We start from the raw sequence: 142,947 nt of genomic DNA on the forward strand, positions 1-142,947 counted from the left end.
ACCCATCACTCATCACTGCAGTCCCAGCACCCAATACGATCCTGGCTCCTAGTGCATGCTCACTTAATGTTCACAGAATTGAGCACCTTATAAGCACCATTCCACATACCAAGAATACAGTGATGAGCAAGACAAAGCACAGCTCTCAGGAAGCTCGTGTTGAGACAAAAAAAAATCATATGGTTCCAGATAGTGATAGTGCTAAAAAGGACAAAGGGTGACATATTAGGAAGTGTCAGGGAAACTGTTTAACCAGTGGGTGATCAGGGGAGGTGATATTGGAGCTGAGTGTTCCAAGCACAGGGACAGCTAACACCAAGGCTGTGATGCGTGGACCAGCTTGAGATGATCAAGAAACCAAAAGGTACCCGTGTGGCTGGAGCACAGTGAACGAGAGGAGACACCCAAGGTGGGGCTGGAGAGGTGGGCAAGGGCCACTTCACACAGGGCCTCATGGGACACAAGGACCTGGATTTTATTCTTGATGGGATGGGTCATTGGAAGGTCGTAAGGAGAGAAGTGACTCAATCTGATATACACATGTAAGAGAGCACTCTGGCTACTATCTGGAAAGTAGGTTGGGGAACAGGTGACGATGCATGCAGGGAGCCAAGTCAGGCTATTGCAGCATCTAGGAGGTAGGTTGCTTGGATTAGAGTGAAGCAGTGGAGATGGTACTTGCGCAGTGACCACCTCCTCCGCCTTCTGGCAGCATTTGGTCCCTTATCTTCCCTTTTCCCCTGCACCTGGGGAACAGATGGGTTTGTGTCAATGTTCACCACCCCCACAAGCCCAGGAGCCCAAAGATGGTTGAGTTCCAGGACCATTCAGCACAGGGTGGGTATGCCCATGCTGGGGCTTTAAGGGTGAAGGAATGAAGGAGAGGCATCCCCCACTGCAGCCTCGTGTCTGAAGGCACAAGAATATTAATAACCAAAAAGAGAAATGGGTCAGGAGGAAACTGGGCAGATGGCAGGTAGCTTTATGGAATAACATGAGGTGAAATGACACAGCTGTTACAAGGAATCAGGGCAAAGTACAGCAACTACCAGGTCATCCCAATATAGGTGTCCATGTGGGTTGGGCCCTCTAGTCAGCTCCAAAGTATGGGGTGATCACCAAGGCAGGGACACCTTTGGCAGAGAATGCAGTTGCCACTGGTTGTACACCTGGAGGGGAAGCGCCTTTGGAGGAGCAGAATAATCAGAATGGAGAGGCAAGCCTTCCTCGGCAAGGCAGCTGGTCCTGAAAAGAATTTGAAGTAGGCCAGGTGAGAGCCTGTGGCCTATCCTACCAGAAGGCTCAGGCTCAGAAACACCTTCTACAGCAAGCAGGGAGTTAGCGCTTGGGCTGGGGGGCGGGCGAGCAAGGGGGCAAGGAGTGAGGGGGTACTGCTGGTAGGGCCAAGAAGTCTGTCACAAGCCAGCCAACCTTCCACCTGCCAGGCAACGCAGTGCAGTGCAGTGAGAGGTGACCTGGCAAGACTGAGCTGGTAGCTCACTTGCATTTCAACTGTCAGTTCCCAAACCACCTCTCTCTGCCCCTGGACTCCCACCCTAGCTCAGGCCTCAGCCCCCCTTCCTGATTAGGAAAATGGAGCAACCTCTTTATCCCCCTCCTGCCTCTATCCATCCAGTCTACCCTCCTTGCTGCACTTGTGTGATCATTCAAGAGCTCCCCATTGCCCTTGAGATAGGATTCAAGTTCCTGAACTGGCCCCTCAAATCCACTTTGATCTGGCAACACCTACATCTTTGCTCCTTCTCCTGCACCCATTCAACATGCCTCCATCTACCAAACTCATCCTGGTCTTTGGGCGTACTGTTGCTCCTTCTCCCTGGGATGTCCTCGTCCCCTGTCTCAGCCTCTGGGAATCTTCTGGACTCAATAGAGGCCCTCCTCCTTCAGGAAGCCTTGGCCGGCCCTGTGAGCACTCTCTACCAGATCGCCTTGTCTGGTGCTCACCTCCCCAGGCCTGTGGACTCCCTGCCAGAAGGGTCAGTTAGCACTCTAATGGTACCAGCTCAGGGTCAGCACACCAGTCTCCTTGCTGCCCTGTGCCCAGCCCTGTGCTGGCCACTGAGGACAAAGATGTACAATAGAGTCCCTGCCATCAGGGAGAGCAAGCGTGCTGAGAGAGGCAGCTCCCTCTCCCCCCACCCCCCACACACAGATGCCCAGCATATGGGGAAGACTTTGGGAAACTGGCCACCTACTCCAAGGCTCAGAGGCAGGAGGGAAAGCCTTCTGGAGAAAAGGGGTCTGAGCTGGGCCTCAGAGTATCTAAAGATAGAGAAGCAGAAAGGGCTTCCTCAGCAGAAGGAAGGAGCAAAGGAAGGAAGAAGAGAAAGGGCAATGTCTAGCAAAGCAGGACTTCGTCTAAGGCAGGGCGCAGGGGAGGGTGAAGTGCTGGGTGTGCAACACCCACTCGGAGAAGCCTGTGTCCATCCTGTATATGGTGGGAACCAGGGGAGGTTTGGGAGCAGGAAACGGACATGGCTGGAATCAGGCTCTAAAAGGTCAAGTCTCCAACCCCCAGTGCCCTAACAATGATGGCCAGAAAGTACACAGACTAGAAACCATTCTTTGACTGCTGCTAGTAGGGCTTTGCCTATGGCATATCCACTGGCTGCCACATGGGGAGGGGGTCAGGGCAGAGACTGGGGACCAGACTGAGGGGCAAGGTCCAGACTCAGGGGATCTTGGCTTCTTGGAAGGGGGAGGCAGCCTCTGCTCCAAGTGAACATTTCCTCGCAGGATGGCAGCTGTGCCCTGACCAGGCTGGGCGCAGGTCCAGTGGGTCCTCTGGAGCCAGCTGGGTGGCTGGGCAGGCAGCAGTCAGAATGGCTGCTTTTCAGGGGTCATCAGTCGCTCCACCTCCCGCATAAACCGCAGACACAACTCTTCCTGCCAGGGCAGAGCCACACACTGCACGGCCACAGGCAGCCCCACGCTCTTCTTCATGGCCTGCAGGGGACACAGGGATAAGAATGGGAGGCAGCAAGGCAGGACCCCACCCCAGGTCCAGCAAGCACCCCAGAGGGAGAGGAGGGGCAGCACCGCAAGCCCAGCCTCAATCCTTTAGGGTCTTGTGTGAAGATAGACAGACAAGGCCGGCTGGTGTGGCTCATGGTTGAGCGTCAACCTATGAACCAGGAGGTCATGGTTCGATTCCTGGTCAGGGCACATGCTCAGGTTGCAGGGTCGATCCCGGGTGGGGGCGTGCAGGAGGCAGCCGATCAATGATGTTTCTCTCTCAATGATGTTTCTATCTTTCTATCCCTCTCCCTTCCTCTATTTCTAAAAATCAATAAAAACATATTTAAAAAAAAAACACACAAAAAGACAGGCAAGACCTACAAGTGCTTATACTGTTTCCTCCACTGCAGCTAAAGTTAGGGAATGGGTGAGTCCAGGAGAAGGGAGACCTGGAGTTGGCCAGGCCCGTCCCCATGACCTCACCTTCCACAGCACCTTGTCCCATATATCTCCAAAGTAGCCCCTGCAATGTTCCATCTGGGCCTCATCCTCGAGAGTCACCGTGGTGACAGGCACCACGCCCGCTGGGAAGTCCAGGCAGTTGTAGAGTAGAGTGTAGCTGACGGCCCCTGAGACACAGCACAAGTGGCTGGAGCAGGCCGGGTGACCTTCAGTGCCAACTGTCCTGTCTGCGTCTCAGTCTCCCATCCTGTGAAGTGGCACCCGACCTCCACAGACAGGGATAGGCTCTTTCCCAGGGCTGAGACTTGAGTGAATGACAAAGCCCAGGAACCCAGATTCAGGCCAGGCTGGAGAGCCTGCTGGGGTTTGCCCCAAGCCTTTGCCCAGGTAGCTTCCCCACCTGGAATGTCATTCCTGTTTCCTTGGCTTATCTAAATCCCACCTGGACTTCAAATTCCACCTCCCCAAACCACAGACTCTGTAACTCAAGATCTCCAACTTGAATAGTGTGGAGGACAGGGAGCTCATTCCCTCCCAGGACATCCCATCTTTCCAGCCAGCCAGACTATGAGTCTCCTAAGAGCCAGATCCTCCCCCAGGGCTTCTCTTCTTCTACTTCCCAGCAGCCTTGCCAGGCACAGGGCTGAACTCAGAGAACAGAAGGAATGGGTGGGGCTGTCAGGGGCAAGGTGGGGAAGCAGGCCTCACCTGAGGCCTTGCCTGGGGCATTCAAGTCCATAGCAGGGCCCAGCATGGGGGTGAGCAGCACATCCAAGTCCAGTGCTCTCCACTGGGTAATCACAGAGCTGCGGTACACCTGGGGAGGGTACCAGCACAGCAGGTGAAGCACTCAGACCCAGCCCATCCCATAAGCTCTTTGATGCAGGCAGTGTGGCTAGGGGCTGGGGTGGCTAGGGGCTGGGGATCTAAACTGAGCCACAATGGGATGGAGGTCCTCAGGGCACACAGGCAGGGCTGCTTTCAGGGGGAAGTGATTTCCCCACCTCCTACAAGAACTATAGACACCATTCTTCTGGCCAGGGTAGGGCCACATAGTGCCTGGTTACAGGCAGCAGCATAGGGACCAAGAGGCGATCGGAATACGAGCCCTGGGCTGACCTAGCCCCCAAGAATGTGCATTTGGGCAAGTGAGAGTCAGAGAGCAGGACCTGAGCAGGACTGTTCAGGGAGGGGGAGGGGGAATAACAGGCTGCTCCAGAAGACTAATGAAACCAGTGCCCAAGAGACCCCACTGGCAGGTGCCCCGTCCACCCCTCCCATTCCCCACCTTAGTCTAGTCTGGGGGCTCTGCCTCACCTCGATCTCGTGCTGCAGTTCCCAGAGCTTCCCAGTGGACCTGGTGGAGGGAGTGAAGTCACCAGCCATGATGGTCACAGCCATGCGGATCAGGAGATGAGCAACATCAGCCCCCTACTCTTAACACCTCCCAGATCTCATTCCTGCAGACCCTTCTCAACATTATGGGAACTCAGAGAGGGAAGTAGTGCAGGGCAGAAGTTCAAATCCCTCCTGTCCTATTGAGATCAGGCCCCAAGATGGACTTAGGCTGAATTACTTAGTGACTCCACCGCAGAGCCAGGACCAGACCAGGCCTGATTCCTAGCTACCCTTAGCAGAGGACAGAGTTGTCCAAGGTCCTAAATGCCTGGTGGTGAGAAAAGGAGCAAGTCCACAGGATGCCAGGGCCTGAAAATGGGGCAGCTTCTGCCCTGCTTTTCCCGCTCCAGCCACTAAGGGGCAGGTAAGACCCAGTGCAGCTCAGTTCAGTTCAGATCTCTGAGGAGCATCCTCACAGGGTCCCCAGTATCCCCTGCCCCCTGCCGCACAGCAACTCCTTCCTGGTCCTTCTACCCATGCCCCAGCCAGCACAATCGTCTCCCCACCACTCCTATCCTGTTATCTCCCTCCAGCGCTTGCTTTCCAGCCAGACCTGGACCTTGCTAAGACAACTTCCAGGTCCCACCTGAAGGCCACAGAAGGACTATGGAATAGACTCTAACTCAAGGTCTCCAACTTGAATAGTGTTGGGGACAAGAAGCTCCCATCCTCAGCACTTCAAGCTGGAAATCTTGAGTAACAGCCTCAGAAGTCACTTCCCACCTCTTCCTATCGGAAACCACTTAAACCCAGGTCCAAGGAAGAGAGAGGCAGGCATCGGGACATGGAGATTTTCTTACCGAGACTTCATGCTGCTGAGAAAGGCTGCCAACCGTGGGAACTGTAGAAGGACAGACACAGAGTCAGTGAGTCAGCTTTGGGCCAGGTGCTGACAACAATTTCTTCAGGCCAAACCACCATGCCTCTTTTCTCTGTCCCTCCCGCAGGTCCCAAGTGGCACCCCCTTCAGCATGCAGGAAGACTAAAGACCATAGGGGCGGGAGGAGGAGAGGAATCTGGGCGGGGGGCTGGGAAGAAGAGGCCGTGCCTGTCAGGAGGGGCTAAGGAGAAGGGGAAGAGCCCCAGAAGCTCCCTCTCACCCGCCCCACCCCTCCCACTCCCTGTGCCCTCACCAGAGGCTTCAGCAGGAAAGCCAGCAGTCCCTTGAGCCACTCGGGCAGCTTCAGAATCCATATCAGGTCCCCCAAGCAGGGGTCCACGAAATCACCTTTGCTGGGAGACAAAGGGTCCAATCCAGGCACTCCCACCCCAGACATCCCTCCTGGCTTACCCCCACCCACTGGGTCCTCCATTTTCTATTCAGCAACCTTTGTCCATCTCTCTCCTCATCAGACGCCAGTAACCGCTGGTCTCCAAGCCCTTCAACTGCCTCCTTTCAAACGTGTGACTAGTTTTTGCTAATCCTTCAGGATGCCTGGGCACTACCCCCTCCCTGCTGGAGGTCCCCAGGGCAGGAGTCCAGGTCGCACTCCCTGGCAAACTCAGCTCAGAGCAATAAGGACTGAGGGCAACATCTCCCTGGCCAGAGCTTGATACTGAGGGCACCCCCTATTGATGACGCCAGCCTGGAGACACCAGTGGGGCTGTCCAGAGTGGGCCACCCATGACACTTGTCTCTGAGGCTGTCCCCAGTTCTAGATCACAGGGAAAGGTCTCAGGTGGCTGATCCTGGGCCTCAGTCCATGGCCAGAGTGAAACGTAGCACCTTCCACGAAGCCTGGACCATCTTTGACCACTGGGGGGAAGTCCAGTAAGCCCAGGCACATCACCACGAGGCACCTCACAGGCCTGGCCTCTGCCTCTGTCTGTCTTTAAGGTCTGAAAACATTCAAGTGGAACCAGCCTCTCTGAACGTGAGCTCTGCAAAGTCCCTTAAAGCGGGTCTGGTCCAACCCACTGACTTGACAGAAAACTGAGGTCCTGCTTGAAAGGGAAGGATATGGCTCAAGTCAGAAGGGCCTCTTCTCCAAAGAGACAAAAAGAAAAGAAAAGAAAAAGAAGAGCCTCAAATCACAGCATGATGCCTAAACCCCTGCCCTCCTGCTTGACCCTGCCCTTATCTCTCAGTCTTTCCTGACAGTCAGGTAGCCCCCTGCCCATCTCCTACCTCCCAAAGAGCTCAGCTCGGGGCCAGACCACAGATGCTCAATCCAGCCTCCCCTTGCGCTGGCACCTTTCCAAACTGTCCCTGGTAAGGTATCTCCAGGCTCAACCTGCAGTTGGAAATGCAGCGTGGTCCCTGCCCAGAATGCTTAGTCCTTCTTTGTGTTCAGCTGAGGCCTGTCCCCCTGCCTCCCCCAGGTGGCCCGTCCTTGGGGGTCAAAGCACTCCACTGCTCTCCCTGGGTCTACCCTTGTCCTGATTAGACCGCAGACCCAAAGACAATCATCACTCACAAGTTCTGTAGGAAGCTGCCGCCGCCATCACTGAACAGCCCACCGGTCGACAGCGTCTCTAGAGCATAGGGTATGTTGCTTGGCAGGAAGGGAACCAGCTGCAGGGATTGAAAGGCATAAGCCCCACCCCTTGGGTCTGTCCACCCCATGCTGCCCAGATGGCCTTGAGGATGGACTGGACCAACTCTGCCACACGGTAGCTCTCACCGCAGCCACAAAGGTGGCCTTACTGGCCCATGAAAACTTCCCGGAGCCACACATGAACTGGTCTGAGATTAGCAGACCAAAACCCACTGGCCCACCATCTCAGGGCCCCGGGAACCTATGGACAGCTGCGCACCAGGTGGTTGATGAGGCCTCCCAAAGCCACCATCACACATCCCTAGCACAGGGCTGAGTTCAGCATCAATCACTTACCCCGGCACTCCTGATTAGCCCTGGCGATACTGCTACCACAGGGACTCAGTTCCCATCCCCAACCACAAAACAGTCAGGGTGCAAGGATGCCAGGAAGGGGTGGTGGCCATGGTGGTGGCCAGGAAGGCTTCCCTGAAGGAAGGGCCATGCCAGGGCTTCTGGGCTCCCGCAGCCGTACCGTGTGGCCAGCAGCCTCCAGTCTCTGCTTGGTCTCCAGCACGGCTCGCTTCATGGCTGGGGTGGGCATGGTGTAGTTGTCTGTCTCATAATACCCCACACGCAAGGGCCGAGAGCTTGCATAGACCTGGAGACGAAGCACAAGAGTCAGAGTCAGGGCAGGAGAGGGTGGCCCGAGTGGGGGGGGGGGGGGGCCCTTCCCGAAATTGGAAGCCCCTCAGCCTGACACAGCTGCCAGGATGAGGCCTGCAACCCCTGAAAATGGACTGCCAGCAAGGCCAGCCCTTTCTCAGAATAACTCACGCTGACCCTGCAGATTCCCCTCGTTCATATGAGGAAATTAAGGCTTCAGATCCAGGTAACGAGACGGGCCCAGAGTGGTGCTGAAACCCGTCCAAGGCCACCAGTGCAGAGGGACAATGCTATGACCGGAACCCAGGCATCCTGTCTGCTGCCTGTTTCAAGAACGCAAGACCTGACTCCCATGATAAATTGTCCCAGACCTCATTTCCACCTCTCCTCCTTCTCAGGGAGGGGAGGGGGTTGGTTAGAACATCCTCCTCTGCTGGGGAGGGGAGCCCAGGCCATCCAGCCCAGATTTCCCACCTGCCAAGGAGCACCGAGGCCCACTCTCCTGTCCAGGGCCTTCAGCCTTCCCAAGGCAGCCGGGCTGCGTGAGGGAGCAATGGAGCGTGCATTGCTCAGTGTACTGTCTGCATTCACATGACTTTACTCTTCCACTGTCTGCATCCATCTAACTTGACTCCTCCTGAACGCTTTATACATAAAGTGCAAATAATTTTTCGTTCTTGAAAGACCCATCAACTCTTCAGCAGAAGTATAAAATGACACCTTATACTCCAAGACTCCTTAAATCCCTCACCTCAAAATCCTCACCTTGCTGTGTCCACCAGTCCTAAACTATTATTACATCATGATCCTGACAAACCCCCACATTGAAATACTCACCTTAAACCAGACTTCAAAATCTCAACAAATATCCCCACTTTGCCCCCTTCTGTCCCCCTCCCCCCTCCCCCCTCCCCGCCCTAGTGCTACTAAGGTTCTGTTGGGGCAGCATTCTCCCTCACCACAGAAACTAGTAAACTCAGCTCTGTCCGATCCACAAGCTGTTTTGGTGGTATTTGGGGAGCCAGCATTCAACACTGCCCACAGATCCCAGCTTTCTCAGACTGCTCTGCCTTTAATTGTCCTTAACTCACTCAGCCTACATGGCAAGCATCACAAAGGAGGTTGGGGATATGGACACAAATACTGAAGAAAGGCTCCTATTTGCTGAGGGTCAAACACCGAGGAGGTACATCAATTCTCCCTCAAGTTGTTCTGGTGCTGGGAAGTGGTTCCTCAGTGGCAGCAGAGGCTGGGGCTAGAAGGCGGGACCTGTCCTCAGCCAACATTCCCAGCTGACAATTTGGAAGACTGGAGTTTCTAAATGCAGGCAAGGGCTCCATCTGGTGGCTATCTGCGGAGCAGCAGCTGACTCTGGTCTCAGGCCCCTACGGGTTGGTTTTCAGGAGACAGGGCCTCCCAGGCCGCCCACACTGCCTGGGGGCGGCCCTCTGGGCTCAGGAGCACCAGTGACAACTGAACCCACCCCCATCCCTGCTCACCTCCTCCTTGAAGGGCAGGGGGGGCACGGTGGGGTCCAGGCGGAACATGTCCTCACACAGCAGGGCTCGCAGGCACAGCGCCAGACTCTCCACATCCCGAGCCATGGGGCCAACTGAGAGCTGTACTGTCAGGTGGGGAGGGGAGGGAAGAGAGATCACTCGGCTATGGGGTTGGGTCCAAGTAAGGGGCTGGGCCAAGGCCCAGGAGTGTGGACAGAGACAAGGAGGTCGGAACTCAGACCTAGAGTGGCCTGGGGGCCAAACTCTGCCCTCAGAATAGGCAGGGGCAGAGGTGGATCAGGCTGCCCCCCCCCCCCCCTCCCCCCCCCCCCCCCCCCCCCCCCCGCCACCACCACCACCACCTCCAGGGCACTAAGGGAACCGCAAACCTCACCTGCCACCTGTCCATAGACACAGCCCTTCAGACCAATCTTGCTGGATAAGAAACACAAGATAATTGGAAACAAGAAAGAGCCAACCTCAGTCCCACTCCTCACCCACACGCACAGGAGCTCAGAACTCTTACCACATGGAAGCTAGGAACCACGGCCAGTGGAGCTGTGGCACTCCCTCCCAGAAAAACCCAGGCAGGGAACCCCTGTTAGGAACCCAGAGAGGTGGGAAGCTAGGCTAAGGTCACACCACAAGGGACCCAGAAGCTTCCTCCACCCACCTCCTACACCATACCTGAGGCGGTTCCCTGTAGGCTTGAGGCCGCAGATGCCACAGAAGGAGGAGGGAAAGCGGATGCTGCCCCCGATGTCAGTGCCTAAGCCCAGGAGGGAGCCTCCAGCTCCAATGAGGGCTCCTTCTCCCCCTGAGGAGCCACCTGGGCTCTTAGAGGAATCCCATGGGTTTGTGGTCTTGCCGAAGAGGGGGTTACTGCAGTCATAGCTGGAGGAAGCAGGGATGGATCAGCCATGTCACACTGGCACAGGTGACCCTGCCTCCACCCCACACCCATGAGACCCAACCTGAACATGGACTGGGGCACGTTGGTGTGAACGAAGGGAACAGCGCCCTGCAGCTTTAGCACCTGCACCACCACGCTGTCGTACTCTGCTGGCATCCCCTCATTCAGGCTCAAGCCCAAGGTCGAGTCCTTGCCCTAGAAGGAAGGATGGACACCGAGAGAGATAATATGGCTGATGAGTCAGGGCCCTTTCTGCAGCACAGGGTCCACTCCCACCACCCTCCCATAGGCTAAGACAAAGCACACCGTGGTGCCCACTCAAGGCCTCTGGACCTGACATTTCCTCTGAGGGCCCAGGATAGCCCAGGACACAGAGCTGGCTGGCAGGGATGGGGGAAGTTGAGGCCTGACACTAAGGCCGGGCATACCTTGTAGCTGAAGCACTCCTTGAGGCTCACGGGGACACCGTAGAGCAGGCCCTGTTTTGGGGCCTGGGACAGCTGAGTCTCACAGTCTGCCAGGTAGGTGGTCACACAGTTGGTCCCTTTGTTCACTTCCCAGGCCTAGGGGAGGGAGAAATGGACACAAGGCAGAGTGAGGCTGTGGTCAAAATGTGGTCAAATATACATAACATAAAACTGGCCTTTTGAAGTATACTCAGGGGAAGGGTAGCCAGCACCATGGCTCAGAGCCAGGAGCACAGAGAATAATTTAGGGCCCAGCACCCACGTCACTGGGGACATCTGGCTGTCTCTGGCCTTCAACTCCCCAGAGACAGAGAAAGAGAGTCATCCCAGGGGCAAGGCACAAGCAGGGCACTCGGAAGAGCAAGACACTGGTGTCAGAAGCCCGGCAGAGGGAATGAATTGGGAGGAAGGTGACCCTTGGCCACTCTCCTCCTCCTTCAAGCCACACCTCTGCCCAGTGAGGCAGTCAGGGCAGATCCCCATCTCAGACCACACTGGGAGTCAGCACAATGCAGGGCTAGACCCAGGCTCTCGCCTCCCAGAGCCCAGCACACTCTCCTCTGCCCCAGGCCTGGCCCACAACTCCCCCAGCTAAGCTTCCCCTCTCCCAGGAGCTCTTGAATCTGATAATCAAGTCACATGGAGGAGTGACTGACTCATAGCAAAGGGGGTGGGTGCTTGACTGCAGGTAAGGACACACTCACTGTGGCTGGCTGCCACTAGGCCTTGCTAAAGCACACTCAACAGGGCCCTATAAGAGGGAAAGGTCAGGGAAGAATGAGGTGCAGTTTAAGTAAATACTCTTGTTCCTGTGAAACACCTGAGAAAATGGGTATAGGTCCTGTTACCACACTCAGGCTCATGAAATCTGTCTCCAGGCTACCTACGACATGAAGGTAGGAAGCCAATCTGTAACTAGAATGCTTTCCTGTGATCCCTTTAAAGAAATCATGCAAAAGTCACACTCATAAAGCACAAACATATTTCAAACACATTTCTTGAGCACTTCTATACTAATAAAAGCCTAGGTGGCCCTCGCGTACGACATCATCACAAGATGGCCACAAGATGGCTGCCACAAGATGGCCACATGCACAGCGGAGGCGGGGCCTGGCAGCTGCTCCCGTTAGGCCTGGGGGTTCCACAGCTCCGAGCAGCGCGGAGGAGGCTGGTCTCTGTCTCTGCCACCTCGTGTGGGTGCAGAGGAGGCCAGGGAGGTCGGGGGGAGCAGGGAGGGCAGTTGGGGGTGATCAGGCTGGCAGGCAGGTGAGCGGTTAGGAGCCAGCGGTCCCAGATTGGAGAGGATGCAGGCTGGGCTGAGGGACACCCTCCCCCTGACTAGTACTATATAAAAGACATGGTGTCCAGCACTAAGGCACAAAGACAAATAAGAAGTTCTGTCGCCAGAAAGCTCACATTTGCCATGGGAAAGAGAAAGACAAAGTAGGCCCTATAATGCGATGAGAAATCTGCTATTAGAAAGTGAACACAGTCCTAGTCAGTTTGGCTCAGTGGATAGAGCATCAGCCTGCAGGCTCCTCTCCAGTCCAGGCCCTGGTCAGGGCTCGTGCAGGAGGTAACCAATCGATATGTTTCTTTCACATTGATAATTCTGTTTGTCTTTTTCTCTCTCTTCCACTCTCCCTAAAAATCAATGGAAAAATATCCTCGGGTGAGGATTAACAAAAGAATGTGAACACTAAAGAGGAAATCCTAACTTGGGGTGGGAGGGGAGGAGGGTCAGGGAAGGCTTTGGAAAAGGGGACTCCTTCTCTAGGCCTGAAGGCTCAGCTAGGGGAGCTTGTTGTACCAAGCAGGGCAAAGACGAGGGAGAAGAGCCTTCAGGTAAAAGGAACGCCACACAAGCCAGCACAGAGCATGCCAGGCCCTAGAACCGCCAGCAGCTGAGCTACCACCGATGCCCCAAGTTCCAGAAGGCTTTGGCCAGAGAGGATGCTGGAGACAAAGGCAAAACAGAATCAGAGAATCTGAAGAACTGGAGACCTGAAAGGGATCTGTCCAGGAGGCTGGTGCTTGAGCGTGGAGGGAGACAGTGCTAGAGGACCAGGGTGGCTGAAGAGGGGTCGGGACAAGGGGATGGACTAGAGAGAGCCATAGAAAAGGAACAGACTAGACTTGGTGACCAATGGGGTGGGGCAGGAGGGAGAGGGAAGTCTGGGCTGAAAGCCAGGTTTCCAGCAAAGACAACATGATCAGTGTCCCCTTCTCCTCATATACACAGAATCAGTCTCTCTCTCTCTCTCTCTCTCTCTCTCTCTCTCTCTCTCTCTCTCTCTCTCTCTCACACACACACACACACACACACACACACCCCTCTGGCTCCTTTCCTCCCTGGCAGCTCCTAGCACTGTGGTCCCACAATGGCCCTCAGCAAGATAAACTCCAGGCCAGGTTTCCCCCACAGCCTGTGCCCACAGCCTGTTCAGAGAGAGCAAATAGGAAGGAGCAGGGAAGATCACTGGCTGGCCAACCAACCTTACCTTTCCCACGTAGGTGAAGAGTGCAGCCTGGGGGGACAGCTCCCCATTATGTAACTTCTGTACCAGTTGAGGCAGAGTCAGGGCCAGCAGTGCCTTGGAGTCCAGGTCGGGGTTCTGGGGAGACACCTTAGATCAGTCCTGCTCCCTGAAGGCCCTACATGCTCGCAGCAGACACCTTGTCCCATGTCCTTAAAACCCCACATCTACTAAGCAGATGCACACCGTTACATGCCAATCCATGACAGACACGCCCATCCACAAATCTGACACCGTGACCCAGCCTTTGCCACCTTGGACAGTGCAGGTATTATCTCTTCAAGAAGCTTCCTGGAGGGGACACCCAGGGAGTAGCCATGCCCAGGCTGATTTTTTTTTTTAATAAATTAGAATTTATAAAAATTAAAAACCTAGGCTCTGTGAAAGATGAAATGACCAAATGTACACTGGAGGGAAATATTAGAAACCACATTTACATCCAAGTAGTAGAGTGTGAATGCACACACACCAACGCCCCCCCCCCCCCCCACACACACACACACACTCAAAATGAAAACAAACAATCCGATTACAAAGTAGGCAAAAGACATGGACAGGCACTTCATTGAAGAGGATATACAGATGGCAAATAAGCAGATGAAAAAACATCAAAACCATAGTGAGATAGTAGGGCACATATATCAGAACACCTTAAACGAAATATAAGAACAGTCCCAAATGCTGATGAGGATGTGAAAAAAAAAATAGTCATTCGTGCATTGTGCATTGATGGTGGTGATAAAAATGGTATGACAACTCTAGAAAACAGTAATTTCAAAAAACAAGCCAACAAAGTACTATAACAAGAACATGCGATTATTACACATCCCAGCAACTCAACCCAGGGCATCTATCCCCGAGAAATGAAAACGTGTGGCTTCCGAGCTTGACTCAGCAGGCCTGGGATATTCAGAACCTGCACGTTACAAAGAAAGGTCTGACGGGCCTGGCTCCAGGAGGAAACCTCTGAGCCCTTGAAATGTCCTGGCCCAGGATGATTATTAAACCACCCCCAATGGCTGCCTACTGTGTGCCAGGCGCCATGCTGGCATGCTCTATGTTTTTATTAAATCTACTACCATTCGCCTTGCACAGTAAAGAAACTGAGGCTCAGAGGGGAAGTGCCTTGCTTAGGATCATACAGGCAAATCCCAGTTCTCTGCCCACTCAGCACAGGCTGCCCACTGGCTGTCCACCTGCACCTGACCATCCAACCAGCAGGGGAGGGTGAAAACTTGAAGACCCCATCCTGGGTGCTTAGGCTGCAGCTGGAGGTCACATATAGAGGAGGATTTTTTCATTCATTCCACGGAGATGGTGCCTACTCTGTACCAGGTGCCACACTAAGCAGGAGTGATATCGGGGAACCAAGAAGGCATATGCATGCTTTGCGGGGTTTATACAAGGTGCAGGTTGTGAGTGAGCAGATAATAAGTTAACAAATAAGCATTTCAGATAGTGAGATATAAGTTAAAGAGAATAAAACTGGAAAAAAAGAGAAAGAAAATAAAACTGGGTGAGGCAGCATACAGGTAGAGCATGGTCAGGGAAGAGCTCTCTGAAGGAGACATTTGATCAAACACCTCACTGCCAGGCCTCAAAGGCTCCCAGAGTCCCTGGGATCAGCCCCTACCTGCAAACACACAGTCACTCCCTCCTCAAGGGCACTGGACTAATTCGTGAACAGGGGCTAGAGGAGATCCGAGTCACAGCCACCAATTCTCACCTCTATGGTCTCCTGCTCTTGTCAAAGTCTTCAGGGGCCTCCTTGCTGCCAAATCCCACAGGAACTTCTCCTTTTTATTTTGCTCCATGCCTCACTGACCACACATCAGCTTTCTTCAATTTTCTCCTGGGCCTGGAGATACCACCCTCTCTGATTCTCCTCCTGCCTTTTGGCTACTTCTGTCATCCACTTAGTCAACAAACATTTTCTGAGCATCATCTATGTGTCAAGAACTTTGTCAGAGGCTATGAATTTAGAAGCAACTAAGATAGGCAAGTCCCTGCTTTCAGAGAGCTTACATTCAAGAAAATAAACAAATTAACAAGTAATAAATAGACCACAGTGTGACAAAGCAAATAAACAAAGTGCTGTGATGAAGACAGCAGAGAACTGACCCAGATGGCCTGGGCAGGCCTCTCCTAGGAGGTGACAGACATTTCGGCTGTGATTTGAAGGATGAGAAGGTGCCAGACAGAGGGAGAGACAGAGACTCCTTGAGTTTCCCTCAGGGCACCTCTTCTTGCCTCTCTGATGCTGGCGAAAGTCATTAATTCTGGTGGCTCTCTCCAGGCTCTCCACCTCCCCCAATGGCTTCCCGATCTTCCACCCAGCCTGACTCAACTGAGCTCAATCCAGTCACTGGACTATTCCCAATGGTGCCCACCCCTCTGTGCCCTTCCCCCTAAGCTTGCTCCCCTACTTCCCACCAGCTCCTTCTCATCCTCCTCCGTGTATACCCTCACTCAGGGAAGGGTGCTGCATCCATCCAGATGCTCAAGTGAGAAAACAGGAGTCAGCCTGGACTCCTCCTTCACCCTCCCACTCACCAAGCCCCATAAGTAGCTCTGGAAAACGCTACCTCTCATCTCTTCTACCAAGATCCTCACTGGTGCTCATCCTTTCTCTCCCAGGTCACCCAGGGACCACCTAGCTGGTTTCTCTCCCAGGTTACCCAGGGACCACCTAGCTGGCCTCCCTGCCCAAGTCTTATCACTCCCACCCACTCTTCCTTCCTGCCTGCCCAGACTGAGCAAAGCTCAACCAGGGCTTGCCTTTCCCCTTAACACCTCCTTACACCACAAGCATGTTCCAGGAGGTGCTTCCAGGCATGATCCTGTCAGACTCCTCTGCATCCCTCAATATGACACCACCGCTCATACCCTCCACATGTACCCATCAAACAGCCTGTGTACCCCAGTCTCAATATTAGGAACACTGTCCCCCTTCCCTTAATTTGTTAAGCAGATGTAATTCTTATTTGGGATTATTTTTTTAAACAATACAGGGAGCTACAAAGAAGGAAAAAAAAATGGATCCATGATCTCTCTCTATACACACTAAATAATCCCTGGATTTCTTTTCACATGCACTTCAATTCATTTACTTTTACAACTTATAATTCATTCTAAAGGCTTAACTTCTTTGTTTGTATAACAGCTTTATTAGTTCAAATTAAGACATCACATGCTCTAGTAAGTCCATCATGATGATGCAACATTTAGCTCTTCCCTGGATATATTTTTTAAGTTATACAAAATAAGCCCAGTTGGCATGGATCAATGGTTGAGCATCGACTTATGAACCAGGAGTGGTTCACACACACACACTGAGTGGCCAGATTATTATGCGTTCAGAGATCATAATAATCTGGCTACTCCATGTGTGTGTGTATGTGTGTGTGTGTGTGTATCTTCCTCTCACTTCCTCTTTCTCTCTCCCTAAAAATCAATAAATTAAAAAAAAATAAGCTATCAGCAAGCTCCCCTCCATTCTCAGCATAAATTTTGAATTCTTTCCTATGTTCTTCCATGTTGAAGACTTTAAGACACAGGAAAGAATTTTAAAGTCTTTATCAGGAAGCTGAGACATTTTCTCTTTACAAGACAATAAAAGTTAAGTCTGCACCTCCAGGAGACCAATCTGTGAACATGGGGGAAATTAACTTTGTATGGAGAATGCAGGGAAGTGTACAGATAACTTAAAACTGAGCTTGTGGCCAGTCTGCACGCATACTTTTTCAAGGGAAGAATTCTATAGCTACTATTAATTCTGTGGACTAAAAAAAGGGTTCCATGGAATGTAACCTCACAGGGCTGATCATAAATGCCTAACTGGGCAAGTCATAGTGGGTAGTCATTCCCCAGGCCTATAACTTCTGTAGTGAAAGGTTTTAAGCCAGCTCTGTCCATTGTTCTTGTGTATCTAGGTTGGCACCCTCTGAAATACCAGAATTAATATATCTGGAAAGGAGTATAAACCTTCAAGAGAGCACATAATCTTTTTTTTTTTTTTTTTAGGAGAAGATGGTCCCTTTATTTGTAAATTTTTTTTTATTGTTTAAAGTATTACATGTAGTAGTACATATATCTCCTTTCCCCCCGCCCCTTTGACCTTTCCCCAGCCTCCCCTACCCCCTGTTGCATGCCCTCATCCCACCCCCGCAGTGTCTTGTGTCCATTTGTTGTGCTTATATGCATGCATACAAGTCCTTTTGGTGATCTCTTTCCCTGCCTCCCCAACACTCCCCTACCTTCCCCCTGTAATTTGACAGTCTGTTCGGTGCTTTACTGCCTCTGTATCTATCTTTTTGTTCATCGGGTTAGAATGTTCTTTATTTTCCGTAAGGAGAGTACATAATCTTATTGACTGTTTGCAATCCAATCCCAGCCTTGCTTTCTCCAACCTTTCTTATGTCCCCTCCTTAATTTCAAAGACATAAAAGCTGTAAAACTTTTATTCTCTGTGCCGTGATTTTCAATTGATGTGCCACAAGAATTTTTAAAGCATGCAATACCTGACTATTTAGTCAGCGGCACTGACCTCTTTTCCCTTAGATTGTCAAATTTAAAAAATAACAACAGCCCTGGCCGGTTTGGCTCAATGGATAGGGTGTCAGTTTGCAGATGGAAGGGTCTTGGGTCTGATTCTGGTCAATGGCACATAGCTTGGTTGCAGACTTGCTCCCAGGCCCCGAGCCTCGACAGGGAGGCAACCAATTAATGTGTCTCTCTTACATGGATGTTTCTCTCTCTGTGTCTCTCCTGCTCCTTTCCACTCTCTCTAAATAATCAATAGAAAAAATATCCTCAGGTGAGAATTAACAACAACAAAATGACAACAGCCAACACAACAATAGCTGTCCAGTGTGAATGTCCTGTCTTGAACCATAAATATACAAGTCAAATAATAGAGTTGCATCTTATTGTTCACATTGCATAATAAGGTTGTGTCTGATTGGTTAATTCTTGATACCAGAAATCCTTATATACAAAGTATAGGCACCTGGTTTTTTTAAAAAATCACTTGGGAGAAAAAAGGTAGATAATTACTATTATTGTTATTTATTTTTTTTTGTAAATCAATCAAAGTAGTATTTATTTTTTGTTAGTTCGGCAAAAAATGTACTTTTTGTTGTGCCACATTATTTTAGTAATTAGTTTATGTGTGCCGTGAGATGAAAAAGGTTAAAAATTGCTGCTCTGGAGCATTTGAGATCTTGTTCCCCAACATATGTTTGCCTCAAATAAACTTATTAAAATTCTCTACAGTTCTGCACGTTTCTACGTCGACAAATAATTGCCACTCCTTCATCTGTTTTTTTCCTTTGAACCACCTACTGTCCTAATTCCAGTTATCGTATATTGTCCTCTATGTCTTTTTTATTTTCCCTCATGGTTTTGTTGTTGTTGTTGTTTATCCTCATCTGAGGATTTTTTTAAATATATATTTTTTATTTCCGAGAGAAAGGGAGAGAGATAGAAACATCAATGAGAGAGAAACATTGATCGGCTGCCTCCTGCACGCCCCCAATTAAGGATTGAGCCCACAACCCGGGCATGTGCCCTGACAGGGATCGAACTGTGACCTTCTGTTTCATAGGTTGATGCTCAACCACTGAGCCACTCCAGCTGGGCCAAGGATATTTTTTACATTGATATTTTATTTTTTAAGGGAGAGAGTGGAAGCGAGCAGGAAAGACAGAGAGAGAAAAACAAGGATGTGAGAAAGACATCAATTGGTTGCCTCCCGCATGTGCCCCCTGACTGGGCTGGGGATCAAGCCTGCAACCAAGGTAGGTGCCCTTGACCAGAATTGAACCCTGAACCCTTCATTCCTGGGCTGATGCTCTAACCACCAAGCCAAACCCTCTAGGGCATCTCACGGGTTTTTAATCACTTTTGTTTTATTTCAAGATATCTTTTGCCCTGGCCAGTGTGGCTCAGTTGGTTGAGCGTCATCCCATGCACCAAAAGGTTATGGGTTCGATTCCCTGTCAGGGCACCTGCCAGGGGTTGAGGGTTTGATCCCCGGTAGGGGGTGTGAGGGAGGTAGCTGATCAATGTTGTGTTCTTTCATCGATGTTTCTCTCTCTCTCTCTCCCTCTCCCTTCCTCTCTCCCTCTAAAAAACAGAAAGCATTAAAACAAAAAAAATATATCTCTTCCATTTGATCATGTATGCCACTGATACTGGTCTCAACAAAAACTATACTGTTCTTAGATTTGAAACAGGAAAAATAACATGTTCCCCAAAATTGTTCCTTCGAGTCAAGTCCTGCCAGAACCATGGAAGTTATCAATAGGTAGTTATGAAATAATGGTCCAGGAACTACCCTGACTTCTTCTAAATTTGTTTTTCAGATCTAAAGCCAAGCCATCAGTCACAGGGATGAACTCAATACCTGGTTGGGAAAGTCCTTTCCTGGATCCCATAATAAGGTCTGCACAATCCCAGTATGCTTTGCTTCATTGACATATACCTGGACATCAGTGTTCCAAAAAAGGAAAAGCCTAACCTACTCCCTGATTGGTTAACCCCAGCAACTTCCATGTCCCCAAGCCATAAAAATCTCTAAGCCCCATATTTAGGGCACAGAACCTGAGAACCTAGCTCAGTGTTCTTGCCCTCTGCAGAGCCTCAATATATCTGCCTTTGGTTTTATCAGTGTCCTGGTCTAAATTCTTTTATATCAAGAAATAAGAACCCAAACTTGTCAGTAACAAATTCCTCTACTGACTCATTTTGTGTTAAAATCAGGTTCAAGGTGGGCTTTGAAAAAGGCCAGGAGATGGAACTACAGGTCATATCCTTTGAAGGAAGTAAGACCAATGACCAATGGGATTTTGACAAAAAGGGGTTCTAATAAATGTGGGGGAAAGGCATTCGAGGTAAATTACAAATGCAAAGATACAGAGGCATGAGCAGTTGTTCTGTGATATTTTTCCCAGCAATAATATTCTATTAATAGTGCTCCCCCTTGTAGACTGAAAATAATGGAATCAACTAGGTATTTCATCACCAAAAAAGAATTTCTTCAGGAAAAAGAAAGGGTTGCACCTGGCTGGGTGTGGCTCAGTGGTTGAGCACCGACCTATGAACAGGAGATCACGGTTTGATTCCCGGTCAGGACACTTGCCCGGGTTGTGGGCTCCATCCCTTATGGGGGTGGGGGTGGGGCGGGCGGGCGTGCAGGAGGCAGCTGGTCGATGGTTCTCTCTCATCATTGATGTTTCTCTCTCTCTCTCCCTCTCCCTTTCTCTCTGAAATCAATAAAGATATATTTTTTAAAAAAGAAAGGATTGCAATCTGGGGTGAATCAAAATGGCAAACCACATGCACACACTGAACCAAATCAAAATGGAGGAGACATTATAAAGAGGCAGTGGAAGTTAAAGGGGGGTGGGGGTTGTTGCCATAATAGAAATCTGTTATAAACATAGGGTTCTTCCACGTAAGGCTCTCCAATAACACCAAGTGCCAGAACTCCTCCCATAAGCCCCAGCTCCTCCCACAGACCCTCCCAGTTATGTCCAGGTTAAAGTCTCTGTCATAATTTTAATGCTCTCTTCGGTCTAGAAAGGATATCAAAACTCATTTAGGAGGCAGGGTGGGAGGAAAAGAGACAAATAGTTGTTACAGGTTGTTAAGCCTCACATGGTCAACAGAGAGTTACCATAAACATGCCTTACTCTAGAGTTGTTCTAGATCTAGAGAGATAACTATCTTGTGATGATTCAGGAAATGTTTATGATTCCCCCCTCCTCCAGCACTGCCTTGGAATACACGAGGTATCTGGGCTCCCAACAAGCTTTGGAGTCCATCGGGCGGGAGCTGTACTACAAGCTGCTGAACTCTCCCAGGGCCTGCTTACCTCCGTGCCCCTTGCAATTCGGGGCTGGGCGGAGAAAGCCTCAGAAGAAAGGCTGCTGAGACAGCCGCAAAACCCACCTCCCTGTCACCCAGTGACTGCAGAGCCAAGCAGAGGGTGTGTTAAGGTCAGGGAGGCTCAGGCGGGCTGACTGCAGCCCACCTCCTACCTGCCCCAAAGGCCTACAAAGCTATTGTCATCAAGATCCCAACCCTGTGCTCATAGCTCAAAACAGTAAGACTCCGGAGGTAGCTCTTCCTTTCTTCTCCAGTCTCTGCAAAGCCAAAAGGTAATTTCCTGGCTTCCCCTCCTGGAAGAGCCAAGCTTTGGGGTTCTGAGGTCAAGCTCTCTTGCTCCAAGGAGGGTGAGTAAAGAGCTCTTTGTATTTCAAGGCCAAAACTTCTGCCCTAGGAAATTCATTTCTTAGAATTAATGAAAGGTGGTCTCTCCAGAGGGAAACTACTAATGCTTAGAGTTGAAGTGCGAGAAGACCCACTTTTCAACCACCCCACACTCCTGCCAGCGGGTGGGTTCTTTGGGACTGGGAGAGGAGTTCTGTAGGCAGACACTGTGGGCAGATTCCTGCAGCTGTCCCACGCAGCATTTGGAGCTGGCAGAACTCAGCTGGCTGCACAGAAGGACTTGGTGGATCCCTGAGTGGGGCGCCTAGGAGCTTGGGCAGAGGAGGAGGACCAGACAGTGAAGAACCTGTGCTCAAGTAGGGGAAGTGACCGGTTTGGATTGAACACCAGGGTCTCCCAATCTGAGCGTGGGGAACTCTAAAAATTGGTGATAGGTTTTTCAGCCAGTTTGATGAACGAAGGCTGGAACCAAACATATTTTGATTTCAATAAATAAACAAATATGACATATGCTGGCCCAGGAATGGTATGGAGTAAATTCATCATCTAGCTAAAACCCCACCACAATGAAGGCCCTACCCAGGGCCTGTCCAGTCTCCTTTCCTAATATCTCTCCACTGCTCCTCTCCACTGGAATGAGGCTGGACAGTCCCACTGGACATCTAGGTTCTGGTCCCAGCTCAACTCCAACTCAAAAATCACTTGCTGCATCTGAGAATGTGTTCCATGCAATTTTCTGTGACTCCTTCCCAGTCTCCCACCTAGGTACACCCTCCTGCCTCCTGTTGTCCCCATCACCTGGACTGCCTTCCTACCTGTCAGATGGGAATCCTATCCAAACACATACCCTCACAAACACTCTAGCAAGTCTTTTCTCCCTTAGCACATACAACTGCCACAGTTTAGCTTTTTGATTTCTGTCTCACATTTACTCGGAGAGAAAGCCCTCTCTTCTAAGTCCCTCCTCCACCCTCAAACACACCTGGAGCTAATCTAGAGGGAGCTGTTGACAGATCACCCAGCGAAGGGCTGGAACTAAACCTGCTCACGGAAGGGGCTCGTCAGGAGCCGGCCACCACAACCCGAGCGGTAGGAGCTGGGGAGACTTCCACTGCAGCCGGCCTCTGTCAATAACCCCCGGTGCATTTGGGCAAGTCCTTCTCCGGCTCCTCTTAGGCTCCTAACGCACAAATCAATGAGTTTGAACTGTAAGCTCTCCGGGTTCACTTGGCCATCGCCGGCGATTCCAAAGTCCTAACCCTAGCATCCTATTGGTTCTCATGGCAGCGTTTTAGCGTTCTAATCGGCAAGAGATCTTGAGATTCTTTGGCCCGGAGCAAAGCTCCTCTTTGGACCTAGTGCCGCGATGGCCTTCCAAAACTACCCTCCCTGTCTCTTTCGTTTCCCTTCCTCCCCTTGGCCCTACCTGGCTCAGGAAGAGCACGGAATGCATATGAGCAAGAAGGGGTTCCGCAAGTTACAAACCTGCGCTGCCCACACACCTGCGTCGCCTGCCACCCGCCCCTCCGCGCGCGTCCCGGCAGTTGAAATTGCTGCGGGGGGACTCCCACCCGGCGACCCCCGGACCTCGACCCGAGCGTCACCTGGAGCCGGAAGCGCTGCGCCGCCTTGTCCATGCTTTCCAGGGCCGCTTTCTGTCTCTGTCGCGCCCGGGCCGCCGCACCCCGCGCCCTCCCGCGACCAGACCAGCGCACGGCCACCGCCGCCGCCACGAAGCAGCAGGCCAGGGCAGCCCCGGAGGCGCCCGAGAGCGCGGCCCACAGCTCGCCCAGCACCATGATCCCCCGCTGCGCCGAGCTGCGGAGAGAGACCGGAGACACAGCACTCGCGGGTTTCGCCGCAAAACCCGGCCTGGATCCGCCGGGGATCCGCGCCCCGCTGCACCGGAGGAGCTGGAGGAGAGCTGCGCGGCCGCAGGCCCTCTCGGGAGCGCGCCGTTGCTAGGCAGCGGGCCAGCGGCTGGCGGCGCGCAACGGTCAAGGTCCCGCTTGGTGTAGCTCCCGCTTCCTCGCGCACTGGGCGAGGCTCAGCTGGGGGAACGCGAGGGGCACCCGCTTCCCCAGGGCGTCCTCAGAGGCTCGAGCGCAGCGGTTCGGCGCCACGGCTCGGCCCGGCCCCGCCTCAGCCCCACGCACCCCAGAGCCCCAACTCCCTGAAGACGCGGACAGCCGGAGCCCCTGCGGGAAAGGCCAGCCAGGAGAACTGGGAGCGGAGACAGACTGGGCTCTCGGACCTGATTAATGCCCGCAAACAGTTTAGCAGCATTTTTCCTGGAGAACCTTGCGGCCAGCGGGCACCATAGGATGCCCACCTCTCCCCAGCGGGAGGCTCCCGGGAGGGGCCACCCTGGGACCAGCACAGGAAGTTCCCCTGGGGCGCCCACCTGCTGCCCCTTTCTCTTTCTCCAGCCCCGGGATCCCGTGTCTGTCGCCCTGGGCTCTTCTTGTTGGCCAAACCCTCCATCACTTGTCCTTCTGCTCCACCACCCCGGAGACTGACCTTCCCAGGTCATCTTTTTCCAGTCCTGAGCCCTCCTGGAGTTCAAGCAGAAAGAATGCCTGATCAGGAGGAGTCTGGGCACCTAGTACCCTTCATCAGGGGGTGGGGGATTATACACATACACACCTCCCATTTAGGCCTCTCTCATAGAACTTTATGTACTTTATCTCATTTGTCCTCCCAACAGACCCATGAGGAAGACATTTTTATAACCAATCCTACCTAATAATCCTATCTAATAATAGACAAATATGCAAATTGACCATACCTCCAACACACCCACAAGCCACGCCCACCATCCAATCAGAGTGACTATGCAAATTAACCCAAACCAAGATGGCTACAGCCACAGAGAGCAAGGTTTCCTAGGTAACAGAGGAAGCCAAGCTTTCTGCCAGCCGTTGCAGGACTAAGCCTCCACTCAAGCTACAAAGTTTCAATTATAGAAGGTAAACAAATTCAAACAAATGGCGGCAGAATGGAGCTTGAGAGAGCAGGCCAGGGTTGCCGCCAGCAACAGGGGAAGCAAAGATTTCCGCACACCCTGGCCAGGCCCACCCACTTAAGGCAACAGTTTCAATTATAACCCCAACACAAATGGCTTCGAGCCTCGGAGGGAGCCCCAGGCTTGGCTCTGCTCCAGGCTACAAAGTTTCAATTGTAGAAGGAAAATAAATTCCAGATACCAGGGCCTCCGCTTGTGTTGCCAGGGGGCGTGGCCGGCCTGCAAACCACCACAGGCTCCTCGCTCAGGCCGCCCTACGCCCCAAGGGTACCCCACCCTGATCAGGGACACCCTTCAGGGCAAACCAGCTGGCCCCCACCCCTGTACTAGGCCTCTATCCTATCTAATAAAAGAGTACTATGCAGATTGATCATCACTGCAACACACAATATAGCTGCCCCGATGTGGTCAAAGATCCTGCCCCCATGTGGACACAGGATGGCCACCACAAGATGGCCAGCAGGAGAGGGCAGTTGGGAGGCACCTGGCCTGCAAGGGAGGGCAGTTGAGAGGGACCAAGCCTGCAAGGGAGGGCAGTTGGTCCTCCCTTGTGACCAGGCCGGCAGAGGAGGGAAGTTGGGGGCAAACAGGCTGGCAGCAGAGTGGTTAGGGGGTGATCAGGCTGGCAGGCAGAAGCGGTTAGGGGCAATCAGGAAGGCAGGCAGGCAAGCAGTTGGGAGCCAGCAGTCCTGGATTGTGAGAGGCAGGCAGAAGCGGTTAGGGGCAATCAGGAAGGCAGGCAGGCAAGCAGTTGGGAGCCAGCAGTCCTGGATTGTGAGAGGGATGTCCGACTGCCCGTTTAGGCCCGATCCCAGGGGGTCCCAGATTGGAGAGGGTACAGGCTGGGCTGAGGGACAACCCCCCTCCGTGCACGAATTTCGTGCACCGGGCCTCTAGTTTATAGATAAGGTACCTGAGAACCAGAGGTTAAATGACTTCTGTGGGTCACACGGGTGGCTGAGTGGGAATTCCATTTCAGGTCTATTCCTAAAACATTGCTCTTACCCGTGAAGCAGTACCACCATCATTGCCCCTGGAAGTGAGCCCTGTAGGATGGGGTATAGGAAGTGCCTTGTGACTGGAAATGCTATTTGCTGAAACACTGCAGTAGTTCCAGTTCTGTCTTTACCTCTCTGAATCTGTGCCTTTATCTTTAAAAGGGGACTGGTTATAATGACCACCTCGCAGGATTGTTAGGAGGAGTCTTGTAAGGTCCTTTACAAGTGAAGTGTTGCCTGGCACACAGTAAGCCCTCCATAAGTGTTTAGTGACTGAATTAAATGCCCACTGTGGAAAGCCTTGAACGTTATTGGAAGAATCTGGACCTGAGGGCTTTTAGAATCACTGTCAGGCCATTGAGCAAATTCCAGAGAGGTCCAAGGCCTTGTGTTTCTAAGTCACTCATCATTTGAGGGTAACCTTGAGTAACTCAGTTTTCCCTTTTGTAAATGACCCCTTCGCCCTTTCAAGATGGAGAAAATAAGATTATATTTATGGGAAAACTAGCCATTCCTGAAGCTTAACCACCAAATTGATAACTTGTCATGAGTTGGGCCAAAATTTGTTAATTTAGGAACTCCATTAATAAAATATTCACTTCTGTTTGTTTCCTGTGATAATGGTTTCTCTAAGTAGTAGCTTCCTGGGAGCATATTGAACAGGATTTATTTACAAAAAGGATCTGGAGATCTGGATGGGGTCTTGAGGCCAAGGCAACAAGTCCTGGGCTTGTACCAGAGTGAAATGCTCACTACCTGATTCTCTTTTTAAAAATATGTTTTTATTAATTTCAGAGAGGAAGGAGAGAGAGAGATAGGAACATCAGTGATGAGAGAGAATCATTGATCGGCTGCCTCCTGCACGCCCATAACCCAGGCATGTGCCTTGACTGGGAATCAAACCGTGACCTCTTAGTTCATAGGTCAACGCTTATGAACACCAAGGCCACACTGACCAGGCTCTGATTCTATCTTAATTCTAGCCTGCATTTCTCCCATGACCTTTAGATGAATAGCTCCTGCCATAGACATGCTAATCATTAGACAACTTCTGCTTGAGGCTTGAACTTTTGGTAAAGATTTGCAGGAGCCTCAAGACTGGATTCAGATCAGTGGGGATCAGAACTAGGGAACAAAGAGATTTAGATTGCTCTCTCTTCTTTGGATCCATGTTGGCACCTGGGTGTCATATACCTCTTGCTGCACCCATTCTCCCTGCCCTTGACATAAAGGAAGCCTGAATTCTGAGCTCTCTTAATATGGGTTTGGGAAACTTCTTCTTGAGCTGGTGGCAACTTCTCCATCAATAAACCTTTCCTTATGAAAAACTCTGATGTCTTGAATATTGGCCTTTTGAAGCATCAGGCATACAAGCCTTGAATCAGAAAGAGAGTGTCTAATGTTCAGATCACAGTGAGTGATCACTCCATGCCTCTTGTTGCCAGAAAGGAGACCTGGCCCTGAGTAGGTCTGCCTAGGGCCAGTCGGTAGTGTGTGGGTTCTTTACTTCGTGCAGGAAAAATTTCACAACACGAGGCCAGGCAAATTTTAGAGGACATTCATTAAAGCTGGGGACAGTGAAACAAGGAAAGGCGGGGGAAATGAGCATAGGCTGGGCTGCTTTGGCTCTAGGAAGTCAGAAAAAGGGGCCCTGGGGACAGGTTCAGGGGGTTTGCCAGGGATAAACTGCCACTGCCCATTGCTGCCCTGGTTGCAAGCCTCATGGGGTCCCTTAATTTAAGGGATTGACACCTGTGGGGGAAGAAGTGGTGCTCCTGGAAAGGAGAGAGTACTCTGAGTCCTTTGTCTTGAGGCTTTTATCTCTCTCTTGCAGGTGAAAATCCTAGGGGAGGTCTTAGAAGGTTTCAACAGAATCTGCATCCGTTTTCTAGGTGTACTTCAAGGTTATGATCTTCACTGATTGATCAGTGTCAGGGCAGGGAGTCATTAGTCACTGCAACTGGTCTTGGTGTCACCCACCTGGTTTTGCTGCTTTTCTGGGTCTGGAGCTGAAATTCAACTGAGGCCTAGATGTTATTTCTAGGGAGGTGACCTTCTGTACCTGCTGTAAAGTGCTGTCAGTTTGTTCAGCTATCTGTCTCAGTTTCCCTTTTCCACTCGTCCTGGCTTACTGACCTGTCTCACTCTGAGAGAGGGTCCCAAGACAATTCAGCTCTGGCATTCTGTAGTTCAATTCAAAAGATATCTACTGACTCCTGCTATGAACTGGAAAAACTGAGACATGTACCAGATCTCAAATCTGGCCTTGTGGAGCTTAAGGTCTGGTTGGGAAGGATAAAAACATGCATAGACCAAGAAATAAAAGGCATGCTTTGGTGGAAATTCAGAGATTGTGCTGCATGAACCCAAAGAGCCTTGGATGCTGGACCTTGGCCTGAACAGCCTGGGGGAAGCCAGACAGCACAGTTCAAAGCTTAGCTCTGAAGCTGGAGTGTCTGGTAACCCATCTTTGTTATGTGACTGTGCCCCAATTTCCATACCTGTAAAATGAGGATAATCCAGATATATATATATATATTCCTATCTAATAAAGAGGGAATATGCTAATTGACCATCACTCCATCACAAAGATGGATGCACCCACAACTGAGGACAAGTTCCCTTAAGGAGCCTTAACAAGCAATCAGCAGGGACCTGAGGCTACGCCTTCCCCGCCCCCGTGGGCCTTGACGGGGATCTCAGGCCATGACCCCTGCCCCAGCGCCAGGCCAGGGAACCTGAGGCCACACCCCCCACCTGGCGGGGCTCGCTGCTGGGCTAGGGGACCTCAGGCTGCTCCCCCTGCCCCAATGCCAGGCCAGGGGACCTCAGGCCATGCCCCCCACCAGGTGGGGCTTGACAGAGGACTTCAGGCTGCATCCCCCACCCCAGCACCAGGCCAGGGGACCTCAGGCCACACCCCCCACCCCCCCCCCCCGCCCTAGCACCAGGCCAGGGGACCTGAGGCTGTGCCCCCCTGCCTGGCGGGGCTTGACAGGGGACCTCAGGCCATGCTCCCCATCCAGCAGGGCTTGACAGGGGACCTGAGGCTGTGCCCCCCGCCTGGCAGGGCTTGACGGGGGACCTCAGGCCATGCCCCCTGCCCCATCTGAGGGACCTCAGGCCACAACCCCTGTCCTGGCGTTGGGCCAGGGGACCTGAGGCTATGCCCCCCGCCTAGTGGGGCTTGACAAGGGTGGGACTGGCCGGGTCTGGATCTAGCCCAATTGGGGGGGGGGTGGCCGGGTCTGGGTCTCACGTGATTTTGAGGTGCATGTGGGTGGGCGGGGACTTGACTCTGGGTCCCCCTTTTAATGTGCATGAATTTCATGCACCGGGCCACTAGTCTATACATATAAAGAGCCAGGGTCCATAATGGCCAAATAGACAACCGGTCCATCCCCCGGCCCTCAGGCTCCATCGATCAGGGGATGGCTAATGGGGGACCTGGGGTCCCTCAGGCTCCAATGAATCCATTGAAGCAGTGACTGGTGAGTGTGTGGAAGGCAGATTGCTTGGTACCTCCCCCAGCCCGCAGGCTCCCATTGATCAGGGGATGATTAACAGGGAACCTGAGTGAGTGGCACAGGGACTGGAAGGCAGGCCTCTTGGTCCCTCTTCCCAGCCCTCAGACTCTAATCAATCGGTGGTGGAGGTGGGGCAGAACTGGGGACTGGCTTCCTTAGTAATCCTGTAGGTTCAATCTCCAGAGGACAGGATAGGCACCAACGGACCAGCACCTCTGGCACGATCCTGACAGCGCTGCCGGCCTCCTGGAACTCAGCCTTGGGCACTGTGGCTGCTTCCCCTCCCTAGACGCTCCACAAGGAAGAAAGAATACTACCAGCAGCACCAGGGGCAACCAGCAGTGACTGATTGCTCTCCCCGTGCTTCCTCCAGGTCACTTGAGCCAGTCCCTGCCCTCCCCGCTCCAGATGAAGTGTGATCACTGCACACAGAAGGAATGTAGAAAAAAAACAAAAACTGATGACCAAGAGAATGCCACAGTCAACGTCCGGAGTCCAGCTCAGGAGAACGGAGAGAAGGGAGAATTCCATAAGTTGGCCGATACCAAGATATTTCTGAGTGACTGCCTGGTGTGTGACAGTTGGGTAACCACAGAGGAAGGGGTCCAAGTTTCTCAACAGAACACCAAGGACTTCTTCCGTGTTCTGAACCTTAATAAGAAATGTGATACCTCACAGCACAAGGTCCTGGCAGTGTCCGTGTGTCTTTAGTCTCTGTCTTATTTTGCTGCTAAATTCAGTCTCAGTGTCACTGATGCATCCAGAAGGCTCTGCAGCTTTCTCAAAAGCCTTGGGATGCACTGTCTTTGACATGAAGATAGCTGTGGACTTCAGCATCCTGGAAAGTCAGAAGGAATTTGTGCGTCGGTACTGCCAGCACCATGAGGAAGAGCCCCAGCTACCCATGCTGACCTACGCCTGCCCCACTGGCACTGATATGCAGAGCATGTGCTGGGTCACTCCATCACCTCCACCTCTGCACAGCCAAGTCTCCCCAGCAGATCATGGGCTCTCTGGTGAATGATTACTTCACCAGATGGCAGAACCTGTCCCCAGACAAGATTTTCCACGTCATTGTGGCCCCATGTTATGACAAGGAACTGGAGGCCCTTTGAGAAAATGTTCCCACAGGTTTACATAGTTCCCATGGTGCTGACTGCGTGTTAACCTCAGGTGAAATTGTCCAGATAATGGAGCAGAGTAACCTCGCCTCGAATGACGCTGCCATAGACACTCTTTTTGGAGGCATGAAGGAGAAGGAGATGAGGCTCCACGAGGGTGTCAGCTCCAACAGGTACCTGGCACACATCTTCAGGCATATGGCCAAGGAGCTGTTCAATGAGGACGTGGGAGTGCTCACCTACCACACCCTGAGGAACAAAGACTTCCAGGAGGTCACCCTTGAAAGGGACGGAGAGGTTCTGCTACGCTTTGAGGCTGCTTAGGGCTTTTGGAACATCCAGAAGTGGTCCTGAAGCAAGTTCCCATGCCACTTTTTGGAGGTCCTGGCCTGTGCCGGGCATGCCTAAGCAGCAGGAGCCAGGCCCAGGCAGATGATGGGCACTGCTGCAGCACTGCTGCGGCAGATGGAAGACATCTACACTGCCATCCCGAGACCAGCGCCCATGTGCAGGAGCTGTACCAGGAGTGGTGGGGTGGGAGGGGCAGGGCCCAGGGAAGCCTGCCAGGACATCAAGTGGTTAAGGTCCAGCAGATGCCCGGCCTGCAGGCCTCCTGAAGAGTGGTGTCAGACACATGAAGGAAAGGCTTAGAACCTCTGTCATTGCTTTGGTTTTCAGAATTCCCTGCTCCCCATCTGTCGGCTCCCTCTGAGGGGTGCTGTCGTCATCACATGGGTGCAACTGGAATATTGTATCTCGAGAGGATTGCCCCAATGTACGAATCCTTTTATCCAATGATTTAAAAAATCCCAAAGAACAAGAATGGAGACAGACTACTGTCCTTTAGGCTTTAAAAAACCCGGAAGTGTCCTACGAAGAGCTGAGACTTGGTTCTGTCCATGTGCCTCAGAGAGATTGGATGAGGAAATGGCCCTGTTTGGCCCTGACTTTACCCACTTATGTTACTCTTGAAGGTGTCTTTGCCACAATGTGAATAAACTGCCACCTTTTGGAATAGGGGCTCATTTGAAAGTCTGCATTCCCAACTTGTCTTGAAACAGATCTATGTTCTGCAGCTGTGGCCACCGTCCTGAGATCAGGTCCTGTCGACCAGGTCCTGTTGCTGGGAATCAGGGGGCACTGGAGTGAAGGCCCCCCAGCCATGCCCTTTTATATTCAGGGATTGAGCTGAACTCACTTTGGGGGAGGCCTGGAAAGGGTGACAAGTGTCACAGATGGAAGGATGGAGAATGGAGAGGTGGACACCCTGCTCGGTCCCTCCCTGGGTGGGGTCAGGCAGATGAAGGCCAGCCAGCCCACCCCACAATTGGGTGAGATAGTGTCCTCTGTGCTCACCTCTCACCCCATGGGCCTGGCCACTCCCCTCAGCTCTGGGCAGCCCTCTGCATTCCACGACAGTGCACTCTGCCCTCACATGCTGCTCGCCCTAATTGAGAAAAAAGAGAGCAGTTGGCCCATAGACAACTACACAGAAAGATAGGACTCACGGCTGGTGAGTGCAGTGGCAGTGGCGTGAGCCTCTCCTGCCTCCATGGCAGTACTAAGGAGTAGTGAGATGAGTGGTAAGGAGCAGTGAGCAGGTGGGTAGTAAGGAGCGAGGGGTCCTGGACTGCGAGAAGGATTTCCAACTGTTAGCTTAGGCAGGTGGATATCCCCTGAGGGGTCCTGGACTGTGAGAGGGTGCAGGTATGGCTGAGGGACGTCCCCCCCACCCAGTGCATGAATTTTGTGCACCGGGCCTCTAGTTATTGAGGCCCAGTGCACGAAATAGTTATTACTTACTAGAGGCCCGGTGCACAAACTTTGTGCATGGGTAGGGTCCCTAGGCCTGCCCAGGGCCGATCCAGCTCTTCTAGCTGCTGGCCAGGGCCTTCCTTCCCTGGCTGCCGGCTGACAGCCAGGGCCTTCCTTAATTCCATGATACCCCCCGGTGGTCAGCGCACGTCATAGTAAGTGATTGAACTCCCCGTCTCCCAGTCGAACTCCCAAGGGGACACTTTGTATATTAGGCTTTTATATATATAGATTAATAATATTATACCCCAATGATCTAGTACTGTTGTAAGAATAAAATAACTTAGCACATGTAACAGCCAGAACAGGGCCTAGCATATAGCAAGCAATCCATGCATATTAATCATTATATTAGTATTTGAAAAATAGAAATGTACCGACAGGGGTTTTCTGACCTGAGAAGCCTATCTCAGCAGCCAGACTGCCTGAGTTCAAATACTAACTTTGGCACTTAATTACTGTGTAACCTTGAGTCAGTTTAACCTCTTGTGCCTCTGTTTCTTCATCTGCAGAATTGTGAAGATTATAAAGCACTTAGAACAGCACCTAGCCCATGATAAGGGCTCAGTAAACATTAGCTCATTATTTTAATCATAGATGTGATACATTCCTACCAGAGTTTTGGGAAGGCAATGAGGAAGAGGGTTTGGGGAGAGGCAAGCTGGAGGCAGAGGCAAATGGAATGAAAGAGCAGGATATTGCAAGGATCTGGTGGGGATGGCTTTTCAGAACTCCACTTGTGGTATCAGGAAAGCATCTATAATCTAATACCACACCATACCATGAATCTGAACAGCATATACTTGCACTCAGATGTTGTATGCCAGGGAGGGTTACTCTTATCTGCAGTTCCTCAAGCCGGCCTGGTGGGTTCCTTGAGCATGATAGGGGATTCTCCCCATGAGCTGGTGACTCTAAGCAAGCATCCTAATGTGCCTTCAGCTGCCAAATGGAGAGACAGGTATTACCTAGCCAAGCTCCCTCTGAAGTGGGGGCGGGGCTGCAAGGAAGGAAAGCTTGCAGAAGGGAGCTTCTCAGGTTCCAGAGAGTTTGAAATCTGTCTTTGTTCTGGGGATGAGAGAACAGTGTGTGTGCCTCTGTCCTCAGTAACTGCTTTGACTCTCTGTTTCCTTTCACTTCTGTGAGTTTCTCCTTAGTACCAAAAGAGAGGCCAGGAGGGGGCCACAGCCCAATTCCAAGGAACCCACAGTCGCACAGGTCAGTTAGGACACCACACTCAGAATCACTGTCTGTGGGGCACTTGATAATTTTCAAAGCACTGTCAGGTTTTTCCCCTCAGTTCTTGAGCCCCACTACCACCTCAGAGGACCCCTACTACCTCTGAGTTAGGAGAGAGTTTGTAGCTTCTCCCTTCAGAAGGTGTAGTCTATTTTCCCACCTCTGTAAATCTGGCCTGACCTTTGTGACTTGCTTTAACTAGTAGAAAACAGTGCAAAGAATGTTGTGCAAGAGAATTGTTTTCTCTCTCTTTTCTGAAATCCTGCCTCAGCCATGAGAACAAGTCTAAGCTAGCCTGCCTGAGGATGAGGCCATGTGGAGTAGAACCTACTCAGCCATTTGCCCCTGCTCAGACCCTTCCTTCCATGGGTGAGAGAGCCCAGCCAAGAGGAGCAGAGCCGCTGATTGCAGATATATGAGTGAGCCTAGCCAAGCCCAGCTTATCTCAGCAGAACCACCAGCCAAACTGGCAAACTTGGAGAATAATAAATAAGAGTTCCAAGGTGAGACGAAAGCTCTTTTGAGGCCTAATTTTAGAACTTGCACAACATTGGTTCCACCAAATTTAACTGGAAAGAGAGAGGACCAGAGTCCCCTGGGGGAAATCTAGCCAGGGTGGACAGATTTAGACACAAAAAATTTCAGTCCATCTCAGCAGCCAGACTGCCTGAGTTTGCTTTATAAAAGCCATCTTCACTTTGCAGAATGATTCCCCAGATAAGTTCTTTAAGTAACATTGCTATATGTTAGGATTTGATTTACACACAACCCACCAAGAATATATTCTATCAGTGCTTATCAAGAAGGGAAGCATGTGCTTTTCTGCATGTTGGTTTTCAAAACCTGGTTTGCCGCCCACGAGATGTTGTCTCTCACACCTTTTTGTATAGAAGACCTTATGGCATACAAGCTGACTCCACACTAATCCGTATGTCACCAGATCCAAGTGAAAAGTAAGTACTTCTCAGAAACAAAATAAAAAAGTTTCCCACTTGGCTGTTCTGGTTCAATGGCTGAGTTTCAATTTATGAACCAGGATATCAGGGTTCAATTCCCAGTTAGGACCCATGCCAGGGTTGCAGCCTCGAGCCTCAGTAGGGGGAATGCAGGAGACAGCCGATTGATGCTTATCTTTCATTATTGATGTTTCTATCTCTCCCTCTCTTTTCCTTTCCTCTGACATCAATAAAAAACATTTAAAGAAATAAAATATTTCTTTTTTTTAATATTTTTTATTGAGGTATTATATGTGTACATATCTTACCATTACCCCCCCACCCCACACCCACACATGCCCTCCCCCCCAGAGTTTTGCGTCCATTGTTTATGCTTATATGCATGCATACAAGTCCTTCGTTTGATTTCATAACTCCCCCACCTCTCCCTAACTTTTCCCCTGTAATTTGAAAGTCTGTTTGATGCTTTACTGTCTCTGTATCTATCTTTTTGTTCATCACTTTATACTGATCTTTACTATCCCTAAATGAGTGGGATCATGTGGTATTTTTCTTTCATTGACTGGCTTATTTCACTTAGCATAATGTTCTCCAATTCCATCCAGGTTGCTGCAAATGATGAGAATTCCTTCTTTTTTATGGCAGCAGAGTATTCCATTGTGTAGATGTACCACAGTTTTCTGATCCAGTCATCTGCTGACGGGCACCTAGGCTGTTTCCAAATCTTAGCTATGGTGAATTGTGCTGCTATGAACATAGGGGTGCATATATCCTTTCTGATTGGTGTTTCTAGTTTCTTCGGATATATTCCTAGGAGTGGGATTACTGGGTCAAATGGGAGTTCCATTTTCAGTTTTTTGAGGAAGCTCCATACTGTTCTCCACAGTGGCTGCACCAGTCTGCATTCCCACCAGCAGTGCACGAGGGTTCCTTTTTCTCCGCATCCTCGCCAACACTTGTCGTTTGTTGATTTGTTGATGATAGCCATTCTGACAGGTGTGAGATGGTACCGCATTGTTGTTTTGATTTGCATCTCTCGGATAATTAGTGACGTTGAGCATGTTTTCATGTGTCTCTTGGCCTTCCTTCTGTCTTCTTTTGAAAAGCTTCTATTTAGGTCTGTTGCCCATTTCTTTATTGGATCATTTATCTTCCTTTTATTAAGTTGTATAAGCTGCATGTAGATGTTGGAGATCAAACCTTTATCAGTGATGCCATTTGCAAATATGTTCTCCCATGCAGTAGGCCTTCTTGTTGTTTTGTTAATGGTTTCTTTTGCTGTGAAAAAGCTTTTTATTTTGATGTAGTCCCATTTGTTAATTTTCTCTTTAGCTTCCATTGCCCTAGGGGCAGTGTCAGTGAAGAATTTCTTTTGGCATATGTCTGAGATTTTGCTACCTGTGGATTGCTCTAGTATTTTTATGGTTTCCCGTCTTATGTTTAAGTCCTGTATCCATTTTGAGTTTATTTTTGTGTATGGCGTAAGTTGGTGATCAAGCTTCATTTTTTTGCATGTATCTGTCCAATTTTCCCAACACCATTTATTGAAGAGACTGTCTTGACTCCATTGTATGTTCATGCCTCCTTTGTCAAATATTAATTGAGCATAGTGGTTTGGGTCAATATCTGGATTCTCTATTCTGTTCCACTGATCTATATGTCTGTTCTTGTGCCAGTACCAGGCTGTTTTGAGAACAGTGGCTTTGTAATACAGCTTGAAATCTGGTATTGAGATCCCTCCTACTTTATTCTTCTTTCGCAGGATTGCTGTGGCTATTCGGGGTCTTTTTTTATTCCAGATGAATTTTTGGAGAGTTCTTTCTAGGTCGGTGAAATATGCCATTGGTATTTTAATGGGGAGTGCATTGAATCTATAGATTGCTTTGGGTAGTATGGACATTTTAATGATGTTGATTCTACCAATCCATGAACATGGTATGTTCTTCCATCTGTTTACGTCTTCCTCTATCTCTTTTTTCAGTGTCCTGTAGTTTTCCGTGTATAGGTCTTTTACCTCCTTAGTTAAGTTTATTCCTAGGTATCTTAATTTTTTTGGTGCGATGGTAAATGGAATTGCCTTTTTAGTCTCTCTGTCTGTAAGTTCACTATTGGTGTATAGAAAGGCCATAGATTTCTTGGCGTTAATTTTGTATCCTGCTACACTGCCAAATTCATTTATTAAGTCTATTAGTTTTTTGACGGAGTCTTTCGGATTTTTTATGTACAATATCATGTCGTCTGCAAATAAAGACAGCTTTACTTGTTCTTTTCCAATTTGGATGCCTTTTATTTCTTCTTCTTGTCTAATTGCAATGGCTAATACTTCCAGTACTATGTCAAACAGGAGTGGTGAGAGTGGGCATCCCTGTCTTGTTCCTGTTCTTAGGGGAAATGTTTTTAGTTTTTGTCCATTGAGTATGATGTTTGCTGTGGGTTTATCATATATAGCTTTTATTATGTTGAGGTATGAGCCTTCTATTCCCACCTTGTTGAGAGTTTTTATCAAGAAAGGGTGTTGGATTTTGTCAAATGCTTTTTCTGCATCAATTGATATGACTATGTGATTTTTATCTCTCAATTTGTTTATGTGATGTATCACGTTTATTGATTTGCGGATATTATACCATCCTTGCATTCCTGGGATAAATCCTACTTGGTCATGGTGTATGATCTTTCTGATGTACTGCTGGAGCCGATTTGCTAGAATTTTGTTGAGGATTTTGGCATCTATGTTCATGAGGGATATTGGCCTATAATTCTCTTTCATTGTGTTGTCTTTATCTGGTTTTGGTATTAGGGTGATGCTGGCTTCATAGAAGGAGCTTGGAAGTGTTCCTTCCTCTTGAATTTTTTGAAATAGTCTGAGGAGGATAGGTTTTAGTTCTTCCTTGAATGTTTGGTAAAACTCTCCTGTGAAGCCATCAGGCCCCGGGCTTTTGTTTGCTGGAAGCTTCTTGATGACTGCTTCAATTTCGTCCATAGTTATTGGCCTATTGAGCTCTTTAGATTCTTCTTGATTGATTTTAGGAAGGTTATATTTTTCTAGGAATATGTCCATTTCCTCCAGGTTGTCCAGTTTGTTGGAATAGAGTTGTTCGTAGTATTTTGTAACAATCCTTTGTATCTCAGCGGGGTCTGTTGTTATTTCACCTCTTTCATTTCTGATTTTGTTTATTTGGGTCCTCTCTCTTTGCTTCTTGGTGAGCCTGGCTAGAGGTCCATCAATCTTGTTTATCCTTTCAAAGAACCAGCTCTTGGTTTTGTTGATCTTTCGTATTGTTTCTTTGGTCTCTATGTCATTTATCTCCGCTCTGATCTTTGTTATTTCCTTCCTTCTGGTTACAGTGGGCTTTTCTTGCTGCTCTTTTTCTAGCTCTTTGAGTTGTAGGGTTAAGTAATTTATTACCATTGATTCTTGTTTTTTGCAATAGGCTTGTAGAGCTATGAACTTCCCTCTCAAGACTGCTTTCGCTGTGTCCCAAAGATTTTGGATTGTTGTGTTTTCATTGTCATTTGTTGCCATGATGTTTTTTATTTCTTCCTTGATCTCTCTGGTGACCCAGTCATGGTTTAATAGCATGCTGTTTAGTCTCCAAGTGTTTGATTTCTTGGGATTGTATTTATTGTAGTTGATTTCCAGTTTTATGCCACTGTGATCTGAGAAGACGCTTGATATAATTTCTATCTTCTTGAATTTGAAGAGACTTTGCCTGTGACCCAGCATATGGTCTATCTTTGAAAATGACCCATGTGCACTTGAGAAGAATGTATATTCTGTGGCTTTGGGGTGAAATGTTCTAAAGATGTCAATTAATTCCATCTGGTCTAGTGATTCATTTAGGATTGCTGTTTCTTTGCTGATTTTTTGTTTAGAGGATTTGTCCAGTGGTGATAGTGGGGTATTAAAGTCTCCTACTATGATTGTATTACTATTAATCTCTCCCTTCAAATCTTCCAGGAGTTTTTTTATGTATTTGGGTGCTCCTATATTGGGTGCATATATGTTTACCAGAATTATTTCTTCTTGTTGGATTTCTCCCTTTAGTATTATGAAGTGGCCTTCTTTATCTCTTGTTATGGCATTTACTTTGAGGTCTATTTTGTCAGATATAAGTATTGCTACCCCAGCTTTTTTTTCATTTCCATTTGCCTGAAAGATATTTTTCCATCCCTTCACTTTCAATCTGTGTGAGTCTCTTGTTCTGAGGTGGGTCTCTTGTAGACAGCATATATATGGGTCGTGTTTTTTTATCCATTCAGCTACTCGATATCTTTTGATTGGAGCATTTAGTCCATTTACATTTAAAGATATTACTGAAAGGTATTTGTTTGTGGTCATATCTATTTTTGTGTCTATATTCCTTCTTACCTGTTTATTTCTTCTTTTTACAGTATTCCCTTTAGCAATTCTTGCATTGCTGGTTTGGTGGTAATAAACTCCTTAAGCCTTTTTTTATCTGCAAAGCTCCTGATTTCCCCTTCAATTTTGATTGATAGTCTTGCTGGATATAGTATTCTTGGATTCAGTCCTTTGCTTTGCAACACTTTGTATACCTCCGTCCATTCACTTCTAGCTTGTTGTGTTTCTGTTGAGTAATCATTTGACAATCTGATGGGTGTTCCTTTGTAGGTAACTCTCTGTCTCTCTCTTGCTGCCTTTAAGATTCTCTCTTTATCATTTATATTTGCCATTGAAATTATGACATGTCTTGGTGTGTGTCTTTTGGGGTTGATCCTGCTTGGGACTCTCTGTACTTGCGTAACTTTTATCTTTCCCATATCCGGGAAGTTTTCTGTCATTATTTCTTCAAATAGATTTTCTAATCCCTGCTGCTCTTCTTGTCCTTCTGGCAGCCCTATTATACGCATGTTACTTCGTTTCATGTTGTCCCGAAGCTCCCTTAGGCTTTCCTCCTGCTTTTTAATTTTTTTCTCCAATTGCTGTTGAGATTGAGCTTGTTTCTGTACCTGATCTTCTAACTCACTAATTCGGTCCTCTGCTTCTTGTAGTCTACTGTTGAAACTTTCCATGGTGTTTTTGATTGTAGCTATATCACTTTTCATTTCTTCCTGATTCTTGCATAAGTTGTTGATTTTCTCATCCATCCGATGTATAAATTCCACAACCATTACTCTAAACTCCTTTTCGGTCATGTTGCAAGCTTCAGTTTCACTGATTTCCTTTCTTGGCGACTCCACATTTTCTTTCCTCTGTGAGTTATTTCGTTTCCCCATTCTGGCTATCACCAGAAAGCTCAAGCTTCCGTTTGCGTGGACCTGGGCCGTGTGCTGTGGGGACTTCACTCCACCCGAGTTTCACTGAAGTGCTCTGACACTAGGACGTGTGGCTGCCTTTGGTTGGTGGGAACCAGACTTGCCCAGGGTCAGTGTCCCCAGTGTTCCGTGTGGTCTCGTGTGCACACTTAGATTCAGGGGCCCTGTCTGCACCACACTGTTGGTATGTGCCAAAAATGAGATCCTTAGCAAGTGCCAGGAGTCAGAGTTTCCCTGTGTCTGCACCAAGACTAGAGTGTCAGAGTCTCTGTTGCCTTGTGCGGTTTCTCGTTGAGACTCAGGGTCCCTATGTGTGCATGCACCAACAATTGGGGTCGCTGGCTCTTAGTGTGAATGCGCTGTGAGTCAGGGATCCCAGGCAGCTGTATCCGGCGTGCCAAATTCCCTGAAGTGGAGCTGCGACCTGTGTGTGCTCTCTCTACTGAGCCAAACCGGCTAGGGCGCACACTCTTGATTTCCTGAAGGTGAGCTGGCTCTGTGCACTCTACGGGAGTCCCGGAAGGGGGGCGGAGTCTGTCCTGCGCGCCAAATTCCCCCAAGGGAAAGCCCCTCTGTGCAAGCACTAAGATTCCCTGAAGGGAGAGCTGTGACCCGCAAGCCAAATTCCCCCAAATTCTCCTAAGGGGTGCCCTCTGTGCGCACTGACAGATTTCCCCAACAGGGAGCTGATTCTCTCCTGTGCGCTCGCAGGCGTGTCAAATTCCCTGAGGGGGAGCGAGTCCCTGCGCAAAGCTCTGCGGCTTGGGCGAGAGGCGGATCTATCAGTTAAAATGGCGCTGTCTGCGCGCCTGCGGGGAGGGGGTAGGCTCTTTGACTCACGGAATTCTGCAGGGACGTCTGGATTCTTGTTGTTTGTTGGTCTGAAGCTGTGATAGCAGTTCTCTGTCCCCAGTGGCTGCAGGGTCCTGGTTTGTGTCAGAAGCCAGGATCCGAGTCTCAGGCAGCTCTGTTTCTCAAGATGGTGTGCAGAAATAAAATATTTCCCTAATAAAACTGCAATAGCTATGACTCATTATTGGTCACATTATTTTATCTTATACTAGAAGCCCGGTGCATGAAAATTCATGCACTGGAGCGGAGGGTCCCTCAGCCCGGCCTGCCCCCTCTCACAGTCCAGGAGCCCTCACGGGCGGGAGGTGACCCAGCAATCAGGGGAAGGCAACACCCCCATCACACCTCTGCTGCTGCCACTGCCGGCTGTGCAAGCCTTGGCCAGCCCTGGTTACCTGAGCCTCGGATGGCCCTGGGCAGCTGTGGGGCTGAGGGGACTGGGGTACTCTGGAGGCAGCCTTGCCGCGCACCTGCTGCCCCAGCAGAGCTGAGGGGACTGGGTGCTGCTATCTTGTGGCTGTGGGTACTGCCATCTTTGAGAGTGGGGCAGTCAATTAGCATATTCCCTCTTTATTAGATAGGATAACTGATGCTATATGTCAGGTACTGTCCTTAACACTTTACTAACATTAGTTCATTTAATTCTCTTAATAACCAATAAAGTAATACAATACCCCCATTTTACAGATGAAAAAACTCAGATGCAAAATGGTGAACTTAACCCACAGTTTCAAATAAATTTAGGACAGAGAATGCCTAGCATTTTGTATATTTCCAAAGAGGGCATGGGTTGAAACAGGTTGAGGAAAACATATTTATTTTTAAAATATATTTTGATTGATTTCAGAGAATGAGGAAGAGATAGAAACATCGATGTAAGAGAATAATTGATTGGCTGTGTTCTGCAAGCACCCTACTGGGGATTGAGCCTGCAACCCGGGTATGTGCCCTACACCGGAATTGTTCGAACCCATAACCCTTCAGTCCATGGGCCAATGCTCTATCCACAGCCAAACCGGCTAGGGCAGTGGTCGGCAAACTCATTAGGCAACAGAGCCAAATATCAACAGTACAACGATTGAAATTTCTTTTGAGAGCCAAATTTTTTAAACTTAAACTTCTTCTAACGCCACTTCTTCAAAATAGACTTGCCCAGGCCATGGTATTTTGTGGAAGAGCCACACTCAAGGGGCCAAAGAGCCACATGTGGCTTGCGAGCCGCAGTTTGCCAACCACGGGGCTAGGGCAAAGAAAACATATTTAAGGTGAAGTGTGGTTGGTGTGTTTCCAAGCTAATAGCTAGGAAATTTTAACTGGCCAAAGCAAATCATAAGGTCAGCCCAGATTTAAGGGGTGGGGAAATCAACTCTTTCTTAATGAGGGAAGCAGACAAGACAGGATGCAAAGAATTGTGATTAGCTACCATACAACACTTAAGGGGTGGCTTGAAAAGGTGGGAGAGAATGGAAGGATTTAGGACTTGTTAGTCAGAGGAATCAGTTTTGAGGCGATGGTCACTGTTCAGTGAAAAATAAGGCCTGACCTAAGATACAAGAGATATTTCAAGAAAGAAATTTCAGATTGTAATTTTTTTAAAGTTACTTAAGTGCTAAGCTTATTTCCTTATCTATAAAATGGAACAAAAAAAGAGTACCTATTGCCCAGCTGGTGTGGCTCAGTGGCTGAGCATTGACCCATGAGCCAGGAGGTCACAGTTCGATTCCCAGTCAGGGCAGCCAGGGCACATGCTTGAGTTGTGGCTCAATCAGAGGTAGGGGCATGCAGGAGATGGCCAATCGATGATGCTTCTCTTTAATCAATGTTTCTATCCCTCTCCCTTCCTTCCTCTCTAAAAATCAATGAAAACATATATTTTTAAAAAGAGCATCTATCTCTCAGGAGTTTTGTGAGGATAAGAAACAATGCCTTTAAAACAATGCTTAGCATGAGCCTGGCTCAGGTAAGTGTGTTCGATATGCAACAGTGATTACTGTCACTGCTATTATTAATTAGGCATCAAGGGTAACTGCAGTTTCTGGCTTGGGCAGCAGGGCGAATGGTGGTGCTGTGTTTGGAGATGAGGAATGCAAAAGGAAAAAAGAGCAGGTTGGCAGGGGGAGAGTGGATGATTTGAGTTGGCCATGCTTGCCCCCCTTGCCTTCCCCTGAAGACCCTTAAATTCTGAGACCTTCTAATCCAAAGGGATTTTGTTGTTGTTTTTTATACATTTTTATTGATTTCATAGAGAGGAAGGGAGAGGTAGAGAAAGATAGAAACATCAATGATGAGAATCATTGATTGGCTGCCTCCTTTATGCTCCACACTGGGGATTAAGCCCACAGCCCTGGCATGTGCCCTGACCGGGAATTGAACAGTGACCTCCTGGATCATAGGTCAATGCTTAACCACTGAGGCACACCAGCGGGGCTCCAAAGGTTTTTAACTTGGGGTTTATAGATGGGCTTTAGGGAATGCCCAAACCCCTGAGATTATGTGTAAAATGTGGTGTTTTGTATGTGTGTGTACTTTCCTGAGAAGGACCAAAACTTTTACCAAACTGTCAAACATATTTGTGACTCCCCAAAAATGAAAACTACAGATCCAAGCTATCTCTCTACTGTGACCCATGGCTGGTCTTCTGCTAAAGATGGGCCATTGTATGTCACAACAAAAGAGGAACTCATGAGCAAGACTGAGGCAACTTTGCTAAGCTTCCAGGTCTCTGGATATGCGCCCCCCCTCCCCCCCACACACACACATTTGGCACTATTGCACTCTGCAGATTGGGTTCTCTACCACCTCCTCTTTTAGGAAGTCAGGTGCACAAATTGGATTAAGCATAATCTTTGTTCACAACATTTAAAAAAATGTTTTTATTGATTTGAGAGAGAGGAAGAGGGAGAGAGATAGAAACATCAATCGGCTGACTCCCAAATGCCCCCTGCACCAGGGATTGAGCCTGAAACTTGGGCATACATCTTGACCAGGAATGAACCAATGATGACCTGATGCACAGGTCGACACTCAATCACTGAGCCACACCTGCCAGGCTGATCACGAATTTTTATCATGCACAATACACTTTTATGCATTTTACTATTTTAGCTGATTTGACGTAATAAGCAGCAAACATGACACAGAACCCTGACAATAACCTAATCTATATTCCATCCAGCCCACCCTATCCTCCTGCCAGAGGGAACAATTATCCCGAATCCCACAATGACATCAATCTTTTTCTTTTTACAGTTTTACTGAGTATGTTCTTTAAAACTGTTTTTAGCCCTGGCCGGTGTGGCTCAGTTGGTTGGAGTGTCATTCTATGTACCAAAAGGTGATGGGTTTGATTCTTGCCAGGGCACATGCCCAGATTTCAGGTTCGATCCCTAGTTGGAGCATGTGCAGGAGGCAATGGATCACATCAATGTTTCTCTCGCTTTCCCTTTCCCTCTTGGAAATAAATGGAGGGGGGAAAAAGATCTTTGCATAAAAAAAAGTTTTTCATTCTTAGCTGTATTTAACTTGATAACATCACTAGTCATCAGAGAAATATAAATTAAAACCACAATGAGCCCTGGCCAGGTGGTGGGGTTGTTTGGAGCATTGTCCTATACACCAAAAGGTGGTGGATTCAATCCCTAGTCAGGGTGGGTGTGGGAGGCAACCAATTAATGTTTCTCTCTCTCTCAATGTCTCTCTCTCATATCAATGTTTCTCCTCTCTCTCTTTCTCTTTCTCTGATAGTCCATAAAAACATATCCTCAGGTGAGGATTTTAAAAAATAATCTATCATCTATCTATCTATCATCTATCTATCTATCTATCTATCTATCTATCTATCTATCTATCTATCTATCTATCACCCTAATATGCAAATAAGCCAAACAGTAGACCAATTGAACAGAACAACCAGTTGCTATGATGTGCACTGACCACCAGGGGGCACATGTGGAACATGGCGGGTGTTGGCCGTGGCAGGATGGTGGAGCCGGTGAGCGGGGGCACCAGACCAAGGCAGGGCGCCAGTTGCTGTCATTGGGGAGAGCCTCTGGTGGTTACTAAAAATTCTTTGCTCCTGCACACCACGGTCCCGCCCGGTACTCGCAGCAGCTGCCGGCACCAGCCCCACTCACACCCACTGCTGGTGCCCAGCACTGGCCCCGATCACTCAGCACCATCAGCGGGTGCAAGCGGTGGCTACCAGCCCCGATGGCCCCTCAGGGCTTCTCTACCTCCCCCTGCTCCTGAGGTGTGATTGCAGCAGCAGCTGCTGCTTGCACCTGCTGGTGCCAGCCCCAATCACTCCATGCCATCAGCGGGTGTGAGTGGGGCTGGCGCCATCAGCATGTTGGAGCAGCAGCAGCAGGAGTGAGCTGCTGGCAGAGAAGGGACCGGGGGCCACGGCGGGAGAGGCCTGGTGGGGGCGCAGAGGATGGGCCAAGACCCGCCCCTGTGCCCACTGCAGCCTCACGGCCCACAGTTTCTTTCAAGGTGCACAAATTCGTGCATTGGGCCCCTAGTAAATAAATAAATATGTAAACCACAATGAGAGACCAAGATACACCTTCTAGAATAGAGGTGGGGAACATTTAGCCCATGGGCCATATAAGGCCCTCAAAATCATTTGGTCTGGCCCTGCCAAGGCATTAGGGATGAGTTAATTAAACGTTTGACCAAATATAGCAGGCTAATTATTTTTCTTTTTTTTCCCTAGCAGGCTAATTTAAAAAAAAATTTTTTTTAGCATTGTCCAAAAAAGCGGTCACCAACCTTTCGTACCTCATGGACCACCAGTGGTCTGTGGACCACCCGTTGGCTACTGCTGGTTGGCGACTGCTGGTCCAAAGTATTGTTTTATTCTTTAATGGAAAAAGACATTAATATTCAAATGAAAGAATCACATATAAGAAACAGCCTCTAAGAACAGCCAAGCAGCAGTCAGAGGGAGGGGAAGTGTTTCAACAGTACAGCAGTTTTCTTCAAAATAGTACTTGACAGAATACCACTGGCTACAATTCATAGAATTTTTCATTGCTTTCTTGAGATGCAAAAGTTCACTGCTGCAGTGTTTTCAAATGACCAATCAAGTGCTACTTCTTGGTTAAAAGGCCATGGTCGATGTGTCTGATTGTAAAGCACGTTCTTCCACTGCAGGAAACGTCTGCTCCCAAGAAAAGAAAATGGAAGTTGTGCTGAGCCTCACAACTCGTCTTTCTCCAAGTCATCCAGCTCCATGTCGCTGAGATCAATGTCATCTTCTACAGGAAGCTCACCATCCTTGCCATTCCAAAGCTCTCTGGTGCTGATGGCAGGGAAAGCCCCACCTCCTACAGGTGCTGTAGATACTTGCCCAAAAGAGAGCTCCCTGAAAAACTCATTAATGCCTTGCTCACTGAAAGATCCTTTCAGAAGAGCAAACTTCATCTTGCATGCATTAATGGCTGCCATGGCGGGGTAGCCAAACCCTCCGATTCCCAACGCATTCTCAAGCTCAGACTGCACTCCAGCTTCTGCCCACAGCCACCCCCACATTTTCTTCTTGTACTCGTCTGCCAATTTCAGAAGAACTTCCAAATAAGAATTTCTGCCTGCAGTTTGTGTCAAGAACGTGGGGCAAGACGGCTACCACACAGAGCTGGTGCTCCTCACACATCTTCTTGGTGATGTCCTCACTGATGATCTTAAGCAGCTCAGGATGTGGAGTGTTATCAGAAAACAGATCCAGGGCCTGGGAGACGATGTCAGATCTTGCCCACAGTCCATCATAAGCCACAGGAGACTCGCCTTTCAGAAATATCTTGATTGTAGGAAATCCCCTAATCCCATAGTGGCCGGCCGGCATCTGATTGGCCATGGCGTCCATAGCCACTAGCTTCACCTTTCCTTTCTTTTGCTCTTTCACTCTGTAGCTGCAACAGCCCATTCTGGCTCTAGGTTTTTGCAGTGTCCACACTAAGGAGCATAAAACTCAACATCTTCCAAACATCTTCACTGTCAAGAACATTCTTACCAAAGCTGTTGTCTGTCAGCTCAATCACATCTTTCTTACTTGAACTTTCACTTCTACCTTGTCTTCCAGAACTGTATCCCCTCCCCCAAGGTGGTTCTTGATGAGCTGGCGCAGGGCACTCACAGCAGCATCCACAGTCCTGTCACCCTGATAATCTTCTGATCTGTTTTTGTTGGACCCAAAAATTTGATGGTAGGGAATCCCTGCACTCCATACTGACCTCTGAGGGACTGATGTTTATCTGCATCAACTGCACCCACTTTTACATCTTTTAAAGCAGTTTCTACTTCCTTCCATTCTGGTGTTAACCGTTGGCAATGGCCACTCCATGGAGCAAAGAATTCTACAAGCCATAAACTATTACTTTGAATAACTTCTTGGTTGACATTTGATGGAGTTAATTCAATTACATCATCACTAGAAGAAAACAGCCCATTCACTATTAGAAAGGTTGTAAAGCTCACCAGACCCAGGACTAGGCCGAGTCTGGGCCACTGCACAACCCTGCCGACCCTCAGCTCTGCTGCGCCTCGCCCCTGCTGCCCCATGTCCCCTATAGCAGGCTAATTTTTAAGTCAATAATTTTAAGTTGATAAATGATGTTATAAATATCCAAATGGCCCTTGGGAGAATAAAGGTTCCCCACTCTTATCCTATCTAATAAAGAGGGAATATGCTAATTGTCCCTCACACCATTGCAAAGATGGTGGCGCCCACAGTCAATAAGGAGGGAATATGCTAATTGACTACCCCATCCTCAAATATGGCAGCACCCACAGCTCCACCAGGGCACCTGCCTCCAGAGTCCCCCAGTCCCTTTTAGCCCCTGAGCTGCCCAGGGCTGGCCAGAGATGCAGACAAGTCTTGGATGGCAGCTGCCCAGTTGATGCCCGAGGTACAGACAAGCCTCAGATGTCGGCTGGCCAGTCGCCCAGGACCGGCCTGAGGCACAGGTAATCAGGGCTGGCCAAGGCTTGCACTGCCAGCAGTGGCAGCAGCAGAGGTATGATGGGGCATCGCATTCCCCTAATCGCTGGGTCACCTCCTGCCCCTGAGGATTCCCAGACTGTGAGAGGGGGCAGGCTGGGCCTCTAGTTCTAGAATAAAGTTTAAAACTTACAATGCCAAGTTTTATGTAAAGCACTATCTTTGGACTGAATCACCATAATCTGTGATTCTTGACTTTGGGAGAGTTCAAGGCAGAAGTTCCCAGCAGGGCTTTCATGCTATTCTGGCCATGTAATCAAGCCATACATATGTAACCAGTTAGACCAGTGCCCTTATCTTGGCCGAGTAAAAAACCAGACATCCAGATAAAGATAAGAACTTTGCAATCCAACTGTAAATCAATTATATATTCCACAATAGGAAATTCCAGAATAGGTGTAACCAAGCAAGAACCTTATTTTCTTTAATCTGCCCTGTTATTTTGATGTTTTGCCTTTGACTGAAACTGGTCTCACCAATATCCTGACTCACCCACCTCCCTTCTCTCTTGCTTAATCATTAAGCCCTCAGGACAATGAGGTTCTGGTCAGCATCCAATAGTCTTAGAAACAAAGCCTCACATCTGTTGACCACAGAGTTTCAGTCAAACTAGAAAGAACACGTAGGCCTCAGTTGTGTTTCAGGTCCAGAACGATCCCACTAACCACATCCTTGTGAAAACAGATGAAGCAACCCTGAGGTCAGGACCAGATACCTAGTGCTGACCAATCAGTAGAAAACACAACCCTGACCATGACCCTAACTCCCTTAGTCACCATGATTAATGATTTTCCCTATATAACCCATCCTCTAGAAGCCATCAGGGAGCCAGGTCTTTGAGCACGAGCTACTTATGACTCTGGGCACGGCGCCATCTCAATAAATCCTTATGTTCTTGGCTGCAAATTCCCGTTCATGTCTTATTTGGTTTTGATGCTAACAGGCAAAAGGACCCCTTTAGTCCAGTAACATAGGCGAAACTATAGTGACAGAAAGCAGATCAATGATTCCCTGGGACCAGGGATGGGGGAAAGGTGATTCAGTGTAAAGGAGCGCAAGGTAACTTTTTAGGAGATGAAATTATTTTCCATATTTTGATGGTGATGATGGAAATTATTTTCCATATTTTGATCTATTATATACAATGACCAAAAGCTATTAAGCAATACATTTAAAATTAACTATTTCCCTGCCATAAGCATATATAGGCCAACTTTAAAATATTTTTTCGTGAGAATTTCCAACTGAAAATATTCAAGAACATCCAAATTTTAATATATTTATTTTTATAGTATTCATTGCAAATTGATTTTTTAAATTAAATTCAAAATATCGTGGAGTGTGGGGATGGTTTCTGTTTTGGATGAGTGGCAGTTAACTTGTTAATAAATTATATTGTATGTAAATAACTTAAATAAGGGCATCATGTTACTTTGTTTTTTAAGGGCATCATGCTATATTTAATCTTTTGGGACTACATTTTTTAGTATTTTATTGTTAAGATTCATCCACGCTATATTTCACTGTAGTTCATTTGTTTTGAGAGCTGTATAATATTTCATTATGTGAATATTCCAGTTTATTTGTCCACTCTTGTTCATGGGCATTTGGGTTATTTTCTGAGATCAGGGCTGCTATAAACATTCTTGTACATGTCTCCCAGTGTACATGTATGTATTTCTCTTGGATTTATCCCAAGTCTGGAATAACTGGGTTGTAGAGTAGGTTACTATTCAATTACAGGAGATAAATTCTTTTTTAAAGTACTTCTCTGCTTTTCTTACCTGGGTATCTCTGTCTCCAGTTAGACTTGGGACTCCAGGGGCAGAAGACCCTCTCATCTTGGATTATCAGTGCTTTGCTTTCAACTAGCACAGCTTGCACCCCAAGGAGGCCAAGGGCAGAAGCCAGGCTTCTGAGTAAGCAACAGGCAGGGAGCACATACCACACAAGAAGCTAATTAAGATCCTACTCCCTAGAGATCCATCTTCCTAGATTCACTAGGATTTTGAGTCTGGAAGGTCTTCCAGGGACCTCAGTTATAATGCAAATCCCGAGAAAGGAGAAGGCTTAACCTCATCTAAAATCTTTCTTAGCTGGTACCTCTAATATCCAAATAAGGACTAGCAGGAAAGGCATAAAGAGCAAATAGAGTGACAAAAGAGGAAAAGAAAAGATTAGTGGGAAGAACTAAGAATACCAGTGTTCTAAAAGTATGCACCCTCTTCTGCACAAGGACCAGTATTTCAGAAAAAACATTTTAATTAGCCCTAACCGGTTTGGCTCAGTGGATAGAGCATCAGCCTGCAGACTGAAAGGTCCCAGGTTCGATTCTGGTCAAGGGCATGTACCTTGGTTGCACGTCCCCAGTGGGGAGTGTGCAAGAGGCAGCTGAATCGATGTTTCTCTCTCATCGATGTTTCTAACTCTCTATCCCTCTCCCTTCCTCTCTGTAAAAAATCAATAAAATATATTTAAACAAACAAACAAACAACAACAAAAAAAACATTTTAATTAAAAAAGAAATAACTACAAGTGACCACAAGCAATTTTTAATATCCCTGTCATTAAGATATTGCCCTATTTGTGCTTAATAAAGTTACAATCCTATATAATAAAAGGCTAATATGCAAATTTACTAAACAGCATAACAACTGGTTGCTATGACACGCACTGACCCCCCGGAGGCAGATGCTTAATGCAGGAGCTGTCCCATGGTGGTCAGTGTGCTCCCACAGGGGGAGTGCCGCTCAGCCAGAAGCCAGGCTCATGGCTGGATAGTGCAGCAGCAGTGGTGAGAGCCTCTCCTGCCTCTGCCGCATCAGTCGGACATCCTCTGAGGGCCCCCAGACTGCAAGAATGTACAGTCCAGGCTGAGGGATACCCCACTCCGAGTGCACGAATTTTGTGCACCGGGCCTCTAGTAATAACATAATTGGCATGCAAATATTAAGCACACTGTATGAGGTGAGGCCCTATGATGCTGGAGGAAGAGCTCCTGAATGATTTGGGGTGGGTCAAACAAATGGCAGCAGAGCTCAGCCATAGACCAGGAACAAGGGGAAAACAAAACAAAACATAGTAAGACATTTAAGAGATTCCTAGGTAGTCAGAAAGCAAAGGAGGAGCACTGCCATTCCCAAGGATGAGGCTTCATTATCCCCCACAATCCCAATTACTACATCTCCAGCAGTTCCCTGGCTACCTGTCATACATGAGCTCAAGATATACTTGCTAGAGAAATGAATAATAGAAGACACACACAAGAGTAACACAACCCTGTGGCAAAGCAACTTCCCCAGTCACAATTGGGCAGCAGTGCTGTTGACAGCAGGAGGAATTGCTGGAATTATTAGCTCAGGAGAGCTTTCTCAATGTAAGTAAGCAGACTGCTTTGGCTTAACATTTTTAGTTACTTGTTTCTTACATGAAATCATAGGCCATATGGAGAAACTTGTTTTGGCCCACCGACTGCTCAAGACTGATCATGCAGACATCACCTCAAGTGTAAGAGGGGCTCTGTAACCAAGGGCCTGTAACCAGACATTGAGCCACCTAGGAGCTAGTGCTCAGTAGCAGCAGCTGGTACAAATAGAACTAACAGTACTTGGACTAATATGAGGCCCCCAATCACAGCCTCAGCTCTTTGGAGCTTCAACAATTTTATTGACTAAATGCTTCTTCCCGTTTACAGTTTAAACTGTGGGCCTGCTCACTGGCTCTTCCTCCTAAGCCCCCAATGGAGCAGGAACGTTTAGTACAGGCTTAGAGATGGAAAGTGGGAGGTGGAGTATAATAAGCGAGTTAGAAACCTGCTGATGCTCCACAATTGGACAGCAGGACAGAAAACTCCTACTTCCTATTGCTAAAAACTACCTATAGAAAGACTTGAACACGATGGAGATGGGACCCAGAGTGTTTCTTTGCCAATGGTCTCAGTTTCCGGTGCCTCCTTAGGAGTACACCCTTTGTCTTCACACACCAGGGCTCCAGGAACGGGGTGATGCTATGTCAGTCTACACATTTTGCAAAAGTACATAGGCCCAAAATTGGCCATGAGGTTTGGAATTACCAGCTCCCCAACCTGGCAGGATGGGAAAAAAAAGAACGTGTCCATGAAAAGCTTTCTGAAGTGAGTTAGGTCTTCTACTCGAACTTCGATGTTATATTGATTAGCCAGGAGTTCGATGGCACCTTGAACCACATACTCGTTCTGTAAGTGTGAGAGTGAGCAGGTGGAATAGATAACGTAGCCTCCTGGTTTCGTGGCAAGAAGTCCAGCCCTGAAACCAGAAAGAGACAAAACAGTGACTAGTGAGCTTCCCAGAAGTAGGAGGACAACAGAAGGAGCTGGAAGCACGGATAGAGGTGTCTACTGTGGAATGGGTAGCTGTATTAGACGGCCTCTGAAGTCTCTTCCACAATGAAAAGTCATTCTCAAGGCAGAGAGCAACCCAACCTTATTCCATGAGCTCTCCTCTCGAAGCCTTCTTGAAATGATCTCCTGAGCTGTGGTTCTAGTTATGAACCAAACCCTGATGTTGGCTATGGATTGAATCCTTACCCCAGTCATACAGAACCATGACCTCAGCAACTATGTTTCCAACTTGAGCTACTTACTGTAGGGAGTGGCTATAGGGTTAAGCCTCGGACTGACCTGCTGGCAAAGCTACAAACAAGTCGCAGCTTAGAGGGCACAGCCCTCTTAGCATAATTAAGCTTGACCTTATGACACTCTCTAGATCCTTCCTGGGAAGCTAATGGGCTGTAGGAGGTGCAGCAAGTGCTGCCAAAACAAGTGAAACTCACAAGAACATTATAACTATGGTGACCACTACCATGTTTACCTCTGGCTATAAAATAAAGGCTCAGCTTGCCGTCTGGGTCTCTCTCTGTGGCTTTAGCCAGGCACAGGAAGATCCACCTAGACCCAGCTTATTCTCTTTGTCTGTCTTTTCTACATCCTTCGCTGCCCCCCCTCAGGCTCCCCAAACCCTTGTTTGTGCTGGTACGGCACATGTGGCACCCAACGCTGGGCCTGAATTCGGGGGAACTGCAGTTGTCAGGTAAAAGGACACTCCAATGAAGCATGTGCAGAAAGCAAAAAGGAAGGTAAGGAGGGAAGTTTAGTAATAACTAGGTGTAAAACATGAGGAATTCAGGATCACAAGGAAAGAATTTATACATATTCATGCTCAAGGCTATGCTCCAAGCACGGGGCTGTTCTGTGAGGTATGAACAGCTTTTCGATTTATTGGATTTTGTAAGTAAAACCTGCCCATGGTTTCCTGAGGAAGGAAAGGTAAATGTAGAGGCATGGGAGAAGGTAGGAAAACAACTTAGAGATGCTAGAAATGAAAGCCAAAGGGCTACAGGGAGTGGAAACAAGCAGCCTGGACTATGTCCAAGATGCAGGAGAGGAAAGCACTGGGTAAACGAATGTGGCTCCAAGAATGATGTTGATGATAATCCAATGCCTCCTGGGCAGGGAAACTTCAAGCGTGGCCAGCCGTCTGGATCTCTCTGTGGCCTCAGCCAGGCACAGGAAGATCCACCTAGACCCACCTTATTCTCTTTGTCTGTCTTTTCTACATCCTTCACTGCCCCCCCCTCAGACTCACCAAACCCTTGGCTGAGCTGGCCCAGCACACTTACTGGTACTGGGACTAGCATGGAAGTAAGTGGACATACCAGTAAGTGAATCTATGTAGCCTACCATACTATGCATGTCCTACTACATAGGGTTTTTATATGTTCCAGAGAAGCCATCCTCTTGATGCCTGTCTCCTCCAGGCAGGTCCACAGACAGAAGACCCTTCTAGTCCCCCAGGTGACCAGATCCCCCCAGGACACTCTGGCACAAAGTCCTGGGTTTATGTAAATCTATCACTCACGCAAGAAGCTGCACCTGCAGCATAGGTAACATCTGCCGCTCCTTCTTTCTTGACCGCTGAAAAATGTTGTTCTCCTCTTCATGAAGGGAGTGGCGGTCTGTGGTACAGGGCACATCCACCAGCACCTGCCCAGCAGTGTTAAAGGGTAAAGTATTAGAGCTCCTTAAGGCCAAGGCTATTTTAGGTCCCTGATCTGGGGGGTTTGCAGAGCGCTCCCTCTGCCAATGCTTCCATTTTAACAAAACTTCTGACAAAACTTCTCATTTTAACCAGATAGGCCAGTGGTTGGCAAACTCACTAGTCAACAGAGCCAAATATCAACAGTACAACAATTGAAATTTCTTTTGAGAGCCAAATTTTTTAAACTTAAACTTCTAATGCCACTTCTTCAAAATAGACTCACCCAAACCGTGGTATTTTGTGGAAGAGCCACACTCAAGGGGCCAAAGAGCCACAGTTTGCCGACCGCGGCAATAGGCAATTGTGAAATAATGAGTGGGAAAATAGTATGTTTAGGTATACTCATGGTTAGTTAAAAAAAAAACAACAAAAACTAAAACCAATACACAAATAGCTATAATTACATAATTGTTATCAAACTACAACAAGTCTTTAGTGCTTCAGAGCTCTGTCCTTGGTTCAGTCCTTAGCTATTTGAATAAAATCATCTAATTTACAGATCATACAGTGTCCAGAGGGTAACTAATATACTCAATAACAGGATTAGGATTTAAAATATCTTATGCTACCCTGGCTAGGTAGCTCAGCTGGTTAGTGTCGTCCCATTTCACCAAGGTTGTGGGTTCAATCCCCAGTCAGGGCACACACAAGAATCAACCAATGAATGAATAAATAAATGGAACAACAAACAATGTTTCTCTCTCCCTTCCTCCCTTCCTCTCTCTAAAATTAATAAATAATTAAAAAAATAAAATCTTATGCTAAAACAATGTCATATCCTATATGAAAAGTTTTAAAGTGAGAAATGTAAAAACCATTCATTTCCTAAGAGCCTACCCTGGGCTAGGCACTAAAAACAAAAAGAAAAATGTTTAATTGTCCTATGTTTATATTTCAAAAAAGTAAAATCATCTAGGAAAAGTATGTTCATTTTTAGCTAAACAGAAATTCCAAGTAAATTAATAATGACCCAGTGTTCAATACTTAGATGTTTTCCTAAGCTGCATGAATTGACACAATACATACAGAGTCCCATATCTCAAGAACTATGCTGGCCTTCGCAGGAAAAAGAAACATCAAATAAGAATGCCCAGAGAAGGGCCACTGGGAAGTTTAGAAAACACATCACAGAAGAAAGTAATACTTCTGTTTCCAGCAATGTGTGAACTAGATGTCCTGAAAACCCTTGCAATACAAAACACCTAAAGATTGGATAAAATAGCCCTGGCAGTTTTTCTCAGTGGTTAGAGCATTGGCCTTCAGACTGAAGGGTCACAGGTTTGATTCCCAGTCAAAGTCAGTTGTAGGAGACAACCAATTGATGTCTCTCTCTCTCACATCAATGTTTCTCTCTCATTCCCTCCCCACTTCCTTCCACTTTCTCTAAAAATTAATAGAAAAAATATCCTCACGCCTCAGGTGAGGATTAAAAGTGAAATTCTCAAAAGCCAAAGAAAAAGTAGAAGCATAGTCCTGCCTGGGTGGCTCAGTTGGTTGGAGTGTTGTCATGTACACCAAAAAGGTTGTGGGTTTGATTCTGGGTCAGGGCACATACCTAGGTTTTTGTTTCAATCCTGGTCAGAGCATGTACAGGAGGCAACCGATGGATGTTTCTCTCTCACATCGATGTTTCTCCCTTCCTTCCTCTCTCTAAACTCAATAAACATATCCATGGGTGAGAGTTTAAAAGTAAAAAAAGTAGGCCCTAGCTGGTTTAGCTTAGTGGATAGAGCGTCAGCCTGCAGACTGAAGGATCTCAGACTCGATTCCAGTCAAGGGTGCATGCCTGGGTTTTGGGCTCGATCCCCAGTGGGGGGCATGCAGGAAGCAGCCAATCAATGATTCTATCTCTCTCTCCCTCTTCATTATTCCTGTCTGAAATCAATAAAAATATAGTTTTTAAAAATGTAGGAGCACAAATGTAGGGAGGCATGCTGGAGCTGAAGCCAATGGCTTCTTTTATCAAATCCCTAGTCACCCACACACACCAGGCCCATTTGAGGTAGGGAATTGGAATGGAAATCCATAGCAAAGCCAAAATCCTCCAAGGGCTACACTGTCAATCAAAGAATAAACTAAAAAAAAAATAATAATCAGTCCACAATAGACAGGAGAACTTGTCTGTTTTGGCTTAACTCTGGGCAAAAAGAAAAAAAAAATCTCCCTGAGAATTTTTAATGACTAAGATAGAAGGTTCAAATCCAGAATGCCTGCATGATCCATAAATCCCACACAGAATAATTAATGGTCCTGGGTTAACAGATCCTCCAAACACATGAGAAAAGGAAATGTAGGTTCCTTTTTAGAGGAATGCAAATCCTCTAATTAACTAGGGCTCTATAATTAACTCGGGAATATCATAAGCTAATAAACAAAATCAGGTTTTCTCAATCCTAGTAAAGGCAGAATAGCTTGTTGCAAACCAGTCCTCTAGCTGGAACAACTAGAAATGCTTAATAAAATATTTAAAATACCTATCTGAAATCATTAGAGATCTACTAAGGAAGCAACAAATTTAAGGGTTTCTGAGCAACCAAGTTGAGTTGAGAAATAAAGTAAGCCTAATATACATTTTTTATACTCAGTCAGGTTCAAACTTGTTTTTGCTGCTGTCTCTAATGAAGATAGTAGTAGCCAGTCATCTAAGCTAAACTGACAATTCTGTGGATGATTGTTTTCTCTAAATCTCCATGGAGAGCTGACCAGCTCGAGAAACAGCCCTTATATGCTCAAACATGTAGGGCTCAATCCTACTGCCCAGGGCCTGGAGTCAGGATGAGGAGGCCAGATTTGGCTGGCTGGATGTCCCAGGATAGGAATCACTCACCCGGTCATAGGTGTCCCCCTCCAGTTCTCCCCACTTCCTGCCATCCCATGAGGTGACTCGAACTTGACTCTTATCCCTAACATCTTTAGGTACATAGCTGTGAAGGACCTTCTGAAGTCTGCCTGTTCGGGAAGTGGAGAGATCATTGGCAGCAAGATTGCCTGTGGGAACATAAATTTGAGGATTGTTTTTTTACTTCTGTAAAAAATGCCATTAGAATCTTGATAGCGATTGCACTGCATCCATAGATGGCTTTTGGTAGTATGGACATTTTATGCCTGTGGGAATAAAGGAACTTCAGAGGTCATGGCCCAACATCCCACAAGCAATGGTGCTAAAGTCAACAATAAAATAGGTTGTCCCTGGTGATTGTGGAGCCTCCAACTCAGCCCTGGACTGGACTGCTTATATCTGGCTTTTCTCATGTAAGACAGAAATAAACTTTTCTTCATTAAGCTAGTTGTTTTCTATTGTATATAACCAACCCTAATCCTAATTGATACACCATCTATCTTTTATTTTCCCTTTTGTAACAGATACAAGTCCAATAAACATTCCACTTGCTCTTGGTTCTACAGTAAGAAAAAGTATTACTGCAAGCTTGCTGATAAATGGCAATTGATACCTGGCCTCAGAGTCAAGGAGAGAAATGGAGGTGGGAAGTGTGGTCAAGAACTAGAGAGTGAATGTATGGCAACAGAAGAAAACTAAACTTTGGGTGGTGAGCACACAATAGAGTCTACAAATATAAAAGTATAATATACACCTAAAATTTATATACTGTATTAACCAAGTTACCTCAATAAATTTAATTGTGAGGGGGGAACTAGAGAGTGCATACTTTATCTAATGGGAATGGTCACTACCATAAAACAGTTTAGTATTCTCACAAGGAAATATGGTCCCAGTTTTTGAGGACATCAAGAAAGTAAAAATTGTATTTTCTGTTCAAGAGGAATTTGCAGTTAGATATGAACTGAGAACAGAAAAGTCGAGTCCTATTCTGGTTCTACCTTCAACTTATATAGAAGGTTTAAGTTATTTAATCTCTCTATGGCTCAATTTCCCCCTCCATAGAATATGAGGGCTGGACTAGGTAAACTCTAAGTTCCCTTCTGGCACTAAAATTCCTGTCTCCCTGGGATCAAGGAGTTGCTGGGATGAAGGCGAGTTGCTGGTAATTTAGCACACTGAAGAGCAACTGTCAAGTATATCTCCTTGGCCCTTCTTGCTTTTCTTAGTTCAAGTTCCTCCTCTTCCAAGCAACCCTACTTGTTTCATCCCTCTTCTGATGGATTTCCACATCACTCAGTAAGATCAGCACATCTCAACACACAGGCATTGACCTCATTACGCTATATCAACATCTTTTCTCCTTTCCCTCTGGACTTCCAGAAAGCTGAGATCAAATGTGGTGCCTCTCTAGAATCATCCATGGGGCATGCCATGAGGCTGGAAGCTATGCAAACTGTACAAGTTGTCTGATGATAACTGGAAAAGAATGGTCCAGGCCCAACAAAAAGGTAGGGTATATTGCAAGAGGAGCCTGCCTGAGCGCCAGGGTGAGTGTGAAAATCACAGCCCCCTTATGGATATTTGTCCTTAAGGAGAAAATACTGCCTATTTAAGGCAGGATGTAGGCCAGTGAATGGCTGAAGTGAATACTTACAGTTCACAAGGCCCAGCCTAGGCTACACTACTAAAATGGTAAAACTTGGGCCTGTCTCCAAGGAGTTAATAATCTTGAAGAATGAGAAGATGTATACTCGGTAAAGCTCTGATGCAAGGCTAATAATGTGCTAACAGTTGCAAAGGTGATGCCCAGGATTGGGCACATAGGAGACAGAGCATCACTTCCCAACTGGCCAGTAGAGGTCATGAGGGAAGACTTCCAGGAGGTGGCACACTTGAGCTGAGGCTTGAAAGTTAAAAGGAATTGGGAAGGTGTATTCTAGAGAGAAAACAGAACATGAACAAAGCGGGGAGGCTAATTTGGGCAAAGAGAGTAGCAGGATATGGCTGAAGCACATAATGCCTGGGGAAGAATAACATAAAGCTATAAAGCAGGGGTGGGGAACGTCCCACAGGCCTATAAGGCCCGTGAAATCATTTGGTCTGGCCCTACTAAGGCATTAGGGGTGAGTAAATTAAATGTTTGCCCAAATATAGCAGGCTAATTTTTAAGTTGATAATTCTGTATGTCCCGCCAATGATGTTATAAATATCCAAATGGCCCTTGGCAGAAAAAAGGTTCTCCACCCCTGCTATAAAGGTTCACTGCAGCCAGATCTTATTGCTTTAGCTGGCAACTTAATCTTAGAGATGAAGAAAACAGGGGTGAAAGTATCATATGGTAGATTGACTAGGACATTACTTTAATCTGCCTTCAGAGACCTTGCTCTGCTTGGCAATCTTCCTTGGCCAACTGACAGAGAAATAGAGGAAATAATCAACAACAGAAAAAATACACCAGCAAGCACTATCCCCCCTCTGATCTTAGGACCAAAGACTTCATATTCAGTGTGCCCCTGACTGGGTGAAGTAGAGAGCCCTCCCTGCCCAAGACACCAGCCCTCTGACTTACGGCAACAGCCAGTCTGAAGCAATGCTAGTGTCTTTCCCCCGGGGGCTGCACATAAGTCAAGCACCGTGTCGCCGGGCTGCAGGCCAAGGGCCAGGACAGGCAGCAAGGAGGCAGCATCCATCAGGTAGTAGTCCATGACACCTAGGCTGCCAAGCCTGGAAGAGAGAAGAGCACCTTATTGTCAAATTCCAAGTCAGAAGATCCAATGGGAGTCAAGGTCACCAAGTCCATGTCCTCAGGGGTTTTAAAGCTCTACTCAGCAACAACTCATTTCTCAGACCCACACTCACTTACTTACTCACTCACCCACTCATCTACACAGCAGCCAGAGTAATCCTTGTAAAACACAGTTCAATCCACTCTAATCAAGCCCCACTAGCCATCTTTCTATTTGTTAATTAAGCCATGCCTGCTCCTGGCTCAGACTTTTTGTTTCTGTATCTTCTACCTGCAGTACTCCCAAATATCCCTCATTTGTTTCCTCACTTCTTCAGATCTCTCCTCACAAGTTACTGCATCAAAAGGCACTGGCATTCCCTGACCACTTTATCTAAAAATAGAAGCCACCTACTCCCATCACCTTCTAGCTCTCTATCTTGTTTTCTTTAAAACACTATTCACTTTATATATACAGATGTGTGTGTGTGTGTGTGTTGTGTGTGTGTGTGTGTGTGTGTGTGTGTTTCCCCTCTATCCCTTCCTATTAGAATGAGGGAAGGAATTTTGCCTGCTTTGTTTATCATAAACTGAAACAGTGCCTGGCATATAGTAGGAACCCAGTTTTACTGAGTTACATACTGAGATGGCTCAAAGAAGAGTGCCATCACTTGTGCCTGTTGAAGACCTGAGTTAGGCCTGATGAAGGCCTATTCCTTCATCAGGTAAAAAATATAACAAAATAAAGGAAAAAGAATGTAGGAGATTTGACTTGGAGTGACAAACGAACAATATACAGATGATGTATTACAGAATTGTACACCTGAAGCCTATGTAATTTTATTAACCAATGTCACCCCAATAAATTAAAAAATTAAAAGTAACCATAATATAAAAAAGGAAGAGAAGCATTCCAAGCAGAATAAAAATGAAGATATAAAGGAACAGAAGCATGCAAACTCATAGCTTCTTTCAGAAGCAGTGATAATCTGATAATCTGGTATGGTAGAAATACAAGGTGCATGATACTGAGATTGGAAAGCAGATGGAAGCTAGGTTGGAAAAGGTCTTAAATCCTTTGCTAACCAGTTTGGATTACAACTTGTAGGCAGATACCAAAAGCTTAAGGAAAAGTATGTGATCCGATCATCTAGAGAGAGTTTTAGAAAGCTAGGTGGGCTAGAAAGAACAAATTAGAAATATTAGTGAAAAGGCTATTACAAGAATCCAAGTGAGAGCCGACAAGGCATGAAGAGGCAGCAAGCGTGTGGGTAAAAAGGGACAAAAGGCAACAATCCAACAGTCACAGAAGGACTTATCACTCCCAGGCCAGTTGTCATAAGGTGGTACAGCCATTCCCCATTCCCCTGCCTGAGACACAGCTCAGCATGACAGCCACTGGGAACAGACTCAAGGAGACAGAAACCTGGTCCTGGTGCCCTGACAGGAAGGCTCTGGGAGAAATATATAACAAGACATAAGACGTAGGTAGCACCACTGAGAGTAAGCTACAAGAGTTACAAATCCCCAGTCGTGAAATTGTGACACCTCCCGAATTCAGTCTCAAGCTATGATGGGATTTAAAAAATATATTTTTATTGATTCAGAGAGGAAGACAGAGGGAGAGAGAGATAGAAACATCAATGATGAGAGAATCATTGATTGGCTGCCTCCTGCATACCTGCTCCCCCCCCCACCCCCCCACTGGGGATCAAGCCTACAACCCAGGCATGTGCCCTTGACTGGCAATGATGGGAGATTTTAAAAGTCAAATCATGCTTGGGCTGTCTGTGAAACTGTACCTTATGCCTCACAAAGGAGAACGAGAAGAAAATTGAAATATCTGAGAAAAGCATAGAATTGCTACACACCAGCACTGTCCCACAAAACCCATTCTCCTCAAGTTCCTTCCTTTGGAAGCATCACTCCTTAACCTTTTTAGTTCACAGACAATTTTGAGAATCTGCTAAAAGCTACAGTGGCTTTTCCAAAAAAAGTACAACTTTTCAGATAATTTTAGGAGTTTCCTAGACTCCCTGAATACATCTTTGAACTCCTGAGAGGTTAAGATTCCCTTGATTTACAGGGAACCCATTAAGACAAGAAGGGAAAAAATTCCAACTAAGTCATATAGTTGCTTCCCCAACTACTCTCTAGGTGTCCTTCCTGAGTGGCAGCCAAGCACTTCAGACATCTTAGGAAACTACACAGTTCTTATTTACTCCATGGTTCTGCCTAAAGCTAATGCCTCCAAATTGGTCTCCAAACCTACTCCAATCTATGCCCTCACCACCACAGTGACTAATGATCTTCCTGAAGCCCTAGCCAGTTTGGCTCAGGGGATAGAGCATCAGCCTGTGGACCAAAGGGTCGTGGGTTCAATTCCAATCAAGGGCACAGTACCTTGGTTGCAGGCTCCTCCCCAGCCTGGATCCGGGTGGGGCGAGGTGCGTGCAGGAGGCAACCAATCAATGTATTTCTCTCACATCGATGTTTCTCTCTGTCTTTTCCTCTTTCTTCCACTCTCTCTAAAAAATCAATGGAAAAATATCCTTGGGTGAGGATTAAAAAAGTAAAATAAACTGTCACTTTAAAATAATAATAAAAAAATAATCTCCCTGAAGCATAGCTTTGATGAGAAAATGTCAATAGTAAGATATAGTACTTATGAGGGCTATATTGAAGATATTATACTAGATGTTAAACATGTACTATGTGTACCAGTTAATAATGAGGATTTTGTAATCAAAGAAAACACGATAATTTCAAGAGAAACATCAAAAGTGCTTTATTCAAAGTAATGTCCATCACTAGCTACACATTTCCTCATCTTACAGGTAATTTGTGGATACTGTCCCAATAGAACTTTGCTTGTTTTGAGGCAAACCATTCAGAGACCCAATTTTCCACTTCTTTGTACGTTTTGAAGTGCTTCTCAGAAAGTTCGTGTGCCATCAATCAGAACAAGTGGTAAACTGAAGGAGCAAGGTCTGGTGAATACAGCGGGTGGGTTAATACTTCCCAGGCAAGATCTTTCAACGTGTCTTTAACTGGTTTTGAAGTGTGTGGTGGTGCGTCATCATGAAGCAAAATTACTTTGCCGTGTCTTCTGGCACATTCTGGTCGTTTCACGATCAAAGTGTGGTTCAAATTGATTATTTGTTGCTGGTAGCGATCAGTAGTCATAATACACCACACCCTCCTGATCCCACCAAACGCAGAACACTGTCTTCTTTCTGAAGCGATTTGACCTTGTACTTGATGTTGATGGTTGACCTGGATTAACCCATGATTTTGTGCATTTGGGATTCTCAAAATAAATCCACTTTTCATCGCCAGTCACAATTTGATGCAGAAAAGACTTTCTTTCATGCCGTTGAAGCAACATTTTACTGATGACTATTCAGTTTTCCATTTGTCTTTCATTTAGTTGATGTGGCACCCATTTTCCTTCCTTTAAAATCTTTCCCATTGCTTGTAAATGATCGGAAATTGTTTGCTGAGCAACGTTTAATCTTTCTGCAAGTTGTTTTTGAGTTTGACATGCATCTTCATCCAATAATGCTTGTAATTGTTGGTCTTCAAACTTTTTTGGTTGACCTGGACGTTCTTTGTCTTTCACACTGAAAGCATCACTTTTATTTTATTTAAAAAAAAAAAATATATATATATATATATATATATATATATATTTTGATTTTTTACAGAGAGGAAGAGAGAGGGATAGAGAGTTAGAAACATCGATGAGAGAGAAACATCGATCAGCTGCCTCTTGCACACCCCCTACTGGGGATGTGCCCGCAACCTAGGTACATGCCCTTGACCGGAATCGAACCTGGGACCCTTGAGTCCGCAGGCCGACGCTCTATCCACTGAGCCAAACCGGTTTCGGCTGAAAGCATCACTTTTAAAGCATTTAAACCAGTGTTCACAAGTATTTTGAGATGGAGCATATTCACCATAAGCTTATCGAAGTATACGATAACTTTCAGCAGCATTTTTCTTCAAAATAAAGTAATGAATTAAAACTTCCCGCAAATGCTCTCTTTTTTTGGCACGAAATTTGACATTTTTAAGCATAAAAATATCTATGATGTTAACACCTTCAGCAAATTTGACATATGAAGTTTTGAAGCTTGCTGTCAATACAACAAAATAGCATATATATCAAATCGCATATATATATCAACATATGTGTAACTCCATCTACTGAAAAAAAAATCTGCATTATTAACTGGTACACCTAGTATAATTTCATTGAATCCTCACCACAACCCTATGAGAACCCAAATTTGAGAGCCAGTCTGCCTGGATCTTAAATCCAGTCCAGTTGCTCATTAGCTGTGTGGCCTTCAGCAAATACTCAACTTGTGTGTGCCTCAATATCCTCATCTATAAAAACAATACTCACCAGATAGAATTATTGTAAGGAGTAAAGAAATTAATATAAGTCCTCAATATCCTCATCTATAAAAACAATACTCACCAGATAGAATTATTGTAAGGAGTAAAGAAATTAATATAAGTCAAATGCTTAGAAAAGCAGCTGGCACATAGTGAACTCTAGTTATTCAATGCCACATGTCTCATAAGTGATGAAGGCCGGAGGCAAATCTAGGTTTTCTTGACTCCAAAGCCCATTCTGTGCATTATTCCTCTTCTCTACTCAGAAACCCTTTCCAGTGGTTCTCTAAAACAGATCTTGGCAATTTACAGCAGTATGTACTAAAGGGCACATAGTATGAAGCCACCCAGCCCTGGCAATTTCAGCTATTTTTAAGCAACACTGAGCCACCAGAAAAAAATTCCCTTTCCCCAACCTACAAGCTCCTGACATTCAAGATTCTCACATATGGCCTCCATATATTTTTCCAGCCTCATACTACTCTTTTCTTAAAAAAAAAATACTTGATTTCAGAGAGGAAAAGAGAGGGAGAGACAGACACATCAATGATGAGAATCATTGATCAGCTGCCTCCTGCACATCCCACAATGGGGTTTGAGCCCACAACCCGGGCATGGCCTTGACCAGGAATCGAACTGTGACCTCTTGGTTCATAGGTCAATGCTCAACCACTGAGTCATGCTGGCCAAGCTCTTATTACTCTTAAGCATACAGCCTTCCTTCAAGCCAGTTGATAGGCCTACTGCAAAAGCCTCCTAATTCACATCCCCATTTCTAGCCTTGCCCCTCTCCAATGTTTCCCACGCAGTAGCCAAAATGATATTTTAAAAATTCAAATATGGTCATATTATTCACCAGCTTAAAACCTTTCATAGTTCCATTAGAGAAAAAGTCCAAAATCCCATATGACCTACAATACCTTTATAATCTGGTTCTTGCCTGCTGTAGTAGCCTCATATTTAGACTCTTACCCATGTTACCAGTTTTGATTCCTACTGTTTTCAGGTTTTAACTTAAATTTCACACCCTCAGAAAAGACTGGGTTATATCTCCTAATTACAGCATCTTGCAGTTTTCCTTTGTAGTACTTATCAAAATCATAGTGTTTTTTTTAAATTTTTATTTTCTGTTTTTCTTTATTGATTGATTTGAGAGAAACATCAATTTGTTGTCCCACTTATTTATGAATTCATTGGTTGATTCTTGTATGTGCCCCGAAGGGATCAAACCCGCAACCTTGGCATACTGGGATGACACTCTAACCAACTGAGCTACCTGGCCAGGGCCATAGTGTTTTAATAGCTGTTTTCCTCACTAGACTGTAAGCTCCATGAGGGCTTGAGCATCCAAAACCCAGAGACTTAAGAATGCCTGGGACAACCTGCTTCTGGGTTGGGAGTTTGTATGTAGCAGACCAGCTCCCTCGCTGCGATCTATTGAAAGTCAGCCCTCGACAAAAGGGTTTGTAAAAACGAAGAAAAAAGAAAAAGGAAAAAAAGAATGCCTGGCATTTGGTATACAATAAAAATTTGTTGACTGAATGCATCAATCCTTCAAAGATCAATTCCACATTCTACAACTAACCCTAATCTGTTCTTTTCTCAATTTGTAAAGCACAATTTAGCATTTGATTAGTTTCTTTTCCATTCAACTTCATATACATTTGAGCATTGGATCAGAAGACCAGAAGTTTTCCTTTCTTTTTCCTGGTGTACTAACTGTGAAAGCCCTGTTTCCTGGGCAAGTCCCTCTTCTTTGGTACCACGAGGTTACTTGTCCTACTCACCTGAATGGGTGGTTATAAGAAAGCAGTTGTAAATAACACAAATTTTAACTGGAGAGGATGTAGTAAATGCTCAAGTCAGAGGTGGTTGTTTTCTGTAGGAGGCAGATCAGAGTAGGTTCAAAGCCCAGGTTCTGGTGTCAGACCACCAGAATCTATTTGTTGTACCACTTAAACTATCTAAGGGACCTAAAGCAAATAAGGACTTCAACTTCTCTGCACCTGTTTCCTCAAATGTAAAGAAGAAAAAATAATATTACCTTTGAGGGCTGTTAACAGAAAAAAGGAGATAACATATGTGCAGCACTTAGAAAAAAGGCTAACATGTATAAGCACTCAGTAAATATTAGCAATATTATGATCTCTATTAAAGAAGGCAGGAGCTAGGTCTCTTCCTGTTTACTTCCAGCAGACACTCAAGACAGCCCCAGCCATGGCTCCAGATACTACCTGGCAGGAGGGAAACGGCTGACATCCCCTCTGGTGAAAGTGAAGCATCGAAGGTTTGGACTGCAGGCCCAGGAAGCTGGGGATGGAGCTGCCGTTTGGCCACTCTCAGGCTCCAGTTCCCCATGGGAGTGGGCTTTATTCACAAAGTCTCTAGCATGCAGCTGCTCCAGTTCAGCACTCACATGATCGCAGGCAGCAAAGTTATTGACCAGTGCACCATACTTCTGCTCTGAGAGAAGACTGACCCGGATCGATGGCCAAAGATCTCCAAACTGCACACTGTAGGTCATGTCAAAATTCTGCAGAGCCAGGCGAGTGGCAGGGAACTTGGGCTCTGTGGCAGCCTACAGGAAAGAACAGGTTTATTTGTCTTCTAGTTTTGCCTCTATCCCCTACTGCCCGATCCCAGCAATATATCAGATCTCTAGAGCTAATGTGGATCCAGTTAGTGCCCATTCCTGCCTTTGGACCCTTCCTCTGCCAGCCAGAGAAGTGTGGGCGAGAAAAGTACTAAGGAGCTGGTCTTTCTGTCTCAGGGGTGTGAGAGAAAGGAAGCTGTAGTTCTCGCAATAGCATGTGGGGGTCACCAAGAAAGGGGCACTCTTCCAGGCCTTGGAGTAAGAGGACCTTAAGAGAATGAGTGCTCAGAAGAGGACTCGAGGAAAATCTACAGAAGACTGGAAGAAACTACGGAGCCCTTGTGGGAAGTATCAGGCTGAAAAGCAAAAGACCCTTTCTCTCTGAATAGCCCTTCAATTTCCTAAAGCACTTTCATGTCTCCTAGCTTATGTGAGCACCACAACAGATAGTTCAGTGAGATACAAAAAATATCAATCTTCCACATTTGATGGAGATAAGGATAACTTACCTAAGGTTATGCAGTGGCAAAAACCATAATGCGATCACAGGGTGGAGGGTAATTTTGGAGTTTCCAGACCCCAGGAAGGTAGGAAAAGGAGAGTTCATAGAAACTTTGGGGTTCAAACCAAACTGGGAACTTCTAGGATGACTTCTATGGGAGTAGCAAAGAGGGACATCAGTCAGGCTTGACGAGCATAAAAGTAGATTAAAAGGAAAATAAAGGTATCAACTGAGAAGTCCATAAGTTGGTCCTGATTGCCACAGCTGAGTGTTTACTATGGCTGGCAGTCCTGTTCCTGTCTGTGAATTCTGCTTTGGCCTGGATTTCACAACTCTTGCTCTTGGCTCTCATTTTTCCTTACGCTGGGGACTCTTGCTCCGGTTCCTGCCTTGAGGGGAGCTTTTGTTCTTGCACTGCCTTTTGAGTTGGTGGGAACTCTTGTTTTGACTCAGACTTTTGTTATGGAGGGAACTCTTGTTTGGACCTTGGCTTTTTCTATATTGGGGACTCTCACTCTGTCTCTGAAATATACCAAGTTGAAGATTCTCACTCTGATCCTCATTTAAGCTTTGGTGGGAGGTATTGGTCTGGCTCGGATTTCTGCTAAGATGGCAACACTTGCTTTTACTCCGACTTCTGCTAGGATGGCTGTGAGTCTCACACTGGCTCCGACTTCTGCTTTGGTGGATATTCTTGCTCTGGTTGTCACTACTCTGGCATTCACTAATTAGAACAGTTGAACTACAGCTGGGAATATTGCTACTACAGCCGGAACTCGTGGGTGAAAGCAATGGAGAGCTGTAGGGTATCCGGGGGGGCTCTTTGCGAGAGCCTTGAGGAGCCACAGAGTAGACGTGAAGGCCACAGGGCGTAGTATCAGGGTGGCCGCAGGGTCGGGGGGCAATGGGTAAACTTTGGGGATCAAAAGGTGTTCTTAAAGGGATATATGAATAGATGTGGGTAGAACATGGAGGTCCTACAGGCTGTCGAGGGGGTTGGGGTGGGCCTCTGGGAGAGCCATAAGTGCCACAAGGAGTCACCATGGGCTGGTTATAACACTGAGGGGGACCAGTGGAACCAGAGAGTGGGCAGGGATTAGGGGTGGAGGGAACCACAGAATACATATGGGTATTGCAAGGGGCTCCCAGAGGAGGTCCATGGGGGTGGCTCTGAACACAAACATTAGGTAAGAGAGGGTCACAAGGAAGGCAGGGGGGAAGTGAAGTGGGGTTAACAGTTTTTAGGGTTCTAGGAACCGGAGTAGGTAAGACAGTCCCTTGGGGAAGTGTTTGGGGGCAGGAATTTGAACAAGTTGTAATGGAACAAGGATCAGAGAGACCAAGAGGATGGGAGGGAAGTGGAGGAGAGGCGCTATCCTTAGGGGCCTTGGGCTGGTCAAAGGGAGTGTCCTGGGCAGGGCTGTAGGGAACATATGGCTGTTTTAACTCTGGAGATCTGGTGGACTTCACTTGGGGACAAACTGGGGTAAGGAGAGAGGGTTCATTATAGCTTCTACGGGGAGGTGACTGAGGTGGAGATATAAACTGGTTGCCCAGGGGTGAAGGGAAAGAGAAGGCAGAATTAGGATACTGCGCAGACAGGGGAAGAGGTGGTTCCTGGGAACAGGGGGAACCAGAAATCGGGGTGCCAGAAACAAGGTACGAATTCCCATTAGTCTCCCAAGAGAAAACAGACTCTAAGCAAGGCTTCCTGGAAGCCTGGGACTGGGGTGAGCAAGAAGAATCAATCATCCCAGCTGGTAAAGGGTTGCCACAATAAGGGCTCCCAGGGGTAGATACGTGGGCCTCTGGGGGAAGATGGGAATAGTGATGTGAGTCCTCTTGAGGTGAGCGAGGACAGCCAGGCGTATTTGCCTGAGGAAATAGGGAGCCACAATAATTTTTCTCAAGGGGTGGGTCAAGCTGGGGTTGAGGTTTACATGAGTCTGGAGGCTTAAAACGACCTAGGTAAAGCTGGCCAGTGGGTGGGGAAGATGCTGAAGAAAGAGAATCATTATAACTTCTCCCTGAGGACCAGGTGGGGTACAGGGGCGAGATCTGTGAGATCTCCAAAACCCTGGGAGAAGGGGGTGGGGAAATTATTGGTCTATATTCCATGGGCCGGTGAGCAAGGTAAGGTGAAATCATGGGGCCAGTCACCGGGTATGTTACCAGGGCTGACGGATACTGAACAGAGTAACAAAGGTACGTGTTCTGATCAATGTAAGGGCTTCTGGGACAGGGCCACCGTGTTCTCGGAGGACTCATCAAGCTGCAATAAGGGCTCTGCGGATGGTAAGGGGGTGACTCCATAAATCTGAATCGGTGAAAACAAGGGCTTGGAGGGGGTGAACCCAAGTGGATAGGCTCGCGGTAGGATTGCCTTCCGAGTGGCAAACAGGGTTCAAAAGAACATCTCGCCAGGCGTAGGGGAGGTTGTGGGGGTGGGGAGAGGGGCGGTGGGGGCTGGGAGGGAACCGGTTCCGGTAGGGAGCCGAGCATGCCAGTTTCGGAAGAAATTCCGGGGCTACAGGTGAGGCCTGAGAAAGGGTCTCTAGAGAATTGGGGAGAACCCAGAGGGTGAGTGGAGTTGATGCACCCTTTGCCCTGGTTTGGGGAAGGGCTGGAGGTATGGGCAGGGTGATCGCTGTAACCTTTCCAGGGTCCCACAGGCAGCTCGAGGGTGAGGAAGGGGTAGAATCCTTTCCCAGAGCGCGGCGGAGACGCAGGAAGAAAGGGGGAGTTGCTATGGCCTTTTTCGATGGGTGAGGGCGGCTGGGCTGAAAACTCTACATGGTAAGAGGTCATATGGGAAGGGGGGAGGGGAAGAGAGGGAGGGAAAGGAAAAGGGAGGAAGGGAAGTTGAAGGGATGGTGGGCGTCCAGGGGAAGATAACCTAGCGCCGCGAACAAGAGGCGGTGACGTCACCGGAAGAACGAGGGCGGAGGTGATGACGTAAGCTATAGAGGAGGAGACGGGAGTTCTGCAGACGGAACAAAAGCGGGAGTCGAAGACTAGTGGCGAAATAAAAGGGCAGACAGAAGACACTGGCGCTGACAACAGAGAAGTGAGAGGGCGGGGCTTAGTGACGCCCCTGAGGGGCGGGGAAAGAGGCCACAGGCGCCCCAGAGGGCGGGGTGACACCTAACTGGAGAGGTTTCCCCAGGGGCGGCCGCCGTTGGCCACTGCTACCGTTTCCTCCTGGGCTCCCGGCTGGACCTTACCCATTTCTTCTTATGTCGGTGTCTCCGCAGGACCTTCGCGAAGTCCGCTCGCTTCAGCAGGTCCCGAAACCCGCTCACTACCAGCGCAGCCATGTCAGCGTGCACCGTCGGGTAATTCCGACCGGAACTGCAGCGCGAGACTCCAGCGTTCCGAGAGGTGGTGCGCTCCACTCCGCCGTAGAGGGAGGGGCTTCCGGCGGCTCCCCCGGCGGCTCCGCCTACCCGTACCTCTCAGGGGCCCAGGCCCCTCCAGGGTTCTTTTGCGGATGCTGGACCAGAGCAACCTTTCCCAAGAAAGGTGGCTCCTCCTGGATGCTTGGTGCATTGGGAGAGACTCCGTGAAGTCCTTATCCCAGAAGTGGGGGTATCAGGGAGGATTGGGAGCTAGCAGTTGATACTGAAAGAGTTAGAGCCCACTTATAACTAAAAGAGAGAAAGTACAGGACTTGCTGGTTGATTGACCCTATATTAAATAGTACATACTACAGCCCTAGCCGGTTTGGCTCAGTGGATAGAGCATCGGCCTATGGACAAAGGGTCCCGGGTTCGATTCTGGTCAAGGGCACGAACCTCCATTGCAGGCTCCTCCCCGGCCTAGGCCCGGGCCCTGGTCTGGGCATGTGCAGGAGGCAACCCATCAGTGTTTCTCTCTGTCTTTCCCTCTCTCTTCCACTCTCTCCCTAAAAATCAATGGAAAAATAAAAATATCCTTGGGTGAGGATTAACAGCAACAAAAATAAAATAAAATAAAATACCATTAAAAAAGATAAATAAATAGTACATACTACACCACCAGTCAGTAGCTTTCCTCTTACCCTACTTTTATTCTTATAACTTATTAGAGGCCCAGTGCATGAAATTCCTGCACAGGAGGTGGGGTGACCCTCAGCCCAGCCTGCACCCTCTCCAATCTGGGACCCCTGGAGGGCAGTGGACATCCCTCTCACAATCCAGGACTGCTGGCTCCCAACTGCAAGCTTGCCTGCCTTCCTGATTGCCCCTAACCACTTCTACCTGCCAGCCTGATCACCCACTAACCACTCCCCTGCCAGCCTGATTGATGCCTAACTGCTCCCCTGCCAGCCCGATTGCCCCAAACTGCCCTCCCCTGCAGGCCTGGTCACCCCTAACTGCCCTCCCCTGCCGGCTTGGTCCCCCCCAACTGCCCTCTCCTGCAGGCCTGGGTCCTCCCCAACTGCTCTCCCCTGCAGGCCTGCCCCCCCCCCCCACAACTGCCCTTCCCTGCAGGTGCGGTCGCCTCCAACTTCCCTCCTCTGCCAGCCTGGTCATCCCTAATTGCCCTCCCCTATAGGCTTGATCACCCCCAACTGCCCTCCCTTGCAGGCCTGGTCCCTCCCAACTGCCCTCCCCTGCTGGCCTGATCACCCACACCTGCCCTCCCTTGTAGGCCTGGTCCCTCTCAACTGGCAGCCATCTTGTGTCCACATGGGAGCAGCCATCTTTGACCACATAAGGGCAGCCATCTTCTGTGTTGGAGTGACAGTCATTTGCATATTACTCTTTTATTAGACAGGATAGAGGCCTGGTGCTCGGGTGGGGGCCAGCTGGTTTGCCCTGAAGGGTGTCCCGGATCAGGGTGGAGGTTCCCTTGGGGTGTGGGGCAGCCTGGGCGAGGGGCCTGTGGTAGTTTGCAGGCTGGCCATGCCCCCTGGCCACCCAAGCATAGGCCAGGGCCGGCTGGAAGCAGGTATCTGGGATTTATTTATCTTCTATAATTGAAACTTTGTAGCCTTGAGCAGAGGCCAGGGCAGGCCAGGGCGGGTGGGAAGCTTGGCTTCCTCCATCGCCAGGGGCAACCCAAGCTTCCGGCTCCCTCCAGCTCTGTGGCCACCACCATATTTGTTGGGATTTATTTATCTTCTATAATTAAAACTTTGTAGCCTTAAGTGGAGGCCAGGGCCAGCCAGGAAGCTTGGCTTCCTCCATCACCGGGGCAACCCAAGCCTCCTGCTCACCCCAGCTCCATGGCAGCCGCCATCTTAGTTGGGTTAATTTGCATACTCGCTCTGATTGGCTGGTGGGTGTTGCGGAGTGATGGTTAATTTGCATGTTTCTCTTTTATTAGTGTAGATTACCACCTAATATGTATTTATTTTCTTTTTTAAAAAATATATTTCTTTATTGATTTCAGAGAGGAAGGGGAGAGAGAGATAGAAACATCAATGATGAGAGAGAATCATTGATCGGCTGCCTCCTGCACGACCCCCACTGGGGATTGAGCCCACAACCCAGGCATGTGCCCTTGGCCGGAATCGAACCTGGGACCCTTGAGTCTGCAGGCTGACGCTCTATGCACTGAGCCAAGTCGGCTAGGGCTGTATTTATTTTCTTATAGCCTGCAAAATTATTATTTTTTAAAATATATTTTTATTGATTTTAGAGAAAGAGAAACATCTATCAACTGTCTCCTGCATGCCTCATACTGGGGCTCGAGCCCCACAACCTGGGCATGTGCTCTGACCAGGAAATGAACCAACAACCTTTTGGTGCATGGGAAGAGGCTCAACCAACTGAGCCACACCAGCCAGGGCCAGTTATCATTTCCAAAAGATGAAAAACATGCACTTCCTATGTTCATTGCAGCATTATTTATAATAGCCGAGATTTGGAAGCAGCCCAAGTGTTTATCAGTAGATGAGTGGATAAAAAAGCTGTTGTACATTTACACAATGGAATACTACTACGCCCTAAAAAAACCCAAGAAGGAAATCTTACCCTTTGCAACAGCATGGATGGTCCTGGAGCACATTAAACTAAGTGAAATAAGCCAGCCAGAGGACAAGTACCATAATTCCACTCATGTGGAATCTAATGGACAAAATAAATTAACAAACAAAATAGAAACAGACTCATAAAGAACAGACTGACAGCTGTCAGAGGGGAGGAGACTTGCCCCACTGGTGAAGCGATGAACCAAAAAAACAACAACCTCATAGACACAGACAACAGTATGGTAATTACCAGAGGGAGGGGGGCGGTGGAAGAGGGTAGTATAAATGGTGATGGAAAGAGACCTGACTTGGGATGGTGAACACACAATACAATATACAGATGATGTGTTATAGAATTGTACACCTAAAACCTATATAATTTCACTAACCAATGTCACACCAATAAATTGAATTTAAAAGGTGAAAAACATAACTCATCTATATATAAAAGCCTAATATGCAAGTTGTCCCCTTGGGAGTTCCACTAGGAGACCAGGAGTTCGATCGCTCACTATAATATACGTTGACTACCAGGGGGTGGTGCGGAATGAGAAAAGGCCCCATCTGGCAGCTGAAGGCCCCTATCAGCCCTGATCGCGGCCTGGCCTAGGAACCCTACCTGTGCATGAATGTTGTACACCAGGCCTCTAGTACAAATATAAAATGAACACATGCCAAAGATTTTCTTCATTATAATAAACTACTCATCTGTTATTATCCTAAATCAGGCGTCCTCAAACTATGGCCCATGGGCCACATGCGGGTGTTTTTGCCGTTTTGTTTTTTTACTTCAAAATAAGATATGTGCAGTGTGCATAGGAATTTGTTCATAGTTTTTTTTAAACTATAGCCCGGCCCTCCAACGGTCTGAGGGACAGTGAACTGGCCCCCCTGTTTAAAAAGTTTGAGGACCCCTGTCCTAAATAATGAGGGAACTAGTAAGATGGTAGTACTTGTTCAAATTAGAATTTGAGGTTCAGAGATTTAGATTATCTGAATGCTGAAATGAATTTGCTAGTAGTTGCAAAATGATTAATATCATATTAAGTAATAAATTATAATATTTAGAATTATCTCTTCTACCGGATGGAAATCAATTCCATCTCTACTGGACAAAATTCATGCTCATTACTGTGTATGGGAATCATTTGCATTGCTCTCAGACAATAATTATTGATTGACATTGTCATCAGTTTTTCCACAAGTTAACCTCTATCTATAAAGTTGTAAGATAGTCTAAACGATATAAAGTCAATCAAAGGTATATATCAACAATACAATGAAAGAGCACCTAGGATGGCTTTTTTCATTATGAATTAAATTTCTTTCCTTAGTATAGTATTCTGACTTTCAACCAGAGTGATTTTACCACTCCTATAAAGGATATTTGGTAACATCTGGAGATATTTTGGGTTGTAACTGAGTTGTGTTTCTTGCAGTGGGTAGATACTGCTGAAAACCTTATAATACACAGGAGAGTTTCCCCACCCCCCACAACACACACACATAAAGAATTATCCAGACCAAAATGTCAATAGTGCTGAGGTTGAGAAAACCTGATATGGGGCTATTTCAATTTTTTTTTAATCCAAATTCCAAGATATGTTTTTATTTATTTTTAGAGAGAGGAGGGAGAGAGAGAAATATCGATTTGACAAAGAAACATTGTTTGCCTACTGTATGCATGCCAACCAGGGATTGAATCCATAACCTAAGTATGTACCCTGACTGGGAATTGAACCCACAACCTTTTGGTGTACAGGATGATGCTCCAATCAAATGAGTCACCCTACGAGGGCAGGGCATTTTAATTTTCTAATTCTTCTTGTACCAGTTTTGACAATTTGAGTCTTTCAAATAATTTGTTTTGCTCTAAACTGTTGAATTTCTTCCCATAAAGTTGTTCAGAATATTCTATTGTTTAGTGTCTGTAGCAGGGGGCATCAAACTAAAGCCACAAGCCAAATTCAGCCTACAGCTTGTTTTTGAAATACTTTTACACTTTTCATTTACTGTGGCTCCTTGACTGCTACAAAAACAGAATTGAATTGTTGCTCTAGAGATCATATTGCCCAAAACCCCCAAAATATTGACTATCTGAATCTTTATTAACCTTTTGCACTTGGATGTCTAGATTAAAATTACTCTTTGAATGTATCAATAATTTGAAATATAAAAAAATCTAAATAAATAAGTTTGTATGAAAAGAGACTCCAGTTTTTTATTCTACTGCCGTGCTTTGTAAAATCTGGGGTATTTAAAAAATTAAATCCTGAGTAGAATAAAGGAATCGAGAAAAAAGCAAGCAAGTGCAAAGGGTTAAAAAAAAAGTTGTTGCCCCTGATTTGTAGGATCTCTAATAATATACCTGATATTGATAATTTGTGTCCTTCTCTCTTTAGTACTTTATCAACCTAACTGAAATTTTAGCAAGGCTGGGAGTGTGATCTCAAAACAGTTTAAAACACATTTGTGAGGGGATGTTACGGGTTCCCTCTTATCAAAAAGCCCCACGTGTCTGTGCTACACCAACAGGGTTGCTTTAACACTGAAGCCTCCATCCGCAAGCCCACCCGCCTCCAGGAGCTGGAGGGAGGTTGAAAGTGGCCGAGAAGATGAGCCCAGTATCAGTGGCTCAACAGTCTGAGCCCCGGGCACGGGGAGGTGAGCTCTGACCTCACCAACACACGGAGAATTTGACAGCATCGGCAGTGGCTTCAGAGCTTGTTGCTATTTTGTTTTATTTTTATCTCCTTTTCCCTTTAAACCTCTCCAGGTTACATGCTTTCGAGAGAGGAGCAGCCTTTGCAGCCTCCTTGGTGGAGAGCAGGCCTTTGATCTGGGTTCACATGCAGCTGGACAGAGTCCTGTTTAGAAACACATGTGGGTCTTGCATTATTTGCTCTATTACCGATAAAGAGGATTTTAGATTCTGGCATGTAAATATGTTTCCTGCTTATCCACGAGGACAGGAGGCCAAGCACAGCCACAGGCACAGCCACACTTCTTTGCTCACTCACAGGCCTCCGCCCAAGGGTGGTGATGCAGGCACTTCGCACATAGAGGGGTCCGGGGAGCAGGATTGGGCAGCAAACACCTCAGTTGCATGCTCCCTGTATCAGAGACCAGTAGGTGGGGTGGGGGAGGCTGATCAGAGGTGGGCCTGCTCGGAGGAGGGGCCGTGGGAGGTTGCAGGGAGCTGATTGGCCTGGATCAGGCTGGTTTGCTGTCACAGTGCCCTTTATAGCTACTGGTTGTTTCAGTTGTTCTTGTTCTGCTGTAACAGTCGCTGGTCTGATATATATATAGAGAAGATTGGTTCAACAAGGCTGCTAATTAGGTATATGATGTGTATTTTACAGCTTTAGATTTTACAGAACTCAGAGAAACAAAGGGTTCGCAGGTAAGGGCTAGGATTGAAACCCAGATCCAGTTGATTTTAAGTCCTGGGATCTTTTCTGTTCTTTATACCACTTCTCTAAGTGTTTCTGAGTTGTTCATTCATTCATGTTTGTTTGATTGCTTGTTTGTTTGTTGGTCGGTTGTTTATAATTAGGTAATACAGACACATGTTACACACACACACACACACATGCACACACACACACAGCAGGTACAAAATGGTGAAAAGTTTGTCTTCTAGTCACTAATTCTTCTCCCCAGAGACAATTACTAAGTTAGTAGTTTTCAGATACATCTTGTTCATTTTCTTTTCCACACAAGGTGGCTTCCTTTTCCCTTTTACCACTTAATATAAGTTTGAGATTTTTCCATTTCAGTAAATATAAAAGCGTCTTTTTAAATGGCTGCTTGTTATTCCATTGTATGGATATGCTAATTTTTTTCTTACCAGTGGTTTATAGAAGTATACACTTAGATTTCTTTCCCATATTTTGTCCCCCCCTTTTAAACAAAAAATGCTATAATATCTTTCTATAACTTATATTTTGTACATGTGCTATTCATGGGATGCACATTTAGGTATTTAAATATTTAGGAATGAAATCACTCACTCAAAGGATATGTGCATTATAAACTTTGAGAGATACTGCCAGATGGAGTGGAAGTTGCGATAATAACAGACATTCCTTTCAACAATATATAATTACCTGTGATTTGAATTTCAAATATTTGTAGGTTGTCTTTTAACTTTGTGTATTGCCATTTTTTCTAATTCACAGTGTTTAATTTTTATCTAGTCAGATTTATGGCTTCAGAATTTAATATCAAACTTAGACATTCCCTTCTCTAAGGTTCTAAAACAACGTGTTGTTTTGTTTTTTTGGTCTCACAATTCCATTTTTTAAAGTATTGAAATATTTTGACCTAACAAAAATGTATTTATCTGTCATCAGCATCTCAAATGTTTTCTTTCAGTCTACACTTTTGTACTGACTTTTTATGGTTGAATATTTTTTTTGTCTCAGATTATTTTCTACCTACTGTTCCATTTGTATCTTTTCTTGTTGACCTGCAGTGTCTCTCAGGGAAGAAGGAGTCTACTAGTATATCCCTCGCTACTGATGTATAATTAACAATTAGTCACCGATGTTTTTATAATATGAGATCATGTTATACGCTTATTCTCTGCTTGAACGGAAATCATGTGAGTTCTGCGTCTGGCACCTGTCAATCAGCTGAGCAGCGCTCCCAATGACCACTCCTGCATTGAGCATCTGCCCCCTGGAGGTCGGTGTGCATCATAGCGACCAGTCATTTGGTCATTTGGTCATTCGGCCGTTTATTTGCCATAAGAATGGCATGTCCCAAATAAGGGCTATTCCTTCAGGCTAGGTCCAGCAGATTCACAGCCACCAAGAAGGAATGTGAGTGAGAAATACATGTTTACTGTTATAAACTACTAAGACTTTAGGGTTGTTTGTTATCTCAGCAAACCTGACATTCACATCTTAATTGTATCTACGTTTAACCCTTGTATCATGAAGTATAACGTACATCCAAAATAAGGAAACAAAACAAATGTTCCCTGCCATAAATTACCACTAAGTTAATCCCCATGTGACCATCACCAACCAGGTCAAGAGGCAAAATATTTTCCAGCCCTGGTAAACAAGACTATACCCTCTCTTCAATGCAATAGGCTGAATTGTGTCCCCTAAAATTCATAAGTTGAAGTCCCAACCCCCCATAATTCAGAATGTGACTGTATTTAGAGAGTCTTTGAGGAGATAAGTTAAAATGAGGTCTTTAGGGTGGACCCTACTCCAGTGTGACAGGTATCATTATAAGAAGAGGAAATTAGGACACAAATATGCAAAGAAGAAAGACCACGTGAAGACATGGGGAGAAGAGAGTTCCCTATAAGCCAAGGAAAGAGGTCTCAGAAGAAACTAACTCTGCCAACACCTTGATCTTGGACTTCTGCCTCTAGAGTTGTAATTAAATAAATTTTTGTTGTTTAAGCCTGTGTTGTTTTGTTATGGCAGCTCTAGGGAATTAATTTACTCATTATAGTTGGTTCCTCAATATCCATTAGCAATAATCTCTGTACTTACAGTTCTTCCATCGGTATTGTTTGTTGCTTGTTTTGTTTTTTAATTTTCATAGAAATGTAATCATGCACTGCGTGTGTGTGTTGGTTACTTGTGCTCATAATTATAACATGAGGTTCATCACTCTCTTTGCTACAAACACATTCTACCATGTATTAACTCATTCTACTGTTTGTGTACTTTTGTGCTATTTCTTATCTGGAGCTATAATGAATAATCTCTATATATAAAAGCCCAAGCGACCAAACAGTCGAATGACCAAATGACCGAATGACTGGTCACTATAATGCACACCGACCTCCAGGGGGCAGATGCTCAATGCAGGAGTGGTCAGTGGGAGCGCTGCTCAGCTGATTGACAGGTGCCAGACGCAGAACTCACAGCTGGTGAGCACTGCTGTGGCGGCGCGAGCCTCTCCCAATTGGGACAGACTGGGCGCAAGTCCACAGCAGGTGCAGCAGGGCCAGGATAAGTGGGAGCAGGACGCAGGAATGGCAGGTGGCGTTGGACTGCCGGTTTTGGCCCAATCCCAGCAGGGCATGCTGAGGAACCCTACCAGTGCACGAATCTGTGCACCGGGCCTCTAGTTCTATATAATAAAAGCCTAATATGTTAAGTGTCCGGTCGACCACTCGGCCGTTCAACCAATCAAAGCATAATATGCTAATGATATGCTAAGGCTGCTCAACTGCTCACTATGACGTGCACTGACCACCAAGGGCAGATGCTCCGACCAGTAGGTTAGCTTGATGCTGGGGTCCAGCTGATCGGGACTGAACAAGACAGGGCCTGACACACACTGGAGTACTCCCATGGTCTTTCCCTAGCTGGCCAACCTCCTGTTTCTCTCCCAGTCCTGATCATGCACTGGTGGGGTCCCACAGTCTAGCCTGCACCCTCTCGAAATCTGGGACCCCTCAGGGGATGTCAAAGAGCTGGTTTCGGCCCAAACCTACAGGGGGAGCGCTGCTCAGCCAGAAGCCAGGCTCACGCTGGTGGGCACAGCAGCGGTGGCAGGAGCCTCTCCCGCCTCCATGGTAGCACTAAGGATGTCCAGCTGCCAGCTTAGGCCCGCTCCCCCCAGCTTAGGCCCCCGGGGAGCGGGCCTAAGCCATCAGCCAGACATCTCCCAAGGGCGCAGGCTGGGCTGAGGGACCCCGCTCCCCAAGTGCACAAATTTTGTTTACCGGGCCTCTAGTACTGCTATAAAATTCTTGAACACATCTCTTTGTGCTTATGTGCATCAAAGAGTAAAATTCCTGTATTATAGGGTATGTGTATGTTTAACTTTACTAGATAATCCTCTCTAATAAAAGGCTAATATGCAAATTAACCATCACTCTGCTACACAAGCCACGCCCACCAGCCAAGCCACACCCACCAGCCAATCAGGGCGAGTATGCAAATCAACCCCAGCCAAATTGGCTACCATTGGGTTTCTCCGGCAACAGAAGAAGCCAAGCTTTCCACCCACTCTGGCAGGCCCAGGCCTCCACTCAAGGATACAAAGTTTCAATTATAGAAGGTAAACAAATCCAAGTGGCAGCCGCGGATCCAGCAGGAGGCTTGGCTCTGCTCCAGGCTACAAAGTTTCAATTGTAGAAGGTAAATAAATTCCAGTTACCAGGGCCTCTGCTTGGGTCGCCAGGGGTGTGGCTGGCCTGCAAACCACCACAGGCCCCTCGCCCAGGCTGACGCCCCAAGGGAACCCCACCCTGATCCAGGACACCCTTCAGGGCAAACCAGCTGGCCCCCACCTGTGCACCAGGCCTCTATCCTCCTATCTAATAAAAGAGTAATATGCAGATTGACCATCAGTCCAACACACAATATGGCTGCCCCCATGTGGTCAAAGATGGCTGCTCCCAGGTGGACACAAGATGGCCACCACAAGATGGCCAGCTGGGGGAGGGCAGTTGGGAGGCACCAGGCCTGCAAGGGAGGGCAGTTGGAGGCAATCAACCCTGCAGGGGATGGCAGTTAGGAGTGACCATGCTGGCAGAGGAGGGAAGTTGGGGGCAAACAGGCTGGCAGGGGAGCAGTTAGACATTATTCAGGCTGGCATGGGAGTGGTTAGGGGGTGATCAGGCTGGCAAGCAGAAGCGATTTAGGGGCAATCAGGAAGGCAGGCGAGCAGTTGGGAGCCAGCAGCCTGGATTGTGAGAGGGATGTCTGGCTGCCCGTTTAGGCCCGATCCCACCCGGGATCGGGCCTAAACGGGCAGTCGGACATCCCTTGAGGGGTGCCAGATTGGAGGGGTACAGGCTGGGCTGAGGGACACCCCCCCCTCCGTGCACGAATTTCGTGCACCGGGCCTCTAGTGTCAAATAATTTCAAAATTATTTTAATAATTCATGTTTTCACCAGCAGTTCAGGAGAGTCTCTGATGTTCAACATTCTTGCCAACACTTGCTATTGTCAGACTTTTTAATTATTTTGTCATTTAAGAATATACAATTGTTTCTTATTATGGTTTGAATTTGTATTTCTGTGCTTACAAATGAGGTTAAGTAACTTTTAAAAACATTGATTGGTCATTAGAATATCCTTATTTGCAGTCTTTTTTCAACATTCTTGCATGTTTTTGTTGGATAATATTTTTCTTACTGATTTATTTTCTTTATATATTATGAAAGTGAGCCCTTCGTTGGTTATTATGCTATTAATATATTCTTTCATTGAGAAAATGTAAATTTGTTCTGTGACCCACACCATATTAAAAATCAAATAGATTGTGGTTCTAAAAATAAAAAGACAAAACGATACAATTCTTAGAAGATAATCTGGAAGACTATCTCATGACCTTGACATAAAGAAAGTCTTAAGCAGGGCACAAAAATGAGACTGATAAATTTGATCACAACAATTAAATTATTACTCCCAAACTACCATTAAAATGATTAGAAGGCAAGCCCACAGAGGGGAAGTGATATTTCCTAGAGGTGTCTAAGTGAGGTAAATCCTCAGTTTCGTGGGTGGAAGTTAATGGATAATGTTTCAAGTTGATCCATCAAGAAATAACCAAACAATAGTAAATACAGAAGCACATAATACTAGTAGGTCCGTGATAGCAGTACCCAGGTCCCTTGCCTCTCTCAGCTGGGACAATCCTGAGGGATGTGTGTTACATGATTTCTGAGGTTAAGCTCCAGCCACCCACAGGGTAATTAGCCTAATTCATTTGGTATTGACCACATTCCTCTTATTACTTCTTCATTAACAGCCAGTGTTCCCTGAATCTCCCAAATAAACCAATGACATCTAATCTTTGTTTCAGGCCTGCATCTGGGAGAACCCAAACTAGAATACCAAGTCTTGAAAACAAAAATTCAAATTTTAAAGCACCTTGTTCATTGCCTTTCAGCTCACCCCCGTAGTAAACCTCACGGGAGAAGTCTATTCAACTAAGATGCCTTGAGTCTATTAACTATATACCAGATTTAGCTGAAAGGCAAGAATGGCAGCAAAGGGAAGAGATTATGCCTTTGAACACCTTGCATTTCAAGTGCACAGGACATGCCTTAGTGTCAGTTCTTAGTGAGAAAGTAGTCTATTTCGGAAGGCAGCTGAGCCTAGACCGTGTTGCTATCTCCATCCCAAAGAGCCCAACAAGCCTCTGGAAGCGTTTCACCAGTCATCCCATTGCACAGTCTGGAAGGAACGTGACGTGCTCCCAAAATCAAGATCCATAGATTTTTGTTCAGTCTTCACCAACTGTTTTATATTTTATCAGCCTAAACTCAGAAAAGCCTTTTCAACAGATGGATTGCATCAGATTCTGTAAATGTTGTAATTGTTTGGCAGGATTAGTACTTATGCTGAAAAATGTAATTTACAAAGATACACACAGACGACATACGTATATTCCCTCAATACACACAGCAACGCAATTTAGGCTGCAAATGAGGCCCCATCATATGCCTTCTGTACAGTGCTCATTAACTCATCAAATCCAGAATTAAACAGCAATTATCTCCAACATTTCAGACTGCTGTTTCTGCCATTTGCTGTTTCATGCCAGCTTAAGAAATGAAGCACAGCCCCCATCCATTTCTCCCCAGAATATTCAAAGACCCTGGAGGGCAGCCAAGTGACACAGTGCTAAATAAAATCAGCCCTTTTAAATTAGGTGTGGGAAGAGAAGATATTTTACTTTACTAAAAAGATAAGCATCCTGTAGTTTGGGCAGTTTCACAGTCACTGCCCAAGGAAATTTACAAAGATGCTGGTCTAGCTTACAAGGAACTCCCTCAGATGACTGTTCTGGGAATGATTCAGAGGTCTTGAGAAAAGAATCCTCTTGATTTATATAATTTCACCAGCCACCCATTTTAATAGAGTATTTTATTGCAAAAATCAAGGAGGAAAGAAATTGCAAGTAAGTCAATCTCAGGCATGCTACCAGGCAGACTTAGGTCCACAGAAAGTTCAAGGCTGACGGAAGAACCCTCCACTAGAGACTTGTGAGAGCAATTGTGGGCTTATCATGTTAATCATCGAAGGCCTCCTCTGTACCAGGCACTGGACTAAGCATGTCACTCCTTAGGTTGAGGCTTAAATGGCTTAAAAATGAGAGGATTAAAGCTCTGGGGTCTTTAATAACTTGCCCAAGGAGGTTGCCCTCAGGCCTGATTCAAACTTAGTTTTGCCAAAGTTCCTGACTTTAAAGCTCCTTTTGTCAAATCTTCAAAAAGATCCCTAATGTTTCTAAAACTTATGTAGCCCACTAGGAAAAAATTGTTTTCTTTTCCCTGATTACTACTCAAAATTGAGGAATGGAGAAGAGGCCAGCTCCTAAATGATGGGGGTTGCGGGGGGGAGAGGGGGGAAGGGAAGATCTTGTTGGTTATGAGTAAAGTCAGCTTTTTAAAGTTCATTTCTCTCTCAATTCTGAAAGAGTTCACAGCCAAACTTTGTGGCAGAAGATGTTTTTTGTTCATCCAAATTGCAATAATTACAAACAATATTGCTTCAGTGTTTTCTGATTACAAAACAAAACCAAAAACAAGTAGAAGAATAAAGATAGGAAAGCATAAAGAAAACAATTCAATCCTGCCAGGCCAGTGTGCTCAGTGGATTGAGCATGGAAGTTATAGGTTCAATTCCTGGTCAGGGCACATGCTGGGGTTGTGGGCTTGACCCCCAGGAGGGGACATACAGGAGGCAGCAAATGGATGTTTCTCTCTCATCGATGTTTCTCTTTCTCTCTCTCTCTCCATTCCTCTCTGTCTCTCTCTCTCTTAAAAAACAACAACAATCCAAAGTAATTATAATGTATACAGAAAAGTACAAAAATTGTAAATCCCCAGTGAATTAAAGTAACATGAAAATCTTTCTGTAACTACATCTCCCACATAGTTTAAGAGACATTTATCACTACTCCAGATGGTCCCCTCATGCCGCCTATACATCACTGCCCTCTTTTCCCCCCACCTTGTAACCACTGTGCGTATTTCTCTAAACTACTGTTGCGTTTTGCCCAAGTTTGAGTTTTATGGAAAGACAACTCTGCTTGATGTACTCATGTTGTTTCATGTAGCTATAGCTCAGTCATTTTTATTGTTGTATAATATTCTATTATACGTTAGTTTAGCAGACTTAGCAAATAAAAATTCAAGATACTCAACTGAATTTGAATTTCAGATAAGTATTTTTAGTATAAATATGTCCCATGCGCCATTTGTGATATGCCTATACTGTAAGATTATTATTTTCTTAAAATTTAAATGGATGTCTTGTGTATTATTTGACAATCCTAATTTTACCATCTTTTTAAAATCATTATTATTTTTTTATTGATTTCAGAGAGGAATGGAGAGGGAGGAAGAGGTAGGAACATCAATGATGAGAAAGAATCATTTATCAGCTGCTTCCTGCACACCACTCACTGTGGATGGAGCCCACAACCCGGGCATGTGTCCTTGACCAGAATCGTACCTGGGACCCTTCAGTCCTCAGGCTGATGCTCTATCTGCTGAGCCAAACCAGCGAGGGCCCTAATTTTACAATCTTTAAAAATTATCTAATACTCTTATGTAGGAAAGTTTCAACTTTTGGCTATTGCAGATATGCTGCTAAGGACATTCTTATACATGTCTTTTCAACATTAAGGTTTTAAAACAAATTCTTCCTTGTGCAATATATGAATATATGCTTTCAATTAAAATGTGATTAAATTATAGTATCAATGTTTTGCATGTCCTGAACATTACAATTTTGGGAGTGTGTAGTATTCCTTTGGGTGACTGGGAATTATCAAATTATAGTAAACTTGTGGCACATTTTATTGATAATTTAGATACTCAGTCACAGTTCTAGAGAACCACTCTGGAGAGTTTGAAGAACACGAGAGAACAAAAACCAAGAGATAGTTGCAGAATAAGCAAGATAGAACTCGAGATTTGCCTCAGTCTCTTTTCTAGACAACACAAGTGAAGATATGATTGAAGATACAATCCCAAGGAAGTACGAGTGGAGAGGAGATGTGGGAAAGACCAGAAGGAAAGCAGTTAAAGGTGGGGTACTACTGAGCTGTCTATGGCTTCAAGAAAACTTTATAGCAGGTTGCTTAATCACAGGAGAGGGCCCTAGAGAGGCCTGTGGATCCATTGAATCTGATTGACAGCTGTAGAAGAATACCAGCCATTCATCTTTAAAGTGTGCCTCTGGGGGTGGTAACACTCCCACACTTCCAGGTTTGGATAATCTAGCCTTGCTGTTAGGACATTGGTGAGGTCAGCTTCTCTCTGGCCACATCCCAGTCAGCCTTGGAGCTGCCATGGAGCTGCTTGTTAGCAGAGATGATGGAGGTCTTGCAGAATCCCATTCCCTGCCTGAGGGGAAGGGGGAAGCAATTAATTAATGGCTGAAGGAGGCAATGATTGTGCTGACCTGGGCTTGACAGTCATAGATAGGCCAAACTGTCATTGTAGCTGCCCCAGCCTGGAGACAAAACAAGCTTCCAGGGCTCAAGGAGCTGGTGGGACTGAGCTGTGTGGAGTGGTAGTTATCCTACCAAATCCAGGAGGGAGTGTAAGCTGGGGAGAGCAACTCTGATTTTCAAGGGAAACAGAATGGATAGAAAATTTGGTAAGCCCAAAACCAACTGTGGCCATATGAGCAGACACAGAAACAAGAAACTTAGCCTCTATTTGTATTTTCTTTCATCTCGTTTCCCCAACATTTTATTAAAACATTGATAAACTTATAGAAAAGGTGAAAGAATGATACAGCAGACACTCATGTCCACAACAAATTCTACAATTAATCTTTTTAAAATCATTATTTTCTTTATCATTCAATCTACCATTAATTCAACATTTTAAAAATGCACTTCAAGTTAACGTCCAGAATCAGATCTATATCCCTGAACAGTTCACCAAGTAATTTACCAAAAGGAGTTCAATATTTGTTTAGTCTTAGTTAAAAGTTTCATGCAGTGAAATGCACAGTACTTAAAAGTCCTGCATAACTCAGATTCAATCCTTTGCATTTTCAACATGACTAATGATTTTGAGCATATTTTCATCTGCTCATTGGCTGTTCCTATAGTTTCTATCAGAATACTTTATAAATTTTTATTGAGTTGTTTTTCTCATTAAATTTGAGAATTCTTTATATATTCTGGACATTAGACTTGTCAGACATATGATTTCCAAATAATTTCTCTTAGTTTGTGTCACACTTACTTTCTTAATGGGAATGTTTTTAAATTTTTGGGGGGCAAAACTTGTTGTCATTATTTATTTTTTTGAATGTTTTCAATTTTGATGTGCTCTTTTTTATTAACTTTAAAAAATATATATTGAATTTTGTAGTTCTGTCTTTTAAACCTTTTATCTCCAAGTGCTTATACCTAAAAAAGTTAAAGGGAAAATGTAATAGGCTAATTTTTCTTCTAGATGTTTTTTTAGTTTTAAGGATTGGGAGTATAATAATCTGAAATTAAGTTTTCAGTATTGTGTAAGACCGAAATTGAGGTTTATTTTGTTCTAAATGGATGTCTGATAGTGCCAGAACTATTTGATGAAAATATTATCCTTTTTACTGTGCTGCCTTTGTCAAAACTCAAATTACAACTTACTGTAGGTCTATTTCTGGGACCTTTACTCATTTTTATAGACCAACTTGTTGATCCTTATGCTGGTACTACACTATGTTGGTCAGAGGAGCTTTCTACTAAGTTTTAAACTCCATTCAAGTCCTCCAAATTTGTCCCTTTTCAAGATTGCTTTGGATATTTTAGGTACTCTGTATTTCCATATAAATTTTAGAATAAGCTTTTTAATATCTAAAAAAAAAAAAGCCCGGTGGGATTATGAGAAGGATTGCATGGGAATCTATAGATCATTTGGGGGAGAATTAAAAGCTTAATAACATCAAGTCTTTCAATTAATGAACATGGTATATATCTCTATTTATGTCTTTTTTTAATTTCTAAGGAAGTGTTCAGGTTGGCAGAATAAGGACCTCTGAAAACCCACATCTCCACACAAGTAAGAACACTAGCAAAAATTTATCAAAAACAATTTTTTGAACTCTGGAAATTAGCCAGAGGCCTACAACAATTTGAGAAAAGTTTATTCAAGAAGAACGGAATCTTGGTAAGAACAACACTTGTGTTGCTTTATCTTGCCCTATTCCCAGGTCCCTCTCCCACAGATCCATGACAGCTTTGAAAACCAATAGCCTCACAATCATTGTACTATGAAAAATAGCCTTTACTGAAGGGGCAAAAAGAGGTGGATGCTTCTCTAAATCTTGATTTTCAGGGAGTAGTCTTAATTTGGCCTGTCTGGCAATTCCCTGAAAAATTTTAATCAGAGACATTGTCTTTATATGACCTGACTCAGAGCTTACTCTTCTTAAACTGCCTTTTCACTAAGCATTTGTCAAGAACCAGCAAAAAGAGGATTAAAAATGGTGGCAGAGTAAGTGGATGCTGCACAGACATGCTTTCAGGAACAAACTAGAATTACAACTAAAATACAAAAAAACTTCCTGAATAATCAATGGAAAACTCACAGGACAGACCCCTGATACCCGAGGACCAAAGGTGGAGACTGCATAGAGACTGGTAGGAGGGGCGGAGGCGATAAAGGGCTGGCTGGGCGCCCACAGACCACAACTAAAGTCCAGGAGAGATATCTCAGCTGTGGGGGGTTGCCACTGAGAACTCTGGGATCTAATCCCCAAGCTGGGCCCCCTAGCAGAGAGCACTAGAACTGAGGAGGGTACCCACATAACATCTAGCTGTGAAAAGTAAGGGTGTGCTGTCTGCCAGGGATTAGCACCTAAAAATTCAGGCACCCTCTTAAAGGGCCAAGGCACAAACTTCCCTGTGGAGTTACCCACCTTGTGTTCCAGCAGAGGGAGGATAAAATGGACTAAAGCTGTGAGAGCAGAACCCAGGACTGGGGACTCAGGAGATAGAGCTCAGAAGGCAGACACCCCAAGTTTCCTGGGCTGAGTCATTTCCTCATCCAGCAGAGGTCATCTTTCCCACATAGACATTTGCCTTGCCTGGGGGAAGACAGTTGATACACCCTATTAGAAAACACCTTGCCCTGAGGCTACTTAAGAGATTAAAAATAACAAGTAGCCTTCAGGCAGAAGCAACTTCCCTACCCTATTGAAAAAAAACCCTTGACACACCTGAGGACAATTGCCTGGAGGCAATTCAAGTTGGAATCCTATTAGTCTGTAGACAGAGGCAGTCTCTGGAGGCTTTGAGTCTTTGCCTGAACCAATTAATCAGAAACAGCCTTGAACACTGTCCTGCACTAGAGATTGAGAGGTGTAGAGAATCTACCTAAAACATAGTCACAAACCCAAACATGAGGAGACAAAATGAGGAGACAAAACAACAACCTCCAAATGAAAGAACCAGAGAATTCTCCTGAAGAAGAGATAAACGAAGCAGAGATAAGAAATTTCTCTGAAACAGAGTTCAGAGTAATGATGGTAAAAATGCTCAACAGCATGAAAAAAGATATAGGAACTATGAAAAAAGAACAGTCTGAGATAAAGAATGACATAACACAAATAAAGAATACATGGTAGGAATTGGAAGGAATACATGGTAGATTAGGGGAAGCTGAGGATGGAATCAGTGAATTAGAAGACTGGGTTGAATATCACTCAATTAGAGAACCAAAAAGAAAAAAAAAACAATTAAAAACTAGGAGGACAGCTTAAGGGAGCTGTGGAACAATGTGAAACATAACAATATTAGAATACCAAGTGTTCCAGAACAGGCAGAAAGGGAGAAAGGCATAGAGAAGGTGTTGGAAGAAATGATGGCAGAACACTTCCCTAACGTGGTAAAGGAAAAAAAATCACACAAGTTCAGGAGGCACAGAGAACCCCAAACAAGAAGAACCCAAACAGGCCCATGACCAGACACATCATAATTAAAATGCCAAAAATTAAAGACAAAGAGAGAACCTTAAAGGGAGAAAGAGAAAAGAACAACCAGCAACAATCATTTAATATCGCATGGTCTGAAGTGTAAACAGTTGGTGTGAACGACAAGCTGACCAAAAACGTTGGAAGGAAGAGCTGGGAAATGGCATGTCCATAAGGGGTTTGGAAAAGCTCCAGCATAGTCCTGGAAACCTAGAAGGCTACATACACTCCCAGAATTGTGTGCATGCTCAGCAAAGACCAAGTTGATTGAGAATTTCTTGTCTTTAGCTGACCTTGAGGCTCTGTATAAACAGGATCGAAAGCTCCAGTAAAGTGGTAAACTGCCTGCCAGAGCATTGAAGGCATGTCTCAAAGCACACACCGTCCCTAGCAGAGATTGGAGCTGTATTGGTTCAAAGAGTGGGTGTAAAAGGGGGGTTCTTTGAAAAGTAACCTCACAGGGTGATCTAGTCACAAATCCCCAACTCGGCAGGTCTTGGTGGACAGTCCCGTCCCAGGCCTATATCTGTAGGAAAATATTTATCTTTGCCTTAAGCACGCCCTGTTTATTATTCATGTGCATCTAGGTTAACGCACCTATGAAACGTCAGAGTAATCCTCTTTTTTTTCAGACTTCTTGGAAGCAACCTCTCTTAAGAAAGCACATAATCTTATAATCCAATCCCTGTCTTGTTTTCTCCCACCTTCATGTAATCTTCTTTACATCCCCTCCTTAATTTCAAACGTATAAAAGGAACTGCAGGATGGGTGCGTGGCATAAGCAGCCGAGGCAGTGGCAGTGGCGGAGGCGGAGGTGCGGGCAGCAGCTGCAGCGGCCCAGTGAGGCAGGGAGATAGCGGCCCAGTGAGGCAGGGAGGCAGCGGCCCTGGTGCACGGGGCCCCCGTGGCGGAGGTGGCGGAAGATGGCAGACGTACTCAGTGTCCTGCGACAGTACAACATCCAGAAGAAGGAGATCTTGGTGAAGGAGGACAAAGTCCTCTTTGGCCGCGAGTTCTCCTGGCCCAAGGACGTGAAGACCAACTACGTGGTGTGGGGGACCGGAACGGAAGGCCGGCCCAGGGAGCACTACACGCTGGAGTGTGTCTTATTTCTCCTGAACAACGTGCACCTGTCCCATCCCGTGTATGTCCGCCTCGCGGCCACGGAGAACATCCCTGTGGTGAGAAGACCCGACCGGAAAGACCTGCTTGCATATCTCAGTGGCGAAGCATCCAGGTCGGCGAGTATCGACCGGGGCGCCCCTGCAGAGCTCGGGCTGCAGCGGTCCACTCCGGGGAAGCGCGCTGCGGACCCCGCGTCAGCAGCAGCCAAGAAGCCCCGCACGGAGGACGGAGAGCGTGTGCGCCTCGACAAGGAGCGGTGGGCTGCCCGCTTGCAGGGTCACAGAGAAGGCATTGTACGGCCTGCACAGATCAGGCCGTTGTCGGAAACCATGTCCGTGGAAAAAATTGCTGCCATCAAAGCCAAAATCATGGCGAAGAAAAGATCCACCATCAAGACGGACCTAGGTGGTCCCTTAGCCGCTCTCAAAGGGAGGAGCTTTGTGGACGCGGAGGTGGATGTGACCCGGGACATTGTCAGCAGAGAGCGAGGGGGGAGGACACGGACAACCATCCTACAGAGCACGGGGAAGACCTTCGCCGAGGACATTTTTGCAATTCTTGAGTCTGTGGAAGCCAGAGAGGCAGGGCGAGCGCCCGAACAGCCACCGGCCCCAAAGGCAGCACCTGTGGCTCCCACATTGCCTACCAAGCAGCCGACCCCAGCTGCCTACAACAGATATGTCCAGGAACGATTCAAAGGAAAAGACACGGAAGCACCTACCATGGGATGATGCTGGAGCCCGTGACGGAGGGTGGGGCGGCCGGTGAGACTCAGACCCCCGCGGCACAGCCAGTACCGAGACCCGTTTCTCAAGCAAGACCCCCTCCTCATCAGAAGAAAGGCTCTCTGACCCCCATCATCATAATCCCTGCCGCCGCCACCTCCTTAATAACCATGCTGAACGCAAAGGACCTTCTGCAGGACCTGACCTTCGTCCCATCAGAGGAGAAGAAGAAACAGGGCTGCCGACGAGAAAATGAAACTCTGATACAGAGGAGAAAAGACCAGATGCAGCCGAGGGGCACCGCGCTCAGCCTCACGGTGCCCTACAGGGTCGTAGACCAGCCTCTGAAGCTCACGCCTCAGGACTGGGACCGGGTCGTGGCCGTCTTCGTGCACGGTCCTGCCTGGCAGTTCAAAGGGTGGCCAGGGCTTTTGCCTGATGGATCTCCAGTTGACATGTTTGCTAAAATTAAAGCCTTCCATCTCAAATATGATCAAGTTCCTCTAGACCCCAACGTGCAGAAGTGGGACGTAACGGTGTTAGAGCTCAGCTATTACAAACGCCACTCGGACAGACGGCTTTTCTTAAGCTTCTGGGAAGCGCTGGATAGGTACATGGTAAGGCATAAATCCCACTTGAGATTCTGAATTACGTGGTTTCCCGTCTGGAAATCTGGATTAAGAAGAGTGGGTATACCTTCTTCTAGAGACTGAGTGTCAAGCTCTGAATTTATCAAAATCACAAATGAAGAAGGTCACCGATGGAGCAAAAGATTTCATCTGATGCTTTGTGCTTCAAAGGGATCATATGATGCCTATCATTCATAGCAAACTTTTGGGCCTACAACTATTTTTTTTTAAATATTAGCCTTCTAGTCTGTAATGGAAATTGTATATTTTGATAGAAGTTTTTTCTCCATTGGTTAAACTAGCATTACTTAAAATGTGTTTCTTTAGAAAAAAAATAAAGAAACTACAAAACTGTTATTTGCTGAAGCATTTGAGATCGAGTTTTGTCTCAAATAAATTGATAAAAATCCTCGACAGCTTTGAACATTTCTTACGTTGGTGAAAGCATTTAAGAAGTCTCTGTTCAATCATTAGTTGACCACTAAGCAAGCCAAGCAGAGACTTCAGTGGTCACAATCAAAAGTGATTGTGCCCCAGCTGGTTCGGTTCAGTGGATAGAGCGTTGGCCTGCAGACTGAAGGGTCCCAGTCTGATTCCAGTCAAGGACACATGTCCAGGTTTCAGGCTCAATCCCCAATGGGGACATGCAGAAGGCAGCTGATCCATGATTCTCTCTCATCATTGATGTTTCTATCTCTCTCTCCTTCTCCCTTCCTCTCTGAAATTAATAAAAATCCTATATAATAAAGAGGTAATATGCAAATTGACTGCCACACCCTTGCACAAGATGGCCCCTCCCCCAAGTGGTAACAAGATGGCCACCATAAGATGGCCGGCAGGGGAGGGCAGTTGTGGGCGATCAGGCCAACAGGGGAGGGCAGCTAGGGGTGACCAGGCCTGCAGGGGAGGGCAGTTAGGGAGGGTCCAGCCATGCAGGGGAAGGTAGTTGGGGGGCACCAGGCCAGCAAGGGTGGGCAGTTGGGGGCAGCCAGGCCTGCAGGGGAGGGCAGCTAGGGGTGACCAGGCCTGCAGGGGAGGGCAGTTGGGGGCAACAAGGCCAGCAGGGGAGGGCAGTTGTGGGGACCAGGCCCATAGGGGAGGGCAGTTAGGGGCGACCAGGTTGGTAGGAGAGGGCAGTTGGGGGCGACCAAATGCCAGGGGAAGGCAGTTGGGGGCGACTGGGCCTGCAAGGGAGGGAGGGGAGCAGGGGGGGACCAGGCCTGCAGGGGAGGACAGTTTAGGGCAACCAGGCCTGCAGGGGATGGAAGTTGGGGGCAGCCAGGCCTGCAGGGGAGGGCAGTTGGGGGCAATCAGGCTGGCAGGGGAGCTGTTAGGTGTCAATCATGCTGGCAGGGGTGTGGTTGGGTGTGATCAGGCTGGCAGGCAGAAGTGGTTAGGGGCAATCAGGCAAGTAGGCAAGTGAGGGGTTGGGAGCCAGCAGTCCTGGATTGTGAGAGTGATGTCTGACTGCCAGTTTAGGGATTGGGCTTAAATGGGCAGTTGGACAGCCCCCAAGGGGTCCCAGATTGGAGAAGGTGCAGGCTGGGCTGAGGGACACACCCCCAGTGCACGAATTTTGTGCACCAGTCCTCTAGTTATCTACACTAATAAAAGAGAAAAATGCAAATTGACCATTCCTTCGTGATGCCCACCAGCCAATCAGGAGTATGCAAATTAAGCCAACAAAGATGGGGGATTAATTTGCATACACAGGTGCTAAGGGGCTGCACACGGCCTCAGCCGCTCTGGGCCTTTGGGCAGCATGGGAAGGCAGAAAGGCAGCTCTGGTTGAAGCGAAGGTGGTGCTGGCAGCCAGGGGAAGGAAGGCCCATTCTTGCACAAATCTTCGTACATTGGGCCTCTAGTTATAAAATAAAAGTGATTGTTCTTTCATTTAATGTTCTGGGAGAAACAGGAACTGAAACTATGCATTTGAATGTGAAATAACATCTAGAAGTCATGTGGGGTGGTAAAATGGCTGAATCTGGGTTGATTTTGGGTGTTCTAAGTCCAGTGCAAGCCTCAACATCTAGGTGGAGACCACAGACCAACAAGTCATTGAGCAAATACGGAAACAAGCAACTGGTGCTAGGTATGTCCACCTGATAGCAGCCCCGCATGAGGCTGCTTCCACCGATGTTAAGCAGAGTTTGAGCACATGTTTTTCAACTTTCCTGGCATTAGGCCCCCTCCTTTATCCTCTGTCTCAGATCTTAAAAGCTCAGGAACCTCAATTGTCTTGTCTTATAATCAAGCACATGAAGTTGGTACACTGAAGTTGTGGCTCAGCTGTGCCCTCTCCTGCCAACCTGGTCGCCCCTAACTGCCCTCCCCTACGGGCCTGGTCCCCCACAACTGCCCTCCCCAGCTGGCCTTGTCGCCCCCAACTGCCCTCCCCTGCAGGCCTGGTCACCCCTAGCTGCCCTCTCCTGCAGCCACAATCGCCCCCAACTGCCCTCCCCAACTAACAAGACCTTTGCCTCGCAAGGTGGTGCAGCGCCCCAGCTACTCCTGCAGTGGGAGGGCCTTAAGTGAATTCACCTTCAGCTGGGACTCCAGGCAAGTGCAGAAGTTTAACTAGAACTTCCTGAGTCAAGCTGTGCACAGTCTGTAATCTTGTGGGGAATGTTTCTCTGACCTGCCAGAGAAATGGATGTTTAGGAATCTACAATTAACACAAATGAGCATAAGCTAAAGGACAAAGCCTCCCAGTAGTCTCTCTACATAGTGTCAGAAAGCTCTCAGGAAGAGGCTGACTTCCCCCTCTGACCCTGCCTCCCCACTCTGCACAGACTCAAGTTTCCACAGCCCGTGGCCAAGGGCGCTTCCAATCCAGTGATTCTTTCTCCAGCAGAGTGAGGGCTACCAGCTGGTGAAACCATTTCAGACAGACTGAATTGATTCTCATGACCCGAGGTGTTGTAAGACTTGTAACAAGTTTATAGACCTCCATGGAAATCTGACTAATTTTTCTTATCGTCCACATAAAGGTTTTAAGGTGAACAGATGACTGTGTGGAGGTGATTATCTGGCAAAGAAGGGACATCTGGGCTGTAGTCACAGCAAGTGAACCTCTTTAGCTGGTGGAGGGGGAGAGGAGACAAACTTACCAGGATTTTGGCGGGAAAAGAGCATTTTGGGTTAATTTGTCTCAACAGGAGTTTCGTTAACTAAATATTCAAGTAGCAGTGTTTGAGAGCTGTGATTCTAGACCCTCAAAAGTTGCCTGGAGAAATCTGTCATTTTCTAGAATGGCTATGTACTGTAGCAGCTCCACCCAGGAAGTGCCAGGCTGTTCTTTGCTAGATCTAGATAGAAAAAAACCATGTGGGGGACCAGAGGGAAAGACATAGCCTTCATTACTTATATCTGGGGAAGACCTGATGGCTGCCAGTTGGGTGAGTTTCCACATTGGACCAGGATAGGCTAGGGGCTTAATTAGCTGAGGGGAGAAAGGAGAGGAGAGAAGGGGAAAGGGAGAGGGGGGAGCCAAGCTGGGAAAGGCCTGTGGTCAGACCAAGGACAGAGAGTCTGGTAAAGCTTGTTAGCCATCAAGGGCGAGGGAAACACTCGGGTCAGTGCTGCCCTGGTCCTCGTGGACACTGGCCAGGCGGACACCATTCCACTGACTGGGAGGTAGAACTGGGCTATATCCTTGCTTGACCCTACAGGCTACACACTTCACATACCCAGCACTGACAATAGTGCCAGGCTACTTCCCACAGGCATGCCAAGGAGAAATCAGTCAGACTGAACTTTTACAAACATCAAAGTTTATTAGAAACCTAACCAAGAACAAACCCTGGGACGCTGGGAAATCAGTTTCTTCTGTAAGTCAGCAGCAATCACTGGTGTTGGCACACCTGAGACGTCACAGGCGCCTCAGTCCAAACGTCAGGTCTCAGATATTCTTCTCAAATGCTAGTGGTCAAAACTAGTCTTCAACAATTGCTCATGTGTGTGGGCTTAAATATTAGCATAGACAACTGTTACAGCGGGACAGCTGGCTGCTCTATGTCCACTACCACAACCCTCAGCCACTCCCATAGCCTCAGAGAAGTTACACACCCTCAACACTCCACTTGTGGGCCAGTCTCTCCATCGCCTTCCTGCTGGCAAGCCTGGCAAAGGGCTTCTGCTCAGATCCCCTGGGTCTGTACCTCCACCCCTGTGATATCCAGGACAGATGGTGAATCTGTTGGGAGGAGGTGCTGGGCCACTGTAGTGACGTCTCACTTTCTTATTGTTGTTCTCCTTGGCTTTATTCTTCTTGATAAAGTTGGCCATGGCGTCCCCCTCTCTTTCTTGTTCTCTCAGCATCTGATCCACATCTTTATCATTAAGACAGCGGGCCAGGCTTTTCATTTTCTTTATTGCATCCTCCACATTTTGTTGCAGCTGCCAGCTCTGGACAAGCCCCTTCCCCCACTGGGCATATAGAGCATGTCTCTGAGTCCTTCTCTGCTTCTCTCCTTTGCTCTAAACTTTCCAGTTTCAAATTCCTCTTATGACCAGACTAATCTTGAAATAGGGTTTCAGCATATTGGAATTCAGCTTCACATGCCATGGTTTCTTGAATTCCTGCTGCTCTCGCTGTTTGTCAGTTAACACCAACACAGTGCTAGCCCCAGAATACACCGGTGCAGCCTTCTTTCCCAGAGGCTGAGCCCTTCGAGGTGGAGACAGGTCAGAATCAGAAGAGTTGGCCCTCTTGTTTCCTCCCTGGTGGAGAGGGGTCAGAAACCGAGCTCTAGTCTTCCAGTCTCTTTCATGGAGGTGACATATCTGAATCAGAATCCTGGTGCCCTGAACTTCGTTTCTTCCATGGAGTAGATACCCAGAAGTGGGATCGCTGGACACACACAGAGACAGACAGGGATGGAAATAAAGAGAGAGAGAGAGAGAGAGAGAGAGAGAGAGAGAGAGAGACAGAGAGAGAGAGATGAAAGAAGAGCCCCGGCTAGCTCTGGGCTGCAGGCACTGAGCTGGTGTGATTTTCTCCAAATCCAGTTAGGCAGCCTGGCTGGAAGGTGCTGGGATTTCCAGCTCCCTCGCTCCCTGGTCAAACTCTATCAAGGCCTCCCCAGGCTCCCAGGGAGTGAGGGGCAGGGTTCACAACTGAAATATATCATGTGATGACAAGTCATTTGAACCCGAGAAAATAGCCCGGAGAAGCCCGGCTAGTTCTCACATCAGCACCACGTCTTCCAGTGAGAACTATCTTTTGGCTGAGGTTGGTGTGGGTGGCTTCCTGGGGAAGTGCAAGTGGCTCTGGCTCAAGAGATGCGCTCAGGCCTCAGTGCGTGCGTGGGCGCGTGTACCTGCGCACGTGTTTGTGTGTGTGTGTGTTGCTGTTTGTGGCTCAGAATGAAGGACAGCTTCTGACTCCACCACTCTCACCAACATGGGCGCTGACAGTTTCCATTTGCATAGCAGTGCCTCCCCGTCTTCACGCTGATGCCCTCACCTGCACATCCCACCCCCCAGGAGATGGGCACTGAGTTTTATAGAGGAAGAAACAGCCGCTTACAGAGGTCCCTTCAGGGCACAAGCTGGGACGAGGTGGCCAGGACTGGTACCCAGCCTCTAGGATCAGAGCCCTCTGCTCTTTCCTCCACATGCTGCAGGGATATCCCGCCAGGCGCTCTGCTCAGAAATAAGAGGGCACCTGTGTGAGCAGAAAAGAGGATTCGTGAGCTAGAATTTAGCTTTGTTGGGAATACACAGATTGAAGCATGGAAAGGACATGGGATGGAAAATACAGATAAAGAACATTAGAGAAATGGGAGACATAGTGTAAAAGTGTAACACATGTGAGATTCTGGCCTTAGGAGGAAAGGGGAGGATAAAGCAGAAGTGATATCTGAAGAAAGAATAGCTGAGTATTTCCAAAAGGCATCAAGCCACAGACTCAAGGAACTCCAAGAACCCCTGCGCGCCCCCTGCCAAACTGGTGAAAAATGAAGTTAAAGAGAAAATTTAAAAGTAGCCAGCAGAAAAGACACCATTGTGTTAAATGGAGCAAGAAGCACTAGGCTAGAAGACCCTTCAGAAGGGAACACCAAGGGGTATCAGGATTTCTCACCAGCTCACCCACACTCAAAAGAAACATTAAAAGTTCATCAGGCAGAGGGAAAACTATCCCTGACGAAGGGAGTAAATAGAGTAAGAATGAAGAGTGCCAAAGTAAAAGGTAGATAAAACTAAATAAATATGGATTGTTTTAAATAATATCTTGTGGGATTTAAAACATATACACAAGTCATAATTAACAAAACAAAACAAAAGTTGTCAATGAGAACTTACACTCCTGGAATCCAAAGTTTCATCTGAGACCTGGGTGAAAACAAAGCACCTCCCCCAATACTGCCATGTCTACTGCCACCTAGTGGCAGCGTACAATGATTGCAGGGAAACCTAAGCAGAAAAGATTTACAAGGTGTAGTAACTAAAAACCTAGTTACCAGTAAACATGGCGAGCTGGCACTGAGTTGTTTAATAAATATTTGTTGAATGAATAGATCACTGCTATGTTTCTTCCTATATTTATTTTTAAGAAAAAAATCACTCTGAAATAAAAACTGGCATCTGTTGATTATAAAGAATTCAGTAAAACATGCTGAAATCCCAAAGATGGAAGTCAAAAAAGCACCCAGATCCCACCAGCCAGAATAACCCAGTAACATTTGGTGAACATCATTTTGAGCAACTTAATATGCAAATACAAGAAGAGGAGCATGGGTAATGAACAAGTGGGTAGAGGTACTTTCATAAAACCATAACAATCGTATTTCAGATACAATTTTAAATTCAATTTTAAATGAATTGCATAAAAGAAAGAGACGTTGATGGAATTGCTGAATTCATATACATATTTCCTCTAGGGAAGAGATACTTCCCCTAAAGTATCCCTTCAAGATTAAAACAATAAAAATAAACTATCAGACCATTAAAGGTTGAAGACATTATAATTTTTTCCAAGGACATATTTTCATTTTTGTTGGTATAGACCAGTGTTCGGCAAACTGCGGCTCGCGAGCCACATGAGGCTCTTTGGCCCCTTGAGTGTGGCTCTTCCACAAAATACCACGAGCAGGCGCGCATGTACAGTGCGATTGAAACTTCGTGGCCCATGCGCAGAAGTCGGTTTTCGGCCTGGGCGAGTCTATTTTGAAGAATTGGTTCTAACGCCGAGCCATACTCAAGGGGCCAAAGAGCCGCATGTGGCTTGCGAGCTGCAGTTTGCCGACCACTGGTATAGACTGACTTCTTGCTGTGAAAGATGAGTTGGTTGGCCCAGCCACATGGGCATGAACACGCAGTTCTGAAAATATTGAAGCCCTTCTGTACCAGTTAGTAAATGTCAGCCACTGGACTCTCCCCAGGGCTCTCACTCTCTCCTGGCTGCCCCAACCCACTGCCAGGACCAACATAAACCCCCACCTCCCAGGGACCCAGCTCCCAGCAGCTTAGTCTCCATCTGTCTTATATAATGTCTGTCAGGTAAGGCTTTGTTTGAAGAAAGTATTCAGTTTGAAAACCCCTGCTCAAGGTCAGCCCTCAGGCCCTTGCAAGTTTGCATGGTCTGGAATTTCTGAGAATGGAAGCCTTTCTCCCAATTCTCCCAAACACACGGAGCTCCTTATGAAGTCAAGTGCACGTCTGCACCCTGATGTGATTACCTTGCATCCAAATGGACAACAGACACAGGCCTGTGGGTATAGAGAGGACCCCTGAGACAGCTCCAAATGGGATGAGGAAGAAGGTGCTGGAGCCCAGGCTCAAGTGGAGGAGGCAGGAAGGGAGTGGGCTTTGCTCCGTGCCCAGGCCTGTGCCAGGTGCTCACGATCCAGATCCTCTCCAATCCTAAGAGAGGTGTTTCTTTGCTGGGAGTAGGGACCTCTGCTCCCCTTCTTGAGCCTTAGACTTGGCATCTAGAATATGGGCATGGCAACCCAGTTGTGGGCTCCTGTCAACCCAGGTGCTCCAGGAAGCCCAGGCCCAGGCAGGACTCCTTAGGGCCATGGTCGGCAAACTGTGGCTCACGAGCCACATGCGGCTCTTTGGCCCCTTGAGTGTGGCTCTTCCACAAAATACCACGGCCTGGGCGAGTCTATTTTGAAGAAGTGGCATTAAAAGAAGTTGAAGTTTAAAAAATTTGGCTCTCAAAGGAAATTTCAATTGTTGTACTGTTGATATTTGGCTCTGTTGACTAATGAGTTTGCCAACCACTGACTTAGGGGAAGGCCCGGGGGGGGAGGTAAGGGCGGGGCTGGGGAGTTCCCTGCTTCATCCTGCAGCTGGGGCCTGGGCAAGGCAGTGGGGAGTCCCTGAGCCACGTGGCCGATGCTTCCTACCCAGCAGCCTCCCACCAAGCCTGGTGTGCCCACTTCACTGTCACTGCGGAGGAGCCCCAGGGAGCAGGAGACAGGACTGAGGTACAGACACAGGGAAGAATCTCCCTGTGAGTCCCTGCTGTCCTCAGAAGCCCCAAAAGGAGGGGCAAGGAGGTGTAAATTCCTTGAGGCTGCTGCTCCCATGAATATAGACTGGCTTAAACTAACAGGAACACAGACCTCCCTGTTCTGGGTTCAGAATCTGAAATCAGGGTGTCTGGGACTGTGCTCCCCTCAAGGGCTTCAGGGGAGGGTCCTTCCTACCTCTTCAGCTTCTGGGGGCTCCTGCCACATCCCTTCAATCTCCATGTGGACCCTCCTCCATCCTCCAGGAACATCTCTTGCATAATCACCTGCCCCTGCCCCACTGTGCACCTGCCCACTCCCTGGTGATCAGGAGCCCCTGCCCCTCTGTTCAGGTGCCCACCTCTGGCTGATGACATGCCCCTGGCCCACTGTTCAGGTGCCCACCACCAGTGTCCACTTCTGGCTGCTCACATGCCCATGCCGCCTGTTCAGGTGCCGAATTCTGGCTGTGCCACTTCTGGAAGAACACGTGGCCATGCACCCCTGTTCACGTGCCACCTCCAGCTGGGCCCACTTCTGGCTGATTACAGCCTCGTCCCCATGTTCCCATGCCCATTTCCAGCTGTAACCACTTCTGGCTGATCACAAGCCCCACCCCTGTTCACCTGCCCATCTCCGGCTGTGCCCACCTCCGGCTGCTCACTTGCCCCTGCCCCCTTGTTCAGGTGCCCACTTCTGCCTGATCATGTGGCCCTGCACCCTTGGCAGCTTGTGGAGCTGCCTGTTAGCTGGGCTGAGTTGACTGGGAGGTGGGCCAGGGCTAGGGTCCTCTGATACCCCTCTCTAAGCCTCAGTTTTGACATCTAGAATCTGGGCACGAAAACTCGGCTGATGGCGCCTGTCAACCAGGGTGCTTCAGAAAGGGGAGCCCCAGGCTGGATGCAGTTAACGTAAAAAAAACCCATTGAAACCTGTAAAGAATTTTTGTGAGTTTATTTGAGCCAAACTGTGGACATATGCCGCCGGGAAGCAGAACCTCAACGGATTGAGATAATGCTCCGGAGAATGGCGGGTTACATTTGTATTTATACACTGCAATCAAAGGAGGGACATAGGTGGGTTACATGAAATTCATTGGTGAAAGATTAAGGAGGTGGGATAAAGCAAATCGGAGGAAACCCCTGGGATTGGATAAAAAGTAAAATGATGGACACATACTTAGGTGGGTGCAGGAACAATTAACACGATAATGAAGGAATTTGTGGCATCTGTCCTGGTGCCCACCACATTGGGTTGTGCCCCAGGGGCTCCAGAAAAAGGGAAGTTACAAGTTACCCAGACATTTCAAGGGTATGTTATCATAGATGCAAAAAGTCAGATAGGCTCAGTTAAGGTAAAGGTTGACCTTGTCAGTGAAGATACTGGCCTAGGATGTAACTGCCCACCATAACTGCGTTTAGTTAAAGTTTAATTTCAGACCATCCTTTGTGGTTACTTTAGGTCTCTGAGTTTGCAAGACTGTCATGCAGGCCTCCCCTGAGCTTGTCAGGTCAGCATGTGGCCCCTTTTGTCCAAAACGCATTGGGGGAAAGGCCTGGAGGTAAGGGCGGGGCTTTGGAGTACCCTGCATTATCCTACAGCCTAGGGCTAGGCAAGTGGAGGAGTCTGTGAGCCAAGTTAGCTGCACTTCCCAACCAGCAGCCTGCCCTGCTGTGCCCACAGAATTGTCACTGCCGAGGAGCCCAGTGGGACAGGGGAGCCGGAGACAGGGCCGAGGCACAGACACAGGGAAGAATCTCCCTGTGGGCCCGGCAGTGATAGATCTAGGGAGGTTGAGGGGTATCCTCTGCCATGAAACACAGGGCTCAGTTGTTCTCAGAACACTGTCAAAGCCCCAAAAGGAGGGGTCTATTTCCTGAGGCTGCTGCTCTGATGCCTACTGACTGGCCTAAACCAACAGGAACAAGTGCTCTCCCCGTCTGGGTGCCAGAATCTGAAATCAGGGCGTCTAGGGCTGTACTCCCTTGGAGGGCTCCAGGGCAGGGTCCTTCCTGCCTGGTCAGTTTCTGGGGGCTCCTGGTGCTCCTTTGCTCCTGGCCCCATCCCTTCAATCTTCCCTCATCTTCAGGCGGCCTCTCCTCCATCCTCACGTGACTCCTCCTCCATCTTCAGGTGCCCCTCCTCCATCCTAACATAACCCCACACTGTGTTCATGTGCGCACTTCTGGCTGTCCACGTGGCCCCACCCCCTGTTCACGTGCCCATTGTACAGCTGAAGCTACTGCAGCACAGAGAGGGCGAGTGACTTTTTCCTCCATGGGTACACAGCAGTGAAAGGACAGAGCTGAAAATGGAACCCTCAGCTGCCCAGAGCCTCTGTCTCCTTGACCTGTGACCTCTGGGTAAGCGGCCCTTCACCCTGTGGCCATTTGCTCTGATGGGCTTCACCCTTCCCCTCACCCCGCTCCTCCATCCCCAGCAGACAGGGGTCCTGTCATTGCACCTGTGCCTCTGGGCAGCTGCCCTCTTTGTCCCACGGTCCCTCCCAGCTGGTAACCTTGGCGGAGCCCCACTGCATTGGGGCGAGGGCCTTACGGGGAGAACATCCCGCCTCCCCTTGCCCTCTGTGGCTTAGATTACAAAGTACCATTATTTTTCCCATCTGGCTTATGCCGCCTGCCTCTCCTGGCAGATTTTGTTTTACCCGGAAAAGAAATTGATTCGGGGTCTGCAAACCAGCAGACTTCCTGCATTCAAGTCCCTGACACCACCCCACCTTCGTGGCAGCATCTCTCATCACCTGGGCCCCCATTCAGCACGTGGCACCCTCAGCACTCCCCTGCAGCTAGCTCCAGGGACCTGCTGAGCCGGAGCCTCAGCGCGTCACCGGTTCCCCAGGTCCTGCCTCCAGCACCAGGTTCCTCAAATCAGTCTGGGAGGGGCCGGGGGGTTGTCGCCTTAGGCAGAGGGGTGCAGACACAAGGTGGGTACTCCGCCCCCTTCACTCCATTACACCCCCCCCCCCCGCCCCCACCACACACACACACACCCCACCTCCCCTGTCCCCAGAGGAAATGCGGAGAGCACAGAGTCTTTGCTGATGTCCAGCTCCTGGAGGGCTCAGCCTGCGCAGTGCGGCCACCAGAGGGGACCCATCTGCAGAGTGGTAGGCAAAACAGGCCTCCCAGGGCAGCTGGATGCCCACCAGGTCCCAAAGCCATCCTTCAGCCTCCCCCTTACCCCTTCTGAAGGGGAACCAGGTGTGGTTTCTGCCCAGCCCAGCTGCTTGCCTTGGGAGGCAGCAGAGGCTGTCGCCCTCTGCTGGCCAGTTCCTGTTACTGCAGAAAGTAAGAGTCACCCTGCCACCCAGCCCTTGCCCACTGGGCACATCATTCCCATTTCACAGGTCAGAACCAGGCCTCAGTGCTTCCCTCAGCTGGGATGGGAGACACTGTGGAAAAGTGTAACACATGTGAGATTCTGGCCTTAGGAGGAAAGGGGAGGATAAAGCTGAAGTGATATCTGAAGAAAGAATAGCTGAGTATTTCCAAAAGGCATCAAGCCACAGACTCAAGGAGCTCGGAGAACCCCTGAGTGCTCCCTGCCAAACTGGTGAAAAATGAAGTTAAAGAGAAAATTTAAAAGTAGCCAGCAGAAAAGACACCATTGTGTTAAATGGAGCAAGAAGCACTAGGCTAGAAGACCCTTCAGAAGGGAACACCAAGGGGTATCAGGATTTCTCACCAGCTCACCCACACTCAAAAGAAACATTAAAAGTTCATCAGGCAGAGGGAAAACTATCCCCGACGAAGGGAGTAAATAGAGTAAGAATAAAGAGTGCCAAAATAAGAGGTAGATAAAACTAAATACATAGGGACTGTTTTAAATAATATCTTGTGGGATTTAAAACATATACACAATAGTCATAATTAACAAAACAAAACAAAACAAAAGTTGCCAATGAGAACTTACACTCCTGGAATCCAAAGTCTCATCTGAGACCTGGGTGAAAATAAATAAATAAATAATAAATAATAAATAAGTAAATAAGTAAGTAAATAAAAAAATAAATAAATTTGCAAGCAAAGGAAGCACCTCCTCAAATACTGCTGTGTCTACTGTAACCTAGTGGTGGTGTGCCATAATTTCAGGGAGACTTAGGAGAAAAGATTTAAAAATGTGGTAACCAGAAACCTAAAACTACCAGTAAACATGGCAAGCTGGCATTGAGTTGTTTAGTAAATATTTGTTGAATGAATAGGTCATTGCTATATTTTCTTCCTATATTTCTTTTTAAGAAAAATATCACTCTGAAATAAAAACTGGCATCTGTTAATTATAAAGAATTCAGTAAAACATGCTGAAACCCCAAAGATGGAAGTCAAATCCCACCAGCTAGAATAACTCAATAACATTCGGTGAACATCATTTTGAACAACTTAATATGCAAATACAAGAAGAGGAGCATGGGTAATGAACAGGTGGGTAGAGGTACTTTCATAAAACCATAACAATCATATTTCGGATACAATTTTAAATTTACTTGAATTGCATAAAAGAAAGAGACGTTGATGGAATTGCTGAATTCATATACATATTTCCTCTAGGCAAGAGATACTTCCCCTAAAGTATCCCTTCAAGATTAATAAAAAAGAGAAACTGTCAGAACATTAAAGGTTGAAGTCATTATGATTTTTCCAAGGACATATTTTCATTTTTGTTTGTATATAGAAAAGTACAAAAATTGTAAATCCCCAGTGAATTAAAGCAACATGAAAAATTTTCGGTAACTACATCTCCCACATAGTTTGAGACATTTATCACTACTCCAGATGGTCCACTCATCCCCCTTATACATCACTGTCCTCTATTTCCCCCTTGTAACCACTGTGTGTATTTCTCTAAACTACTCGAGTTTTGCCCAAGTTTGAGTTTTATGTAAAGACAACACTGCTTAATGTTATTTCATGTAGCTATAGCTCAGTCATTTTTTAAATATACACTGAGTGGCCAGATTATTATGATCTCTGAATGCAAATGCATAATAATCTGGCCACTCAGTGTGTGTGTGTGTGTGTGTGTGTGTGTGTATTAGAGGGGCCCGGTGCATGAATTTGTGCATGGGTGGGGTCTGGCCAGCCTGGCCAGGGGGAGGGGACATAGGCAGTTGGCTGGCCTGCCTGCTGGTCGAACTCCTGGTTCAGGGGACAATTTGCATATTAGCCTTTTATTATATAGGATATTCACTGAGTGGTCAGATTATTATGCATTCAGAGATCATAATAATCTGGCCACTCAGTGTATATTTTTATTGATTTCGGAGAGGGAGAGAGAGATAGAATCATCAATGATGAGAGAGAATCATTGATCAGCTGCCTACTGCACACCCCCACACTGGGGATCAAGCCTGCAACCTAGTCATGTGCCCTTGTCTGGAATTGAACCTGAAACCTTTCAGTCCATAGGCCCGACACTTTACCCACTGAACCAAACCGGCTGGGGCTAGCTCAGTCATTTTTATTGTTGTATAATATTCTATTATAGCAGTGATGGCGAACCTATGACACACGTGTCAGCACTGACACGTGTAGCCATTTCTGATGACACGTGGCCACTGAGGCGGCCGCATGCCGAGGATGAAACATTTGCTGCTCCTGAGGATGAAACATTTGCGAAATAATGTTTTTTCCTCAAAGTGACACACTACCTGAGTTATGCTCAGTTTTTTGGCGAAGTTTGACACACCAAGCTCAAAAGGTTGCCCATCACTGTATTATAGGTTAGTTTATCAGATTTAGCAAATAAAAATTCAAGATACCCAACTGAATTTGAATTTCAGATAAGTATTTTTAGTATAAACATGTCCCATGCACTATTTGTGATATGCCTATACTGTAAAATTATCATTTTCCTAACATTTAAAGGGGCATCTGCCACTACCTGCATGGCGGGTTCAGGAGGGACTGCAGGAGGGCCGACACACAATGAAGACACTACTCAAGAAATAAGTTTTAAGCATGGGGCCAGGTGGAACCTCTTTTGGGAGAGGATCCATGAGTCCTGGTCTTGCCTGTTTTTATTCAGCTTGGTCACACATGTAGGCAGAGCACATAGTAAGCTGATAGTATCAAAGGTCAGTAAACATTTACTCAAAGATTATCAGGTCAGGGAATGCTTCCAGACAGTGCAATCTCAGCAAGAGCAATCTGTGCTGGCGTCAGCCCTGCTGACACCCAGGGTTTATGGCCTTCCACATTTCTTGTTGTACTGTCATGCCAATGCTGCTCTGCGGTGGTCTCTGGCAGGCATCTTGTATATTATTTGACAATTCTAATGTTACATTCTTTTTTAAAAAAATATATTTTATTGATTTTTTACAGAGAGGGATAGAGAGTTAGAAACATCGATGAGAGAGAAACATCGATCAGCTGCCTCTTGCACACCCCCTACTGGGGATGTGCCCGCAACCAAGGTACATGCCCTTGACCGAAATCGAACCTGGGACCCTTGAGTCCGCAGGCCGACGCTCTATCCACTGAGCCAAACCGGTTTCGGCCTAATGTGACGATCTTTAAACATTATTTAATACTCTACTTTTGGAAACTTTCAACTTTTGGCTATTGCAGATAAGCTGCTAAGGACATTCTTATACATGTCTTTTCATTGTTAAGGTTTTAAAGCAAATTCCTTCTTCCTTGTGCAATATGTGAATATATGCTTTCAATTAAAATGTGATCAATTAAATGTGATCAACATTTGCCATGTCCTGAACATTATAATTTTGGGAGTGTGTAGTATTCCTTTGGGTGACTGGGAATTGTCAAAGTATAGTAAAATTGTGGCACATTTTATTGATAATTTAGATACTCAGTTACAGTTCTAGATAAACCAAGAGGTGGTTGCAGAATAAGCAAGATAGAACTCTTTAAAAAAGAACACATATTTTATTGATTTTTTTACAGAGAGGAAGGGAGAGGGATAGAGAGTCAGAAACATCGATGAGAGAGAAATATCGATCAGCTGCCTCCTGCACACCCCCTCCTGGGGATGCGCCCGCAACCAAGGTACATGCCCCTAACTGGAATCGAACCCAGGACCCTTCAGTCTGTAGGCCGACACTCTATCCACTGAGCCAAACCAGTTAGGGCAAGATAGAACTCTTGAGATTTGCCTCAGTCTCTTTTCTAGACAACACAAGTGAAGACATGATTGAAGATACAATCCCAAGGAAGTACGAGTGGAGAGGAGATGTGGGAAAGACCAGAAGGAAAGCAGTTAAAGGTGGGGTAGTACTGAGCTGGCTATGGCTTCAAGAAAACTTTATAGCAGGTTGCTTAATCACAGGAGAGGGCCCTAGAGAGCCCTGTGGATCCATTGAACCTGATTGACAGCTGTAGAAGAAGACCAGCCATTCATCTTTAAAGTGTGCCTCTGGGGGTGGTAACACTCCCACACTTCCAGGTTTGGATAATCTAGCCTTGCTGTTAGGACATTGGTGAGGCCAGCTTCTCTCTGGCCACAGCCCAGTCAGACCCTGAGCTGCCATGGAGCTAGCTGCTTTTTAGCCGCTATAGGAAGATGATGGAGGTCTTGCAGAATCCCATTCCCTGCCTGAGGGGAAGGGGGAAGCAATTAACTAATGACCGAAGGAGGCATTGGTTGTGCTGACCTGGGCTTGACAGTCATAGATAGGCCAAACTGTCATTGTAGCTGCCCCAGCCTGGAGACAAAACAAGCTTCCAGGGCTCGAGGAGCTGGTGGGGACTGAGCTGTGTGGAGTGGCAGCTATTCTACCAAATTCAGGAAGGAGTGTAAGCTGGGGAGAGCAACTCTGATTTTCAAGGGAAACAGAATGGATAGAAAATTTGGTAAGCCCAAAACCAACTGTGGCCATATGAGCAGACACAGAAACAAGAAACTTAGCCTCTATTTGTGTTTCTTTCATCTCGTTCCCCCAACATATTTCTCTCTCTCTCTCTCTCTCTCTCTCTCTCTCTCTCTCTCTCTCTCTCTCTCTCTCTCTCATTGTCTAAAGTTTTACATCTATCTCTTTTTCCCCCTATGGACCCCCTTTCCCAAGCCATTCCCACCCCAGGTAAGCCCCCACTGCCCCAGTGTCTGTGTCCATTAGTTATGCTAATATGCATGCATACAAGTCCTTTGGTTGCTCTCTAACCCCCACTCCCCTGCTATTTGTCTCTGGATCTATTCTTGTTCATCAAATTATGTTGATCATTATATCCTACATATGAGTGAGGTCACGTGATATTTATCTTTTTCTGACTGGCTTATTTCACTTAGCAAAATGCTCATCCATGCTGTTGCAAATGGTAAAAGTTCCTTCTTATTTATAACAGTGCATAGTATTCCATTGTGTAGATGTACCACAGTTTTCTAATCCACTCATCTGCTGATGGGCATGTAGGTTGTTCCCAAATCTTAGCTACTGTAAATTGTGCTGCTATGAACATAAGGGTGCATATATCCTTTCTGATTGGTGTTTCTGGTTTCTTGGGATATAGTCCTAAAAGTGGAGAAGAATGTATATTCTGTAGCTTTGAGATGAAATGTTCTGAAGATGTCAATTAAGTTTATCTGATCTAGTGAGTCATTTAGGATTGATGTTTCTTTGCTGATATTTTTGCTTCGAGGATTTATCCAGTGGTGTCAATGGGATATTAAAGTCCCCTACTATGACTTTGTTGCTGTTGATCTCTCCCTTGATATCTTCCAGAAGATTTTTTTCTGTATTTGGGTACTCCTGTATTGGGTGCATATATGTTTACCAGAGTTATATCCTCTTGTTGAATTGCTCCCTTTAGTATTATGTGTATGTAGCCTTTCTTATCTCTTGTTATGGCCTTCACTTTGAGGTCTAACTTGTCAGATATAAGTATTGTTACCTCAGCATTTTTTTCACTTCCATTCGCTGGAATTTTATTTTTTTCCCCATCCCTTTGCTATCAGTCTGTGTGAGTTTTATTTTTTTCCCCATCCCTTTGCTATCAGTCCTTTGTTTTGAGGTGGGTCTCCTGTAGACAGTAGATGTATGGGTCATGTTTTCTTATCCATTCAGCTACCCTATGTCTTTTGATTGGACTATTTAATCCATTTACATTTAAGGTTATTATTGACTAGAGGCCTACTGCATGAGATTTGTGCACCCAGAGGGGTGGGGTCCCTCAGCCCAGCCGGTGCCCTTTTGCTGTTTGGGAGCCCTTTGGGGATGTCCGACTGCTGGCTTAAGCCCGCTCCCCACCTAAGTCATCAGTCAGACATCCTTAGCACTGCCACAGAGGTGGGAGAGGCTCCTGCCACCTCTGCTGTGCTCATCAGCTTGTGAGCCCAGCTCAGGACTTCTGTTGAGTGGTGCTCCCCCTGTGGGAGTGCACTGACCACCAGGGGGCAGCTCCTTCATTGAGCGTCTGCCCCCTGGTGGTCAGTGCACGTCATAGCAACCAGTCATTCTGTCGTTCAGTCGATTTGCATATTAGCCTTTTATTATATAGGATTATTATATAGGATAGGTACTTGTTTGTCACCATTTTTATTCTTTATACCTGTGGTTCCTTTTCCCTTCCTATTTCTTCTTTTTATAGCAGTCCCTTTAGCATTTCTTGCATTGCTGACTTGGTGGTAATAAACCCCCTTGGCCCTTCTTTATTTGTGAAGCTCCTGATTTCACCTTCCATTTTGAATGATAGCCTTGCTAGGTATAGTATTCTTGGATTCATTTCCTTGCTTTGAATCATTTTGTATAGTTCATTCCATTTCCTTCTGGCCTGATGTGTTTCCGTTGAGAAATCAGTTGATAGTCTAATAGGATTTCCCTTGTATGTAACTTTCTGTCTCTCTCTGGCAGCCTTTAAGATTCTTATTTGTTGTTGGTGTTTGCCAATTTAATTATGATGTGTATTGGTGTCGGTCTTTTGGGGTTCATCTTGTTTGGGACTTCGTGAGCTTCTTAGACTTGTGTGAGTTTTTCCTTCTTCCCAATATCAGGGAAGTTTTCTGTCATTATTTATTCAAACAGGTTTACTAGTCCTTGATCATTTCCTCTCCTTTTGGCACCCCTATTATGTTGTTTCCTTTTGTGCTGTCCCAAAGCTCCCTTAGGCTCTCCTCCTGTTTTTTAAGTTTTTTTTTTCTAGTTTCTGCTCTACTTGGGTGTTTTTTCCTACCTTGTCTTCTAGCTCACTGATGTGGTCCTCAGCTTCTTCTAGCCTACTGTTGATGCTTTCTATTGTGTTCTTTATTGCAGCAATGACATTCTTCATTTTTTCTTGGTTATTCTTCATTTCCGCTTGATTCTTACACATGTTGTTGAAGTTGTCTTTCATCCCTTTCGGTGTCCTTATGACCATTGTTCTGAATTCTTTCTCTGACAAATTGCTTGCCTCCATTTCATTTACTTTCTTTTCTGGTGATTTCTCCTTTTCTTTCATATGGGGGCTGTTTATTTGTCTCCCCATTTTCACTCCTCTCAGGATGTCTGGTTATGTTGCTCACTATCTACCAGGTTGACCAAAATGCACAAAATACAACTCAACAAGACACAACACAGAGGTAACATAACACGAGTGTATTCACAAAACAGATAACCCCAAATAAAGGTGACCACCAGCAAAAAGAGACTTAGGGGAGAGAAAAGAGTGCAAAAATGATATTGAGAAAAGGAAAAAAAAAAGTAAGAGAGAGAAAACAAAAAGAAGAAAATTAAGGGGGAAAATATATGTATATGGGGGGGGGGGGAAACTCCACAAAACCAACAACTAAACCAAAAAATGTGAACAACAAACACCCAGAAAAAAAGGAGGGGAGCTGAATCTGAAGAGGCAAAGTTTATTTTCAGAAGGTAAGGTAAAGGAATTGAATGAATGGGGGAAAGGCCACAATTCAGTATAGAGAAGGTAGAAAAAGAATGAGTGTGTAAGAAGAAAAGTAAAAAACCAAAATACTCAATTAAAAAAATTTTCCCCTTTCTTTATCTATCTATGTATTCATATATTTTTTGGAAAAGGAGAATAGAGTAGGGTACAGATAGACCTGGTTTGGTGAGTGAAACTAATTAAGCTATTAGTAGAAGAAGAGAACAAGCAAGGAGAGGAAAAACAAAAGCATAAAGTAAAAATCAAAAATAATTTACCCAACCAACAAACAATCAAACAAACAAACAACAACAAGAAAACAAAATTGGCTAGCAAAGAAAGAGAAAAGAAAAGGGTGCTTGGACATGGTGCAGGGGAAAGGAAATTAGATATATGAGTAAGCCCACAGAGTCTACTATAATAGTAATGTGTCAATAGGGCAGATAAAGAAGATAAATTTTTATCAAGGAGTAAAAAGAAAGGAGAGAGAAAAACTAAAGCAGGAACAGGAGAAGGGAAATAGGTGAAAAAGGGGGAAGTAAGGAAGAAAGTGTTGGCATAAAGGAAAAAATAAGATAGAGTAAAATAATGATAAAAAATAATAAAATAAGAATAAAAATAGAATGTAAAACACTAATTAAAAAATCATATATATAAAAGCCTAAGCAACCATCCAACTGGCTGACCAGCCAATAGCTATGACATTCACTGACCACTAGGGGGAAGATGCTCAATGCAGGAGCTGCTGAGCAACAGCAACTTTGCAGAATGCCCTCTTGCACTTTGGGACCCCTCTGGGGATGTTGGACTGCCAGCCTTGGCCTGATCCCCATGGGGTAGGCCAGGCAGATGGCCCCCACCGGTGCACAAATCTGTGCACCAGGCCTCTAATTAATAATAATAATAAAAAATACATAAAATAAAGAAAAGAAAAAAATTTAGTTCCTTAAGTAAAAGATATAAAAAAAGTGAAGCAGTGAAGTTCATTTGCTTCAGCTGAGTATTTAATGTCCCATGGGGGCTGGTCTAAGGCCCCCCTCCACTATTCTGTCTGCCATGTCTCAGCTTCCTGCTAGATAGTCAGCACTGTGTTGAAGCTCCCAGCAGATCCACCGCTGCTGGTGGCAAATTCCAGCAGGTCATATTATGTAAGAAGTCCATCAGGAGGCTGATGGATATTTTCAGCAGGGCTGAAGATCTGCATATTATTGCCTGCTGCCAGACAGCTGAGGGCAGTTCCCCCAACCTGATGGTCCTTTATTGTTTACCAAACCTTACCTTTGATATGTATATCTGCTTTGCTACAGGGAAAAATGTGGGAATAAAAAGCCATGGGTCCAGACATTTGGGGAACTGAAAGTGGAGCCTCCCTGGCTTCTGCATGCCTCCCAAATTTATATTTGTCTAGTCTTTCTAGTATATCCATTTACGTCACAGCCCCTTCTCCAGATTCCTGAACCCTTGCAGTGGAAAGACCCTAGCACACCGATCCTCTGTGTAAAGTTTATAAACAAACTTTACAGCCTTGTTTTCAGCCAGGCGGGATCAATCTGCCTGCTTTGTTTTTCTACCTGCTTTCAGTTGTATTTACACAGCATCTATTTCTGACATGGGCTCTAGGTGGTGGTGTTTCTGTATTACTTTCTGGGACCAAATGGCCCCTCAACCCAATCCTGAAACCTTTGTTTCCCCACAGAGTTCAAGGCTGGGCATGGCTGTGCTGCTAGGAGGGGCCTGGTCTCCAGGTGAAAAATGTCTGTTCAGGGTTGGAGGGATCGGACTGTCCCAGAGCTGGCTTTCTGATTGTCTCTCTTTATTTTGTTCCCCAGGTTCCACAAAACCACCTTCCCCTGCACCGCAACCCCGGTGAGTGTTTGTGATTCAGAGATCCTGGGTTTAGAGGGTAAAAGTGAGGAAATTATAAAGACAGAGCAACCATGCTGCTGCGTGTCTCTCTTCTCCTGGCACTGTGCGCCTGGTGCAGAGCTTCAGGCTGCCTTTTTGGGCGTAGCCTCCCATGGCTGTGGTTTTAGATCTGGAGTCCCCCACTGCCAGCAGCCCTGTGGACCCCCTTCTACAGTTGAGTGCTACACTTGTCCCCAAGGGATGTGGCATTGGTGCAACACAGTCTCCCTCTGACACTGTATTCCCAGCTGCATGTGTTTCTTCCTCCAGCCCCACTCCCTTATCCCACTGCTCTCCAAGTGACCTGACCTTTCCATCCACAGATTGCCTCATCAGCTGTGTTTAATTTGCCAATTCCGGATGAATGTTATTCTATTTAGCTGTTTCTTCTATCTGTTCCGTGAGAAAGCACTGGAGCTGTCCACCTATTCAGCTGCCATTTTGTCTCCCCCTGGACAAACTTTTTAGGTGCCCGTGCCCGGGGAGAATGGAGTCTCGGTGTTTGTGGGTTTGCAGCCGAGGCAGCTGGTCCCTGGCCAGTGTGGCTGTAGGGTCCCGGGTGGTATCAGAAGTCTCCCTGGGTGGAGGTGAGGGTAGGCCCCCAGTCACAGCCGCTCTCCCCTTCAAGATGGCGTGATCTCTGCGGCAGAGCTAGCTGCCCCAGGAGAGATTGCAGCAGGAGTAGAGGCTGCCCGGCTAGGGGAGCCTGGTCCACCAGTCCCGAATAATCCTGCAGAATATAACTGTCCCTCACTCACACGTACACCCTCCCCCCCCAATGTCGAAGCACTCCCCTTTCGCTCTCTCACTCACACTGTCTTTCTCACTGCCATCCTGTCGGCCACCATCTTGGATTTCCTATTTGTCAGTTTCTTAATTTTCACGTTATGAGGACTTAAAATCACTAGATTAATTGCACTGTAATCAGAGAACATATTCCATATATTTTGACAATTTTTAAGACAAGGGAAATACAGGTTGATTCTGGCACATATAGCAGAGACACCTGACAGTCCTGGAGGAGGAGTACTTACAAGCATAAAAATGAAAGACGAGTAGGATACAGGTAGAGAAGGTGTGTATGCCATGCATGTGTGCATGTCAGGGGGTAGTTGCTGAGGGATCTGAGTCTTATGGTAGAGATCCTTAAGTGGGCAGGACAGATTCAATGTAACGTAGTAAATGTTATGATGGAGGGGGAAGCACTGGGATTTTAGGAGCATGACAAAGTTTAATGAATCTGCTTCATGAAATTATGGATATGTAAAGCTAAAAGGTATGCTGCATTGGTTAAACTCTTTGGAATCAGCCCTGGGTTTGAATCCTCTTTTGCTTCTTAGTAATTTCAGCTTGGGATAAACACTAAACTTCTTGAAGCCTCAGTTTTTTAAATCTATACCTTGGGGCTAAAAAAATCCTTGCCTGGCAGGATCAACATGAGGTTATCTGAGATCCATCAGATACAATCAAACAATTAGCAAAAGGCAGGTGTCAGGGCTCTGTTAGTGGGAGTGGTTTTAATCCCTGGGTGTGATTGGGTGTCTGGCCCACAAAGGAACTCTGAGGTCACAACACCCAGGAAACAGCAGGGGGAGAGGACAAGAATAGCCAGGAGCCCTGAGCAGAAGGAGACTGTGAGCTTGGCATGCTGTAGCTGAGTTAGAGAGAGCCCAGCAAGCTGGTGACTGCTTAAAAGCCACATGCACAGAACACCTGGCCTGGAAAATTTGGACCCTCCTCCCAGTTCTGCATTGGCTCATCCAGTGAACCTGGTCTCCCTGAGTCTCAGTTTCCTTAAATAAAAATGTAAAGGGAATTTGCATGACACATTGGATCTCCAACCCCCCATCCAATGGAGAAATAGATTGAGAAGAATTCAGAAGCTCTGTCCACATGCAGTAGGAAAGGTCATTCAGATCAGCTATTTCTGCCCCGAGGAACAGGGGTGGCAGCTGGTGGGTCATGCATTTTCTGTCCCTGGCACTTGCTAGGATCCCCTAATACCTGTGTGCCAGACACCCTACTAAGTGCTTTATGGACATTGTATCATTTAACTCTCTTAACAACTCTGTAAGGCAGGAACTCTTATTACCTTCATTTTACAGATGAGGAATCAGGCACAGAGAGGTTAAGTAATTTGCTTTACATCACACAGTTAGTTGTGGCCAACATCTCTTCTAGCTCTTGTAGTCTATCTAGACCGGAAGCTATTTGAGAGGAGGAGCTCTGTCATATTTATTTTAAAAAACCCAGGGCCTAGTAGCCTTTCAGACCATACTTATTGCTATGCTGAACTCAGGGGTTTCAGCTGAACAGTCACTTGGGGGGTTAAGCTGCTTGTGTCTGGGCCCAGCCTTAGATCATTTGCATCTGAATCTCTGAGGTTAGGGCCTGGGCACCCGTGCCTCCTGATTCTGAGGCACAGCAAAGCGGAACTCATTGGGCTAAATATTCTGCTTCTTTGGCCAACTACTAGCACCTCCTTTCCTCTTTCTGTTTCTGGGCACTGGGGGGTGCTATTGGATAGTCTAAAAAACCAGTATTTCCCTCAACCCAGGAATGACATTTATTCCCCCCCCCCCCCCCCCCCCCCCCCCCCAAATTTGTGTTGTGTACCAGTATCTCCTCTCCAGAACTGGGTGGAGAACTTTCCGAGGTGGACAATGGCCTGAGCTAACCTTTCGAATGTTAACCATCGATGTTTAATTAGGTAGATATATAAAGTGCCTGGTGAGTCTGCAGTTTCATTTTGTTTCCAGTCTTCCTCTAGGAGCTGTTAGTCTGTGTTCAGGAAGAAGAGGTTTGCAAGGATCCATGTGGGGTGTGGTAGTCTGAATAATGGGTCCCCACAGGTGTCCACATCCTGATCCCCAGAACCTGTGACTATGTTACCTTACATGGAAAGGGGACTTTGCAGATGTGATTAGATAGGGAGATTGTGCTGGATTATCCTGGTGGACTCACGGTAATCAGAAGGGTCATTAAAAACTGGAAGAAGGAGCAGAAGCTTAGACCAGAGAAGATGTGAGGACAGAAGTGGGAGCCAGAGTCAGATGCTCTGGAAGGGGCCTCAAGTCATGGAGGAAGGCAGCTTGCAGAAGCTGGAAGTGGGTTTCCCCCCAGAGCTTCCAAAAGGAACACAGCCACACTGATGCCTTGATTCTACCTATTTTGGATGTGTGACCTCCAGATCTGTAAGATAATAATGTGTGTTGTTTTAACCACTAGTCTGTGGTAATTTGTGACAGCAGCAATATGAAATAACAATGAAGAATACCTGGGACACTCCCTATGGCAAACATTACTGCTTGGCTACCTAATGAGTATTCCTTACACCTTCTTCTCTTGCCTTTTCCCCAAGTGCTTATACTCCCAGCCTCCTTTGTACTCAGGGATGACTATGTGACTCAGTGAGTCCTAAGGAAAAGTCAGCTGGGGACATTCTCTCTCCCTGAAAGAAGGAGATAAGTACTCACGGAGAGCTCTCTTTCACTGTCTCAGCCACCTCCATGATTTCTCACTTTGGAAACACACCATGAGAGTGTGGTGTTTGGAGCTGCAGCAGCCATCTTGGGATCATTAGGTGAAAGTCCATGTATCACCCCCTCAACTGCCCTTAGGATTTGAAACCACTCTAAGGTCAGCCCAATGCATGCTAATAGTCATGCTTCACCTTCCAAGATATGGCTACAATTACTCTCTCAGGAGTCACACAATTTCCTCCAGAAAAACATATACATCCATAAACAGTTATTGAATTCTCCAGGCTGAGCACTGGGACAAAGATGTGACTGAGGCAGTCATGCTCTGGAAGAGTTCACAGTGTATTAATAAGATCTTCTTAGGTTGTAATGCCAAAAACCCAACTTTACAGTAGTGCTGTGAGAATTAAATGAGGCAAGAAATAAATCCAAGATACCTAGCATGGTGCTTTTTATAAGTGTTAGTCTACTACAATTTAGAAAGCTCTTTCATGTGTTTTTGACTTTAATTTTACATTCATAAAGATCCTGAGAACAATCCTATATAATAAAAGGGTAATATGCAATTAGACTGATTGGCAGAACTACTGGTCACTATGACATGCACTGAGCAGGCAGGCAGGTGAGCAGTTAGGGGCATCAGGCAGGCAGGCAGGCAGAGTGGTTAGTGGTGATCAGGCAAGCAGGCAGGTGAGCAGTTAGGGGCATCAGGCAGGCAGGCAGGCGAGTGGTTAGTGGCGATCAGGCAGGCAGTCAGGTGAGCAGTTAAGGGTGATCAGGCAGTCAGGCAGAGCAGTTAGGAGCCAGCAGTCCTGGATTGTGAGAGGGATGTCTGACTGCCAGTTTAGGATCAGGCCTAAACTGGCAGTTGGACATCCCCTAAGGGTCCTGGATTGTGAGTGCACAGGTTGGGCTGAGGGACCCCCCCCCCCATGCATGAATTTCATGCACTGGGCCTCTAGTCCTATATAATAAAAGGTTGATATGCAAATTGACTGAATGGCAGAATGACCAGTTACTATGATGTGTACTGACCACCAGGGAGCAGACGCTCAATGCAAGAGCTGCCCCTGGTGGTCAGTGCATTTCTACAGGGGGAGCGCTGTTCAGCCAGAAGCCGGGCTCACGGCTGTAGGGCGCAGCGGTGGTAGCAGGAGCCTCTCCCACCTCCGTGGCAGTATTAAGTATGTCCGACTAACAGCTTAGGCCCACTCCCTGTGGGTTGCTCTCAGGTTTTCAAGTAACCATATGTTCTGTTTTGGAGGGAGATGTGGGAAGTCTGCCTGGCTCTGTAGGCCAACAGTCATGTCCTTAGGTCCTGGGATATGTAAGCAGTTCGTAAACTAAATTACCTTGCAGATGAGTAGTAGAACTCCCACTGTCTGAACAACAACAAAAATGATTTCTGTACTTTTCAGAGAGGGCCTGAGGCAAGAGTAGGAGTCCATGGAAATTCTGCTTCTCAGGACAGTGAGCTGGAGTGGCCTGGGTAATTGAATCAGTACACTGGGTTTTCTAACGGAAACATAATAGACCATAAATGCAGAACTGGATCATAAAAAAAGTACACTTTTGTGGTTTAATATTACTTTTGCCCTTCAGGTTAATAGTTTTAATTTTTTTTTTAACACTCCACAGTGTTTCAGAGTTTACAAAGTCCTTTTATATATGTCACTGTGTTGACTTTCCACAGCAAGTGGACAGGGGTGTTTTCCCTAATTTAGGGAAGAGGAAACAGAAGTCCAGAGAGGCAAGTGACTGGTGGAAGGTCAGGCAGTGAATCACTGGAGACTCTGGGACTTGAGCTGGGGTCTTTGGGTCTGCACCCAGCAGTGTTTCTATCTCACGGTGGCGGCCTTTGCAGGATGACTGTGGTTTCTTGGGGCCCTGAGGGAGAAATAAAGGTCAGTGCCAGGGAAGAGATGTGTGGTTGGACCAGATGGAGATGTTGAACTTGGGGTGGGCTTGTGTTGGTGGAGGGCTGTGAAGTCAGGATTTTGGAGACCAGGAACACAGCACAGCCATGAGATTGGTCTGGTGTTAGTGGCTAATTTTTGAGTTTTTACTCTGTGTCAGGCAATGTGTTAAGGGCTTTATGTGCATCACCTCCTTTAATTTGTGACATTATTATTTTTAAAATATGGAACCCAAGTCCGGAGGCTGGACCCCTTGCCCAGAGTTATATAGCTTAGAAAGGGACGGAGCCCAGATAAAAATATCTGATGTGTCAGCTCTGAGGCCCGTGCGTCTGACCAGCATGTGACGCCAGAGCTGTGAGTCCAGGAGGTGTAGTATTGGGAAATAAACTTGTAAAAGTGGTCTGGGGCCAGTCAGGGAGGCTCTGAGGCACCAGATTAAGGAGCTCTGGGCATTGTCTTGTGGGCAGCGGGGAGCCACACTATGGGAAAGGAGAGCAGAAGTCTGCCTTCCTTCTTGAGTAAAATGGAAATTTATTCATAAGTCAAGTGGGCTCAGGCATGGTGATTGCTTTGGTGCCATTTCCAAGACTCTCATGCTGCTTCATCCCCTCTGAGAAGGGTACACCGTTCCCACTACACCCTTCCAGTTTCTTTAAAAAAAAAAAAAATCATTTTTAAGAGCCTCTTTTGGCTTTATAAATTCTGGAGCCATTCTTGCTGAGCACTTGGCGAGGGTCCTGTGAGGATGTGGATGGACAGCCGTGGGCCCGGCCAACTTTTGCATCTCTCTCTGGCCAGCGTCCTCTGTGCGGCCATTCCCTGGGGAATGTGCTCTGTGGCACCTTCGTCCTATTTCATAAGCCCCTAAATAAACCTTGTGGATTTAAAGGCCCCACAGGACCTCTCTGGAGAGAAGAGTGTTGTGAAACAAAAACTCAAATGACGTTCATGCGTTTCTAGCTCGTCAGTCAGGCTGACGAAGGACCGACTTCCCCACTGCCCGTCCAGGCGGCCATCACTGATGCTGTAGGGGCCTGGCTGACTCCTCACTGGCTTCACACGTCAGCTGTGAGGGACTCTGGGAGCTAGCCTGGGCCTTTCGTGCAGGAGTGACGTGCTATGACCTGTGTGATGGAACGGGAGTGACCTGGTTGAGATATGCCCGGATGTATCCTCCATGGTCTAGATGTGGCTTCATATCTGTGGTTTTCCTACCCCCTTAAGATATAGGAGATCATATCTGTATATTACTTTATACTTTATAAGGAGCATATATGTACATGAGCTTATTGAAGTCTTACCCAACAACCCTGGGAAATAAAAGATATTATCTGAAACTTAAAGGACAGAGCACTGAGCCTTAGAGACTGTGTCACGGGAAAATCTCAGTGTACTATCCTCCTGCTGCCCCCTACAAATGTGTAATTGTGTGAAACTGGGTTTTAAAGACTAGCAAGTCAGGAGTGAGCGGGGAGCAAACTTTAGGACTCCCCAGGCTGTGCTGCTTAGCATAGGGGCTGTATGCTGGTTATCTGTCTTTTGTCCTTCCAGCTCCAATCTCTTCTCTACCTTGCTCTGTGCCCTGGGAAGTTGACCCTAACAGGCTGCTTCTATTGATTCTATTGCCCTCTGGCTTCTGGTTGGGTTCAGCCAATGGTTGGTACCGGCGGGAGATTGAGGTGGGAGGAAGGTGACGTTGCAGGGCATTCTCCCAGCCAAGAGACCATGAGTTGCCTAAGTTCTAGGCAGCTGAGTTGGTGTAACCCCAGGGCACTGCACTACTCTCCTTCGTTTCCTTCAACTCTGCTTCCATCTTTAAGAAGAGTCCTTTTATTCACTCCGTACCCCCAGTGTGAATTTAGTGCACTACCCATGTCTGCTGAAAACTCATATAGTTCACCACAGAGGTAGAGAACTGCCTTGAAAAGGTTGTCTGTCACATGCATTAAAGAGGGTATTGAATGTAAATGCCTGCTATTGGGACAGGCTATGTCTCTCTGGGCACTCACTGGTAGATTTGAATCATCTCCCCTGTTAGCCTCTTTCTCCTCCAGTCCCTGCCCAGTTGGGAATTTTCCACATAGTAAAATTTCCAGATAACGAGATATCCACTTTAAGTGCTCTGAATCTGGAGAGAGTGACTCAGGGGCAAGTTCGCATTTAATCTGGTGCCAGCGGTGCCTGCTTTGTGCCTCATGTCCAGTGGGGGCCACGGTGGTGCCAGTGACAGTGTCCAGGGTCCAGAATTGGTGGCAGTGGTGCCCTCTTCAGATTGTTCCTGCCACAACAAAGGCCCTGGTTGGCAAGAGGGTTTAATTTAGAGCCCGTTCAATTCTGTACAAGCAGTAATGTTTGTGGATGTCTTTGGAAAGTGGATGTGATGACTATCATAGCAAACCCTGGCCAAAGCAGAGAAACGAGAAAACCCTTGCAAAGTCCTGGATCCGCTGCAGCGCTGCTCTGATTTCCAGATCAGAACTGGTGTTATCTCCCTTTCTTTAAGGGAGCCGACAGTTAATCCTGCGGCTCTATGCTCTGATCAGAATCTGTCATTTGTTATCTGGCAGATTGCTAAGAAAAAAAAAAAAAAAAAAGGCCCCTGGTGGATTATTTCTCCTAGGTTCACATTGCTTTGCAATGGGACCTCACATGTACCTCCCAAGGGGTGAGGTCCATTTCCCCACTCTGGAATCTAGGCTGCACGTGTGGCTTGCTTAGGTCTATAGAATGCGGCAGAATTGACATCCTGAGGTTTAAAAAGCATTTAAAGAAGGCTTTTGCTTTCACTCGGAGGGAAACATATTTTCATGCAAGAAGTCCAGAGTATCAACACAGAGAGAGAGGCCATGAGGGGGAAACAGACTCCATGTGGAGTAGAGAGGAGTGGTCCCCCTGAATCCTGCCTGAATTCCCCATCTTCAGAATTGGGAGCTAAGAAAATGGTTGTTGTTCCATGACACTAAGATTTGGGGTGGTTTATTGTGCAGGGATAGACATGATGTACTATCATGTTCAGTTTTAGTTGACATGCAGGTGATGGGGTTGAAAACCACAAATTCACAAATATTGAACAAATACTTTTCCAGTAAATACTAGGCGCATTGTCATAGTATATTGGAATGAGTCTGGTCTTGGATCTGGGTTTGGACCCTCACCCTGTGGGTGATCTTCCTGACATGAGTTTCCAGGCTGGTGAGACAAATGCATTGTCATGCGTATTACAGGAGAGACAATGATTGTAGAACATGTGGGTTGCAGTGAGCACCCAATAAATCATGGCCACTAGTTCATTTTAATTACTGAAAAGAAGGCAGGGTCATTGCTTTCAATATGAATACAATTCAGTGAGGAAGTAGATTCATTTTGGGAAGAAATATGATACAGTCTAAGCTAATGGTGCAACAGAGTGCAGGTGCAGGAGAGAGGGATTCCTGCCCTGAGGGGCTTTCTGAAGGAGGTGGCATTTGAAACAGCTTTTAGCAAGCCAGCATCCTCATGACAGGCAGTCGCCTTAATGACAGCAAGTCTTGTCACTTGGGCCTTTATGTATTGTTGAGTTCTATTCCTTGTTTATCTTTGCAGCTTTTTCCTCCCAAAGTACAACACACCTGTGGATTGGCTCTGGGGCAGTACAAGTGCTTCCATTGCAAGAGGCTGGGCCTGAGATGCGGAGAAGGGCCAGGATCTGTCCTGCCTTTTCCCCAAGCTCTCAGGCTTCAGGACTGTTGCTCCAAGTATTAACTGTGACACACCCTCTTTGAGTCCAGAGCCGCTGAGGAGGGCTGGGCTCTAGCCAAACACTGACTTTTTGCCTTCATAGACCTTTTGGGTTAGCAGTCAGCATCATGGATTTTAAAAATACCTATTTTTATTGATTCAGAGAGGAAGGGAAAGAGAGAGAGAGAGAGAGAGAGAGAGAGAGAGAGAGAGAGAGAGAGAGAGAGAGAGAGAAACATCAATGATGAGAGAGAATCATTGATTGGCTGCCTCCTGCACATCCCACACTGGGGATCGAACCTACAACCTGGGCATATGACCTGACCAAGAATCAAACCTTGACATCCTGGTTCATAGGTTGATATTCAACCACTGAGCCACTCTGGCTGGGCAGTGTCTTGGATTTTACACAATGAGGCTGAGAGGGGCAGAGGACATGGGCCAGGGCATGGAATTTTCAGCGTGTCTTGAGTTAGGTAGATAGTGTCTCAATCTCAGCTCCATTATAGTTTGCAACTTTTGCTAAGTTACTTCACTGCTCTGTGCCCAGTGTTCTCCTCTGTAAAATGGAGATAATTGTCCCTCTTTTAGTGGCCTTTGTGAGGATTAGATGAGATAATCCATGGAAGAGTGTTAAGTCCATGCCTAGCACACTGCTGGCCCTCAACAAATGCGCTTTCCTTTTTGCATTCTCCTGTCATTCTCACAGATTAGTTTTCCTGAAGCAACACCCAACCCCCTTGCTTTCCCAGTTGTGCTGACCCCTCAGCTGGGATTCATGCTTAGCTGCTTTTGTTGGTGGGAGGGAGCAAGCATCACAGTGTGTGTGTGTGAAGATGTCAGGTTTGAAGGAGAAGGATTGGAGTTCAAATCTTGATCCAACCATTCTCTTGCTGAGAGACCTTAGGAAAGTTACTTATGCTTGCTGAGTCTCTGTTTTTTTACTTGCAAAGTGGGCACCCAAGAATCTATTTAATATAGTTGTTATGAGATTAAATGACCGAATGAGTGCACCATACCTAATATAGGGCTTACTAAAGCCCTATATTATTTCTCTCCTTTATCCAGAAATATCTAAACCTGATCATGTTGCAACTTGTATTTTGGCCAATAACTCTTGTTTCTATTTGCCCTTAGCAGGCAATAATCAAAGGGACTGAGTTTAGTGACACCTCTAGAGTTGTACCTCTGGTGACTCCACTGGAAAATGGAGCCAGGTTGTGAGCGAGTGTTCTATTGCCCTGTCTTAGCTTAATGGAGCCAGTTTTCCCAGAGCAGATTCTGGGTAGTATGGTCCAGGGAGGAGCTGGATTTGTGACCATTCCATGCCAGATTCTTCCCCAGGAACTGAAGTTATCCTATCTAATAAAAGAGTAATATGCAAATTAACCATCACTCCACAACAAAATGGCGGCACCCATAGCCACAAGATGGCGGTGCCCAGTCCTCTCAGCCCCGCCGGAGTCCCCCAGTCTCAGGGAGGGCTGCCGCTGAGAGCCTGCAGAGTAAGTGGCCTGGCGGAATGCTGCCCAGAGGCCCTCCTGACCCTTTATAAAAAACAAAAACAAATTCACTCCCCACGGCCTGATCCCCTGCCAGCAGCGGCAGCCTGGGCTGGGGTCTCAGCCTGGCAGGGGTGTGCACCCCCATGGTGCAATCCCCTGCCAGCAGCGGCAGCCTGGGCTGGGGTCTCAGCCTGGGAGGGGCGTGCACCCCCATGGCATGATTTCCTGCCAGCAGCAGCAGCCTGGGCTGGGGTCTCAGCCTGGGAGGGGCATGCACCCCTACAGCGTTATCCCCTCTCAGCAGCGGCAGCCTGGAGTCTCAACCACTGAGTCACACCGGCCAGGCAGATATGGAGGAATCTTAAATGTTTCTTTTAAAAAAATATATATTTTATTGATTTTTTACAGAGAGGAAGGGAAAGGGATAGAGAGCTAGAAACATCTATGAGAGAGGAACATCAATCAGCTGCCTCCTGCACACTCCCCACTGAGTATGTGCCCCCAACCAAGGTATATGCCCTTGACCGGAATTGAACCTGGGACCCTTGAGTCTGCAGGCCAATGCTCCATCCATTGAGCCAAACCAGTTAGGGCAGTCCAATATGTTAAAGAAAAAACCCTATCTAATAAAGAGGGAATATGCAGGGGAGGACATTTGGGAGTGACAGGGTTGTCAGGGGAGGGCAGTTGGGGATGATTGGGCTGGCAGGGGAGCAGTTAGGTGTTGATCAGGCTGGCAGGGGAGTGGTTAGGGGGTGATCAGGCTGGCAGGCAGAAGTGGTTAGGGGCAATCAGGCAGGCAGGTGATCAGTTGGGAGCCAGCAGTCCTGGATTGTGAAAGGTAGTTGGACATCCCCTGAGGGGTCCCAGATTGGAGAGTGTGTAGGTTGGGCTGAGGGACACCCCCCCACCCCGTGCACAAATTTTGTGCACCGGGCCTCTAGTAGAATAAATAAGACAGAGATTATGCCTCTGAGTCGGTCAGAGTTTAGCTGAAAAGATCAACTAATATAACTAAAGGGATTGATTTCACAGTTTGGGCTGCAGATATGCACTCCCTAGTAGTGTATGGAGTGCAAGCTTCTCTCTAACTTCCTCCTGCTTTTATTAAAAGAAGTACATTCCTTCTCCTCTAGTAACCCCAGTAGACTCCCTGGATACTCACTACTGTGTGTATGGGGAGGCCTGGTCCTGGTGTCTCCTAGGTCATCACAAGAGACCAGGCTTCAAACCCTGCTCTCTAAGGCAGGAGGTGCCCACCTCCGTAGGAAATGGCTTGCTTTGAGAAGCTCTGGTGGCTGCCAGGTGCTTAGAGAGGGGATCTGCAGTGAAGGGAGTTTTCTTGCTGCTACTGACCAGGATTCTTCAAGGGTGAATAATTCTCTGTCCCAAGGTTAACCTTGGTTACTGATCAAATGGACAAAAATCTTGCTTGCTAAACATTGCTAGGCATGGCAGAAAATGCTAGTGTTCACCAAAGTTCATGTTTTTGTCTTCAACTCTATTTCTAGACTCCCTGGAAGCTAGATGTGGTCCTATGACTGGGAATGACTCTGGCCAGGGGAACGTGAGTGGAAGTAATTGCATGGCTTCTGGAACTGGTCCACATTCGATCCTTGCTCTCTCTTTCTTCACCAGCTGGCTATATGGAAAGTACTCCAAGGACCTACATGGAAGGAGTCTGGGTTCCTGGATAATGCACAGAGCACCCAGAGCCCTGACCAACCTGTACTGGGCTATAGCATTAAGGAAGAATAAACTTTTAATGTGTTAAACCAGTGGTCGGCAAACCGCGGCTCACGAGCCACATGCGGCTTTTTGGCCCCTTGAGTGTGGCTCTTCTACAAAATACCACGGCCTGGGCGAGTCTATTTTGAAGAAGTGGTGTTAGAAGAAGTTTAGTTTAAAAATTTTGGCTCTCAAAAGAAATTTCAATTGTTGTACTGTTGATATTTGGCTCTGTTGACTAATGAGTTTGCCGACCACTGTGTTAAACCATTGATTTGGGCACACAAGTGATTTTCTCTAAAGTGACTTGCTGCCTTCATTCTAGATATAATAGAAACTAACATCATTTTAAGTGGCCCTTTCTAAAGAGCCAATTATACAAGTGACCAGGAAATTTAATACAGTGAGATGAATGTGGTGATAGGGACATGCTTAAGGCTACGAGGACATAGAGAATGCTCCTAACCTAGGCTTGGAGATCACTGAGGAGGCTCTACAGAGCAGCTCAGAGTGAGCTGGGGGAGGGTGAGGATGAGGAGTAAGAGGCATGTTGGTACCTGAAGAATTTGGGGCAGAGTAAGTGGGAGGTGTTGGGATTCCAGGTCAAGATCAATTCAGGAGTCCCAGCTGGGAGGAACAAGGGCAAAGAGTTAGTATCTTGAGTCCTGTCAGAGCTGGCTTAGTTAGCTTGGTTTTAGGATTCAAGCCTGAGGAAGGACATTTGCAGTTTAACAAGAGGTGAAGCAAACGGAACCATCCATGGTCTCTGAGTTGCTGTCATTGGCTGGACCTACCCCAGGATGTGCAGGGAAATACCTTCATGCTTCTCAGGCAGTCTAGGTAGGAGGTGGTGAGGGGTTTGAGACCCATTTAAGAGACAGAACTAGATTTGGTGAGTAATGGGTAGAGGCCAATATCCAGCTTTTTGGGTCAGGTGTCTACTCATTCACAGAGGGTCCTGCTACTCATTCACAGAGGGTGCTGCTACTCATTCACAGAGGGTCCTCTGGGGATGAGCAGTGTATGGGATATGTAGGAAAATGAATCTGGTTTGGAGATTCATTGAAGGGCCTCTGAGGCACCCAGGAAGGGAAGTCCAGCAGACAGGTTGCAGTATGAGTCTGGGTCCAATGAATGAGGTTCGAGCTGGAGAGGAGTAACTGTGAGAGAAGTGGGCCAAGACCAAATGCTTGGAGCGCTGGCATTTATGGGATGGACTGACAAAGGAGGGCCTACAAAGGTTCTTCAGGTGTCCCCTGGCTCCAAATAACAAGCATCCTTCCTGCTTAGGACACAGCCATGCAACCCATGGTTGGTTTTCTTTATTCCCCTTAGGCTAGTTGTTGGGTGAGGCCTAGACATGCCTGCGTTCTGAGCCCACCCATGCTAGGATGACCCACCAAGGCAAGTCCTGCTCTGCACTAGCATTCTGCTGTCCTAAGGCTCCGTATGCAAACTTTGGTTTCCTGCCTTCTCTGCCTCAGCCTCAGTCTTGGAACTAGAATTTGTGGTGAGACATGTAGCTGTAGAATTTATTATGGGCCCCACTCTCCTCCCCAGGCAGCCCACTGACAGTCTGACTCAGGCGTGAGTTCACACTTTGGGAATTTTAATAAATGCTGAACATCCCAGCCAGCCCAATTTCTCTGTTTCTGGGCCAATGGCTTCTCTAAGGTGATCCCTTCCCATTTGTCATTCTCTGTGCCAGACCCCCTCTGGCCTTTTAATTAAAGTCCTCCCCCCTCCAAAGGAGAAAGCATTTGGGAGGTGTAGTAAATGCTCCTTTAAGCTAATTGACCAACATGACTAAACATTCATGGGGTTTTATTTGCAGAAGTGACCTGGGCCAGGAACCTTCGCTTCAATGGAGCTCATTTTTCTTTTTTCTTCTTGAAACTTTTATGGAACTTTCCCCCCAGCTTTATCTGAGCCCAAATATTCCCCTAACTTGCCTAAGTTGTCACAGATGATTTTCTGGCAACAAAATATAGCAGGCCTATCTGATTCAGTGTTATAGGCTGTGGAATGATCAGATTCAGCTCCCACAAAAGCATTACTTGAGCACTGATCTTCATGTCATGAGTTTGGAGAAACTACAGTGATGCCTGACTGGGTCCTCTAACCACTGCTCTTCCTTTCCTATCTCCAGGTCTGCTGTCCCTGAGGTGACCAGGGGGCAGTGGTGCCACTCACTAGGAGAGGGATCCTCCTTCTTTCTCAAGCTCCATATTCAACCAGCTGTGGGCCTGGCTGATTTGCTCAACATATCTATATATATAAAAGCCTAATATGCAAAGTGTTCCCTCGGGAGTTTGACCAACCGGGAGTTTGATTGCTTGCTATGACGTGCACTGTCCACCAGGGGGTGGCACAGAATGAAGGGAGGCCCTGGCCGGCGGCCGGCAGCTGCTAGGGACCCTACCTGTGCACAAATTTCGTGCACTGGGCCTCTAGTATTTATTACACAGTGTTTTACAAAGTATCATACTTTAAAAAGATATTAGCTTGTAAGAACATGTAATAAATAACTTCAAAATGCAATGGGTATTTAATTTTAAAGTGTGCCTTTAACATTTATGTAAAAAGTTTTTTGTACTCGTTCAATAGAAACTTATCTGGCCACTGGGTAAAGCTAGCAATAAAACTACTGGTCCGCAATGTGTTAAGAGTCTACCATACAACAGCATTGTGCTTTACCATTGAGGTACAGAGGCAATTAAGATAGAAGCAGCCCTCACAGTCCTAAAGATTTTCCTTCACAAGGAAGACAAGGAAATAAGCAATTGCAAATAGAGAAGGGGTAAGTCATTAGGATGACATGACTATAGGCTTCCGTTAATCTCAGGATAAACAAACAATGTGAAGTTAGCTTTAAATTGCAAAGGGCTAATACAAATGTTGGCCATTTATTAATATTATCAACAAGTAGGTTCTAAGAAAGGGCACAGCTGTGGGTTAATGAGAGACTCACAAAGAGGGGAAAGCAAATGGTGAGAAAGCACAGGGCAAGATACCCCAGTGCCAGGATTGAAGGAAGTTCATTTTCTCAGATTACAAAGCTATTAGTCTCTGTGGTGAAAGGGAATGGGAAGGAGGACACCAAGACTGCTGAACCCAATGGCCTTTCCTCTCCCCTCCAGCTGCTTCCCACCCAGGAGTCTACAGTCAAGGGAACTGGGGTCCAGAGAGGAGAAGAGACCAGCCATGATTCTACAGTGAGTCAGTGACAGACCTGGACTGGAGCCTGGACCTCCTGACTTCTGCTCCAGGAATTTTTCTCACTACACATTTTTTCTTCTTTCTTGGTCAGGGGTACTTTTAATTCAATAAAAAAATCCACAATTTCCTTCCTTTCTTTTTTTATCTTTTTCACAATTTCATTTCTAAACAACCAAAGACATCCCATTTTACCTCTGGGCATAGCACCACAAATACAAACTGATTGGCAGCCTGGCCACGGCTCTCACAGGCAGGGACAGGGGCTGGGTCCTGGCCTTACACCTGCCTTTCTGGGGCTGCAAGTGGTCATGAAAGGAACATTCCAACAATGGGGTGGTGGTCATAGAAGGGCTTCCAGCAGGCTCTGCAGTGGCAGCCCGATCTGAGGTTTGCACTGGACAGTTTAGGGATTCCCCGAGTTTGTCCGCTGGGGGCCCCAATCCCATGGGAGCTGGTCAGTGCTGAGGCTTCTAACCCAGGTTCCAGTCCAGCTCCCCAGCCTCAGAGGTCTTACCTCTGTGGGTGGGGACAGCCTGGAATAAGTCTGGGGTTGCCTGTGTGCCTTAGGATGATGGCAACACCTAATGTTTATGTCATTGTTGTAAGGGCTTCACATGTGCTAGTCCAGTGGTCGGCAAACTCATTAGTCAACGGGGCCAAATATCAACAGTACAACGATTGAAATTTCTTTTGAGAGCCAAATTTTTAAACTTAAACTTCTTCTAATGCCACTTCTTCAAAATAGACTCGCCCAGGCTGTGGTATTTTGCGGAAGAGCCACACTCAAGGGGCCAAAGAGCTGCATGTGGCTCGCGAGGCGCAGTTTGCCGACCTCTGTGCTAGTCCATTTGATCCTTCCAACAACCCTAGTAGGAAGGTACTCTTTTGAATATATGTCACACAGATGGGGAAACTGAGGCAGAGACAGTGCTTCCCATGGCCAATAGTCTAGCCTGGGTTCAGACCCAGTCACATGATTTCAGAGGCCATGCACTTAACTATTAGTTATGCTGGGAATTGCAGCTCTCTTTCTGTTGTCCCATACACCTGAGTTTTTGCCTCAGTTTCCTGATCTGTACCTCAAATCTTTGATGGAGTTTAAGACTTTCTACATTAGTCAGGATTCTTAGTTGCATGCATTAGAAACTCAAATTGGACTAAGCACAAAAGGAATTGTGTTGGCCTCTTTCACTGAAAGGTCCAAGGTTGTGCTGAAATGGCAGAATTTTTCTTCTTTTAACTCTGGGCTCCTTTGCATTTGCTGCATTCCAGGCAGGAGCTTCCCAAGTGAGGGAAAGTTGGTGCCAGCAGCTCCTGGCTCTGGTTCTGCCAGCTGGGGCTTCCCGCCCTGGCTTTAGGAGAAGCCCTCATGCTGATTCTCAGTTCTACTAACTCCAGTCATGTGCCCAACCTGAACCACTCACAGGAAAGGCCATTCCCTCCTCAGGATCTCATTGGCAGAAACCCCTGAGACAGGGTGGAGCCCTCTATTTGAACCAGTTGGACTGGGAACAGTTAGAAGTCAAAGGGAAATAAGGGTGCCTAAGGACAAGGAGGAGAAATGGATGTCAGGCAGGTGAAAATGCCAGGTGTTTCCCATACCTGCTCTGGATCATCCCATACCTGCCCTGAAATCTTATATAACCCCTCCCAGCCCCTTCTGCCTAAGAGCTGTATGTCATATTGCCCCAAACTGCCTCATTTGCAGAATGCCCCATTCAAGCCGGTTTCTCCACTCTGAGTCTTGCCACTTTTCAGATCACCCTGCTGCGGCCCAGCCATCCAGCGCAGGTTTGTTAGAGGGGAGCAGGTTGGAGGGAAAGAGCCTCATGAACCAGTTCTGATCTCCACTCTTCGGGCCCTAGTTTCTGGTCTGTAAAATGGGAGTGAGTCCGCAAGCCTTGCAGGGTGGCTGCCGGGGCTAGAGACTGTGTGGGCACCACCCAGTTTCGGTGCCTGAGAAGTCACTTTGGCCATAGTGTGGGGACTGTCAGCGAATCCCAAAGTTACTGGGCCAATCCTCAAGTTAGCTGGTGGGTCCTGAATTAGCTGGGATCCTAAAGTTAGCTGCTTAGCTTGGTGGTCCTGGTTAGCTTTTAGAAGGGGTGCCGTCAGTGTCTGTCCCAGCTCACCCGGGTTACAGCAGAGTGCACAATTCAGAAGTTCAAGGACTAGCCTGTGCACCCGTCAGGAAATGGACAGCATTCTCAAACTAGGGTACATCAAGACATTAATAAAGAAACCATTGTGATGCTCTGGCAGGGTGGAGGGAAATCACAAGGGATGCTGTGGAACCCTGGAGCAAATCACTGAGAGGCTTCCTTACCAGCCCTAGCCACTAGAACATCTTGAAAATCTGCCCTTAACCTTCTGAACTGGCCAGTTGCCTCTCCCTCCCTTCCTCTTTTCCTCATGGTTCTGGCCATGCCGGGTTGGACTTGCTTGTTTACTTGTCTGTATTCCTGTGAGAAAGGCCTTAAAGGATCATGCCTTTTGTTTCAGAATCCCTGGTACCCTGTGTATATTGCCTTGCACATAGTAGGTACTCAGCAAAGGTTTACTGAATAATGAGTTTTGTTAATGACCTAGGTTAACCAGGTCATGTCCAACTTTGTGTTGAGATGCCATCATTTACTGCCTGGACCGATATTGTTAGGTGCCTGCATAATAGTCATTCCTTATTCCACCCTTGCTAATGTCTCTTCAATTTGGGGGTATGAGGTGCTTAGGGGAGATGGCTCTATTCTCATACCCAGGAGGATAAATCATGATTGGTTTAAGCCGTCCAGGGCAGTCTTGAACTCTTTGTCAGTAACTGGTTTAGGTGTGGACATATGAACTAATCATATAGTCAATAGGACCTGAGGGAAATCGAGGTGGGGCTTCTGGGAAAGGATTTCATTGCCATAGAAGAGATTCACAAGAATAAATGTCCTCTTTTTTTGGATAATGTGTCCTTAAGCAGCCCTTGCTGCAGCCATCTGTGACCAGGAGGAGAGACCTTGGCAATGTGCTGAGAAAGCAAAACACAGGGACATGAGGCCCCTGAGCCCTGATGACGTCTTCCTGCCCCTGAGTCACCAAACGTAGAATTTCCCCTTACTTCCTGACCTCTGCTATGTGGCTTAATAAACCCTTTATTGTTCAAGATACTGTATTTTAAATCAAATCTCTTACTTTTACCTGAAAACATTTACTGCCTATATGTTCTTGGGCAAGTCACTTATTCTTGCTAAGCTCTAGTTTCTTAACTGTGGAAAGAGATCCATCCTTTCTGTACATCTATGCATCGGTGATCCTGTAAGAGAAGTGAGTTTACTTGGAATGAGGCCAAGTTTTAATCCCATTTCATTAGTTAATTAAATATTAATTACTGAACCAGGCCCCAAATCTGTGGTGTTAATTACATAGTGCCGTACAAATGGGGGCAGGGGTTGACATTGGTCCCTGTTAGGGGCCTGGATGGGATGAAAACATCGGAGAGGGCTTGCTCTTTCTCTACTCTTCCTCCTTTATTTTTTTGACCAGGGAACAGGTTTAAACATCAACAAGTATAGAATGAGGTTCCCCGAAGCAGGAGGCTGGGGCTCACTCACTCAGGGAGCAGCTTCTCACCAAGGTGTGAACTCCAGAAGCAAACAGGAAAGTTAAGCTCTGCCCTGAGGCCTAATGCCATTACTAGACTGATCTGGTCACATAAATTATTATTTTTTATTCACCAGAAACAAACATGTAACGGAATGAAAAAAAGTATAGAATGACATTCAGGTGAAAATTTCCCATCTACCTCTTTCTCCCATCTGCTAATTCATGCTGCTCACCAGCATCCACCATTGCTCGTTTCTTGTTTTTCTGCCCAGAGATGTTTTATGAACATACACGCATGAAGTACACTAACATAGAGTACTAGTCCTGCACTTTTTTTTTTACTTAGCACAGTTCACCATTGTTCTGCACTTATTTTTTTCAGTAGGCAGTATATCTTGAGATTTTTTTAATAACAGCACATACTAAATTATTCTTTTTCACTTATAGTATCAAAATATTTCATTGTAGGAATGTATCTTTTTTTTTTTTTTTACTAAGTTTCTCATTGATTATCCTTTGGGTTGTTTCTAATCTTTTGTTATTACAAACACTGTGATAATGAATAACCTCATAATAAGTCTGCTTTAACTGCAGGAGAAGCTTTCAGGAGTGCAACTGCTTCGACATAAGTTCATGCATTTGCAGCATTCTAAAAGGCAGGGTTTTAATCCCATTTCATTAGTTAATTAAATATTAATTACTGAACCAGGCCCCAAATCTGTGGTGTTAATTACATAGTTAAAGGAAAACAACTCCAAATTCCTTCTTTTCTCACCTCCATGCCATACCTATTTCAAATATTCTGGGCCAATCTGACTGCCTTTCTTTGCCCCACAAACATTTATTGCAGACACAGAGTAGATGTGCTTTTGGAGGGGCTCTTTCCTGAGCGAATGAGCTCGATGGGGGCACAAAAGCCCTACTAGGCAGGCGCTGCTCTCATCCCCACTGTAGAGGTGGGACACTGGCTGGCTAAGTTGCTCAGGAAGCCAACTCAGAGGAGATGGGCATGCAGGCTGTTTATGAGGGAGTGCTCTTAGGACCAGCATCTGGGGAAGGAGAGCAGGAGGGAGATGCTAAGCTGTGACATGGCCTCAGTCAGGATCTCAGCTATCCCCACGGGGTGCTCTGGAGTGTGGATGGTTCTTCAGTTGGTCCAAGTTGGGGTGAGGGGACTGGGCTTTGTACCCCTGTATTGATTGGACCTTGGATGCGAGCGTGAACTTAGGTGAGGCAGTTTTCTTTAGCCAAGGCCATCCCCAAAGAGGGCTGACAGCTGTGGGCTGTCTTGAGGGGCACTCAGTGCTTCATTCCTTGAAGGGCACCTGGGGGCACTCACAGCATCGGGATCCCAGGCATAGAGAGGTCAAATGATTGCCCCAAAGTCACACAGCTTTCGAGGGGACTGGGACTCATGCTATATACGGCCTCCCAGGGAATCCGTGTGTTCAGAATAGTGCCTGACATTAAATAATTAGTGCTTAATAATTGTTAGCTGCTCTTATTATTATTTTATAGGTGAGAAAGCTAGATACTTGTAAAGTTAAATTGTGTTACAAAAATCACACAGCTTTTAGGGAGTAGAGGTGGGGTTTTAATCCCATTTCATTAGTTAATATAAACTTCATTAGAGCAAGGACTTGTTTATCACTGGTATCAACAGGGCCTAGAGTACCCGGCACATAGTAGGTGCTCAGTACAAATCTGTGGTGTTAATTACTTAGTTAAAATATTCACAGAGCTTGAGTGTGACTTCCCAGGCCTCTGTTCCTTCCAATGGCTGGTGTCCCCTCAGAGAGTATCTGGTCTAAGTACTTTCATTTTACAGATGAGGAAACTGAGGCTCAGTGAGGAGAAGAAACTTGCCCAAGGTCACAGCCTCTCAGTGGCTGGTCAGGACTCTTACCTCGGTGTCTGGACTTGTGGGCCTGTGCTCTTTCTCCTGTGTCTCCTGTTACACCAAACCCCTGTAGATCTTGATGTCAATGCAGATTCTGTTTCAGAAAGTCCAGTGGGGCCTGAGGTTCTGCATTTGTAATGAGCTCCCAGGTGGTGTCGAGGCTCCTGGTCTACGGACCACCATTGTGGAGCAAGGCTGTTGGGGACCACAAACTTTTGAGAGCAGGAGGAGATCCCTGAGAGCCGAAGCAGGCTGGTGCTGCGATTTCATGTCAAAAGACCCAGGCCTGTTCCTCTTCCTGCCACACGTAATCCAGGTGCTGTCAGCAGGCAGCAGAAACACCTGGTTGTGGGGTCACAAATTCACTCAGGCACCCGGCTGTTTCTACTGAGCCTCCCCACTAAATCAGTCATCTGCCAACTGGCTAGACCGCCCAGTGGAGGGTGTGGAGCAGCAGGGCCGGGTGCTCCCAGCAAAAGTGTCTGCAACCTCAGCTGCTCAGGTGGGCCAGTGTCAGGTCCGGATTTGAGACCTGGATCTGCCACTTTTTTTTGCCAGGAGGGCTGAGTGAGCTGCTTCCCCCCCCCAAGCCTCAGTTTTCTCACTTATAAAATGGGATAATACTACTTGCTTCCTCACAGGTGGATGTGAGCTTTAAACGACCTTAATACATGTCAAGTCCTCAGCTGCCATGTAGCAAATGCTCGATGAATGTTGTTTTTCTTATTTTAATTTTTATGGGACCCCAGTCTTCTGGGGAATTTCTGGTGATGAGGAAAGGAGGAGTGGAGTATTGCTCAGTTTCCTGGAACCTGGGGTTCCTGTGGAAGGGATCCCGCATCCTAAATCTGAGCATCATCTGGGCCTCTGCCCTTTATTTACCCCCCCAACATCACCAATTCCTGTTCTTCCTAACTTCTGAGTATCTTCCAGGTCTGTTCACATCTCCCATTTCCAAGGACTAAGTAAGTAAATGGACTGTGTTTGGTGATTTACCAGTAATTTACTTAAGTCCCCTGCAAAACTCCTGACAGAGAAGTCTTTTTATACCCACTTTACCGATGGGCAAATCTAGGCTCACAGAGGTCAAGTGACTTCTCCAGTGAGTCATTGGCAAAGTCAGGATGAAACCCAGGTCTGCTGGCTATTGGAGACTGTGCTTCAGCCACTACACATTAGTCCTAGTATCCTCAGCTGTAAAATGAGGGATTTGGCTAAGCAATCTTTGCATTTTTACATATCAGCCACTAGATGGCGCCTTTGCCAGATACCGCCCTTGGTCCAGTCATTGGGCCACTTCCCTTCCCTCCCAGCTCCATGTTCCAAAGCTTCCAACATCACTGGTCAGGGGCAAGGCCATACTGCCAGCCAAGGGTCCCCTTAGTCAAGCACATCTTTGGATCAAGTGTGACACAGATTCATCCTGATGTCTTGGATTTCCTCTGGCTAAATTATAGGTGATGACCCTTTCACCACAGATGACTGCTGAACTCCTTGAAATCCTTTCACACACTCCCATCCTATCTCCATTGTCCCTGGTCCAAGCCACCGTCATTGCTTAACTTTCTTCATAGGCTTCTAGAGTTTGCAACTTCACTTCTCCAATCTCTACTTCATACCTCAAGACTAGACTATGTTGTATAAGTCAAATCAGATTGTTATTCTCCAGTATAAAACCCAGCAAAGGTTCTCTTTTGTCCTTGGAGTAAAGTCCAGACTCCTCACCTTGACCGACGAGGGCCTTTATGATCTGGTGCCTTCCCACTTCTCCAGCCTTTCACACTCACTTCTCTTGTAAATGTCTCTCTGTTTCCACACCAGGTCTCTGCCTGGAAGGCTGTCTCCAATGGTTCATCCTGTGAATCTCCTCAGGGAGCTCTCTGACCCCATGTGGCTGGGCTTTGAGCCTCTGCTCCATCCCTCTCTAGAACCCCATGCCTCTCCTGTCATATGGGCCCCATGCTTTTATAACTAGTACACCAAAGAGTAGGTCTTAGAGAGATACCAGCATGGGACACATTTATTTTCCCTCTAATCGCTGCCTTCAGAATGTCTGATAGCCCTGAGTGTCTCTGGCCAGTTAGTCTTTTCAAGCTTCAATCTCCTTTCCAGTTTGGGACTCAATTTTCCCCTGGTTCAGGCCAGGCTTTGGCCTGAAGGACCTGGAGTGGGGAGGGGATATGTCTGCCCTTTTACCCATCCTTCACTCCTCACGGTTCTGCTTCTGGACTTTCAGGGTTAGGAATGCCATGGGGTGGGAAGGGGCAGCACACCTATGATGTTCCAGGCACTGTGCTTTAAATGGACAGATGAAAGGCATGGGCCTTGGGATTAATCCCAGCTTTGGGATTACGTAGGATTAGTTATTACTCAGGAGTATGGGCAAGTCATTTTTCTTCATTAAGTCTCAGTTAAAGAATAAATATAAAATGAGGATAACTGTAAATGACTTAGCAGAGCACCAAGTACATAATTGCTGCCCCATAAATGTTAATTCCTTTTATTTAAAAAAATATGTTTTTATTGATTTTAGAGAGAGAGGGAGTGAGAGAGATAGAGATATAGAAACATCCATGAGAGAGACATCAATGGGCTGCCTCTTGCATGACCCCTACTAAGGATATAGCCCAGAGACCTCTTGGTTCATGGGTCTATGCTCAACCACTGAGCCACATTGGCTGGGTGATTCATTTTCCTTAATGAGGAGGGTGGGAGTAGTAATCCATGTCCCTTAGGGCTGTGCTCATGACTACATGTGATAACATGGGAATTGGGGTCTTAATAATTGTTTCACCTTCTTAGGTCCCTTTTAATGCCTCTGCCTTTACTTTGACAAGACCTCAAAGCCTCTAAAAGACAAAGATTAAAAGGGCTTTTGGTCCCCACTTGTGCTAGGCTCTGTCTTGGGCAGACAAATGGGAGGCAGACACACTGAATAGACTCCAACCTTAGGGAGCTCAGAGTCTTGCCGAGGACAGAGAGTGCTCAATAAAAGTTAGCTACTATTCTCCCTCTACCCCCCAGTTTGGCCGAGAGCCAATTTTATCCAGAGAACATTCTTGAATGTGTTTAGGCCTGAATGTGAACTCAGAGCTACTTTCGGAGGCCATACTCTCCCGGTGAGCTTCCACTTCCTGCCTCAGCTTTTGCTCAGACTGAGGAAGCTTTGCAAAGGGAGGCTGAAGTTTACTATTGAATGTTGTCTCTCCTTCTTCTCTTGTGTGAGGTAGGCACTGTCATTTCTCTGCTTTACAGAACACCTCAGAGAGGTGAAGGACCTTGTCCAAGGTCACAGATTCTCAGTCATAGCCCAGAGCTGCCTGGAGTAGAAGCCACCAGATTTAATACCCATCCCTCAGGAGTGTGAAAAATGAGTGGAGTGGGTAAAGGGCCTAGCACAGTGGTGGCCCAGGCAGTGGCTTGGCAAACAGTGCTTACTGTTATTACATGTCCAGGTTGGCTCTGGGTGTGGGTTTTTGCTCCTCAAAAGCCTCCTGACTGCTTGCCCTGCTTCATGCCCTCCCTCATCCTCACTGGAGGCACCACTTCACACATCCTTAAGCAGAACATGATCTCTCTCCCAAGGTCAGATTGCTCTGTTTGTGTGTTCCTGGCTTGGGCTGCCTTGGCAACACTGCCTTGGTGGCCTCTTGCCTTCTGGGAGAGAAGTTCCAGGTTCTTGGGCTGCTGCCCTGAGCCCATGGGCTTCGTGCAAGGGGAGGGCATTCTACATAGTGCTTTTGCATGTTTTCTAGCCCCCAACATTTTAAAAGCAAATTTCTCTATCAGTTGGCTCTTCCACATGCTTTTATTTATTTATTCAAAGAACTTGCTGAATATATTCAACAACACCAGCACCAATGCCAGCAACATCTATTGCATGCTTATTATGCTCCAGCCACCATGATGAGTGCAAGGGAAGTAAGACAAATGATACTGACTGTTGAACTCTTGCTCTGGGCAAGGCACCAGCTGAGCACTTTGCATAATAACCCTCCCAATCTCAAATAGCCCTGTGAGGCAGGTGCTACCATGATCCCTTTGTACAGACCAGGAAGCTGAGGTGTAGAGAGCTTAAGTAACTTGCTCAGGATACACAATTGATAAATGTTGGCACCAGATTCAGACTTTTTGGCTTCCAAAACCCAAGCTCTTAACCACTATACTGACTGCTTTCTAAAAACTCATGTTTCTTAAGAGATGGATATTTTAACATGCAGCTGTGGAAAGAAAGTACTTTTTAGAATAATTTAGATCCAGGTGCAATTCCAGATTCACCACTTACTAGGGTATAAATTAATGAAACAAAACCAGTTTCAACTATTGAGCACTGTAACTAATGCTCTTCTAAGTGCTGTATATTACAACAGCTCTTATTTATTTTTTATTTTTTGTAATTCAGTAAGAGAGATATTATTATTATTACTAGAGGCCTGGTGCATGAAATTCGTGCACTTGGGGTGGGGGGTCCCTCAGCCCAGCCTGCACACTCTTGCAGTCCAGGAGCCCTCAGGGGATGTATGACTGCCTCAGAGGCAGAAGAGGCTCTCACCACCACCGCTGTGCTCACCAGCTGTGAGCCCCAGCTTCTGGCTGAGCAGCATTCCCTCTGTGGGAGCGCACTGACCACCAAGGGGCAGCTCTGGCATTGTGTGTCTGCACCCTTGTGGTCAGTGCGCATCATAGAAACTGGTTGTTCTACCATTCGGTCGATTTGGATATTAGCCTTTTATTATATAGGATTATTTATATTTTACCAAAGAAGAAATTGATGCTCAGAGAGGTTAAGTAACTCTCTTTAAGCCTGTCAGTCAGGGTCTAGTTAGAAGATAGAAACCATACAGTAATTTGAATAGGGAAAGTTTAATATAAAGAATTATAAACTAGTTACAGAGAAGGGCTAAGGATAAAACTGAAGAATGCAGAAATAGAGAATTAAGTTGCAGTCTCTACCTTCAGGGTTGTGGCAGGGTACCTGTGAAATAAGAAGAAATATATATACTGTCTTTTGCCCCTGAATCCTGACATGGAGCTCCAAAAGCCCTATACTTTCCTGAGTGATGGAGGAGATAGCAGTGCCTTACAGAGTTCCTAAATCTCTTGTAATTTTCTGAGTGATAGAGCATCTTTTGTTCTAATGATGCAACTCTTGGTGGGATCCTTCCTGTATGGGGCCTGGTCACCAGAAAGACCAAGCATGATTACAAGCTTGGAACATCAGCCCCACCCCTTATCCTCCAGGGATGGGAGAGGAGTTGCCTGCCTATGTGAGGGAACCTCCATAAAAATTCCCTAAACTGTGGGGTTTGGAAAACTTCTGGGTTGATAAACACACCCTCATGCCAGGAGGATGACACACCCTAACTCCATGGGCCAGATGCTCCTGTGCTCAGGACACTCCCAGATCTCACACTCGACGCCTCTTCACCTGGCTGTTCATCTGTATCCTTTATTGTGCCCTTAATTTAATTTATTTTTAAATTTGTTTTTTAATTACAATTGATATACACTATTATATTAGTTTCAGGTGTATAATAGAGTGATTATGTATCCTTTATAATAAACTGGTAAATTTAAGAGAGGGTTATGGGAACCCCCAAGTTATAGCTAGTTGGTCAGAAGTCTAGGTGACAATCTGGGACTATGACTGGCATCCGAAGTCATAAGGTGGTTTTGTGCAGCCTGAGCCCTTACCCTGTGGGTCAGTGCTAACTCCAGGTAGTTATGTCATGATTAAATGGTAGGACGCCCAGTCAGTGTCTGAGAGTTGGAGAACTGGTTGGTGTCAGAAAAGTTGTGAATAAAGGAGAGCAAGAGATTTGCTTTTCATGTGTAAGGAAGAAACACATTTGGAAGAAAACCCCACTCCTAGGCTGAGATTCAGACCTCAATGGAGAGGTTGTGACTGTAGTCCACTGCATAACGGAGAGGTTTGCTCAGGTGCCCCCAGTGGTAAACCAGCCTCTGGGGTGCCCACAAAACTCTCTAGGGATCTATCTTCTGGAGTGTGATGAAGACGCCCCGCCCCCCATCTCAAGAAGCTGCTAGTGAGAGTGCTGCTGACATCTGCTGGGAAGCTGCCTTCTAGGGTGCCAGTGACACTTGCTGAGGTGTAAGCACCTTTGAGATTGGGTGTCCTTTACATCCTGGTTGCTGTTCACCACAGGAGCAAGTGGAAAGAAAGCACAGGGAGCCAGGAAGATAAGACCCTCCTTCCTGTAGTGCCCTCCAGTGCCCTCTACTGACAAAGTTTAGCCTTATGCCAGTTGGCAAAGGAGACATGGTCACAGGGCCCGGCTCCTGCATGACAAAGCTGGGCAATGAAGGATGAGTACAAAGCTCAGGAACAATCCATTGATGATTGGCACAGTAAGTATTCTAACCCAGGTTTATGTGACACTGAAGCTCCAATTCTTTTGACCTTCAGTTTTTACTAAACTGGCAACAACAATGCTGGCCTCATAGAGATGTTGTGTGTATTCAATAAGATAAGGACCATATGGGTCTGGAACATTATAGAAGTTCGGTGAAAGTTAGCTGCCTACTAGCCTATTTGTTTTTTAGAATTGTAGGATCATAACACTGTAGGAGACTGAAGTCATCATCAAGCCTGTTTTTTTAATTTCACAGATGATAAAACTGAGGGACAGAGAGAAATAATTTATCTCAGGTCTCAACACCTATCAGTGACAGAGCAATAATTAGGCCCCAGGCCTCCTGACACCTCTTTTAGTTCCCTTCTTTCTCAACTCTGCCACCTCGCATGTGATATATTAATTTAGAGCGAAAGTGGGGGTGGAGTTGTTCCATCTGAAATTATTTAACATTGGCTGGCCTTGTACTCAGTTGCACAATCAGAGAACTTTCTTTTGCTTATAAGGAGAAAAGGTTATTTTGGCCAATTCAAAGTTTCCCCTTAAAGATCAAGTTAGTGCTTTTATTTCATTAGTGAATTGGCAACATGTAACAAGTCAAGTTCATTAATAATATTAACTTTCTGACATGGAGAGGGCATAGAACTAATATTCCAGTGCCATAAAAGTGTCCCTTTGGACTCCTCATTTCTATCTACAATTTCCTCTCATTACTGCTCAGGGATCTGGTAACAGTTTTCCAGCGAGTCATCTGGGCAGGCTGCAAGCTCTCTCACCTATTTCAGGGTTTCTCTTCTCATCCACATGTTCTCGTTGGGGCATTGCATCCATAGCATGGCTTCAGCTGGGTTCTTCAAACTAATTCCCCAACCCTTGTCTTCAGGCCACACAACTCCAACCACCTGGGACCTCTCTATCTAATGCCTCCTGGGCTGTCCACATGCAAATCTCCAGGCACCTCAAACTGTCTCTTCCCTCCAACAAATTCACCATCTCCTCTCAGATCTGCTCCTCTGGTCTCCCTGTCTCCTGGAGTGGCACCTCTTTCCACCAAATGGTCAGGGCAGAACATCTGCTTGAAACTCTTGTCACTTCCCAGTGTTAGTTTTTATTCTAACTCCCTGACACAGACCTGGTCTGTGCTGACCCTGCTCACTCACATTGCCACTCTCTTTCTGTCACTCATTTCCTTGCATCTTCCAGGCCATCAAAGCCTTTCCTACCTCAAGGTCTTCATCTAAGCTATTTCCTCTGTCTGATGTGCTCAACCCCAGATCTTCAGAGCCCAGAGTATGCAAGGGCTAGATTCAGTGTAGGGCTGGTGATTGTCTGTCTGACCATATAAAAGAAATCTGAATGTTTTAAATTAGTCACTTGAAATGAATAAACTTAAAATAAGGATTATAGTTTCATAGTGAAGGGTAAAAAAGAGATAAGGCTTGGTTGGAAATTATTTTGAGAAAATGGACAAAAAATTAGCATCATGCTTATTTTGTCTCATATTTAGCAAAATTTAGATTGCATTGCAATTACATGCAAATGGCTTCCAGTGAACCAAGAATGAATCAAATGTTGGTTTCTTTGGCCCAGTTTTCTGATAGCATTGTGTGCCAGCTCAAGATGCATTGTTTACTTGTGACTTTGCAGCATTATCAAAGCAGGGTAAGTGGTGTAAATATAATAGAAGTCTTGTTAATTTTCCCTTAAGTTTCATTTATATTAGAAATACTTCAAAGCACTTATTGTATTGTTATCCTTTTTAATTTTTTTTTTTTGGTCTGCAATTGGTAACTGGTCTATCTGCCAGATTATCATTTATCACTGACTCTGCTGTGTGATTCATGCAGTTCTTTAGCATCATTTTCATTAAATTCGTGACATCCAGCATATTTTGTAAATTGCAATATTACTTTGTAGGCCATTGGATTTGTATATTCCTTGTATTATTAGATGTGGCACATTTGGCCATGAAGGAGAGGCTTTCTTCCTATCTCATCCACCTCTCTGTGAGTCATAATCTTTTGCGTAAAACATGTATGTGTATGGGGGGCTGCTCCTTGAATGAGGGTTACTTTTATAGGTGGTGAATACATTAGTGAATGTTTTCATGTTCAATCTTTGCTTCCCTACCTGACCTCATAACTGTGGGAATTCTGATCATGAATACTCAGGCACTGAAGACATCCTATAGAAGTCTATTTCTTAGAGCTTGTATCTTTCCCATATTTATTGGTGAACATTCCTTACACCAGAACCCAGGGGCCTTTATGAACCCTTTTTGGTTCCTGAATCTAATAAATATCCTTATGCTAAAGGATGGCCAAGAGCCTTTTGATTGTTTACAAGGGAGCTCTGGCCTCCTGGTGGGGCCCAAGCCACCCTATCTGAGGATGGTCTTGTGGGAGAAAGAATACATTATCTCTTTTATTTCTTTGGATCTTCCAGGCCATACTTTATTTTTTAAAAATTTTATTTAAATTTTTTGTTAATCCTCATTGGAGGATATTTTTCCATTGAATTTTAGAGAGTGGAAGGGAGGGGGAGAGACAGAGAGAAACATCGATGTGAGAGAGAACATCGATTGGTTGCCTCCTGCCCACATCCGGACTGGGGCTGGGGTGCTGGGGATCAAGCCTGCAACCAAGGTACATGCCCTTGACTGGGAATTGAACCTAGGACCCTTCAGTTCATGGGCCAACACCTACCCACTGAGCCAAACTGGCTAGGGCCAGGTCATACTTTATATAGAATTGTAGAATGTTGGAACTGGGATGTATTATGCTCCAACCAGCATTTATTAAGGATCTGCCCTGTGCCAGGAATTTTTTCATATGCTTCAACATTTGGTCTTCACAGCTTTCCTGTGAAGTTGCTGCTTTTTTTTTTTATCCCTATTTTAGAGAAGGAGCTCAGAGAACGTGGCTTATTTCAGGTCTCATAGCTGAGAGGACCTGGGGTAAGGCCTGTGGTGTCCTCCTCTAGTTCCAGGATCTTTCCCTCAATTTACAAATGAGGAAAAGGAGGCACAGAAATGGGAAAAGACTTGCTTAAAGGCAAATCAGCCAGTTAGCGGTAGGACACGAACTCACTCCGGCACGCCAATTCCCTGTCCATCTTCTTCTACTCCATTTTTCTGCTCATATTTGTTATTGTCCAGCTATTGTTTTAGGAAAGAAAAACAAATTTCATATGAAATTATTTAAAAACCTTCAGGCTCTTCCTTAGTTGCATAACCAAACGTTCCAATTTATTTACAAGCATATTTTTAAGTGTTTTTAGACTTCCAATGATACATTTATTTCATTACTCAATTGGTAACATGTGATAACTCAAAATTCATCTGATTTGTCAAGCTTTCAACACCCTTTGACACAGGGACTATATTCC

At 46.6% G+C, this 142,947-nt stretch overlaps 4 protein-coding genes and 3 pseudogenes across 5 annotated transcripts; 2 read left to right on the top strand and 5 right to left on the bottom strand.

Annotated features, from left to right (window-relative positions):
* Positions 1-966: 966 nt before the first annotated feature.
* On the bottom strand, positions 967-23,746 carry LOC103284055 (fatty-acid amide hydrolase 1). Its single transcript, XM_008139355.3, has 15 exons — positions 23,238-23,746; positions 13,363-13,476; positions 10,823-10,957; positions 10,456-10,589; positions 10,169-10,375; positions 9,876-9,916; positions 9,482-9,606; positions 7,852-7,977; positions 7,257-7,354; positions 5,973-6,072; positions 5,640-5,680; positions 4,759-4,798; positions 4,150-4,258; positions 3,463-3,608; positions 967-2,967 (listed from the first exon to the last, which is right to left on the bottom strand). Exons 1-15 carry the CDS (start codon positions 23,430-23,432, stop codon positions 2,839-2,841), a joined length of 1,740 nt encoding a protein of 579 aa, XP_008137577.2. The 5' UTR covers positions 23,433-23,746; the 3' UTR covers positions 967-2,838.
* A 5,845-nt stretch (positions 23,747-29,591) lies between these two features.
* Positions 29,592-30,921, top strand: LOC103284224 (nuclear prelamin A recognition factor-like; annotated as a pseudogene).
* Positions 30,922-45,506: 14,585 nt separating this feature from the next.
* On the bottom strand, positions 45,507-50,379 carry LOC103284225 (protein disulfide-isomerase A6-like; annotated as a pseudogene).
* Positions 49,974-69,942, bottom strand: NSUN4 (NOP2/Sun RNA methyltransferase 4). Of its 2 annotated transcripts, XM_028142259.2 has the most exons (7): positions 69,802-69,860; positions 66,585-66,728; positions 65,717-66,060; positions 58,923-59,077; positions 56,339-56,499; positions 53,332-53,456; positions 49,974-51,720 (listed from the first exon to the last, which is right to left on the bottom strand). In XM_028142259.2, exons 3-7 carry the CDS (start codon positions 66,004-66,006, stop codon positions 51,444-51,446), a joined length of 1,008 nt encoding a protein of 335 aa, XP_027998060.1. In that variant the 5' UTR covers positions 66,007-66,060; positions 66,585-66,728; positions 69,802-69,860; the 3' UTR covers positions 49,974-51,443. The 2 variants fall into 2 exon arrangements, with proteins under 2 accessions (XP_027998060.1, XP_008137578.3); XM_008139356.3 differs by lacking the exon at positions 66,585-66,728 and having other exon boundaries at positions 69,802-69,942.
* Positions 66,760-69,385, bottom strand: LOC129150217 (sperm head and tail associated protein-like). Its single transcript, XM_054720814.1, has one exon. It carries the CDS (start codon positions 69,383-69,385, stop codon positions 66,926-66,928), a length of 2,460 nt encoding a protein of 819 aa, XP_054576789.1. The 3' UTR covers positions 66,760-66,925.
* Positions 69,943-89,376: 19,434 nt separating the features above from the next.
* LOC129150341 (parafibromin-like) lies at positions 89,377-90,950 on the top strand. Its single transcript, XM_054721366.1, is given in 2 exon segments — positions 89,377-90,289; positions 90,292-90,950. Coding segments are annotated over 2 exon segments (1,572 nt in total).
* Positions 90,951-94,992: 4,042 nt separating this feature from the next.
* On the bottom strand, positions 94,993-99,637 carry LOC129150207 (BUD13 homolog; annotated as a pseudogene).
* Between the last annotated feature and the right edge of the window lie 43,310 nt (positions 99,638-142,947).

This window comes from Eptesicus fuscus, chromosome 9 (assembly GCF_027574615.1).
Source record: "Eptesicus fuscus isolate TK198812 chromosome 9, DD_ASM_mEF_20220401, whole genome shotgun sequence".
Classification (NCBI taxonomy): Eukaryota; Metazoa; Chordata; class Mammalia; order Chiroptera; family Vespertilionidae; genus Eptesicus; species Eptesicus fuscus.

Excerpts from the sequence above, each read along its gene's own strand:
- LOC103284055 (XM_008139355.3), bottom strand. The coding sequence starts at position 23,432 with ATGGTGCTGGGCGAGCTGTGGGCCGCGCTCTCGGGCGCCTCCGGGGCT. Across the intron at positions 10,376-10,455 it reads GTGCCCCAGTCCATGTTCAG|CTATGACTGCAGTAACCCCC; the intron begins GTTGGGTCTCAT and ends TGCTTCCTCCAG. Across the intron at positions 3,609-4,149 it reads TGCCCCAGGCAAGGCCTCAG|GGGCCGTCAGCTACACTCTA; the intron begins GTGAGGCCTGCT and ends GCTGTGTCTCAG.
- LOC129150217 (XM_054720814.1), bottom strand. The coding sequence starts at position 69,385 with ATGACCTCTTACCATGTAGAGTTTTCAGCCCAGCCGCCCTCACCCATC.
- NSUN4 (XM_008139356.3), bottom strand. The coding sequence starts at position 69,894 with ATGGCTGCGCTGGTAGTGAGCGGGTTTCGGGACCTGCTGAAGCGAGCG. Across the intron at positions 66,061-69,801 it reads ACCGACATAAGAAGAAATGG|GCTGCCACAGAGCCCAAGTT; the intron begins GTAAGGTCCAGC and ends TCTTTCCTGTAG. Across the intron at positions 59,078-65,716 it reads AGCCGTTTCCCTCCTGCCAG|GCTTGGCAGCCTAGGTGTCA; the intron begins GTAGTATCTGGA and ends TCTCTCTTCCAG.